This window comes from Aedes aegypti, chromosome 3, assembly GCF_002204515.2.
Source record: "Aedes aegypti strain LVP_AGWG chromosome 3, AaegL5.0 Primary Assembly, whole genome shotgun sequence".
NCBI classification, from domain to species: domain Eukaryota; kingdom Metazoa; phylum Arthropoda; class Insecta; order Diptera; family Culicidae; genus Aedes; species Aedes aegypti.
The window spans coordinates 205,955,343-206,088,416 of NC_035109.1; the positions used below are offsets into that span (position 1 = coordinate 205,955,343).

Sequence of the window (133,074 nt, forward strand, 5' to 3'; positions counted from 1 at the left end):
CTGTATCACGTCAGCTACACCTAAGGTGGCAGCCCTACCATCGTGATGTAGGTATCGCTACCCTAGTAAGGTAGCATATCAAATTTCTTACCTACCACGAAAAATGGAAAAAAGGAGAAATAACGAACGATATTTTTGGCAACCGACCTGGCAACGAATTAAGGACTATGATTGGAAACTCGGTACCTGGAATGTTAGGACGTTAAATGAACCCGGACGAGTAAGCCTTTTGGCTCGTGAATTGCAGAAGGTTGGAGTGAGCGTGGCTGCTATTCAGGAAGTAAGATGGCCTAGAACTGGATAACGTGAATTCAGGGCGGTGGATCCCGTCGCCAACACAGCTTTCAAATACAACATCTACCATAGTGGCTGCGATAAGGCAGAGCATGGTGTCGGATTCATAGTGATCGGGAAGCAGATGAAACGTGTTATGAGGTGAAAACCGATTAATGAACGAATCTGCGTATTATTGAAGAGGATACGGGGCAAATTCTTCAACTACAGTCTGATCAACATCTATGCGCCGACAAACGATAAACCCGACGACACGAAGGATGCGTTTTATGAGACCTACGGAGAGTGCCCAAAACATGACGTAAAACTTGTTATCGGGGATGCCAACGCTCAGGTCGGAAGAGAGGATTTTTTCCGCCCAATAATTGGTACGGAGAGCCTTCACTCCGCCACCAATGACAACGGCCTAAGGCTAATAATTTTTGCTGCAGCTAGAGGGATGGCCATCAGCAGCACTTACTTTACACGCAAAGACATCCGAAAGCACACCTGGATGCACCCAAATGGCGAGCTCTGCAACCAAATAGACAACGTTTTGGTGGACGGCCGGCATTTCTCGGATGTCATCGATGTGTGGACCTTCAGAGGTCCCAACATCGACTCTGATCACTATCTTGTTGTTAGTAAAGTTCGTGCACGGTTCGTACCGTGGCGAATACAAGAACACAGCAACCGTTGCGTTTCAATATCCAGCGCTCATCAACAGAAGGTGTAGCAGACGGGTACCGCCAGAAGCTTGATGAGCGGATAAGCGGATACAACGTAGGCAACAACCTCAACAATCTGTGGGAGTCTATCCACGGTGCGATGAGCACAGCATCGTGAGAGGTGATAGGTACTGCTGAGACGACCCAGAAACGGTTGGCTTGATGAGGAGTGCCCGAATGTGACGGATGAGAAGAATGTTGCCAGAAGCCGGATGTTAGTGTCTGGTACCCGGCAGAATAGAGAGCGGTACAAGGAAGCTAGAGCAGCCGATAAACGAATTCACCGCAGAAAGAAAAAGCAGTATGAAAAAGACATCATTACTGAGGCGCAAAAAAGCATCAAACAAAACGATATGCGGAGATTTTACGAAACTGTCAATGGCGTACGGAGAAAAACTGCGCCGTCTCCCGTCATGTGCAATGACCGCGAAGGTAACTTGCAGACAAAATCTTGGTGGCTGCCAGGTGGAAAGAACACTTCAAGCAATTGTTGAATGGAGAGAACACGAGCGCATCTGAGAACAGATTAATCATCAGCAACGATAGACAAGCTGTGGAGCCCCCGACGTTAGATGAGGTTAGAAGAGCGATTAAGGAGTTGAAGAACTGTAAGGCTGCTGGAAAAGACGAGCTCCCGGCCGAACTTTTCAAGCACGTTAGTGAGCAGCTGTACGAAATACTGCACCGTACTCTGTTAAGGATATGGGAGGAAGAAGAATTGCCTGCTAGCTGGCTGAAGGGCCTCATCTGCCCTCTGTATAAGAAGGGCCACAGATTGGAGTGCGCCAATTACTGAGGAATAACGCTCCTCAATTCGGCGTACACAATAATGTCGCGTGTTCTGTTCAACAGATTGAGACCACTGGAGGAGTCCTTCGTCGGCGAATACCAAGCTGGTTTTCGTGAGGGCCGATCAACGACGGATCAAATGTTTACTTTGCGACAAATCCTTGATAAGTTCCGCGAATACAACTTGCAGACTCACTATCTGTTCATTGATTTCAAGGCGGCGTACGATTCAGTAAAGAGAAATGAGTTATGGCAGATAATGGTAGAACATGGTTTTCCGGCGAAACTGATTAGACTGATTCGTGCAACGTTGGATGGATCGAAATCAAGTGTGCGGGTTGCGGATGAAACTTCGACCTCCTTCGTAACGTTAGATGGATTGAAGCAAGGAGATGCGCTTTCGAACCTTTTGTTCAACATTGCTGTCGAAGGAGCTATAAGGAGAGCGGGCGTGCAAAGAAGCGGTACCATCGTCACCCGGTCGCATATGCTCCTGGGTTTTGCGGACGATATCGATATAATCGGAATTGATCGTCGAGCCGTAGAAGAGGCATTCGTGCGTTTTCAAAGGCAGACAGCGAGGATCCCGTCTTCCCGTCAACACCAGCAAAACTAAGTACATGATCGCTGGTAGAGAGCGTGGTTCCAATCGTTACGTTGGTAGTGAAGTGGTGCTGGGTGGTGAAAAATTTGAAGTAATGGAAGAATTTGTATATCTTGGTACTTTAGTGACGTGCGATAATGATGTTACCCGCGAGGTGAAAAGGCGTCTTGCAGCTGTGAATCGGGCTTTATACGGGCTCCGTAACCAGCTTAAGCCCCGTAGCCTGCAGACGAAAACTGAATTCGCGCTAATTAAGACACTTATCCTTCTGGTTGCTCTATACGGCCATGAATCCTGGACAGGGATGGGAAATGTACCGTAGCAAACATTTACCACCTCGACATTCACATTTTTCTACACGACCATCAGAATCCAAAGCAAACCATGACCATTCAACACAAAAAATGTCACGGCTCTTCAAAACTGTAATCTTCTTCTTTCTAACGTTTTTTCAAACCCGAATGCGAAATGACTCACAGTGGTGACACGATTTTTCCGGTTTTCGGGGTTTTGCATTTTTGCTCGATAAAGGCAGCATGAAATTGAACTTGTTTATATGTATCGCAACGAAATGGTTGTGCTCTTGCTGTTAGCGCAAATTGATTTCAATCAGTTGAAAACACATGCGAAATATTAGCAATTGAATTATTTAACATTTTTTTTCAATCATTCACCTCGAGATGGCTGCCCGAAAACAATCATAGTGGAGAGACAAAAACATTCAAGCAGTGTGTGAACCGTTGGCAGCGCAACGGCTGATGGTATTGATGCTGCTGCTGCTTTGTGTTTTGGTTGACTGGCAGAATCGATGAACTGTGGTAAATAGTGGTCACAGTTCCCAAGCCTGATCCTGAACGTTAAAAGAGGTCGACCGGAAAGCGTTTGGAGTTTTGAGCGTAAATTGCTGCGAACAATACTCGGCGGTAAACAAGAAAATGGCATCTGGCGGCGTCGCATGAATCATGAGTTGTACCAAGTATATAAAGAAGTGGATATTATCTAGGTAATAAAACACGGCAGGCTGCGTTGGGCTGGTCACGTGGTACGAATGCCGGAAGAACGACAAGCAAAAATAATATTCAGTAGAGAACCCGGACGAGGCCGTCGGCTTCGTGGTAGGCTGCGCACACGTTGGCTTTATGCAGTTGAAGAGGACTTAAGGTGCAAGAAAAAATGGCTCTAAAGTCAGAACTGAAAAAGCAGTTTTCTCCTTTTTTTTTGTTTCATTGATTTATTATATTATATTTATTTTAAAACAATAAATCGATAAAAATAAGAACAAACAGCCTTTTTATTTGGTAAATAAAAGAACAGTGTGTTTTTATTTTCTTCGATTTGTCTATTTAAAAAAAGAAAACTGCTTTTTCAGTTTTGAATTTTTTACCATTTTTACTTGGGCCTAAAGGGTACTTAACGTTCAGAGCGACTGGAAGCGATTGGCTCAGGACCGAGCCCAGCGGAGAAGAATTATCCATTCGGCGTAGATTCAACGTAGCGGATTGTAGCCCATTAAGTATCAAGTAAGAATTCAAATGCCATCCAGAGCAAATAATAATGATACTTATTAAATAAAGTGATTACTTTTATAATTTTCCAGAAATGTTGTTCTAAATATTTATTAAATGAATTTATCGTAATGAGTTCATGGAAGCAATTACATTTTCGAAAAGGCGTCCAAGTGTTGTAAAAAAAAAATTCATTTATTTATTCATTTATTATTTATTTGGTTCTACGTCAATTAACTTAATAATAACTCGACTGCGGCCGACGCTCTGGTGTATCTAGCTCGCTGCGCCTCACACCTTCTTGTTCCTATCGGATTGGAAGCGAACAACATCTTTACAGGGCTGTTGTCTGGCATTCTTTCAACATGCCCTGCCCAGCACATCCTTCCAACTTCGGCCACCTTTTGGATACTGGGTTCGCCGTAGAGCTTGGCGAGCTCGTGGCTCATCCTTCGCTTCCACGCACCGTTCTCCTGTACGCCGCCGAAGATCCACGTCCCATGCCCGTAGAGAACTACCGGTCTTATAAGCGTTTTGTACATCGTGCATTTGGTGCGCACCAAATTGACCGCAGTTTCTTCTGGAGCCCATAGCAGGACTTCCATTGATGATACGCCTTCATATTTCCCGACTAACATTGTTGTCAGCCGTCAGCAAGGAACCAAGGTAAACGAACTCTTCCACCATCTTAGAGGTATCCCCGTCTATCGTGACACTGCTTCCTAGACGGGTTCTGTCACGCACAGTTCCACCAACCAGCATATACTTTGTTTTCGATGCTTTCACCACCAGTCCGACTCTTGTTGCTTCGCGTTTCAGGTGATTGAACAAATCTGCCACCGTTTCATATTTTCTCTTAATTGGATCCATGTCGTCCGCGAAGCAAATAAATTGTCCGGATTTCGTGAAAATCGTTCCTCGACTATTAAGTCCAACTCCGCGCATGACACCTTCAAGCGCAATATCGAACAAAAGGCACGAAAGTCCATAGTCCTGAAATCGATGAACAGATGATGAGTGGGGACCTGATACTCATGGCATTTCTGGAGGATTTGCAGCACATAAAAGATCTGGTCCGTAGTCGAGCGGCCGTGGATGAAACCTGCTTGATAACTTCCCATGAACTCGTGTGCTATAGGTGATAGACGACGGAAGAGAATCAGGGATAGCAGTTTGTAGGCGGCGTTTAGGATAGTGATTGCACGATAATTTTCACATACCAGTTTGTCGCCTTTTTTGTAGATGGTGCATATAACGCCTTGCTTCCACTCTTCCGTTAGCTGTTCCATTTCTCAGATTCTGACTATCAGCCGACGCAGACAAGCGACCAAACTGTCCGGGCCCATCTTGATGAGTTGGGCTCCGACACCATCTTTGCGGCCTTGTTGGTCTTGAGCTGTTGAGTGGCATCCTTAACTTCCTCCATCGTGGGAGCTGGTTGGTTTCCACTGTCGGCTGTGCTGACGTAGCCATCGCCTTCACTGTTTTGACCTTCTGCGCCTGTATTATCTGCGCCATTCAGGTGTTCATCGTAGTGCTGCTTCCACTTTTCAATCACCTCGCGTCCGTCCGTCAAGATGCTCCCATCTTTATCCCAGCGCATTTCACCTCGCGACACGAAGCCTTTGCGGAATGTGTTGAGCTACGGATAGAACTTTCGCGTTTCTTGAGAATGGTACAGCAACTCCATCTTTTGACATTCCACCTCTTCCAGGCGGCGCTTTTTGTCCCGGAATAGGAGGGTTTGCTGTTTCCTCTTCATTCTGCATTCTTCTCCTCCAAAACCTCCTGGCACTCCTCATCGAATCAATCGTTTCTTGAGCTTCGTTCCACATATCCGACAATGCTTTTGGCAGCGTCGTTTATAGCTGATTTGACTGTCCTCCAGCAGTCCTGAAAAGGAGCCCTGTCGAGCTCACGTAAACATTGGCGACATTCGCTTGTTTCAGTCTCGCTAGATTGTACCGAGGCGGCCGTCGGTACCGTACACAGTTCATGACGGATAGTTTTTGACGTAGTTTCACCATCATCAGGTAGAGGTCGGAGTGAATAGTTGCGCTACGATAGATTCTGACGTCGGTTATGTCGGAGAAGTTCCGTCCATCGATTCAAATGTGGTCGATTTGAGTTTCTATCTGATGGGTTACGAATGGCTACGAATGGCCATATTCTTGGAGGCAGCGAAATCTATCAGTCGTAGGCCGTTCTCGTTCGTCAGCTGGTGGGCTCCAATCGTAGGTCTGATCTCCTCCTCCTGGCCAACCTGAGCGTTCAAATCTCCTATGATGATCTTGAAGTCGTGGCTTGGGCAGCGGTCGTACTCGCGTTCGAGCTGCGTTTAAAATGCGTTTTTGTCATTATAAGTGCTTCTGCAGTGTGGGCTATGCACGTTGAAAATGCTAAGCAGAGAGGTTACGAATAATAAGGGAGGAAGATGCAGCACAAAACACACCAGACTAAAAATCCATTTAAAAAAAGATTTCCATCACAACTCCCCGAGAACTATCTTCTTCGGGCGTTACGCTCAAGAGTTCTTTTGAAGCGTGAGTAAAGGTGAGCATCGCAACAAGAGAGAGAGAGAGTACCAGAAAAAATCCTCGCATTTTTGCACTCTCATTCGAATCGCTTGAGGGAATTCGATTTTTCTCCTCAAATCGCCAAATCGCCTCCTCTTTGCATCGCAGAGGAGTTTCTATCAAGCTAGTGCACCAGTTATCGTTCTTCTTCTTCTTCTTCTTCTTCTTCTTCTTCTTCTTCTTCTTCTTCTTCTTCTTCTTCTTCTTCTTTTTCTGCTTCCTCTTCTTCTTCTCCTTCTTCTTCTTCTTCTTCTTCTTCTTCTTCTTCTTCTTCTTCTTCTTCTTCTTCTTCTTCTTCTTCTTCTTCTGCTTCTTCTTCTTCTTCGTCTTCTTTTTCTTCTTCTTCTTCTTCTTCTTCTTCTTAATTTTCTTCTTCTTCTTCTTCTTGGCATTAACGTCCCCACTGGGACAGATCCGGTTACTCAGCGTAGTGTTCTAAGAGCACTTCCACAGTTATTAACTGAGAGCTTTCTTTGCCTAAATTGCCATTTTCGCATTCGTATATCGTGTGGCAGGTACGATGATGCCCAGGGAAGTCAAGGAAATTTCCATTACGAAAAGATCCTAGACCGACTGGGAATCGAACCCAGACACCTTCAACATGGTTTTGCTTTATAGCCGCGGACGCTAACCACTCGGCTAAGGAAGGCCCCACCAGTTATCATTATAGTGGATATTACACAAATTACAGCTTATAACGTTAAATTTGGTTGCTCACCTGCTAAATTTCATCATTTGTTCTTACTACACAACATACATTCATTTGTTGAGGAAGTTGAAAACATAAATTTCTTAACGGGTGTCGTAGAGCAAACTGCTACGAAGGTGACATATGTGTGAGGTGAGATTTTTAAATGTTCAATTTTCGAAGTGTATAAACTACCAACGGTGGTACTCGATTCTGTGTAGAACGAGAAACACTGTGCTTCCCGGTATTAGAATTCATTTTTATTAATTATCGTAGTTCGGCACCGACCGGAGCTAAGTGCTTGGCGGAGAAAAATGCTCACTGTTTTACGTATATCCTTGCATAATGGTGAGAACATCGTCATCTGGTGGCATTCGGTGATGATCGGCTGGTGCCACGTTAGCGCGTGATTATGTGCACGAACATGTAACAAGAGGCAACAGAAAGGATAAAACATGTGGCCACTAATTTGAATATTTGATTTATGGTGTTGTTTTTTTATTGCCTGCTTTTGTTTGGAAACGTAACCAAATGCGGTTCAAAGATCAAACTCTATGTATTGAATGGAATGCTAATGTTACAATTGAATCATCATTCAAGTTAATTTCTACTAAATAAGCTTAACCCGTATAGGTCTGAGTGAAAGCAAAAATACTAAAACCCTTACCACTCAGCGAATAGGGGGGCATGAGGCAAGAGCGACACCCGGGGCAATAGTGCCACCTCTAATTTCACGTAGTTCAATCCAATTTTTTGATGTTAAACTCAGGATAAGAATAAATTGAGTACTAATTGAGGGTTGTGTAAATATTACAGTTAAAAATGTTTAGTACAAAAAAATAGAAAAATGTCTTTAACTCACCAACGCGAAAAATACGAAATATTATAAGAATGTAAGACTGGAAAACAAGGTTTGACTCCCAATAAATACAAAACATATCGATTTTTCCGCACAGTATTGATGATTTTCAATTGTTTAATATAGCTGTGAGGAATTTTTTTCGAAAAAGTCCTTTTGACATTAAGTTTTACATATATAAAAACAGTATGTCTTATGGGGCAAGAGGGACACCACAATTTTCTCATATAAAATCAAATGAACTTTTATTTTTCTTGTTTAATATTGCATTAAATCATTGTTTCCTACTAAATAAAATCAAAATAAACCATTTTGGACATTCAAAATGGTTTCTGAAAATTTTTACTATTATTGTTACAGTCAAATAAGATGAGATCTAAATTAATTTCGTAAAATTACTTTTTTAACTATAAGTCATCTTTTATCCCACAGTTTTTATCTTTACTTACTCTAAAATTTATCGTTTAGGCGGGGAAATAATAATATACAAAATTTGTGGCATTTTCCTCTGGTGGTCTTCTTGCCCCATACGAGTGGCACTCTTGCCCCGTGCCTCGTTTAAGAACCTCATAAGAAGGAGCATTTTCAAAAATCTCAAATCATCATGTGTTTCTTAAATTTTTGAAATCTATCGATAACATCATTTAGAACAAGAGGTAAGCTTGCCCCTACACTGGAATAATCTTCAAAAATTGTGCTAATCAACCATGATTTGAACCTATATATCTTAAGGTGTCCTTCTTGCCCCCAGCCCCCCTACTTAACGAATTCAAATAATTTTTTAGTTTCTAAAATGGCCGGAAGAACTCAGGAATGTGGTCGGAGATATTCAGGTGGGTCACTGGGTCAAGTCGGGTAAAACAGGGCTATTTTTTGGGACATGCAAAATTATTCTTATTTATTTGCAATGACAATCATACCAATTCACATAAATTATTAAGATCTCATATGCAACATGAACAATGAAGATTTTTGGACCTATTAGAATTAACCGGATGCAGCCCCGAGTAACTCCCTGAAGAACAAGCTATAGATTTGTTGGATACTAAACCGATCAAACATAATAATTCACAAAAAGGTGGTAGGTCATTTGGCATAAAGTCTTTTGGCATAATGGTCATTTGACATAATGCTCGTTTGGCATAATAGTCGTTTGGCATAATGTGTCTGAATTCAAGGATTTCTTAAAATGGCATTCGTTTTTTCGTTTCTATTGAATTCCTCTGACGACATCAGTCTTATTTTGGAGACAATTGATTCAAAACTGGCACATTCCATGCACATTTACGCCAAGAAACATGAAAGACAATATGTTGAAGTGTATAAAAAACATAAATTTGATTGAAAATACAATAAAAAACATACCTGAAAAGTTATATAAATTTGATATAATTTATTGGTTTGAAATTGAGACATTTAACATTTTTTTTAAAAGTCCTGTATCATAGATTATAAAGTGTAATATGACTGTCTTCTCCGTTAACTAGAAGGGTATTAGATGACATTGTTATGTGCGGGTTTAATAGGGTCCTAAAGCCCTGTCCCAATTTTAGTGCTAAACGCTTAAGTTTAGGCCAAAAACACATGTTTACTCAATTTTTTAATGTTCTCTGTAGGTTTGAGCCCGAAAACCATTTTTTTATGTTTCTTTAGATTTTGTCACACCCCTTGGCTTAAACTCAAATTTTTGGGTATATTTTGTTTTCCGTGTCCCTTCCGAAATGTCAGATAGGAACAACCCCAGTGTTAAAACTGAAAGCCCTGTGGTGTTTTTGACGACTAAGCAAACGTCAAACATGATCAAAAGTGTCATGTTTCATTCTTGGACCAAATTTTTAAATTAAAGTTTAAACATGATATAGTCCTTATTTGAGCGGGAAAAATTGCTAAAGGCGTTACAGTAACATGCTCTTTTGTGTTATTAAATAAAAACAAGATTTCATTAAAAATTTTAGGACCCAATTGTGTCAAACGAATTATTTTTTTTTTCAAACGTATTTTTTCAAATAGTCACATTGTTATGGTGTCGCGTTATGAAAATTGCCTAATTTTTGACATTGTAAAATAAATACTCTTCATTGAATTCTTATATTTTGGATTCTCTTGTTACTCGTCAAGATACGTGTTTCCATAAAAAAAAGATTAAAAATCGGACCATTCTTCGAAAAGTTACACTAGAAGCAAAATTATGGTGTCGCGTAACGTTAATTTCAACCGTAAATTTTCAAAATGAAACTACAGATTTCAAAATGCTTGTTCTTAGCAATGCAACAACCGATTTTCGAAATTTTTGGCTTTTGGAAGAAGAGAATAGTTATACTAGCTTTCAGCGTTGGTGCCACCCCGCTCTAACCCGCCCCGTTTTTGTGAGGTTTGAGTATGTCTGTTTTTTCTTGTTTTTCACTAAAATCTGATTAAGGTGCCGTTTAGTGCAGGAATAGTCATGTTGGAAAATACTTGTCTCCGATCTTGATAATAATCCAAGACAGTTTGAAAACTCATCAGAACTACTCATTATAGAACGCAAAAGATTATTTGAATTGTTCATGAACCTAGGTGGTCACAATGACGGCCCTTGGAAAACCCGGAGCATCCGTAAAAATGGTCATTTCGTTCAAATTATCAATTACTAAACATATTGCGCTTCTTGAGATATATTTTAGTTTCTCTCTTTTCTGTGACTGTCAATCAGTTATGCACTAGGGTTAATCACTTATCATGGACAGCGCGCTTATTTTCTCTGCTAAGAGCAAATCTGCCCTTAACGGTAGCATTCAATCCACACAACACTGCGCGCAACTACTTGGCACACAATTAATAATACCACAGAAAAATTAAGGAAAGTTTTCGCAACTTTTGTATCGAGGTCAATTGATATTTAAACGGACCAAATTTTATACCCGTAATTTGCAGCATGCATAAATACTTCACAACGGTCAGCTAGTAGATCAGTTTTGACATTCGTCCTCATTTTAGTTGACCACACACAATGGATCTGGGCAGCGCGTAACCCTGGCGCGTAACTAGCCGGCGCGCAACTAACTCGACGAAATTAAAATTTTACAAAATATTCGCAATAACGGATGATTGGGATTGCTCATGGATTTAGGTGGCCACTATAAAGCTCTTAAAAGGATCTAGTCGATCTGGAGCAACCATATAAATGGTCATCTCGTGAAAAGTTTTTTTTTCAGATCTTATGCCTTGTCATGATATTTTTATATATGTTGACATTCATTCTTTATGTTGTTCAATATATTGAAATTGATTAATTTTGCAATAAACTTCAGTGGTCAAGGTGGTCTTTAGACATGAACATTTCGAATTATACGTGTGTTACAAATTATATATGTTCTATAATTATGATTTTTGACGTGTTTGAAAAACAAACCGCACAGTGGTTTAGGATGATTTTTACGACCAATTTAGCGAATCTTCCAAAGGAAGTTGTAATGGTCACTTATGTCTATGGGCAGTTCCGATAATCTATTACGTTATATAATAACGAACTCTGATGAGTTTGCAAGAAACTGTGGCTACCTTGGAAGATTTTATGAATTAATCACTTTTATGGATAATTTTCCAGTGAACCAGGTTTTTTATCATTGAAGTAGTTCCAAACATGTGTGAGGCTATCTTTTTACTAATCGGCATCTTTCTTATAAGATTTGGGCCGCTTCTTAAACCAGGCCAAAAACCAGAGCTATTTGATCAGCTTTGTGCAAAAAAGAAAAAAAAATATATTTACCTCTCACAAGAACGCGGAAGGTTTCAGAGGAATGGCGTCAACGCTTAAAGGTGGTACAACTATTTCCTTTCAATGAAAGCTAAAACAATCGCTTGACAAATTGAGGAATTGATTTTATGAGTTAAAATGTATTCAAAGTTTTGCCTAATAATCTGATCAAATAACTCCTCTATGCGACAGAATTCCATGATATTCAATCACTATTTTGAGACCATAAACGTCTTTTACAGTTTTGCTAAAACATGATCCTCAAAATACTATATGGATACGTTATAATATTATTGGCCCAGTATAAGGTTCAATTACACCACTGTGCGGCAAAATTCCGTATGCTTCAGACCACCATTCTTCTTCTTCTTTCTGGCATTACGTCCCCACTGGAACAAAGCCTGCTTCTCAGCTTAGTATTCTTAAGAGTACTTCCACAGTTATTAACTGAGAGCTTACTGTGCCAATGCCCATTTTTGCATGCGTATATCGTGTGGCAGGTACGAAGATACTTTATGCCCTGGGAAGTCGAGAAAATTTCCAACCCGAAAAGATTCTCGACCGGTGGGATTCGAACCCACGACCCTCAGCTTGGTCTTGCTGATTAGCTGCCCGTTTACCGCTACGGCTAACTGGACCACCATTAGTAAATCCTAATCACATACACACGCTGTGTATGAACCATCAGATTATAATAATCGGATTATTTTTTTCTCGCTAAAAATCAGTATTCGGTCAATATTTTCATAATCGGAAGGTTTTGAAATAAGGTACCGTGGGGTAAGTGGATACAGAAAAATCAATAGTCAACTTCATTATTATGTACAGCTTACGTAAATAATGAAATTCAAAGTTTTTTCTGTGGATAACAAATGAGGGACTTACATACTTGAAATCGTCATTTATTTAGTTTTTCCGATTTTTATTTATTGAGTATGAGGGACTTGAAAATTTGCGCCAAATAATCCACTTACTCCACCATGATGGGGTAAGTGAATCATCACTAAAAAAAATCTATTCTCAAAACGTATATGGTATAATTATGTATAGTAAGAATGATATTAATCTTATTCTTGTTATTAGTGCTAGTTATGTCATGTTTTGATACTTTAAAAATTAAAAAGTGTCTTCATTTTATTATTGAAAATATTAATACATTAGTTCACACAAGTTCATACTTATTCGAACAAAAAACACATTGTAGCTAGAATTATTTGGATAAAATTCTTCTATATATTTACAAAAGTTAAACTGAAGAATTGTAGAATTATTCCTAGTGCAGTTTTTGAAAAACACTGGTAGTTTAAAAATATTAGTTACATCTATTTTTGTGTAACAAACAGAAATCTTCTTATTCTATTTATGAATGTATTTCTATCATCTGTCTAGAACAATTTAGATGGTCAAATAAGGTAAGATAATATGTTATTAATTGGAAAAGTTGTATATTTTGCTCTTTTGCAACTCTGCTTTAATAAACCACGAAAAGTTTTGTTTGAGTTTTGCAATATTCGTTCTTTTATATTTTCTTGTACCAGAAATATTAAAATAAATTGTAGGTGTATTAATTCAAATTTTCTATAGTCAATTAGATAAATTTAAGCTAGTAATGAGCAAATGTAAAAACAAACAATATTTGCGAGTATTTAAACTTATTCAAATTATCGTAAGCAGTCTGCCAATAAATGATAATAATACTTTATCCATTTACCCCACCCCATTAAAAAGTGGGGGTAAGTGTACCATGTCCAAAATATCTGTATTTATTTATAAAAATCACACATTTTTCATTGTAATTCATTCAATTAGAACTGAAATGTTCACCATGCGTTGAAAAAACTAGTAGAATTTGATTTAAGGCAAAGATACAATGGATTTTTTATTGACGGAAAACAATTTTGAAATTAATTCATTTTTGCAGCCATCAATTTTGCTTGTGTTAGTGTATGTGTAGTACCAGTTTTACATTAGTATCAGTGTGGACGTAAGAACATAGCCTAAAACGATGCAATGGTGCGAAAACATTCAACATATTCAAGTATTTATGCTCAATATGGACAAATGATCCACTTACCCCACTGATACACTTCCCCCACTGTACCTTAGTTCATCGTTGAAATTTTGTCCATACTTTGTCCATAAGCAGATTTGGGTCACAAAACGGGATTTCTATAGATTTTAGTATGAAAAAATAGCTCAAAAATCAAAATTTCACCGATAAAATATTCTAAAATATTCTGATTATGAAAAGGATGACCAAATACTAATCTCTAACGGAAAAAAAAACGAAATACATTCAATTTTTATAATCGCCTTCTTCAGAATAGCGTGCTACACTCTTAACGCAGACCCTGAATGTCGTCTATAACGTAGTCGGAAACATCATCTTCATAAAAGATCAAAGGGACGGCTAAATATTTAACCCAAATAAAAATTGCAATTACCCCACCGTACAGCAGCTTTACAGATTTCTTGGCACATCAGGCAGCGTCCATTAATAACGTAACGCTAAAATTGGAAATTTTCGAACCCCCCCCCCCCCCCCCCTCCGTAACGCTTTTTGTAAGGATATTTTCAATTTTTTGTATGAATCGTAACGCTTGAGCCTACTCCCCCCTCCCCCTAGAGCGTTACGTAATTTGTGAATGCCGCCTCATTTGGAAGCTTTTATGGTCTCCTACAAACTTCTGAAACACTTTAATGAATATTTTTAAGAAATTTTACCCATTTATCAAATCCATCAACTCCACTGTGTTATTGAGTTTCGGCTAGTTCCCACAACCGTAAACGTTTGCTTGTCGACTTTGCCGAAAGGATACCTTTCAAAGTACATCGTTGAAAGGTTTACATAATGTTATTTTACAGTCAAATTCAATCACTTCATCATGTATCAAAATTAAAGATTATTGGCTCTGCAATCCGAAGGCACTGTACTGGAAACATTCTTAGAAAACACAGAAACATCTTAATACTATTGCAAAGAATTTAGGCAAATTTCTACGGTGACCCCAAGCGCCATCTACGCTTTTACTAAGCATGACATCCTCAAAAGGTTTCACAGAAACATTAAATTAATTTTAACAAGTGTCGGAACAAAGAACTCCACTGTGAAGCAGAATGTCGGATGTACTAATCAAATAACAATACTAGGTACACATTTTTCCGAAACCTGGAAACAACACTATCGATTTTGTCAATAAAAATAAAAAATGCTTTTTGCGTAACGCGACACCATTTACAGAACCCTGTTGGAAGATAAACGTAACGCGACGCTCATAAAATGAAACGACTGAAATTCTATAATTATTCAATATTTCCTTCCAGTTTGAAGTCACACTCTGGTTCTTATCAATACATTAAAGGATTGCCTAGAACAAACCCGGATTGTAAAAATTATAGCAGAGCTTATAGAGTGATTTTTGAATAAGTGCATTTCAGCGATGGTGTCGCGTTACGAAATGCAACTGCTCCTAGTTACCATATGTACAGTGTTAACTTTCAACATGAATGTCACAACATCAAGGACACTTAATATGCAAAATATAAAAGCTGTTTAATCACATGGTCACAAGGCATATTTCCGAGAACAGGCCTCATTTGATAATGAAAGTCGGTTCCTCGTGGTGTCGCGTTACACTGGAATGTGTCAACTACACTTTATTTAACAATCATATGCTCTTGAATAAACTAAAGCATATTAGGAAAGTTATTGCCAATAGTATTTAATAATTTATCTTAAAATTACCCTTATTTCAAATATTAATTCTTCTATTGAGTTTCGCTATTGGAATAAATTTTTGCACTGAAGATTTTGATATATCTAGCACAAATTTACCTTTCTTTTAAATATTGGATATTCTTTCTAAATATGATATAACCATAATAATAGGTCTTTAATTAATGTTCGAATCCTCTGAGCAGAATCTCTCTCATAATAATAGGTATAGAACTGTTGATTTAAAATTTATATAAATTTTACCTTCTTTTATACATAGGTGTTCTTTGGAGCTATATTTTTTGTTTCCAACTGATATGAGGGCGGCAATCGATAACATTGATCTGTTCAAGTTATCAGCGAAAAGTGAAATCGATTTCTGTAGTTACTTCGATGATTCTATACACGATTTTAATGTCTTTTCGTTTAAGAGTGCCACGATAATTTTTGGCGTCCGATCATCTATTGATTTAATCATAAATTTTGCCTTCTTTTAATAATAGGCTGTTCTAAGATAAAATTTAGTAAAGCTAAACGTAATTCAAATTATATATTTTGCTGTTTTATCAATTCTTGCAAGCCGTGCTTATAGAATAATCGTTACTTTACCTCTAATATTTCTACATATTATTAACGATCTTGGTGATTTCGGGATATGTAGGAAAAATTGCAATCACAAATTTCCCCTTCTTGCAATAATATACGGTGTTTTTCACGTGCACTTCTAAAATTAAAATTATTGTTAAATGGTTCAAAATTCATAAATGTTTTATTTTAAAAATATGTTGTTCATTTGAATTATGCTGTGAGATTTTTTTTTGCGTTTGAGCCTTATACATTTTATACGAAAAATAATCTGCTCTCGTATATAGGCTATTGTTGCATTAAGCTGCCATAATATATCTTTGGATTAGAGCTTTCAATATTTTGCAAATAAATTTTCCCTTCTTTTGCCAAGTTATTTTTCATCAAGTGTTACGTCCCAACTGAGACAGAGCTTGATCGCAGAGAAATGTTCTATGAGCGTTCCCTTAATTATTAACTGCGAACTTTCTTTGCCTATCAACTATTTTCAAACACGTTTTTGTCTCAAGCACTAAAATATCGCTATTTACTAAATTAAGTGTTGCTAGATTCATTATCGTTTTCAAAAATATCATACCACGTCTAGTTTTTTAGATATTGACTGTTGAAAATGCAAAATTTGGCTACTTCAGCCAACTTGCATGCAAGTTTGTCAGCTTGTATGTCAATTTATTCGCTTAATTTGCCACAGAATTCAAACTTCATGTGTATAACAATTATTATCAACAAAGTTCGAAATGCTTTCGATACTCATAAGTTATTTCCCAGAAAACCAGAAATCGCATCAAAGTTCACGTAATAACTCGTTTATTTATACAAATTACACCAAACCTCACAAAAAACAATTTTTATTACATGCTCTTCGCAAATTAGGTTGGACAGAATTTCCATTACCATCTTACAAAGCTAGATGTATGTTGATTAATATTCAAACACTAAGAGAGCGTCGTGAATATGCAATGATTTCATTTATAAACGATATTGTATCCCATAAAGTTGATTCACCAGAATTATTATCTAAATTAAACTTTTATGTACCATCCAGACGATTACGCCATCGAGAACTATTTGCAATCAACTATCACCGTACTAATTATGCAAAATTTGGGCCAATGAACCAAATGATGACTACTTATAATAAACATTACAATTCAATCGACTTAACTTGGTCCAAAGCGAAGCTAAAACAATACTTCCGCACATTATCTTAAGAAGAAAAATTAGGTAATTGAATGTAGAAGTGTAACTAGCGCATAAGAAACTCTCTGTAACGGTCTACAAACATGATTGACGACAATAAATAAATAAAAAAAAAACCGCAAAACACGGTGGATAAAATCGTCAGATTGATGAGTTTCCTCGCATAAAACACTTTTTTCTGAGTTCTTTTGCACATTTTGTTTAGTCCCGTACACTTGTACAAAGTATAAGTCAAATCAATCCGTAGCAGCTGTCAAATCAACATTTGTTATCATAAGTTAAATCGCATGAGGCCACAGATTAGTTCGGAAGAAAATTTATTCACTCGCATTGTATGCCATTTTTCATCACATTATATATGCACGTATATCGCCTCCACTTTTTTACGTATAAGGCCTTTTCGCGACATCTTATAAGTGATATTTTGCACATAAAAAGCCTCCAGGTGGTTTCGTTATACGTACATTTTGGTTGTCTGGGTTTTTGGCGATTTCGAAAAGTATTGTATTTTGCCATATAATAGAAAAGAAAAATTTTGTATTGAGACTGCAAGTATGTTCAAAAATCGAATTAATCAAAATTTAATTTTTCAATTTCAATCAAATTATATCTGAAATGAAAGTTAAAGTATTATTTTGCATGTTTGGTGTATAAGATCACAAACAAGTTTGTTAAATCATACTTTAAATTTCATGTAAACATCAATGAAAACAGTGTTTTATACAACTTTGGCGACCTGTAGCTAAATAATGTGACGTGCTGGAACATTTCTGAGAACGGCATTAGATACAGAAACCCCAAATCTACTAGAGACACATTATTTGATCCTTGAGACACGCAAAACTGTAAATTTTGTTATGCTGTGTATTTTATGTTCTGGGATGTAGAGAAGATTATTATTCCGAAAAGATCTTCCACCCGTCACGAGTTTTATTTAGTTATGCTCTTTAATGTCACAACAATTTTTGACAGCTATAGCTTGGAAAATCTCTGACCACGCTTGTTGAGAACGTAGCAAAAATTGTTGCTATAAGCTCGTTGGTGTTGATCCTGGTAAATGCTTCAAAAAATGCAGATATTCATTCTAAGCCACCCATTATGCCAAACGACTTCATGCCAAATGAATTTATGTCAAACGGCCTTATTCCAAACGACTTTACGTCAAACGGGGTACAATTCATAAAAATGCGTTTCCATAAGCTTATAATAAAATTAAGGCGTCCCGGGGACCCTAAAATTGCCATTTGTAGGATCATTCGAATGCAGGAAACATGGTTATACAATTCAATAGTTTCTCAAATGGATCACCATGATGCGTTTTCCTTACAATTGTTTGATATAGTGGCCACATTACAACCAATTCCAGAAATTATTTGAAACACCCGACCTGACCAAGTGACCCACCGGAATAACTCCGGCGATAGGAACATTCCCGAGATATTTTATTACTATTTTTAGAAACTAGATATGTGTGTGAGTATACCGATAAACAATAATTGAAATCCAAGTATTCGCTGAGCGGTGACAGTTTTAGTTTTTTTTTCACTAAGGTCTATACGGGTTAAAGTATTAGGAAACCTTTAGGACGTAGTATGAATTATTCTCAGATCAAAATTTTTCTTACACAATCCATTAGTTTCGTAACTTATTTCAGGTAAAATTATTTATGATACCTTTAGCAGTTTTAATAAATTTCTATGTGTAATTTAGAAAATGTATGTAAAAGTTTCTCCATAAATACATAAATCAAGTAAAAATATTTTCCGTGCATTTCTCCAGGGATCACTAGAATTTCTCTAGGTATTCAGATCAAGAATTCTCAGAAGTTTAATAAATTCTCAGGATTATTTTCCAGCATCTTAGGATGCAATACTATTTTTACAGAAACATACATTCCAGTGCAAAATTTGAGGTCACCCCCTGAAAACTTGCAAAAACGTTTTAACCATATCTCTAGGATTAACTGTCTAACCAAAAAAAACTTATTCGAAAGACAATGAAGTATTCTTACTTCGCAAATATTTTGACAAAAACATTTGTTTTAATTTGTGAGTCCTGTTTGATCCTTCGACCTTGATGCTTGCTCCTGCGGGGGCGGGCGATGAGGGCAGTATCAAACAAGTCGCGCGTCGGACTAGTAAAGTGAAAAAGTGCCGTGATCAGTTAGTTAATGGAGTCGGTTAGTTAATGGAACGGGACCGATGAGTAGATGCCGGAAATCAAAGTCTGATTCCATTTTGGAATCCAAGATGGCGACTTGCGGTATGTGGAAACCACTTTTAACCCATGGAAATCAAAATGATTTCAGTTTTTGTTTAAACCTTGGCTGATAATACGCACATAAGGAATTTTTTTGTGACTTTTGAAACTTTTTTTGTATTTTTGAAAATTATTTGAAAAAATGTTTTTTTTTTTATAACCTGGGGTTCATTTAACGTATAATACAAAAATCACATCTTTTATATTTGTTTTTACAATCAACCTATTACAGAAGAAGAGCCTGGTGGTATTAAAATAATTTCAAATCTCCAGTGCGCATCGTACCTTCGTGCTGTGCGTACACAAATTCTCTCTGCTCTTGGAAGTTTTCTTAAAAACTGCCTAAAGCAATAAAACAGTACTTTCAAGTGCTACGTAAACAGTACTTACTTTTCAGTGCTAAAATTAAAAACAGTACTTTTCAGTGCAACTAAAACAGTACTTTTCAGTACTATTTTTTCTACTATTGATCCCTTTACGATCCTTGTTTGGACCCGTGCTAAAATGCGAAAATGTGTTTTAATCAGTTACGCGCTTTATCCATGTTAGTCCAATGTTTGAGATCTGGGCTCACAGTGGCAGTTCGTGACAGCGGAATCTAGGCTCACTATGACGTACAGAAATTTTGTATTGGTTTCTCCCTAGGACAGGACGTGACAGCTCACTGTTTGCCCGGTTGTTTTTCAGTCGATAACCTTGACGATACAAAAGCCAGTGCTACCAGTATCTGTTTTAAGCAAATCTTGTGAAAAAATTTAAAAATCAAAGCTCACATTTTGGTTGTTTCTTGCACGCTTCACTCATTTAGTGCAATAGAGGGTGCTATACTTTTTTAATATTAGGGTATTATTCAAAACCGGAGATGTTTTTCAAGAATATTTAAACCATTTTTATTATATTGCACTCAATTGAGTATTTTTTACTTATTTTAGCATTGTAGAAGCACGTGGGGTAAACTTAACAATGAATATAAATAGATTTGAAACAAAAAGATTTCATGAAAAACATTCAAAGTTTTGATGAAACCCCCTAATGTGCGAACTAGCAACACGGCCGGGCTAGCAACAAAGTGCCCTGTTGCAATCCAACTCAACGATGTGAAAGTAGGCCTTTGCCAAAACGACCAATGAGAAGTGGTCTTTTTTGACAGGCAATTGGTTTCATTTTTGTACTTCGACCTGTCACGTCTTGTCTTAGGTTTCTCCCTCCCATGTCTTAACCGACTCTAGTCATCTTTGTAGCCAACTGATTACTCATGCTGATTTTGATTCTAATCATGTCCCTGTTACATTTCAAATATCCCATGAAACTGTAGTAACCGAAACCTAACTGATCGGCCAAACTTGAGCCGAACCAACAAATAAACAAACTATTCCAAACACCGTCCGTTCGCTACAAAAGTTGTCACCAAACTGATCGAGTTGTTTTCAGAACTGGCTTCTTTCCCGCACAGTACTCGTTTCGCCCGTTTCCTAATCTACTTTTCGTTCATTTTTGCTCGTTGTTTGACATCTCTTGTACACACTTAGCATAATACAAGTAGAATCGAGAACAATTAACTTTATTTTTTTATATTTCAATCTATAACAACTCTATTCGCCACAGAAGCGATTCTCAATCCTATCACCTCCACTTTAAATTATTTTCGAGCCGACTGGAATATATATGAAACATTTATTGACTATAATCTTAATGTTAATATTCCCTTACAAACAAAACTTGACATTGACAATGCTCTTGAAACTTTAACAAAATTTGAATCCGTGATTATAGACGATGATCTTAAACTCTTGATCCGTCTTAAAAACGTGAGGAGAAGGCAATTTCAATGCACTCGCGATCCTGCTATGAAAATTATATGGCAGGATTTGCAGAAAGAAATCAAGAAGCGTTTTTCACAATTAAGAAACAAAAATTTTGAAAATAAGATATCTCAATTGGACCCTGGCTCTAAGCCCTTTTGGAAATTATTCAAAATTTTGAAAAAAAAAAAAAAAGCTCAGAAGCCAATACCGGCATTGAAAGATGAAAACAAATTATTACTAACTAATTGCGAAAAAGCTCAAAAACTTGCTATGCAGTTTAAAAGCGCGCACAATTTTAATTTAGGACTTACTAGTCCAATTGAAAATGAAGTTACTCAGGACTTCAAAAATATTCTCAATCAAGAGAACGTTTTCGAAAACGCTTGTGAGACTGATTTGGAAGAAGTAAGAACTATTATTAAAAAATTCAAAAATATGAAAGCTCCTGGCGATGATGGAATCTTCTACATCCTCATCAAGAAACTTCCAGAAAGTAGCTTATCATTCTTAGTTCATATATTTAACAAATGTTTTCAATTAACATATTTTCCTGACAAATGGAAAAATGCTAAGGCTGTTCCAATTTTAAAACCAGACAAAAATCCTGCAGAAGCTTCTAGCTATCGTCCAATCAGTTTGCTTTCCTCCATTAGTAAACTTTTTGAAAAGGTCATTTTGAACAGAATGATAGTCCACATAAATGAAAATTCAATTTTTGCCAATGAACAGTTCGAATTCCGCCATGGACATTCGACCACTCATCAACTTTTACGTGTAACAAATTTGATCCGTTCCAACAAATCTGAAGGCTGTTCTACTGGTCTTGCTCTTCTAGATATAGAAAAAGTATTCGACAGTGTTTGGCATGAAGGTTTTATCGTAAAATTAAAAAACTTTAATTTTCCAACATACATTGTTAGATTAATTTAAAGTTATCTGTCAAATCGTACACTTCAGGTTAATTATCAGAACTCCAGGTCTGAAAGACTTTCTGTAAGAGTTGGTGTTCCCCAAGGCAGTATTTTGGGACCAATATCATATATATAAAATCCCAGCGTTGTCTGTCTGTCAGTAATGCTTTGAAATGTTTCATCGAAAAGTTTCGTTGAACACTACAACTGCAACGGTCAATTTTAATATAAGAACATTACAATTGCAAATTTTGCAGCACTACAAATGCTCTGTGACAGAATATTCTGGAGTTCTCTGGAACTTTGTTCATTCCAATTCATGGAATATTCTCGAACCCTTCATCATTGTCGTCTGTATAGGAATTTGGTTGGTGACTTAAACGTGAACAAATCAACTTCAAGCAAATTGTAATTCGGTCGAACTTGAATCGGATTGGAGTTGAAAATGTGAAACGGGTTTCTTCAGTTCCAACTCAGGTTCAAAACCGAGTTTGACATATTTAAAAACTAGATAAACATGAATGAGATGAATATGCGCCATATATTCGATTTTATTAATTTACAGCGAAATCTCCATTATGTTCAATGACTCGATATCGACTCATAGATGCATATATAAAACAAAATTGTATGCTTACTATGATGATCCCTTAAATCAGCTCTCCAAAACATTCCTGTTCTATGGCTTGATATTTCCCTGAGTCGATGGTCTTTTCACCAAAACTGCGATTTTGGAAAATGACAATGAATCATAGTGCACTGCAGTAGCTATTCTGGAGAATATGCTAGAATGTTTGATAAGATTCTATTCTCTAATTCATAGAATCTTCTGGAACTTTTGAAATATTTCACAACATAAAAAACCAGCATATAAGGCTATAGTTATTTCAGATAAGAACACTACAACAGCATTGAGGCCACGTGCTCGATGGAGTATAGCCCGAGCATAAAGTTAGGCAATTTTGCGGTCATCAGTATCATATCATTTGAAAGATTATACGTAGCTTTTCGATTTAAAATTTTTTTGGAACATGGCTAGCCACGTCGCTAGTTATACAATTGTTACCGGTACCGTCGAGTTGTGCACCCTAGCTCAACCGCTGTCACCATTGGCCTGATAACATGTCACTGGTGATAAGACGTCATTGGGATGGAATGAAAAACAAAACTAAACGATCGATAGACAGCGTGGAGTGTTTCTTCTTAAGCTAATTTCTATTGATAAATAGTTAAACTATAATCAAAAATAACAGTTAGTGCTCAAAATCAGTTTCTCAACCTAGTTACGAACTACTGGAGGTAAAATTGTGGAACTTAATGCTAAAACTAAGATCTAATCGTAAGATTATCTCTACAGCAACTTAGGAGCTAATAACTATAACCTACAAAGAATTTGGACAGTGAAATAGGAAGGTCCAGAATTCTAAGGGCCACTGAAATGTAAGATCCTCGAATGGTAATCAGTCATTGAACTAATAAGAATAATTTTCAGTTTTGAAGCAATAAATTGAGCTACAGAAATCGGTGTGAAGCCTTTCGTTTCCTGTCCTAACAATCTTCAAAAATTTCATGATGAGTTATCATTCTACCACCAACAAGAAGGATGGATGTGCTGGTTGCAATCGTCCGGACGAAGCGGACAATTTGGTCCAATGCGATGCTTGCGATGTGTGGTGGCACTTCAGTTGTGCTGGAGTCACCGGATCGATTGCCGATTGTTCGTGGATATGTACCCGCTGCAAACAATCATCTCGTGCTTCATCGAGAGTCAGCGTTACGAGTCGATCATCATCGCATTTGGCAGAAAGTATGGCGCGTCTACGAGAACGTCAGGAATTAGAGAAGCAGCGCGCAGAAGTAGAACTGGAAAAGAAGTTGTTAGGCGAGCAACGAAGGTTGTTGGAAGCTTCGATTATCGCCGAAGAGGAACGTCGGAGCCAAGCAAGTCGCGGTGATAGGCAGAGAAGAGTTCGAGACTGGGTAGAGAACAGCGCGGATCGGGAAACCAGCGCAGCAGGAGGAAACTATCTGCCAGCAGCTATTACGATTCAGCAGCAAAATCCGATTCTCCGTCAAGAGGACTCCGAGGCTGCAGCGGTAAAAGATGTGGAAAAGGAGCTACCTTCAGAGTTTCCGTCAAACTTAGACAGCCAACATCATAGTTCCCCTCTCCGAGATAGGACTCTTCCTGCCTTTGAGACGTGTGATATTAGCGAGCTTCAACCGTATCCGGAAGTCAATCAGCATAACGCCAAGGACCTCATTCGCGAATTACGAGTGAGATTGGAGCGATGCTTACAGCAATCCGAGCCAACGTCGCCCCAGATGGCAGATTTGCAGCAGCAATTAAGGCTGTGCAGGGAGGAAATCGAAGGAATGCACTCAACCGTGTACCGTCTAACGACGGTTCCGACACCCGCGACCCAGATGGAGGTAGTACAACCCAGAGCAGTGACGTTAGGCGCTGTACCAAAGCAGCGTACGAACGATATTTCTTCAGGTAAGTGGCATGCCTCCGAAAGCCAAACCGATAAAACACACAAAACCCATGTTTTACAACCGACATCATTTCCAACCATGCAAAATCCTCTTACCGAGCAGCAGCGTATAGCTCACGCGCGCTCAAATCCGATATTTAACAATGTTTTGTTAGAAAAGCCGACTGTTACCCAATGCACACCTTTCCCCTCTACAAAAACCCAATCTCCGCACCTGCTACGTCAGCAAACGCAGTATGCTTTGGTTTACCAACCATTTGTACAACAACAGTCATTGCGTCCGCCCCTTGAACAGCCTCCAGTGCAGCAATTTTCGGTGCAGCAGCCTTCAGTGCAGCAGCCTCCGGTGCAGCAATTTTCGGTGCAGCAGCCTTCAGTGCAGCAGCCTCCAGTGCAGCAGCCTTCGGTGCAGCAATTTTCGGTGCAGCAGCCTTCGATGCAGCAGCCTTCGGTGCAGCAGCCTTCGGTGCAGCAGCCTTCGGTGCAGCAGCCTTCAGTGCAGCAGCCTTCAGTGCAGCAGCCTCCAGTGCAGCAGCCTCCAGTGCAGCAGCCTTCGGTGCAGCAATCTTTGGTGCAGCAGTCATCAGTTCAACAATTCTCGGTGCAGCAGCCTCCAGTACAGCAGCCTTCGGTGCAGCAATCTTCAGTGCAGCAGCCTTCAGTGCAGCAGCCTTCAGTGCAGCGGCCTTCAGTGCAGCAGCCTCCAATGCAGCAGCATTCAGTGCAGCAACCTTTAATGCAGAACTCTTCAGTGCAGCAACTTGCAGCACAACAGCTCCCGATACAGCAACCTCAAGCGCAACAACCACCGGAAGAGCAATATACAGCACAACAGCCTCCTATACACCAGTTTTCAGTGCAACCGTCATCAGTTCAGGAGTCTTCAATGCGACAGCCGTTGGTGCAGCAGTATTCAACCCAGCAGTATGTAGTGCAGCCACCTTCGCTTCAGCAGCCGTTGACACAGCCACTATCAGCACATCAATATACTATGCAGCAGCCTGTGGTGCGGCAATATCTAGCACAGCAACCTTTGTTGCAACAATCTCAAGTTGGAGCTTCTCCTTCTCCAGTAGTTGTTCCAGACGTGAATGATCAAAAGAGAGAGATGGACGCACCGCCCACACAACAGCAGCTAACTTCTCGTTAATCGTTGGCCCGAGATCTTCCTACATTTTCTGGGGATCCAGCCGAATGGCCGATATTCATCTCCAACTTCGAATATACGACGAGGACTTGCGGCTACACACATGGAGAGAACATGCTTCGTCTACAAAGATGTTTGCGAGGGCGTGCGCTAGAAAGTGTACGAAGTCGTTTAGTGTTTCCGGCAGCGGTACCCCAAGTAATTGAGACGTTGCGTATGAGATACGGGCGTCCGGAGTTGTTAATCAACGTTTTGTTGCAGAAGGTTAAAGCGATGCCCAGCATACGAGGAGACAAGTTGGAATCGCTCATAGAATATGGGATGGCGGTCCAAGAGTTATGCGATCACATTGAAGCGGCAAATGAGAGGGCGCATTTGTCAAATCCTACACTGTTGCAGGAGCTTATTGGGAAATTACCAGCGGATCAGAAACTGATGTGGGCTGGCTTTAAGCGAGGACGTGCCTTGGTAGATCTCAAAACCTTTAGCGAATATATGTCCGGTGTTATGCAGGACGCATCAAGTGTGGTGGTGTACGAACCGGATTCACGAAAAATAGGAGGAAGAGAGAAAACGAAGGGGTACGTTAACTCGCACATTACCAAGATTGACGGAACTTCATCTTCGACGCCAACTCAGAACAAGCCTAGTGAGTGTCTACATTGCGACAAAGAAGGCCATAAACTTCGGGAGTGCCAAGCGTTTAGAACGCTTTCCGTTGACGATCGATGGCGGCGTATCCGAACACTGAACGTGTGCCAAATCTGCTTGTTCAGTCATGGAAGAAGAGCCTGCCGGATTAATAATCGGTGCAATGTAAGTGGATGTCAGTTCAAACATCATCCGCTACTGCACGGAAAATCAACGACTCCAGCAACACAAATTGGAAACACTCACACTCATCAGCTTCTCGATTCGGGTGTCTTATTCCGCATCATACCAGTGACGCTACATGGAAAGTCCGGGAAAATCAACACCTTTGCTTTTCTGGACGAGGGCTCTTCAGCAACGCTTGTTGACGGTGCTCTGGTAGCGCAGCTTGGTCTAGTAGGAGAACCAAATCCTATATGCTTAAGATGGACTGGGAACACATCGCGGGTAGAGAAGGATTCTCAGCTGGTGACCATCACAATATCAGGAATGGATCAGAAACACTTATATAAGTTAGTAGATGCTCATACGGTTCGGAACTTAAATCTACCGACTCAATCTTTCGAACTGTCAGAAGCAGCAAAGAAGTTCGCATACTTGAAGCAGCTGCCGATCCAAAGCTATCGCAACGCCAGACCGGAGATTTTGATCGGAGTTGATAATATCAGACTTGCTGTGCCTTTGAAGATAAACGAAGGAGATGGATCTAGACCAATTGCCGTTAAGACACGATTGGGCTGGTGCGTTTACGGTCGGTAAGGTCCGCAGGGTAATGAAGGATTCAGCTTCCATATTTGTGGTTGTACGAAAGACGACGAATTACACGAGACCGTAAAACAGTTCTTCGCCGTTGAAGAAAACGGAGTAAAGTATAGCGAAAATCCTCTCAGTGCTGAAGACAAACGAGCTCGAGAGTTGCTGGAATCAACAACTAAGCGAGTTGGTACCCACTTCGAGACAGGTTTACTGTGGAAGGACGACGAGATAGAGTTACCGGACAGCTACGGCATGGCCTTGCGAAGACATCATTGCCTCCAACGTAAAATGGAACGTCAACCTGCTCTGAAGGAAAATATTAATCGTCAAATAAAAGAATACGTCGAGAAAGGGTACGCTTATCGCGCAACTTCTGCCGACCTGGACGCTGCGGACCCCAGACGGATATGGTTTTACCTTTAGGAGCTGTGCGAATCCAAACAAGCCCGGAAAGGTACGCCTTGTATGGGATGCAGCAGCGAAGGTTTCTGGAGTTTCGTTAAATAGCGTCTTGCTTAAAGGGCCGGACCAACTTACATTGTTGCCAGCTGTACTGTTTCGCTTTCGGCTGTATTCTGTTGCCGTCAGTGCGGATATAGAGCAAATGTTTCATCAGGTCGGGATTCGACCAGACGACAGAAACTCCTTACGCTTTTTGTGGAGTGAAAACTCTGATGGACCAGTGATATACCTAATGGATGTCGCTACGTTTGGTGCCACGTGCTCGCCGGCATCGGCGCAGTACGTGAAAAAACCTGAATGCCATGGAACACCTACAGCAATATCCGAGGGCCGTCGAAGGGATACTCAAGAGCCACTACGTAGATGACTATCTGGACAAGTTTTGGCAACGCTTCCTACTAGAATACCTACCAGTCATCCGAAGACAACCAAAATGGTTTGAAGAAACCAGACCTTTGCAAGTCGGCGACCTTGTCCTGGTTGCTGACGACGGTAAGCGCAGCGAGTGGATGCGAGGAAAGGTAACTCAGATATTCGAAGGGGCCGATGGTCGAGTTCGCCAAGCGGCCGTACAAACGCGACAAGGAAACTTCAAACGACCAACGACTAGGCTGGCTGTCCTCGACGTACATGGACAAGGTGCTGCCCCAGAAGACGCAGGGGAGCACCGGGGGGAGACTGTTACCGGTACCGTCAAGTTGTGCACCCTAGCTCAACCGCTGTCACCATCGGCCTGATAACATGTCACTGGTGATAAGACGTCATTGGGATGGAATGAAAAACAAAACTAAACGATCGATAGACAGCGTGGAGTGTTTCTTCTTAAGCTAATTTCTATAGATAAATAGTTCAACTATAATTAAAAATAACAGTTAGTGCTCAAATCAGTTTCTCAACCTAGTTACGAACTACTGGAGGTAAAATTGTGGAACTTAATGCTAAAACTAAGATCTAATCGTAAGATTATCTCTACAGCAACTTAGGAGCTAATAACTAAAACCTACAAAAAATTTGGACAGTGAAATAGGAAGGTCCAGAATTCTAAGGGCCACTGAAATGTAAGTTCCTCGAATGGTAATCAATCATTGAACTAATAAGAATAATTTTCAGTTTTGAAGCAATAAATTGAGCTACAGAAATCGGTGTGAAGCCTTTCGTTTCCTGTCCTAACAACAATATTTTCACATCTGACTTACCTGAGTTACCTCAGGGATGTCAAAAATCCTTGTTTGCGGATGACACAGGTCTTTCCGCCAAAGTACGAAGCCTGCGTGTCATCTGTAGTCGATTGCAAAAAAGTTTGGATATTTTTTCTTCATACTTGCAAAAATGGAAGATTTCTCCTAATGCTTCCAAAACTCAACTAATAATATTCCCACATAAACCAAAAGCTATTTATTTGAAACCTTCAAGTAGACATGTTGTCACGATGAGAGGGGTTCTAATAAATTGGTCAGATGAAGCTAAGTATCTAGGGCTCATGCTAGATAAGAATTTAACTTTCAAAAATCACATTAAGGGCATTCAAGCCAAATGTTACAAATATGTAAAATGTCTCTATCCCCTTATTAAGAGAAAATCAAAACCTTGTCTTAAGAACAAGCTTTTGATATTCAAACAAATTTTCAGGCCAACCATGTTGTGTGCTGTACCAATATGGACTAGCTTTTGTAATGCCAGGAAGAAAGCTCTGCAGAGAATTCAAAATAAAATTTTGAAAATGATTCTGAAGCTTCCTCCCTGGTATAGTACCAATTAGTTACATAGAATATCCAATGTTGAAACATTGGAACAAATGTCAAATAAAACAATTAATAATTTCAGGCAAAAATCGTTGCAATCTTCTATTGCCACGATTAATGCGTTATATGTTTAGGTTAAGTTAGGTTAAGTATATTCAAAGCGTTTTTTTTTTCTCTTATAAGCAGGTGAAATCACCTGTAAAAAATCTAAACTGCTACGGCAAATGAAATGTAATATGTTGTTAACAAAATGTTAATAAAATCTTAAATTTGTTTTACCAAATTATGATGATAGTGTTGTCTAATAACACAGAACACCTAGATATAAGAAATGAATGTAATGTTTGAAATGATACTAATAAAGAAATAAAAAAAATATAATTCAATTTATCTGTTAGTTACACGGAAAAATAAATATGTTTAAGACAATTTTTTTTTTTATTTTCAAAAGTACCATAAGAACTTTTTTTTTATTATTGCCAATAGTCGGTAATCATAAGAGGCATCAAGAAAAAATGAGAAATGTTAGGGATGCTCAAAAATAAAAATTATAGAAATCAAAGACCAAAATTCACAAATTCGCGAATAAAAATAAACCATTGCCGAAACGTGTTTGGAACGGTTAAAGCCAATACGGAAGTTGCCATCGTGGATTTCAAAGTGGCATCCTTCATCTATCTGTTCCAAAATACCGATATTGCATGGGTTTCTAGTGAAGTCGCCATTTTGGATTCCAATATGGTGTCAGACATCGATTTCCGCCATTTACTTATCGGCCCATTCCAAAAATACTCATATTGCATGGTGATTTTCACAAAACGAACGACGCCATCTTGGATTCCAAATTGGCGTTAGATATCGATTTACGGCATCGACTCATCGGTCCCGTTCCAAAAATAGGACTCCATATTGCATGGGTTTCATTTGATTTTCTCAATCTGGAAGTCGCCATATTAGATTCCGAAATGGCGTCAGACTATGGTTTCTGTCATCTCTATTGATACCCTAGAAAAAGAGGGTTGACATAGATCAAATAAAATCATTACACATTTCTTTGAGGATATCTTCATGAATTTATAAATAAAATCCACCAGACATATCGTATTTGCTGCAAAACATTCCATATTGAACCATTAGAATCATTCGTCATGAATTTCCATTAAAAATTCCTATAGATTTTTTAGTAAATTGTCGTTATGGATAGATTTCATTAGTTTTGAGGAAAAATGGCGATTTTTAAGTAATTTTCCCAAACAATTTAAACTACACAAAATCACATTTTTTGCATGAGCAATTTATGATTTAATTTCCAGGCATTTTATCGTGATTTTATGTCATTTGCATAAAAAATCTTACAATAACGGTTTTGAGTGAATATACAATAAACTTTTGAAGCATTTAATCAAACTTACTTTTAATACCTGCAAAAAAGTTGAAGTCATTATGTTTCTTCCAGGGAAAAAAACAATAAAATCCCGGCGCCGATATTCATCTCCGACTTCGAATATACGACGAGGACTTGCGGCTACACACATGGAGAGAACATGCTTCGTCTACAAAGATGTTTGCGAGGGCGTGCGCTAGAAAGTGTACGAAGTCGTTTAGTGTTTCCGGCAGCGGTACCCCAAGTAATTGAGACGTTGCGTATGAGATACGGGCGTCCGGAGTTGTTAATCAACGTTTTGTTGCAGAAGGTTAAAGCGATGCCCAGCATACGAGGAGACAAGTTGGAATCGCTCATAGAATATGGGATGGCGGTCCAAGAGTTATGCGATCACATTGAAGCGGCAAATGAGAGGGCGCATTTGTCAAATCCTACACTGTTGCAGGAGCTTATTGGGAAATTACTAGCGGATCAGAAACTGATGTGGGCTGGCTTTAAGTACCATAAGAACTTTTTTTTATTATTGCCAATAGTCGGTAATCATAAGAGGCATCAAGAAAAAATGAGAAATGTTAGGGATGCTCAAAAATAAAAATTATAGAAATCAAAAACCAAAATTCACAAATTCACGAATAAAAATAAACCATTGCCGAAACGTGTTTGGAACGGTTAAAGCCAATACGGAAGTTGCCATCGTGGATTTCAAAGTGGCATCCTTCATCTATCTGTTCCAAAATACCGATATTGCATGGGTTTCTAGTGAAGTCGCCATTTTGGATTCCAATATGGTGTCAGACATCGATTTCCGCCATTTACTTATCGGCCCATTCCAAAAATACTCATATTGCATGGTGATTTTCACAAAACGAACGACGCCATCTTGGATTCCAAATTGGCGTTAGATATCGATTTACGGCATCGACTCATCGGTCCCGTTCCAAAAATAGGACTCCATATTGCATGGGTTTCATTTGATTTTCTCAATCTGGAAGTCGCCATATTAGATTCCGAAATGGCGTCAGACTATGGTTTCTGTCATCTCTATTGATACCCTAGAAAAAGAGGGTTGACATAGATCAAATAAAATCATTACACATTTCTTTGAGGATATCTTCATGAATTTATAAATAAAATCCACCAGACATATCGTATTTGCTGCAAAACATTCCATATTGAACCATTAGAATCATTCGTCATGAATTTCCATTAAAAATTCCTATAGATTTTTTAGTAAATTGTCGTTATGGATAGATTTCATTAGTTTTGAGGAAAAATGGCGATTTTTAAGTAATTTTCCCAAACAATTTAAACTACACAAAATCACATTTTTTGCATGAGCAATTTATGATTTAATTTCCAGGCATTTTATCGTGATTTTATGTCATTTGCATAAAAAATCTTACAATAACGGTTTTGAGTGAATATACAATAAACTTTTGAAGCATTTAATCAAACTTACTTTTAATACCTGCAAAAAAGTTGAAGTCATTATGTTTCTTCCAGGGAAAAAAACAATAAAATCCCGGCGCATTTTACGACGTAAATTCTCCAGAATATTTTTTTAAAATTGTTTTGTGACAGAAGTTCAAGAAGCATTTTATGACTACTTTTAGGGGAATCAAAATCAGACGAATTTTGAGACTTTTAGTCTGACCTGGTAGACTTTTTCGTTAAAATCAAAAAAAAGTTCTCTAGAAGTTGAAAACTTTTATTCATATTTAAACAGGAAGGAAAACAAATGTTTTGAACAAGAATTTAAAATTGAAAGAAAATCTATGGTGAGCCATATGTTGAGAATAGAAATGATTACCCGATGTGAATGTGTTTTATGAAAAGAATAATCAATCGAAAATGTTAAGATCATTTTTTGCTTCCACAAACCATTACAATGTTGGAATATGCCATTACTTCTAATATAATATACACTCTCTAAACCATGAAAGTGAACTTGAAAATAAATATTCGTACAACTGACAACAAGCAACGGTACAATCTCTTCATAAGTCGATATTGAATGGATCAGGTGAAATAAAATGTTGTGTACCGTGAACGTATCATATTTGACGCGGGTCCAAACTTGACGCATTTTCTAATTAACTTTATCATAAAATAATTCTACTTTAGACTAGCACTCGAAAATTTATTGCTTAAACTCCATTTACATGTTATTAAAGGATTCCAATTGAAAAAAGTTTATTTTTAATTAATAATAGGCAAAAAATAAAATTTATTCGAAAATGCATCCGACAAGTGCGTCAATTTTTTTCATTCCTTAGTGAATGTGCTAAATATTGTTAATCAATTTTCGTTAAAATATAGTGGTCTTTTACAGCAATATCATCAGCAACAGCAAATAATGTTCTTTTATTTAAGAATTGACGTCGACATTTTTCTATTTTTAAGGTTTAAGACATAGTTTTGTATGGAAATCGTTTGCGTCCAGTTAGGCACACAATGTTCCTTATTGTTTACTGTGTTGTTCAGCATATTTTGCTGGATCGAAAGTAGGAAAATAAATATCTATGGCGCTTGCATTCAAAAAATCCGTCCGCAGAACAATCCAATGCTTTATGTAATCACATGTAAAGGGTCATACATAGATCACGTCACGTTTTTAGGGAGAGTAGGGGTTCAGGGAAACGCAAAAAATCATACAAAAAAATCGCACTTTCCATACAAAAAATGTGGCTAAGATGAAGAGGGGTTGAAAATGGTACAACTTAGCGTGATTTATGGACATCCCCTAATGTTTCAAGGAAGCTTCAATAAATATGTAAGGAGGGAGGGTGTTGGTTCAATGGTTGGTTTAGTAAAATTTATAGAATAGGAGGTGTCCATGAGATACGTGTCTAAAAAAACATACCATTTTCTACAACCCATACAACATACCGCCCTACGTCACACTTTTTTATGGAACCTTCAAAAAAATTGTATGATTCGTCACATTTTGCAGAATACCTCCTTTCCCCTAATAACATGACGTACTTAATAGATGACCTCATATAAGGTTCTCGATCATTTTAGGTCCATAAGGTTTGCATAGAACATGGAACAAGTAGGCGTAGTTCACGTGTTATAAGTAATGAAGATTCTCAAAAATCCATTTTTGGAATCGATTGTTTTCGTTCTAGTTTTCGACCAATTTTTCTTTTTTTTTTTCAACTTCTTTCCCCGTTCCAGCGCAATAATGTTGTTTTCAATCCATTCCCTTGTTTAATATCACGACAAAAACACCTTAAACTAAACAATAATGTTTGACTATGGATTGAACTCAATCGCCGGTTTTATTTTCTACACTTTAACTGAACGCACAGCAAAAGTACTGTCGGATGACGTCATTTAAAACTTTTTTCAAAAGTTCTAACTTTTTTGTTAACTCTAAAGCGCTTTTTCAATCAATTGAACTATTGAATACTTAAACTCTCGTATATTTGAAACTTTATCAATTTTTTAAGTGCGTCAAATAAGGAACATAGTGCGTCAAATTAGGCACGTTGAAGAATTGATGCGTCAATTAAGGAACCTAATGTGTTCCACAAAAAATCATTAAAACATGAAGAAAAAAACGTTTATTATATTTTACTGATTTTTCCCTAATTTTATAATAGTTGAGCTAGCATTGCTTCAAATTTCAACAAAATCGGGCAGATTTTGACGATTTGACAAATGTTTGAATTCAGAATATTCTTAACCGCGTCAAATATGGTACGTCCACGGTATAGTCAAATAAAGTGACCTGCTTGCATCTTATAAGAACGGCAGTAAAAAAAATACGATTTCCCATCCAAATGAGACCTGAGGGTTATCCCATAACACAAAGAGCAACTGCCTATTCATTTTTAGCTTTAGTTTTCGCCTGGAATTGGAAATATTCCATCCCTGAAATATGTCAATGACCATTCAGGAAATCAACAGTGTCCCATTTTCCATTCGCAATGAGGGGCAACGTATGCAACACGTCATATAAATGTATTGCCTTTGGTTACCATGCCAACAGGGACGAAAACAAACAGCCAGGAAAGTTTGAAAATTTGCAGTGAAAGTGCAACGATAGTTTCGTGAAATTCAATTCCAAAATTTCAAGTGCTGTGATGATAAATAATTGTAAGTTTTCCAAATTAACATTAGAGGGATACCCGTCTATTAGAATATAAGGAGATATCGAAAAAGAGGATCAAGAAAAACGCAATGCATACTTGATCAATGAACACGGAAAACAGTGAATCATTGTGGACGTTTCCTAAAATGCTTTTATTGTGGTGTTTAAATATAAATAATATCACAAATTGGTTTTTCTCTAACAATCAAAAGCTATTCAGTCACTGGAGATCACAACAGGTAAAACGAGAAATAAATAAAAATCAATATGGCATTGAGGGTTAAAGCTGACGTCGACATCACTGTACGGGTGGCGTTGCTGTGAGTACAATTTCTGTGTGCTATCCTTGCGTATATGGAATCTAGTAGGCCTGCATTCCGGTCGCGGTACATCTCTGCTGGACCTCGAAGTGATTCCGTACCATCCCTGTAAAAAAGATAGAAGATTACCGACAATTTCTGAAAAGAAAACGCAATCCAACTTACCTATAAATAACATTAGTTTTGCGATCAAACTCTCCGTACAGTGTGAAGGGGACCGACGTAACTCGGTGCTTTTTGCCCAAAAGTCGGTCAATTTCCCGCAACGAATTGTAAATCTCCTTTTCGCGTAACACCGATGCAGCGCCGCTAATCATGATGTGACCGCGCGATACCCAGTTCAGATAGCAGACTGCTTTTGCTTTCACGGGCTTGTTGAACGGACAGAACAAGCTAAACTCCGTGGGTGAGTGCTTGTGAGCCCAGTGGAATTCGTTTCCTGAAAAGGGATGGAAAGAGAAAAATTTGCCTTAGTGTTTAAACATTAACTTATATAATACCTAATTTGGAGATGAACCAGCCGTGGGCTGAAAATCTCCCTAATAAAGATAAAAAAAAAAAAATACCTAATTATATGGCCTATAAGGGGATAGAGGCATAGGTAAAAGATCGCTGTTGACAACAAAGTTTGAAGTTTGTTTCCTCATAAGAATGATCATAATGTTCTAGTACATTCCTACATGTAATAATCTAAGAGTTATAATCATTCAGCAGAAAGTATAAACTTGAACAAAGTTCACGATTTGGTAGTTGCTATTAGGCTTTAAAGTTAACCTGCATCCGCCCAGCAATAGGAACAGGATAAGGAGAATGCTAGGAACAGGATGCTTCCGGAACATCTCCGTTGTTCGGTGAGCAATATGCATGACCAAACAAGTTACTGAAACTAGATCAAATTTACTGTCGTTGTATCAAATTTCATCCATTTTTCATAAAGTCATAAGCGTTTGAACTAAGGCAAAACTTTGCCTATCCCAATAATTTTGCCTGTCCCTGTATACTATTTCGCATGCTCGGTGGATTAGATCACTAAAAAGTTTGATAAATCATACTTTGAGTTTCATGTAAATATCAATACAATCAATGTTTTATACAACTTTGACGACCTGTAGCTGACGTTCTGAAAAAAATCTGAGAACGAAATCAGATTCAGCAACCCTAAGTTTACAAGAGACACATACTTTGATCCTTGAGGCACTAGAGAGATGCAAATTTTGAAATTTTGGCTCCCCTATGCTTTAACGATTTTCATTATGGTAAATAGCAACCTCCCAAAGTTTGAAGTGATTCGGAATAAATTTGACTGTGCACACGACATTTGAAATTTATATGGAGATTACTATGGAAAACGCCAACCTTTTGTGTAGAGCCCTCTATCTCGTCGTCATAACATTTTATGGAAAAGTAAACAAACTCTACTCATGTGAAAGCCTTTCAGCTACAACTTTGCGAAGACCACATTTCGATTGGACATAGAGATAAATTGCTATTCATAATCATAAAATGGGTTTGTATTTTGCATGCTCAACAAACTGCTCGGCAGGCAACAGTGTCAAAGCCGTAGCGTGGCCCCATGGCGCCCTTGGCGAACCGTGATTTGAGCGCTCTTCGTTAATTTTTTTTTTCGCATGTTTGCGTTAAGTTCCAGAAGATTTTGATGGATTTTTTTTTTCAAAATTCTTGTGCGTTTCCTGAAAACATTGTCCATTGAAGTTAAAGAAAAAATATCATCATAAAGCTCAAGTAATACTTAAACATTAGCTTACTTTGGTAAGGCTTGTACAAGCAGTCATACAAAATTTTTCAAATCTCTTTTAAAGGTGGATTGTCTGAATAATCAGAGGTTCTTGAAGACTTTTGAAGAATTGTAAATAAAATTAATGTTTACACCCGATTCTTTTTCCATACATTTTTTTCCGCCAAAATCTTATTTTTGCATGAAACGTCGAAAAATGGTGTTACTTTTTTGCCCGGTTTTGAAAATATTGAATATGCTGCAGGCAAGAGTTTTGAAACGTACTTTAATAACCATTACAAAATATTCATCATGATTCAACTAATACTTTTGGATTTCAGTCTGCATGAACAAGACTCACTTGAAGGTGCCCATTAGTTGTAGACACTCACTCCATCTCTCCATAATATCCTACTATCCCCGTATAACTTATGGTCTTTTGATAACTTACCTTTGAATTTCTTGAAAGTTTCGTAGCCCATAAAAGCTACATCTCCATTGCCCTCCAGAAGACATCGCAAAGCCCCTTCCTCGCCATTGAATACATTGGTACACCTTGAATCGGCCTTCCAATTGCAAGAACTTGACGAAAAGTAGCTCGAAACATCGGTGCACTCATCAATAAAGTTGGTATGATTCATCAATGACTCCAGCACCGACAAATAAGCCGCTCCTTGGTAGCTTGGGAAGCAAGCTTTCTTTCCTCGTAAATCTGCAATAGACAATTAAATCAACCTTAACCTGGTGCAACATTTCTAGGTACTAAGCTATGTCATACCGAATCCTGTTTTAATCTTTGATCCTGCTCGAATTACCGCAACCACAACGTACTTGTCTTCCAGCGTAGAGGAGTATTCATACAAAATCGGTTTCAGATTATAATCACGTTGGGCTCTCAGTCGCGTGTCTTGATCCACTATAACCACATCCGACACTTTGTGCTGCACATTCTTGAGGCACGTATCCAACGTATCCGATCGCATACATTGTATATTAGGCTCCACGCCGTAAACCGAAGCCACCTCTTGCATCCAAGAACATTTAGCCAATTCTATCAACGACGTGGTGCAAAACAGGATCGATCTAGGATGGTTGTATTACAATGTTAAATGTCGGATAGGCGTTGTCTAGAAATGACCTTATCTTACCTAGGTGGATTACATGATGGGAAACTATACGCATCTTGAAAACCGATCGCCTGATCCAAATAATCATCCACCGGAATGGTGTTATCCAAGGTCGTCACGTTAACGTGATACGTTTCCAATATCATGAGTAGTGCATTCTGCCAGCTGTTGGTATCATCGTGGTTCAGACCCGCCACTGTGTCCTGTACTTTCATGGCAATATTTCTGAAATGGTAATGGAATTGTGCTAATAAGACATTCGGGTAATTTTAAACGAATCCTGATGTACCTTTGAGCAGCAACTGCTGGCCATGGTTTTGCTAGCCAAACGCACGGTTTTCTTGTGTCCAAGGGCTGTAGATGACCATCTGGGCAAAGGAAACTGAACCCGGCTGGATCAGCCTCTGGAGGAAGTCCGCTGAACTACAACCAAGTAGAATGAATGAAAAACACAGCTGACCATGGAATTTGTAGTGGTCACTTACACCGAAGTGGCTCCTAACGTCATCTAGACGAACCCAAGCGACTTCACCAGCTCCACTGGTCAGACAATAGAGAGGCCCTCGGCGACCCCAATGCTTATCACCAATGCCACACTGGTAAGGGTTGTAACACAGCTGGCACAGCGATGGATATTTGTTCTCTGAAATATATAATTAAGATTATTACCTTGTATCAGAACTTCAGATAAATCATTGCTATTACTTAGAGCGCGATCTTCAACAGGATCTGAAACCCAAGGGCCAGCCTTGCAGCTTGGTCCGAAGAAATTGGCAACAGCCTTGATCCTGGATTCAGTTGGAGATATATCTTCCTCACATTCTCGGGGAACGAGTTTGGTCTCAAAATACTGAAAAACACGAAGAACAGTTAATTTTTGAACTTCACATTCGTACATTCTAAACCATGAACTTACATCAGCTAGAACTTCCGTCCAATGATTTTGTATTCCGTGACCAGGATGGCAGAACTTGCTGCCTTTCAGCTCCCGTGCAGTATTGATGTGAGCTTCATTATCCACGACTGCCACCACTTCATACTCGAAAAACTCTGGAATTCAAACAAACTCATTGGTGTCAAGTACAGAAATGTTGAGGACTTCACATATTTTCCTACCGTTATGGAAGCGAAGTTCACTCGTGACTAGAATTTCAGCACCAGCCCATCTTGCGGCCAGTAGATCTTCGGGCGAGAAAACGGCAAAGTGCGCCTTTCCCTTCTGAATCTTACGCAGACAGTCCAACCGGTCTAGGCCGTACTCGCACTCGAGGTTGGACTTGGCCTCCAGAGTTGGACAGTTTTGAGCTCCCTTTTTGTATAGACCGCTTCCCTCGACGACGCACACCCGCACTGGAATGGAGATAAAAAAAAAATGGATATTTACAGTGATCAATGCATCAGTGTATTGGAAATGAAATGTAAAATATTCAGCCACAAAATGCAATTATTACAATTATTCAACAAAATCAACCAACAAATAATCACCCTATCCTAATGATTGCCCTAATGATATGTATGCGGATAACTTTGATATTGTGGATCCAAAACATATTACAGTTAACTCTCCCTAACTCCCTAAATCCCTAACTATTGAAGGGACCATCGGGTTAGGGAAGTATCGAGTTATACAGGTGTGTTCAGAATAATAGTAGTGAAAGCCGATTTTCATACAAAATGCTCAACTTTGGCATGCTGAAACTTTGTTTCCATATGAGCAATCGGCATGAAATTTTTATAGTAAACTACAAATATACTCAATTTCATTATCACAAGATTTGAAAATTTTCACTCTACCGGCTAAAAAGTTAAGCACCAGGTGAAATCGCTCAAAATAATAGTAGTTTTTGTTTTGTAAATTTTTGTTCAGCAACAATTTTGTAAAAAAATTGGCTTGTTTATACATTCAAGTGGAAATGGTTGAAACGATGAATAAAGAAAAAATCAAAAACTCAAAACACAGCAGATATTTAAATTATAAAAACTACTATTATTTTGAGCGATTTCAACTTGTGCTTAATTTTTATGCTGGTAGTGTGAAAATTTTCAAATCTTGTGCTAATAAAATTGAGTATATTTTTAGTTCACTGCCAAAATTTCATGCCGATTGCTCATATGGAAACAAAGTTACAGCATGCCAAAGTTGAGCATTTTGTATGAAAATCCTGCAGGAATTGCTAAGATATTTTTGGAGCCCTATCGGAACCGGTCTGAGATGTATCATGGCGAACAAAAGTTCTTTCTGAAGGAATCTCTAACGAAAGCCCTAGAGAAGAATTTGATGTAAGGATTACGGTAGAGGTTATCCCTGAAGGAATCTTCGAAATAATTCCTGGAGAATACTTTGGCAGAGTCTCTGGAGATATTTAGAGAGGAGTTCTTGTAGGAATCTCTGGAGGTTTCAGAAAGAACGTCGGGCACCCTATTTGAACAGGTCTCAAAATTGCGATTGGTGCCAAAATTTATAATTACATATGTCGTTTAACTTGTTTAAAACATGAATTCTGATTTGTCGATTCCGATTCCTTCTATTTTTTCTAGTTTGGTAATAACGGAAATAGTATGATAACTTTATGTTTGAGAGGCCCGTATATCCTTAGCAGTAAACGCGCAATTTTTCAGCAAGATCAAACTGACAGGCATGGGTTCGAATACCACCGGTAGAAGATCTCCGGGTTGGAAATTTTCTCGACTTCCCAGCATAGAGTATCTTCGTGCATGCCACACGATACACAAAGGCAAAAAAGTCAAATGGCAAAGCTCTCCGTTAATTACTGTCGAAGTGCTCATAAGAACACTGAGCTGAGAAGCATGCCTTGTTCCACTAGGGACATAACGCCAGGTGTTTGGCATGGTGTTCATTTACATCTGGATGATAAATCGTGTATTTTGAGCCCTCGCATGATGGAATTATATGATGGTCTGAAAATGTCCACAACACACCCTAGCGGAATCGGTTCCGGAATACTCCCACCAAATCCGGTCAAATTTTAATAATGGTCCTCTTGGTGCTCTTGTAAATCAGAATGAAAAACCATGAAATTTGAACCGTCGTTATATACATGTGTATGCACTGCTGAATATGACAAACGCCAGTTCCTTCTGAAACAGGTTCCAGGTTCCCTTGTGTCCAGAATGACCATACTCGCACAAATCTGTTCAAAAATGGATTTTTGAGAGCGTTTCAAAGTCATGGGTCATTTTTGGCGCTTAATGCATAATGTGTAATTTTTCCTTTATGCATTAGGAAGGTTAAATTCCTTTAGGAATAACACTCTAAGATTACTCTAGGAATGCTCTCATGGATATTGTCAATGTTTAATTCAAATCAACGCAAAATTGTTTCAAAAGCATCTTTTAAAGTTTTACAAATTTTTGTTTCTTGGGATATCATTAAGATATTTCTAGCCATACATAATTCTAGAAAATATCAAGAAATCGTCTTTAGATTTATTGAAAGATTTGCTTTTCAATAAAAAACATAAGAGTCTTTGAGAAAAACTGATCAAATGTTTTTTTTTTTATTTCTTTCTAAATTTTTTTATGCAATTAACACCAACTATTGCTCCAAGAATCAAGAATTACTCCTAGTTTACCAAAATTTCTCGTATATAAAAGCTAAGGTAGACGTTGATTGAAAAGTTCCAATATAAGAGAACGCACGGAAATCTCGTGGAATGTCTGTGTAAAGCTATCTCAAAACATAAAAAATGGGGTATGGCTGTATCCACATAAAAAAGTTTCTATAAATAAATAAAGTATATATAATAAATAAAGTATTTTATTGAAGGATTCCGTTGGATTTCTCCCCAAGAGTTATCCAACGTCATATCCGATTAACGAGCGGTGTAAATTCTACAGTGCAGAAATGTACGTCTCATGAAGTAAGAACTAACATTGTAAATGTTACAGTTATAATGTTGTTCAGTCATTTCAACAAACATAACTGAACAGAATAAAATTCAAGTAGCAAGTATAAAACTTTCGATGTTTACATGTTACTTATTTTATTGTACATTGGGACGCCTTAACATTTAAAGATAATAGAAATAATTGTTCGAACGATAAACTTTTCACTTGTTCCACTTGTGGGGCAAGTGAAAAGCAAAGAGAAGTTTTTCAAAAACTTTTTCTGTACTTTTTTCTTCAATTTTACATAAAAATAAATTTCAGCATAGTGCTTATGTTTGTTGGGAGTCAATCTAAAAAATATACACGATCTCATTTGTTTTAATTTAAAGTCTCTAGGATTTGAAGAATCTCAACTATGCGAAATCCATTACTCACTTGCCCCATGGTACCTTATAATTTGCAGGATTCTTCCAATTTCAACCATCACATAGAAACAACGCGTCAAACAATAAAGCTTTACATTAAAAATAGTCTTTTAGTTTGAGTGTTGACTCACCGTCCATATCCTTGAAAATATCATACCAACAGGTACCATCTGGCAGCATTATTAAGCAAAAATATCTCACTTGTGCTACTGAAAATCTATTCGAGATTCATTAAACGTCATTCCATGAGTAAATAGTGACTGTTTGGGCCGGAGTTGACGTCAAAACATTTATTGAGGCTTGTTTTTAAAAACAATTCGAAACGTCGATGAAAATAGATATTTTTGGATGTTGACTCGCTGTAAAAGCGATTACAAATTTCAATAAATTCAAACTGTTCAGTTTTTGCTACGAAAATTTCTTGGACGTCTGATGTCACAAAGACAGGACATGATTTGAACTTGGGAATCCTGATTTGACTTCCCATGACTTCATTTTGTGGAGCTATTTGAAAAGCAAAGAGTATGCCAGTAAATTTTGGACCATAAGCTCAAAGCAAAGACTCGTGCCGAAATATTTGCAAAAACTCCCGAAAATCTCTAAAAGTAATAAGAATTGCAGCAAAAACAGCTCCGTTTGCTGTGGCCAATGAAGGCAGCCACTTGATTTATGATGATTTCATGAAATATTCCAAATAAATTTAAAAGGGTCAGATTAAATAAAAGTAGCTCATATTGATTATTTGTTTACAAAGTGATTTAATTTTTACATACCGACGTAAAAGATGGCGCACCCTATATTTTTCCCAAGAAATCTTTAAAAAATCCGTCTAGAAATGTCTTCAGGATTTTTTCTAAAAATACTCAAGTAATTCTTTCAGGAAGTCTTTTTAAATAAACTTGGTTATAATACCTGGAAGAAATCAACACATACTACTTGAGGTATTTCTAGATACATTCTTGGAACTCTTGAAAGTTTCCAAATTGATTGATTGAACTTTTCATGAAAACCATAAAACCAACTTCAATATAACATATTCTTGGGAAAATCTCTAATGAAATCCCAGATAAATGCCTGGAGAAATTTTCACAGGAATTGTTATAACATATTTGTATGTGATACCTGGAGCAATTTCCAACAAGAACACGAATAAGTCCAATCAGTATTCCTATAAAAATTACTAGGATAATATCTAATTGCCTTGAGTAAATTGCTAGAAACAACTTTGATGTTTTTTTTTCAAGAATCCCTGCCTAAATAATGCTTGAAGATTATTGTGTCCCTAAATGACACTTTGTTAGAAAACTTGGGGGCTCAACCTCCAAATGGTAGCTAAGCATATTACAACCAAACTTTTGTATGGGGGGAACTCTGAGAAATAACGTTTAGAAATTTTTGAATAATGATCGATTATCGTGAGTAATGTCAAACAAATATTTCCAGTGCAGCAAAAATTATAAAAACCCATAGTTCTTATATGTTTACACATTTATCGGGGTCCAAACTATCTGGTAAAAATCATTACCTGTATGTTTCGCACGAAAATTTTGCACACTGATTTTTTAAATGAATTAAAAACCTTGATTTTTTCAGTACATTTTATTTTTAAATCGTCAAAAGTGGATATCAAACATAACGCCTGTTCTTCACTTACGAAAAAATGGGAAGTTTTATGAGGAAAAAAAATGCCGACGACACCATACCAAAACCAAAACAAAAAATCTACCATAGCCAATTGATTTTGATTTTTTTTTTTCGGCTACCAATCCCCTGCCCCCCTCTCGCTACAACCATGTTTGAAGCCCTGAACTCTTCTTTTTGGCGTTACGTCTCAACTGCGCAAACCCGGTTCTTGTACCATACATTTTCATGCCAAATGTAATAAAAAGGCAATTGACAACGTGTTAAAAATCAGACATACCAAGTAATACAATATACTTTTATTTGGCATATGAATATCAACCACTCACCCTCAACTGTTACCCTGACATTGAATTCAATGTCGACCATAAACTTACATTTTTTATCCGCGGTGTTCTTGCCTTTGACGATGTCCTGCGAATGTACGTCCGCCGTCAGATAAATAATCACCAACCAATAACAGAGATAATATCTCCGGCGAAGATTCATGGTCGTCGGGTTCTGTTGTTCACTTCCACGAAAAAAATATAATCACTTAAACTATTTGCTTTTTCAGTCACAGCACTTTCAACACAAACGGTCTTCCTTTATTTTGGGTTTTTGCACTTTCAAGTCATGATATTCTCATCGATTGTCTATCATCATTTACCATTATACGCTGTTTGACTAATTAATTAACACAACCGTCAAAACCATTAACAGGCTTGATATATGGTAAACCATTTCCACGCGGAATGCCACCCACTCTGGGGCTGCTCAAAAGGTCAATGTTGCGTTGGAGTGCGAAATTGTTTCTATTAGGCGAGATTTTTTTTGACATATTTTGTTTGATATACCAAATAAGGCTAACGTCATTATCAGCGCGCATTGTACTCTTCTGTTGTGCGTACACATTTTTTATTATTATTGTAGGTACCACATTAAACAACAAAAAACAGTTCCCAAGGAAATTCACATGCCAATGTTATCGGTAATTTCAATTCCTCCCCTGCAAATTTTCTGCCTACGGATAACAATCCTTTTTGCTTCAATTCAAATAGAAATACCCATGCTTATGTAATTTCTATTCCGTCTATTCCGAAAATCAACAGGACTCAACCAGTACTCCATTGATCTTTCTCAGTTTATGAAATAGATTTTTCATGAAATAATATTTAACATATCACAAAAATAGTTTTAAGATCAAAAAATAAAATGATACATTGGGGCGAAATTGATCACCATATAACAAAGCAGATGTAAGAACTAAAAATTTTCCTGTCTACTAAATTTGGGTCTCCTGAATATGAAAATGATGTCAAAATTCTTATAATTCGAGTATTTGATCAGTTTATTGCAAAATTGAACTTTGACAATTTGCCTAATACGCCTAAATGTAGGCGATTTCCCTTGAAATTAGCACATTATTCGAGTTTAAACGATTTAATGAGCAAAAAACTATAATTGCTATGCTGTATGACCGTGGTCACCAAAGTGCGGCCCACGGGTCGCACTTGATGACTGTATCTCTCAAATCTGATAAGTCTCGCAATTTTTTTTCTTCGGGAAGCTGTTCTACTCCCAAAGTTATCAAGAACCTCAAACAAAACTATTACGAAAACTATCCACTATCAGGAATAACAATGGTTGAAAAAACAGGGATAACGATCACTGCTGTATGATATCAAAAATAAGTTCAGTAAGTATGAACTCTTAAGCTTACACATCATTTTAAACACCCAAAGTTAACATGTAGGCATTGCACCAGTGGATTGTTTGGGACAGACATTTCCAACTGTATTGCTTACACCTTCAAAAACTGTGAATATTTCTATGCAAAACTGACCCTAATACAAATGAAATAGTTCAAAATCATCATTAGACATCTATAAACTAGAAAACATGGAATGTCTGTGGTGCCAACGAAACCTTCAACATCCTTGGGAGGAAATGTTTTTTTGTACCGACCTGACCAAATTCACCCCAGTGATCAATTTGCCCCCGGATTACGGTAACATGTCTCAATCTCGTTTTGATTTTTTAACTGAACAAAACAAATTATTGATGTAACGTTTAATACTACCAATGTGGCTGAAGCAGCCCAGGTTGGTGTAAAATTTACTAATAAAACAGCAATTGGATTACGTTTCTCTAGTGGATCAAATAATGTTTTAAATATTTTGAATCAGGATGCACATTCTTTGAATGGTAAAGAGGACGAGCTGTTTAGTCTTCTAACAGCATATATGAAGCAGTTGTTACTGATACTTTTTTGAAGTTGCTACCATCATTCATATTCGTTTAAAACATCAACTTTTTTCTTCATCTGAAACCAAAGTTTTTGAAACTTTAGGTGTTTCTGTTGAAACACAGTTTTATAAATATACTTTCAGAGCTGCCTATTTGCCTTTCCTATGCACTGGGCAGCAAATTCATTTGGTTCAAACTGACTAGCGGAAATTGACTAGCAATATTTTTTATTTTTTTTTTTTTGTTATTGGTGATTTTAATGCCATAGAATAATTCGCACGGCAGAATTTTATTTGATGAGTACTCTTAATGATATTTCTCAATTCAATATCCTGATATCCTCGAAATCCTTTTACGATTGATTTCGTCTTAATCGACTCTAATTACCTTTGTAGCCAAACGGTTACTCACACTCATTCTGATTCCGATCATGTACCTGTTACATTTCAAATATCCCGTGAGGCGATTCTCAATTTGATCAGCACCACATCGACTGGAATACATATGAAACATACATCGATAGTGATCTTGAGGGTTGCAAACAAAACTTGATGTTGACAATGCTCTCGAAACTTTAACAAATTCCATTGTTGAAGCAAGAGTCATTGCAGTATCCAAATGTGAAGTAAAATTCGAATTCGTGATTATACATGATTTTCTTATACTCTTGATACATCTTAAAAACGTGAGGATAAGGCAATTTCTAAATTCATGCAATGTTGCAATGTTGCAATCTTCTATTGCCACGATAAATGCGTTATATATGTAGGTCAAGTTATGTTAAGATAATTGAAAGTTTTTTTTTCTATTATAAGCAGGTGAAATCAACTCACCTGTAACAATTCTAAACTGCTACGGCAAATGAAATGTAATATGTTGTTAACCAAATGATATGAAAAGCTTAATTTAGTTTTACCAAATTATGACGTTTTCTAGTACAGAACACCTATAGATATAAGAAATGAATGTAGTGTTTGAATGATACTAATAATAAATTTAATAAAATAACTCGTCCATTTGGATAAATTTTCGTAAAAAATTAACACTTAGTAACGTTTAAAAGCTGTTTAAAGACTTCCGGTATATTTATGAGTCATGGTCAAAATCCCAACTGTATCACACCTCGCAAGAAAAAAACAAAAAAAGTCTCAAAATGTTTACAACCTTGAACTTCATTGCCATTCGCTGCATCGAAACTGGTTTTCGGCTTATAGGCAACTGTGACATAATCGGGAGACTGCGCACCGGAATAAAAAGTCGGCCAATATGGGTATCAGCTCCGTTTGGCGTCACTTTCGCTGATGCTGCTGTCCAGTGCTTCAATTTGCATTTTCTCACAAGACGCGATAATGATTGAACTGGTTCGGAGCATACCTACACGTGAATCAAACGCTGTGCACTGTGGGGAAGCATAGTGGCATAGTGGCTCAAAGTTACCCTTATAACCAATGTCACCCGGCACGACGGTACTATATAATGGATCAAATGCAGCTTAAGAACCAATTCGCGTGAACCGCAACAGTAGAAGCATTAGCCTTAGAATGCTAATATTGCGACTCTTCGTGTGACCAACATCTGATTTGCCACGCTCTGACAGCTTGAGTACTGGGTCTATAAGTCAAATATTTTTTTTTTATTTAAATAATACATTCTCTACAACATGGCATTAAACAAACCATAAAAAACATCAATTTAAAACTAAAACGAATTATTTTATTAGTAGCAATTCGTTTTTGTGACAACAGCGCCACAAGCGTTCTATTACTTATATTTCTATTACCGCAACCCCCTTGTATTGATGTTCTCCAATCAGGTTTCAACTTTCAGGGGTTGTTCTTCTATTTGAAAGAAGATGTTCCGCAAAATATTAGATTTTTATATTAGAGGGAAGTGGGAAAAAATGACCCCCCCTTGATTTAATGTCGCAAAACATGCAAAATCACTAAAACTGCTATAACTACAGAAGGTTGTCAAAATAACTGGGACAGGCAAAAATTGAGCCAACTTCGGAATACTGTAACTTCGTCAAACATTGACCGATTTTAGATCTTTAAGAAGGACTGGACGACATAATCTAGTTTTTAGGAGATGATCTATGACCACAGGATATCACCGGTAAATCCAGATTTCCGTATGCATGTTTTAAGCAGTAAAATTTTGTCGTGTTTTTAGCAAAGACATCAGCTGAAAATTCAAAATTTTACTGCACATGGGGATAGAAGATAAAATTCTGAAGCGATTGGTGTGCCAAGTTTTAAGATCGGTCCAGAAACAACTATGATATAGTCATTTTTCCGGAATCGGCGCCGGTAGTGATAGTGAATTGAAATCAGGGGGTCTATTTTGTAAATCGAGTGGATTCATGTGACTCGTCTGTAGTCATTGTCGATCAAAGTAAGCATGCATATTTCAAATGTCACAGGTCGACTCCCATAGTATTCCAGTCACATAGAGTGACAACTGTCGATAAGCTCAAGTGACAGAGCCGAGTCGAGCAAAATTTTTGGTCGACAGTGACTCCAGTCGAGTAGTTTTTGGTCGTCTCGACTTATAAAATAGGGCCCCAGATAATTTTTCGACTCAATTGTCGTACAATTTTTTTTTCACAGCTCATCATGAACAATCCTACTATCCCTTGAAAATGAGTCTTAGACAGGTTTGGCCACTCATGGCGCTGCCAAGTACCCCGGGGAAACCTTGCATAGGGGACATTTCGGGTTTGACACCAAAAGATATCATGCGACGGCTCATTCTTCATGTTTTGCCGTAAATAGGACAACTGCAGACTCAAAGTGGATATTTGACTACAGGGGCCACTTTTGGGCCACTATTTCTCTCTAATTTCTCGGTCGTTGCAACAGCACACTTTGTCGAAGACACTGAACCTCAAGGATGCATATACATAGTACTGGATACATACAGTGATACCTCCATGAGTCGATGTTCCATGACTCGATATCGACTCATGGAACCATACTAGAAACAAAATTTCATGGTTACTGTGATGGTCCCTTAAACAGCTTTCCAAACAATGTGGTATAAAGGAGGTGAGGAGGAAGTCGTTGTGTGCTTGTATTAGTACAGTGTAAAGCCAAAACAAACATTGAGGGGAAATGGATGACGTCATACGGTTTCAATGGAAGGCTGTGAGTGACTTAAGAAGCCTCCATAGCGTGGTAAAAGTTGAAATCACACCGAAAAAAAACTACAGCTAACACCTAGACGTAAAACTCGTTCAAATAAATTCCAGAATTAATATTTCTTGGAAATAAATTCGCGTAATAAACTACTTTTCCCTCCTTCTCGAATCATATTGGCTTTCCACACTGCACTCATGGACACAGCATTCCTCGCGATATATTTGTTATACTCATAGACATCCATTTGTGCATTTGCTATCAGTGTTTTACGGCTGAGTATTTTACGGCGCCTTCCAAAGTGCTATCTTCTGGATTGTAGATTTCATCCTAAAATAAAACAAAAGTTAGAACTGAATTACACGAATCACCTCCCATCCTCACACTTTCCATCCTCCCGAGCTGTTTTTTTCATGTTTTTGTTTGAGTAACAACACTCGAACAACCTTGGTAACGAAAGGGTTGCTAGCAACGAAGCCCCAAAAACATTCGTTAACAAACGGTATGACGTCACACATAGTCACATTGCAATGGGTTGCTGTGTTGAAAACTCAAGCGATTCACTAATACATACAAACAGTTGTGTATTATACAGAATCATCTCCTCACCTCTATTAAAGCACATTGCTTTCCAAAGGGGTGCTGTTCCATGACTCGATATTTCCATGAGTCGATGGTCCCTTCAATATCGACTCATGGAGGTTTCGAAACAGCGAAAACAGAGATGTGCCCCAGTATGCGTCTTTTCTTCAGGCTGTCTTAGCCAAATAAGTTGTTGAACATCAATGTCAGCAACTATTTCGAGCAGCCTAGAGAGCCGTGTAGATATTGGTAGCGGTTGACTCAACTGGCTAAGAATAATACTACGGATCGCCTGATCCGGTGGTAGAAATCAACCAGTCAGGTAACCCCAATTCCAAGGTATCATGCGACCCGTGCTGATAGATGAATGGTTGAGGGGGTTTAAAAGATGCTCAATCGCGTACGGAGCCTGGGGTGTATCAGGGCGAACTCCCCAGTATGTAGCCCTTACTGCATTCCGGCGACGCAATGATGCAGCGGACCGTTTTTCCCCAGCGACTTGTGGGAACAAATATGAGTACAAATCAAAACAACAACAACCTTGAAGGTGTCGACTGCCTCTCTGGTGGTAGTAGAGCAATACTGAGCTAACCGAAGGGCAGTTACTCGCTTGTTCGCAGGAGGATATGCTTACCGACGCAACCGAAGTAAGCAACAAAAAGTCAACAAACCATCCATATCCGGATACCCAACTGGAAATGGACGACGATAAGAACAATGGAATAAATGTTATTATCAACATCCTAGGATCTCAACCATCAGGATCTGAATCCAAACGGATCCTTCATGTTATCCGAAAAACGCGAATGTCGAACAGATGACCAAAATAAACCTCACGAGAGGACAAAGGAAGAAGTTTAAAGCACTATGGCAACCATTGAGGACATCCCCAAGAAGAAACGAACCTAGAAACGTCTGGATCCCAGAGATCAAGCTGAGCAATCCAGCCACGGAGGCCCAATGGCTCAGCAGTCTAGTGACGTTCACCAAAATAACCAAAAATAATAAAACCAAACGTCTGGTCATAGCTACAGTGACATGACCAATCGTAGGAAGGTCGGATCTTTTTTTCTATCTTTATTAACGAGATTTTTAGCCCTCGGCTAGTTCATCTCGGGACCAACGGCTTTACTTCCCTTCCGAAGGAAGTCGTCACTAAAATTTTTAGTGACTATATCGGGGATGGGATTCGATCCCAGGTCCTCGGCGTGAGAGGCGTGTGTTCTAACCACTACACCAGGTCCGTCCCCAGGAAGGTCGGAGTTGTTTCGAAACACTTTCCCACATCCCATCTTTCCACGACTCAGCTTGATGCTCTTCAGGAGGCTCTGCTGCTAAAAGTAGAGAAACAGCGTAATGAGCCGACGAAACCAAAATTCTGCAACCTGCTCTACAAGTCTGGAAGCGGAAATCATGGGTCCTCATGTGTGAAAGCATTGAGATGACTCCCGTAGACTTCATAAAACTATATCGAAAGACCACTCCAATGGTCTGGGAACTCTCCGAAAGACTGACGGTTCGCTCACTGTGGATCGCACAGAAACATTGAGTGAAATGCTGAGGACTCACTTCCCCGATTCAATCCCTGCAGCGAGCGTGATTGAATGCTTGAACGTTTGATGCTAAACTCAATTGGAACATACATCTTCAAAACATGGTGCAGTTTGCAGCGCCCCTTCATTCACCCTAGATGCAATGCTTAATCTGCCCCGGCTAGATCAATTCATAAAGCTGGATGCTGAAAAAAGCGCTCTGAGGCTAAAACGATCAATAAACCTTCTGCCAGGTGATTCAACCGGTCACCTAAGCATACTAAACGACTTTTCTATAAATTCAATTGTAGAAAAATGCAGTGACTGGATGGAAATGGTTGTGAATTATGACATACCACATACGGTGTTCATTCCTTCTCGCCAAGAGTGGCAAGAAGGTGGACCGAGTATTTCTCCAGGCTCAATCAAATTCTACACTGATGGATCGAAAATAAACAATCGTTCTGGATCTGGAGTGCATGGACCAAGAACTAAAATCTCTGTCTCTCTCGGACAGTGGCTTACAGTTTTTCAGGCTGAAGTGTATGCTATCATTGAATGTGCGCAGCTCAGCGTAAAAAGGAATTAAGGCAATTCGCCTAATGTTGAACGGCTAAAACCCTCGCCTATTGTCGAACAGTCCGTGTATTCCTTACGGCGTGTTCAACAATTAGCGAGCATTTTTTCGTTCAACATTTGGCGAATTACCCTACAGAAATGCCACACTCTGTATTTTCTCCGACAGCCAAGCAGCTCTTCATGCTCTGAAAGCTTACTCTTTTAATTCAAAATTAGTGTGGGAATGTGTTCACATTCAAATACAGACGACAACAAGCAGAATTGTGTAAATTTCACTGTTTTCTTTATTATATTTGCCAGTCATATAAGCTATTTTCGTAGTATACATAGACAAAATATGATTCAAAATGGCTGCTCAACATCTTTTATATTGTAAAGAATGCTATATTTGATCGTAGATTAGCGGCAATTGTCTAAACATGTGTTATTGATTCAATTATGTATTTAAAAAAAAAATGAGCGAAATTACACCATTTGGGATAAAATAAGGAACTTCGCACAGACTGCACAAGACGACACTGTCACCGATCGATTCCTCGTGATTTTTACGTGGAAATAGGTTTAAACTACCGGCCTCTCAAAGTTGCGGGTTTTTGCCCACTGTGCGCTGCTCAACGGACGCATTATAATTGGCCATTTGATATTGCTCTTGCATCTCGTGAAGGTCAAGTTGCGGAAACAGGTTCTTCGATTGGCGGCAAATCTGTCGAAAGAACCCTGTGTCGCTGGGCTGAAAGTTGAAGGTGCGCCAAAACGAGAGATTGGTACCTATTATATTAGGTGAGCCACTGCGAGGTTGGTTTCGTTTGAGCGGCAGTTTGATGAACTTGAATGACTGACCAAGAAAGAAACCTGTTGCGGCGGCTAAAGGCAAACAACAAAAGGGATTCCCCAGGTGGAGCGTATCAATATTAAAGTTTAATCAATGGGAAAACCAAATGTGGATAAAATCATGACACGGATAATGAGGAAGACTGCAAGTGGTAGTCGACAGACAGGTATTTGTCAGAATATAAGCATTAAGTACAGATAATACCTCCTAAATATTAAACCTGCAATCTAGCATTGAACCTGTTCATGAGATTCTAACCTCTGTTGCATACTTCATATGCTCATAAGCTTTAAAAAAATGGTTTGCTTCCAATTTATTTTTAAATCATGCGTAATAGGACAAGGTAATAAGGTTTGTGAAGATATATTGAGACGTATCAAACAAGGATTTTCAGATTGAGAATATGTATATCATTCAGCATATCTATTCAGCAAGACCAAGCTGGGGGTCGAGGGTTCGAATCCCACCGGTCGATAATCTTTTCGGGTTGGAAGTTTTCTCGACGTCCAGGGCATCCAGTATCTTCGTAACTGCCACGTCATTGTGATCATTCAAGTATGTGCATGATCAGCAAAATATGACATACGAACATAAAAATTTAATAATTTTATAATTATGACACATGACTACTAAGTAAAACTTGTCACCTTAGTATTAAGTAACTTTATAGCTTTGACCACCAAGTTAAATAAAGTTTAACTAAAGGTGAACATGTTTCTTTAATCGTTTTGCGCTTGCAAAAAGCCTAAAATACGATGATCTGGCTCGTTGCATTACTATATACTATTGAAAACGTGGCGCAGAATCATTGTGAGATGTTAAGGATCGTCTCAAGTAAATTCAAGTTATACCAGTTCAATTGTTTTCAATTGTATGAACATAAACGGGAAGTAAAATCAAACGGATAAGTATTGCATGCTCATAAATTATCAAGGAAGCATCTATAATAGATCATTATCAGACAGATAACATAAAATGAACCTTCGAAAACTTAATCAACAACCTTTCAAGTCCTTGTGCCGTACCGTATAGACTCAAAATCCGAGCTGCCGAGACGAGACTGCCAGTATGTTCTACAAGGCGACGACGAGCGGCCGGTCTTTTCGGTTTGCGAGCTGTCTGTGGCTTTACTTTGTGAAGCAGACGTTCTGCAAAAACATCCTCGCGCTCGATTGGCAACACGAGTACGAACAGTTCACTTGTTCAAGAACGTACATGCTGCTGGTGGCTGGTGGAAAATTCAAGACAAGGTAAATGGAAACCGATTCACAACCTAGCACCTACCAACTGTCTACTAGTTTACTGTATACTGTACGCTGGCAAAACCAAATGGAGCATAAAAGCGAAATATACAAACGTTTCGTTTCATTTTTTCAGTCAAAACAAAATTCTGGTTCCTTTCACTTTCATGGTCAGCTACAAACGAGCTCAAACTGGGCCGACGAAAACGTGTTTGCAGATTTTTGAGTAGGTTTCTTTGCCTTTTTAATTCTATAACTTGCCTTTTGGAGGTTAAAGAAGAATTTACTGAAAGGAATGTCAAAAGTAGAGATAATGCGCCAAATGCAACGGAACAGGAAAGGAAGAATGCAATAATCTTAACCAGGGTTGGGAAAAAATCTGAAATTCATTCTACAGTAGCCAAACAAAGCCAATCGCAGTCAGCGAAGCCAGTGAAACTCACGCCTATCGCTGCTGTAGGCAAAGAGCCTTGAAAATCGCAAAACACCCGTTGCTAAGGGCAACCCAAAATTACTGTAGAAAAATGTTCTATTTCCCGCTGCATTTCCCGCATTTTAAGCCTTCAATGACACTAACGATTTAGAGAAAATCATGTACCCAATATAGGCTACTTGATGAGATTCACGATTTTAAACTACTGTAGTGAGAGAGCCACGTGATTTTCGCGAAATTCAAGCCTACTACTATTACCATTCCCAGCACTGATCTTAACCCTTTGTCTGCGTTTTGCGGTCATTATGAACCTAGAGCACTTTGAAGGGCTGTAGCTTTTTTATAAAGTATGCCTGTCATAAAATAATCTATATTTTGTGTTCAGCCAGCGAACTTTTGCCCCATACTATATTCGAACTTTTGTTCGTTTAAGAGAATCAATTCTATAACTAATACTAAAAATGGGTAAATATTTCGATATAAGTTTGTTCAGTAAAATTCTAGCCAATATGTCTAAGATTCACTATGTGGTATTTATTTCGTTTCAACGGCTATAGTTTTTCGGGAAATATTGATAATTCCACTAAGGTCGAACTTATACCACACCTTACTATACGCTGAAGCAACCATTATGAGAATCGTAGCAGGCGTTGCCCGAGAACGGTCGTGTTTCGTTTTTCTCCACGTTATTTTTCGTGGGTACTCTCGTTTTCCGCGATTGGGCTGGTGCTACGCCATCCAGATTTCAATTCGGAAGTGAATATTGTCGATGTTAAAAAAAAGTCGATGTTAAAACACTGAATAATCATTTCACGTGCGTTCAATGTGATGCTCTTTTCTTCCAATTGGCTTTATTAATATTTGTACATCCTCGTTATTTTGGATGGATGATTCCGAGAATTGAAAAACGAAACGATGTTTTTGTTAAATGTTTGATTATTTTAGGTAGTTACGTTATATAAAATGCGTGAAAGTAATAATTAGACAACATGTATGCAATGTAGTCTAGCAATGACCAATGAAGTCACAAGGAGAATGAAATGGGTAGCCAATCGATTGCTAATTGGATTCGACGACGCCGCCATGGATGGAATCTGATAAGATTGTTCTGACTACACATTTATCAGTAGCTAATCATTTAACACGCACCAGTTTCAAAATAAACATCTTTGAAATAGGAAGTGTGTATGTATTATCATTATCCATTTAATAACGGTTATACATACACGCGGAGCTTGTTGTTAGTAAAAGTGACGTGACTTTCCAGCCATTCTGAAATCGGTCAACAAATCTGCACTAGAATTATCACCTTCTAACTCCCGTACAGAAGCTTTTCTCAAAAATGTAGTACAAAAACACTTTTTTTCTGAAAACTTTTTCCATAATACCTTTGCCGAACAGTGGGAGTTGTATGGATCACACACATATTCTGAAACACACGTTATGAAATGATTATAAATTACGTGTGAAATACTTTGGGTTTTCTTAAGATTTGTCTTATGAAGCATTTTAATAATTTAAATTAGACTTGCTCCCTTTTCGAACACAGGTACTAAATTCAGAACTTAAGGATGAGGAAAAATGTAACATAATTATGTTTTGATATCATTCAAGGCTTAATGTCAGTGTTTCTGTTTCAAAATCTAAGATTGCTATTTTTTTCTAGTAAATAGAGTAAGGTGTGGCAAAAGTTCGACCTTAGTAGTATAATCAAAATTTCCAGAAATACAATAGCAGTTGAAAAGAAATAAATACCACACAATGAACCTTCAAAATATTAGTTTTAATTTTGCTGAACAAACTTTTGTCAAAATAGTTACCAATTTTTAGTTATAACAGTTTTTAAACTGATGTCTTAAACGAACTTTTGCCCCACCGGTGGGCAGTGTTGATAGACTCACACTCAAATCTCAATCAATACGCTCTCCCGTGAGAGCAAACTCATTAAAGATCTGATTCTCAAATCTCACGCTTGAGATTTCAATCAACTCAAACCGTAAAAAAATGATTCAGTCGCAAAACCCGGCAAAACTCGTGAAACCCGAATGTTGTTGTTTACGTTAGAAAGGATTACTATAATTTTACCAGACCAACAAGGAATCATTGCCGTGTGTGAGTAAACTGTGGATATACGAGACAATGGGCCGTATGAATAAAATGTAGTAAAGTTGAGTTTACTACATTCTCGGTAGTAAACGCTATATGTGGAACACGAGTGGAACATGTTTGTGTCATTTTCCTTTCTACACCTTTCGAACATACTACAAACAACGCATTGCTATGAATAAAGGTAGCATTTACTACAAAGCTACTGGTAGTTAGCTTCAGAGGTTGCTACACATGCTTTGAGATTGTGGAATTGAATGGAATAATTTACTTTTGAGTAAAAATCATGGGAAAACGATATGAGTTTTGATATTTCGGAAGGTATTTTGAGTTTTGCTTAGGAATTCTGAGGTTACGAAAACATTCGCCCCGCCAATGCTGAGATTCCGGTAAGATTACCGGCAGTAGCAATTTATAATATCCGTGTGAATTCTGGCATTACGATGTTATTTTCTAGGAATTTTAGGATGTCGGTAGGAATTCAGATATTTATAATGTAATTTGAAATTTTACTTGTAAACTCTGACATCTCAGATTTCCTTTTGAATTCCGGAATTCCTGTAGGAACTTTGGGATTCCGATAGGGATGTCGGATTTTTTGTGATAATTCTGGAAGTTCAAATACCATTCTAGGAATATTGCGGAAATATTAGGAATCTGTTAAAAACTCTAGAATTGGGGTGGGAATGGGATTCCGAATATTAATCTCTTGGAATTCTGTGGGTATCTTTGAGACGGTATTTTTGTAAGAATCTATGAGATTGCGGTGGGATTCCTGCGAATTATTGTGTGAATATTTGTAATTCTTAAAACCAATCTTCGTAATTATTGTAAAAACCTTTAAGATTCCGTTGATCTCTAGTTCCGTTGGAATTTCAAAGCAAAACTTTAATATAAACGATTTGAATGTCGGTAAATATTTTATAGATTTCAATGGGATTTTTTGTGAAATCGACAAGAATTTTGATAATTTCAAAGGGAACCATGGTGTTTTAGGGGAGATCCTCATTGAATTCTAACGACTGCCAATGGAATCACTACAATTCCCATAAAATCTCGACATTCTAAGTTCTAGACATTCCAAGGATACTATCAGAAACCCCACCAAAATAGCGAGAATATCGTAGAAACACTTAGAACTTCCGGAATTCAACATGCTGTTAAGAAAACACACGGGGAGCATCAAAATTCTACCGCAATTTCACCAGAATCTCAGTACTGGTGCTAGAAAATATGTGGTTCCAAATTTGATAGCTGTAATCTCAAGATCTCTTCATAGATGTTAAGCTAGTATTTAAAAAATCATCAATCACTGGCGTTGGCGAAGGCCGAAAACCACCCAGAAAATTCTTTGATGTACCATCATCATAAAATCATAGACATAAAGAGAATACCAGACTAATCGCAAAATTACACTAAAAATTTTGTCAAATAACAGCACCTTCATGATTTGTGCAAATTGTCGCGTAATCGATTAGATTCCATGCATTTTCTTCATATGCATGATTGTATTAATTTTAGGCGTCACTCTGAATAGATTGTTCTTTACGTGCAGAATCACTCTGCACTCTGAATGGAAATTTCTTAACGTGCAGCTTCAGTCACTGCTCATGTTCGAAAGTAGTAAGTACTACATGTTCGAAAAGTTTTTTATTCATACCAAAAGTGTAGTAAACTTTGTGGATTTTGTTTTTGAGTAGATGCTACATGTAGTAAAGTTCAAAGTTTTTTATTCATACCACCCAATGAGTCAAAAAGGTTAACCAACTCATCCATGATTTTTTGAGTGCTCACGCATGAAAAATCTCAACCGTGAGTTGTGAGAAATTGAGTTTTTCACAACACTGCCGGTGGGGCAAGAGTTCGAATCTAGTATGGGGCAAAAGTTCGCTGACTTAAACACAAAATATCGATACTTTTACTTTATACCAGCCATAAACTTATGTTTACAGAAAAATACACACTAAACTTTCATCGAAAAATTTCCCAAAACAGAATTAATTGTAATGTGCCCAAAAAAAGCAGTTTTTTGCAAAACAAAGTGAAATTTCGAAATTTTGGTGACCTTTTTCGCACGATCAGGCAATTTTCGCTAATTTTAAAGATAATATGAGGTTTTAAAGCAAATTGAAAATTTTTGCATGAGTTTATATATGGGTCGAACTTTTGCCCCGCGGATTCGAACTTTCGCCCCACTATGGGCCAAAATTAGTTTTCAAGCATTTATGCAAAAACTAATACACGTCAAAGCATTCTTTTCCTTATGATAGAAATGCAAAAACATAAAAAAAAATCAAGATATATTATACCTTTAATTGGTTCCTTTCAATGAAAGCTCGACAAAAATTACAAATTTTCACGTCGAAAAACAACAAATAGCCATAACTTTTCCAAATCTCAATCGAACTTTATGATATTTGGAGTAAAAGTTTCTTACTTGAATAGCATTCGAACCACCATGACATTTTTAGGTTTTGTTTTAAAATGAGCTAGACATCTTGAAACGCTTGCCCCACTTTACTCTAGTATTTTTTTAAATTTAAGATGACTTGGCCCCTTTTTCTATATTTACTGAAGCCAGGAGAAGTTATCATTTCAAATCACATTTATAACAAAATACTAGTTGCCAGATGAAATTTTATTGCACCACAAATATATCATTAGTATGTTAGTTAAGGGATCAAGTCACCCCAGTCTATAATTTTTTTGAAACAAATCATGCCAAATAAATGCTAAATAAAAAGAAAATAAATTGTGCCTTTAATTTTATATTCTTTTTTTGAACCTTTAGGATCTGAAAATTTGAGACAAGATAAACAAAACTTACTAAGATTTTTCTAAGCCTTGAATTTTGTTTGAGTTAGGGTAGAAGTACCTGTTTTGACCGAAGCGCTCATTGTACGCATAGTAGTTCATACACCGTTTTACACAAAAAATAGCATCAAACATTTTGTGTACAGTAGAACACATTCACGTTATAGAGCTACATTCATACACTACCCATCATAAGTATGGAATCGCATCACCTAGTATTGCAACACTCCAGTTGAATATTGCAGCACTTCCCAAAAAGTTTGTCATCACCTAAAGCTATGATATTCATGATGTTATATCTCGAAATCCTTACATGGTACAAAGTTTCGGTGTTCAGATCCTGGCAACCTAGAAAGTTCGTGTCTTCGAGTTCAGAAGCTTTAAAGTCATTTGAGGCAGCACTATTCGTTAACAATTTTTCCGCTACGTGGCGCTAATGTGCATGTAAATTTGATTATATTCCAGTACACTCTAGCTCATGATCCATACCACCTAGAAAGTTCGTGTCTTCAGCAAAGTTGTTCAGTAGTTTTAAAGCAATTTGAGGCAGTACTGTTTAGTTATCAATTTTGCCTCTACATTGCGCTAGTGTGCATGTAATTTGGTAATGTTCTAGCAGACTCTAACTCATTTGGTCGTGTTCTGGAAGACTCTAGCTCATGATCCATGCCACCTAGAAAATTCATGTCTTCAGCAATTTTTTTCGGAAGCTTGGAAACAATTTAAGGCAGCTTTGAATGGTAAGCAATTTTGATGCTAGCGCTACAGTGTGCATTTGATTGGGTTATATTCTAGCAAACACTAAAGGCAGCACAGTTTGGTTAGTAATTTTGCCACTACATGGCGCTAGTGTGCAAGTAAATTTGCTCTTATTACAGCAGACTCTAGTTCATGTAAATTTGCTCATATTACATCAGACTCTAGCTAATGATCCCGACCACTTAAAAAGTTCAAATCTTAAGCAAAGTTGTTCAAAAGCTTGAAATCAATTTAGAGTAGCACTGTTTAGTTAACAATTTTGCTACTTCATGACACTAGAATGTATGTTATTTGGTCATGTTTTAGAAGGCTCTAGCTTATGATCCTAGCCACCTAGAAAGTACGTGTCTACAGAAACATTTTTCAGAAGCTTTAAAGCATTTTGAGACAGAACTGGTTAGTTAGTATTTAATATTTGGATACTTGGAAAACAATGTTACAATATTATTTAATGTTATATTGTATTATATTCCACCAAGTTTTGAATTTTGTCTAAGTGAACAAGCTAAAGAGACATACCTTCTCCTAAATTTCGTATTTCAGAAATGCTTCAATTCGAATATATTATAATTTTTCTCAAAATGTAATTTTTATAAAATCTAATTAACTTTTCTGAAGATCGCGACTTTGCTAAACTTTCGGGGTGGTGCAATACTTATCTTATTTATTTGGGGTGTTGCAATACTTATGGTGGGTAGTGTATATTCATCCAAATTGATTCAATAATAAAATAATAAAAGAAAACCATTATTTTCCAGAGAGTTTTATTTCCTATACACCTAATTTGGCCACTGTCATAACAAATCAGTGTGATTGGCTAATTTAGGAACCAAAGTTGAGGATGTAGCCGAAACTGGGTTTGGTGGCCTATATTGACCAACGCGAATTTCAAATTGAAAATAATGCTTATATTCAGTTCTGATACTTTTCATACATAATATCTGAGAGAGGGGAGACAGCTCACTGACAGCTGATATGTTTTCTAGCTTTCTTTATTTATTTTTTTCAATTCTTAGGTAGTGCACAACGGTCAGATGAACTTATTTTGGTCAGAATCATATTAACTTCATATTGTTCACTATGAGAAAGGATATGAATAGAAAAAAATCAATACCAGTTCACCAACACACAACTATATTTAGGTATTCTACCTTTGAAAATGTGAAATCATCGAAAAACACCCAGAAATATTAATTACGTTTATTTGAATTTTGACGCTTTTTTACGTTCTGCCCTCCGAATGTGTTAGTTTTCTAGTGACAGTTGATGACAAGTTTCCCTGACTTTTGGGAGCTCGCAATCTAAGCCAGATGTCTCCTCTCTCTCAGAATAATATAGGGCTTTCCATTTATTTTTCAAAACATGTTTCTCTTCAGCTTTTCAAAACCGGTGCTTTTGCCTTAATACAAACTAACTGCTCCTACAATATTATTTTTATACTATCTGAAAAAAATCCAGCACTGATTTTGTCTTCCGTATGAACAAAATATTACTTAAATTATCTATATAAATAAAAATGGAGTGGTGTTTGTATGTCACGAAATGGCTTACGAACGGGTCAACGGATTTGAACTATTCATTCCCCGTGTTGTTCGTCAAGAGCTCCGACGTGTTTGTGTGTACAAAATTCCCACGATATTTACCGGGAAAGTTGGAAAAACGAAAGTGAACGGAACTGTCATTTTGTATGGGACGATCCATAACGTTTTACAACAGCCTACTTAATGGCAAGACGAAGTTTGCCGGATCCACTAGTTTGGAATAAAACTGTTTTAAATTCTGTTTCCATTAACTCTTTTGGTCCAGACAGAAGAAATTTAGAAGAATTAGATTAGATTAGAAGAAATCAACCACTACATTGCACTGTGTTTTAATTCCTCGTTTTCATGCGCTTTTTGAATAGCGCCCTAACCGTTGATTTTAGCGATATAGTTTGTTCGGAGAAGTTTCTTGTATATTAAGGCGCAACTTTTGACGAAAAAAATTTTGTGATCAATCCACCTAGCAGTGAGATAGAAAAACTATTTTTTCAAAACATTTAGATAGACATATGGTGTCTTCGGCAAAGTTGTAGAATTGGCAATTTGAAACAACTTTGTCGAAGACACAATTTTTCTATCTCTTATACTTTTTGAGATATATGCCGTTGTATGTGAATGACCCCTAAAAATCATATTTTTTATCATAACTTTTTTCCAAGATTTTTAACATTTTTTGTGTTTTCTACAAAGTTGTTTGTCATAGAAAAAATTTAAGTAAAAAGTTATAATCGAAAATGATTTTAAATTATTTTTTTCATACAAATTTGTGTACTTTAAGTTAAAAAAATCGTAACTCTTTTACAAGATTTTTAACATTTTTCATGTCTTCTACAAAGTTGTTAAACATCTTAAAACACGTGTTTTTGCTGAACATTGCACCTCTCTATCTCTTAAAGTAAAAGAATTATCAGTCGAATTCGTTTTAATAAGGCTTATTTGTTTGATAGTGAAAACCCATGCAAAGACGCTTATAGACAAAAGTTTTTATCAACTGCCAAAAGGGGAGATAAGGTACTTTCATGATTTGTAAGAGTTGTCTGCGCCATTTTGCGCCGAAGCCAGTTATAGAGGCCTAAACTACCCCTTGAAAAAAGAGTAATTCATGAATAACTTTGTTACTTCAAAAGATAGGGTGATGATATGTTCAGCAAAAACACGGGTTTTTCTATGACAAACAACTTTGTAGAAAACACAAAAAATGTTAAAAATCTTGGAAAAAAGTTATGATAAAAAATATGATTTTTAGGGGTCATTCACATACAACGGTATATATCACAAAAAGTATAAGAGATAGAAAAATTGTGTCTTCGACAAAGTTGTTTCAAATTGCCAATTCTACAACTTTGCCGAAGACACCATATGTCTATCTAAATGTTTTGAAAAAATAGTTTTTCTATCTCACTGCTAGGTGGATTGATCACAAAATTTTTTTCGTCAAAAGTTGCGCCTTAATATACCAAGAAACTTCTCCGAACAAACTATATCGCTAAAATCAACGGTTAGGGCGCTATTCAAAAAGCGCATGAAAACGAGGAATTAAAACACAGTGCATTGTTGATGAAACCTGTAGAAATAAGCAATAACTGATTTTGTTTTTGAAAAGTCATTCAAAACGTGTATATCACTTCATAAAATTCAGACGACAACATAATAAACATAAAAGTGAACTATTCGAATAAAAAACAATTAAAAATAATTTCGATGAAACAACTTTTACTGACGAAGCACTTTCAGTATCCATGGCCAAACAGCCACAACTTTTATATCAATGAGATGTTGTAGTATGTCGTTTTAACAGCCTTCTATGAAATGTCATTAATTTTTAAAGTAACGAACATATTCAATCACTAGAACCTACGCAATCGTTAACATATCACGTCAAATAAATTTATATCTGATACCGTGAACCTCGCACTGGAACAAATTTCGATCTCCATACACACACATGACTGCGCATTTCGCCCTTATTTGCAATTCAAAGCGTGGAAATGATTTGATTAAACTTTAACCGATCTGTACACAAAGTTGCACTGGTTGCACTTGAATATCTGTGTTCCGTGATCCGTTAATTCTAGACCATTGATCACCGGGTCGACCGTACGCCTCGACTCGACTTCACGTTCTACAGTGCGACAAACCGTGCAACATTTGCTCCAGTTTTGCTTCTTTCTTCATGCTTCGTCCTTGAAATTCCTAATTTCACTCTTTCTCGAAATTCGTAGACGTAAAGCACGCGTATAGTTCGTCACGCGCAGATCAATCACCGCATACGTTTGAATGAAATCCTGCGACGTAAATTTCGCAAGTATTTACAGCGCCGTCGCCGCCTTCGATCCGTTGACTAGTCCAGGTCGACAAATTGCACTTGCCAACCGTTGCTACGGTTTCAGCACTTCCACACTAATCCAAGCAACCCCCGGAGCTATACGCGGAAAACCGATCCAACCAATAAACCAATGTTGCGCAGACGGTTCAAATGCGCAAACAAAAAACGCGTGCTAACCGAGCCGTGGACAAAACGATACTGACTACTGAGCCGAATGGTGAAGATTGTGTTGAATCACCTGTGCACCGCTGCTGACCATTTTCAGGGTTTTTTCGTGGATCGACGTAAAATTTCGACTGCCACAAAAATCACCACAATAACGTCATCGTTGCGGCGATCCTCGCGACCCCACAGAGGAGTAACTAGAACACATTCATGGCCATAATTTCAAAATTGGTGGATTGAGATTTTCGATCTCGTTATACAGTTAACTCTCCCTTACTCAATATTTCGTATCTTGATATCGAATTAGAGAATCATAGTAAAAGTTGGTTTTCATGGCTACCTCGATGATCCCTTGAATCACAGTTGCACTGGTTATGTGTTGTATAACTCGATACCTTCCTAACTCAATGATCCCTTCAATATCGAGTGATAAAGACTGTATTTTTAAGCATGGATACCAGGGTAGAGATGAATGGCAAATCAGAAACACAAGAGCTAATTTAGATATTTTAAAAATGTCCACTAAAAGCTTTAAATATCTTAATGGGCAATTATTTCTAAATATGTCATTCATTTGTTATTTGGAATAACAATGAAATATCAAAGTTTGTTATATCAACTAATTTTGTTATTGCTGTGATCCCGTCAATGATTTTTTTCTACCCTCAATAACTTATTAATAGATCATTTTGGAATTTTTATTTTACCAAACTTTTTAGGCTATTAACGTTTGTAAGTCCAATATTAGGTCATAAGCAGACCATTAAGGACAGAACATAATTTTGGTTATGATTGTCCCAAATTACTCCTGTATACGACGACGACAACGGCGGTACAGCTTTCCAACTTTTCGGTGTGCTTTATTACGTGTTTGCCTTACCGCTAACATTACTGAAAGTCACATTTCTAGAGGGGCGAGGCGGTTGCTTCGATGATCGTTGGTTGATCATGTTGGACAAGGGCCCAATCTAGTTCAACGAGGTGCGCGGAAATCCAGACCGACGCAGCCGCAGCCTGCTTAGTTCATCTCATTCTCATGCACATTCTCAGCCACATGCTAAAACACATCAGCGCAAATGTCACTTCTGGGAGAAAACGATTATCCGATCGGGGAAGTACCCAGCTTGCAGCAGCTTGATGCTGCTATGTACGTGTTGTTTCTGAAGAGAATAGATACACATGATCGTTTGAAATTAATGAGTGGATTGGATATTAGGTATCTGCTGATTTAACAGGCAAAACAATCGAAGGAAGTCTACTTATTTTAGCAGACGGTCTTGGTAAAGGAGTTTATGGAATTGAAGAAGAAACTTATACCTAGTGTTCATTACATAGGATAGGATATTTTAGGACCTTTTGTTCTTTTAGTCATGGGGGATTTTTGACAGCAAATTCTTCGGAAATTTGGCTGTGAGATACTCCTTATATGCTAAAAGCATAGATGCAAATTTTGAGCCCAATAGCTATTAGAAAACCACTCATGATAAAAATAACAATGCTGACGAAAATACAACAAGTGACCCTACCGTAATTTCTGATGAAATTGATCATTTTTACCGGGTCTGTTTTTTTAAATGTTGTCAATTCCAAGCAACTAAATTCAGGAAAACAAATAAAACGGTGAGTGTAGATTTGGTTCATATACAGGAATTTTCTAACAAAGGCGATTTTAGTGCTAAAAATCAAATCTAAAATAAAAAAGGAAGATCTCGTTTCGGGGTGAAATTTGTTTGTTTTAAGTTAGTGTCACACCAATAATTTGATAAAACTTCGTTAACGATGTTACGCCAATTTACTCGGTCCCTGGCTGTATCCCTCCAACTTCGATGTTGGCTCACACTCCACAGTGGTTTAAAACCTAAAAAACACGATCATCAGCTTTTTCAGTATCAAAGAGTGAAAATATTGCCATACTATATTCGGCAAAGTTACTGCATATGTTAAGCAGCAACTTTTGACATTCACAAATTTTTGATTAATTTACCCATAAGTGATATAAAATTTTTATTTTCTCTGTTTGTCGTTAAAAGCAATTGGTGTCTTCGACAAAGTTGTTGGAATTGTTAAATGAAGAAAAGTTGTCGAAGACACTTTAAATCTGTCTATCAAAATAAAGGTTTTATAGCGATTTTCATATAAAACCACTTCAAAAGTACAACTACTCACTTAACTTTTTTCGCTGCGATTTTCATGGCTTACAATGTTCTAGGACTATGTATATATTTTCAAAATACAAAACTTTGCTGAACATACCAAGACAATATCTTCATTTTTTTCTATGAGTTCTAAGCATTTTATTGTGGAAAATTCACGTTTTTACACTAAAATATCTAAAATATATCTGAATACAGGGTTCGCCGCACAGTGGCCCAGATTTAAAAAAATATGGCAGAAATTACGAATTCTCTATTTTTACTATTTCTAGCCATAAACAAATGAATAACATAGGCTCTATTTTGGACAAAGTAATTATTATTTGGTTCTCATATAACAAAATTCTAACAAAATTGTTGTTTTTCATACATAGGCTCTCAATTCAAAGCAAAACTACGGCTTTAGGCAAACTTAGGCAGGATGAATATACTGCAATCGATTCCGTGATTCCGTTGGTTACACGATCGTGCCTAAGGTTGCTCGTACTTTGGCCAGCACCGCGAGGAGGTAGAGATATTAGTTGCTGGGCAGGATGCTAAGGACTACACAGAGGGGTCTTTTTTATTCCTGCGGTACGCGAGGTACGAATAGTACGCCATGCCCAGCATTTATCGGGCCGAAAAGTCCTAAGTTAACCTCCCTAATTTTTTTTTTTGGATCACAAGGAGCTAGATTAAGTAGAATTCATCAGCTCTAAGGAGGGGGAGTCTAAATGATCTTGAACTTTAAATGGAGGAAATTGACTATATGTATGGGAAAATTGTTCAAATTTCATTTTCATTTCATGCTGTAGGAGATTAATTTTACTCATTTTTGGTTTGAAGATTCTATATTCAACATAGATGAGACTGCATCCTACCAAAAGTCTTGCTGATGAGAAACAAATCAACATTTGAAATTCGGGTTTCACCTTAGATGGAGCGGGCAGCTCCTCCGAAAAAGGCTGTTTTTATTGGGAGCGCTCCGATATAGTTCTTAGGTATAACTTTCTTGTTTCTTAACAAAGATAAATAAATTCATCGACTACAGCTCCACTTATGGTCGAAAATGTAATTGTAATCATTTTCCCTAATAAGCTTCCACAGGTGATAAAAATCAAAAGCTTTAGGATAATGATTGCTCTTTCGCTTAAATTTAAAATGAATTCATTGTTGGAAAACTTTCTTCTTGACTGTTGATTCTAAAGCTAAGTATGCTGTTCCGCTCAAGAAAAGTAAAAATTTCTGCGAAAGAAATGGTCAAGAAGTGTTGTACAGCTACAGCTACAGCTCCATTTGAAATGACATTTCTTTTGAACTGCGTACCGCGATCAAAGAAAAATGCATTTCTTGACCATTTCTTGCAAAAAAATTTCCACGCATCGAGATAGGCGATTACTTTTCTGTTGAAGTGCATACTTCGCTTAAATACTAAATATAAGCAGTTCCAACTAGTAATCCATGATATTGACCAGGAATTAATTGTTTGCCGATGACAGAGCAGAACGTGCAGTTGGCTCCATAGTGATTGGGAAGCAGATGAAGCGACGGATCGCAGATGAGGTGTCAACCTCGTTCTTGACGTTAGACGGGTTAAAGCAGAGAGACGCACTTTCGAATTCACTGTTCAACATTGCACTCGAGGGTGCTATTAGGAGATCTGGTGTGCAGAGAAATGTCACTATTATCACAAGGTCGCACATGCTCCTTGGTTTTGCGGACGATATAAACCTAATTGGAATCGATCGCAGGTCAGTGGAAGAGGCCTTCGTGCCTCTGAAGAGGGAGACAGCGAGGATAGCAGGGAACCAGGTGGAGATCGGCAGCTTCGGGGAATACCATGAATACGCTGGCTGTACGCAGTGGAAGAGGACCTGGCGACCCTAAACGTTCGGGGTAACTGGAGAAGTTTCACCCAAGACCGACGAAGATGGAACTCTACAATACGCCCGGCAATGGCGTGAAGCTACGCTGTAGCCATCAAGAGGAGATGATGTACCGTTCTGATTCAAATTCCGGACAGCTTTAAATTCCGGACACTTTACTTTGTATGGGAAAGGTTTCAATTGAAATGTTTCAAAATTTGCCGTTCAAAAGTTCCCAATTTGGAGGCTCGTTTTAATATGATTTCACGAGTTGTCCGGAATTTGAATCAAACCGTCCGGAATAGAAAGCAAAAGTGAGGTGGTGTCCGGAATAAGAATCATGAAGAGTGCACACATTTCTATTTATTGAAATTAATTGAAGTTGTGGAATTCAAATCTTCACCTACCATTCGAAAGGTGAGTGTCCTGATAGCATGAGAACGCTAAGGAATCGTAAAGATTGATTTAATTTATATACTTTTAGGTGGCACACACTTCAAAGAGGCCTTAAGTGTCCGTAATATGAATCAAAACGGTAGACGAAACTCCGAGATCCTAAACAGAAAATCTAAATCAGGTGATATCATGAATGGTGGATTAAATTTCCGTTGAAACATGTCCGCATTCACTAAAACTGTGATGTTCAAATTTTTATCTACATTAGTTTCTTCTTGAGTGAAAAAGACCACAAATCGTGCCAATTTGACATACTGCTCTAGCCTTACTTGCTGAATTTTATTGGGCCCTATTCCGGATTTCACTCACGGTGACGAATAGGTGAAGTGATCACTTTCCTATTACGGATACCACCTAAGTGAGAAAATGTGGAGAAGTGCATCGCAAGTGACAACTCGCATGAACACGAGCTATTACGAATAGCACGCTAACGGTGAAGATCGACAAAAGCCGTCACTTGAGGTGGAAACTTTTCACTGTCATTTCTGAAGGTGGAAAGTTGTCGCGTGAGATGGAGTGCGTTAAAAACAACATTATTTTCGGCTTTTATGTAATAAATCGTATATTTTCGTCATCCTAGGAAGCAGAAAACAAACAAGCGACAACTCGCTTGGCTTGTTTCGTTCATAGAGAAAAATCCAGAGCTAGCAAAAGGCGTCAAATTTACAGATTCTCGAGAATCAGTTTCTACGTTGTGGGCGACAGCGCAAAGTTCCCTTAACAGTTTGGGACCTCCAACACGGTCCGTTGTCAAGTGGCAAAAAGTAAGTAGAAGTTCCTGTATCCACTTACATATTTAAATTAAATATATTCCCATTTTATATTAGGTTTGGACCGACAAAAAACTGCAATTAAAAAAGAAATTGCAGCATAATAGAAACGAGGTTAGAGCTACTGGAGGGGGGCAAAACACGCAGCACTCCTTTACGGATTTGGAAGAGGCTATCATTCGCCTTTTATCTCTGGATAGATTGGTTAATCACAGTGGTAAAAATTCATTAATTAATCGTAGTGTATGATAACTTGTATTTTCATTTCTGAATGAAGGAGCCGTATTCGGAACACCGCCTCCTGCTTCCGGCACTGAAAATGGAAGTACTGGCCGATCACTTCCTCGCGATGAGGATCTGCAAGCGGATGAAGGCGAATCTGCGAATCTTGAGCAGCCGCATCCTGACGAACCACACTCTGATCAGCAGCAACAAGCCAATCAAATATTGACCGGAACAGCACGAGAACATGAACCTGAAATAAATCGTCGGCCTACTATCAACCGTGGACATATAAAGAAGCGCAACTATCGCAAACCTCTTCTCGAAAAACAGACTCATGACCTCAACAAGATGATGGAATATGTTTCAGATTGCGCTAGATATTCACGTAAATCTTTCGCAGTACATCAGAAACGATTGGCTGTGGATGAAAAACGCTTTCAATTGGAAGAAGAAAAGTTTCGATTTGAGTGGCAAATGCGTTTGGAGGAACAAGAACTGCGATGCAAACAACTACAGTTAAAATTGCAAATGCTGGATTATAAAAAGCAGAAACTGGATTTCAAGATGGGACGGGCAACTACCGAACAAACTGAAAAGCGTTACGACACATGTTGTTCCAACGAAGAGATATGAGGGCCATGATTTGAATAGCTGCTCGATCCTGTGGAACTTCGATAGCGTCGAAATTCAACCGCTGCTGAAGTCAGAGTAGAAATCGTACATGTATAAACCTTTAAGTTTTTCAGAATATTAACCGAAACGTGGTTTCTTGTAGTGTAATACAAGACGTCTTTGTTTTGAAGATATTTTAAACTTTCTGTATTTTTTAAAGTAAAATTAATTTTAAAACCGAGAAATAAAATTTTCGTTTACATTTATTGAGACTTCTTTTGGGTTACATTTGCTTGTCTGTGGATCTAGTTTCCAAGTGCAGATTTATTTTATGACTTTAACCATTTACAGAATATTATGCATGATTTCTTCCCTGATTCTAATTGCATTTTCATAATTCGCGTCAATATCTACAAAATCCTCATCCGCTTCGTCATTCAGCTCCGGTTCATCCAAATCCATTTTATATCTGATTCTGAGGTTATGTAGCGCAACACACACGTTGATGATTTGAGTTGCTTTTTCCGGCTGGTAATGCAACTGTCGTTCTTTCAACATACATCTGAAAGTATTCTTAAACACTCCGATTGATCATTCCACAGTAATCCTGGTCTTAAAATGTATTCCGTTGAATCTTGTCTGTCGTTCATCGGTTTGTTCTCCAGTACGAAAAGGTGTAATCAGAAATGGTGTTAGGGGGTAGCCAGCGTCACCTGCAATGAAAATTTGCATTTCAACATAAATGCAATATGACTTAAGTTACATTTTTACCAAGTAACCAAGAGTTTCTCTCTCCGTTTGTATATTCCTGTTGCAATAATTGATTTAGTACACTTCCATTCCAAACAAATGAATCGTGAGAGGAACCCGGATGATTGGCGTCCACATATCGGATCAACAGATTGTGATCACATACCTGCAATAATAATGTATGAGTTAATTCAACGAACTGCTGTTTAAATTTTAAAACTTACCAACATAACATTTAGACTGTAGAACCCTTTTCGGTTGTAAAATAGGTGTTTGTCATGAGTTGGAGCTATTATGCTCACATGGGTTCCGTCTACGCAACCGATGACTCCTGGAAATCCCGTTTGTTCGTAAAAGCCCTGTTTTATGATATGCTTTTCACGTTCGTCGGTTGGGAAAACGATTTCGACGGGGCATATTTCCTTCTCAAGTATGTCCAAAACCAACTGCAATACTTTTGACATCGTAGGTTGCGCCAATCGATCATTCCCAACACCCTTCTGATAACTTCATTCGGAAAAGAACCTCAAAGAAGCCGCTAGCATAATCAATGGAGAAACTGCAGTTGAATGACTAGATGGTTTCAGTTTCGTATCAATGATTTCCAGCAGGTGTGAAAAAATGTCTTTTGACACTCTAAACAATTTGACAAAACTAAGAAATATGCCATTAAACATAGATGTCGATCAATATATATTCGAGAAATAAACTTACGATTTTTCTGTTTGATCTAGTGGATTAGAGTAATCCCTTATACGCCTACGTTCTACGGCAAGATTGGCATACTCCTCGTCGTCTTCACTGTCAGTATCAAACCAAAGTTCCACGCTCATGATTGAAATAAAAACTGAACTATCCCACCTTTTTAGCAACAATTAAGCAAATAAGTAATGAATACTCTTCTACTTTCATATGTTAGAAAGAACAACGAACGCAGCATGTGACAGTTTGTGGCTTCCGATGTTGCACTATAAACATTGCGATTATGAATACCACTACACTGCAGTTGTCACTCCACTGAGTTCATTTTCAATCACTTCACCGTCCGTGACAACGGGAATAGACCAAATCAAGTGAAGTGATTGGAAGGTGAAGTGTAAGTGAACGTGAAAGTGATATCCGTAATAGGGCCCATTGTCTTCCATAATACATATTCACTTGATTGGTAGGCAGGTTTTATTTGTCCAAATTCCCTATGGAACATTAAATATTCCAGATGAAAAGTATTTTACTTTGGCTCGATTTCCTATGAGCGTAAGCACAGACTTTCAATCATGGGATTGAATCCTTGCATAAATCACGCACGCTGAGATTGGAAAAAAAAAATCAGGATTCAAAACGATCCCGCACATTAAGATGATTTCAAAGCATGCTTTTTAAATCTGGGAGCAAAAGGATGCTCTTAGAAGACAGATTTCATTCAAATATTTTTTCACTCTCATGCTCGTTAAAAGTGTTGAACTATAAGGTTATAGATAGAGCATAATATTTTATTTTATTATCACATTTTCAATTTTTTTGACTCCAGCTAATTTGACGGCAAAAAAGTTAAGGAAAATTTAAATTTTTGTTCAATTTCAATCAAGGACTATAATAATATAATACATTAGGTATATTTTAAAATGATAAAAAACATTAAAAACTCAAAATCATTTTTGATGGTTTTGGCCACCTCTTTATATGGAGCCAGACAATCGTGCACTGATCCAAAAAAAGGTGGAAAAATGAACACAATTTAATCCATAATATGAAAATATTAATATAATAGTGTTTTCAGAAACTGATATTGTTTTTGTGCAATTCTGAGTAAATATTTATTACACACAAAATTTACTATCCGAAGTTCTAATTTGAAACGATACGCTTCGGGCTTTTATATCAAAGTTTTATGTTTTTCACGTTGTTTTATTAAATTCAATAGGTTGGATTCAAAACTAATTAACCCCACATGGTATTTAGTCGATTTCCTCCAGACAAGCTTGAAACTAATTTTGTAGTTTCGCTCAAATTTTCACAGTTGCTACTGGTGGTCCAACTGAACAAATCTGGGGGTATTAAATAAGATTTTCACGGTTTGATTTTTTATATAAAAATGGGACACCTAATAGGAAAATAGGAAACTGATGTATTCTACTTTTGTCAGTTTTGGTTTACTTGGGCAGGAATGTTATTGAAAGCTATTCGTCGTATTGAGGTGGTATTTAGAGATTGCTCACTTGGTCGGAGAGGGGGCGTCTTTTAAATGTTTCAATTGTTGTATAAGCAAAATGCCACAATGGAGGAAGAGTAAAGTAATATAAAATACCACGTGGTTTATGGTCGGCCCATTATTGCCAGAGTAATTCGCTGTCACTATCAAGGCTTAAAATTTGCTGATTTCAACTGGCCGACTGCGATAAAACTCAGATCATTCTGTATACCGTTTTTTTCTCAAATTCCAAACAGACTCATATTCCGAACACTCGGTTTTTGTATGGCGATTAGGTTGAAATGTTTCGCTGAAATATGTTATCAAATTACCAGGAAATGGCAGTGAATTATAATTCAATTTAATCATCTTCCAATATTTTTTATACTTCGGGAGTAGTGATGATTCTCTAGTTCGAGACCAGTAAAACTAGCTGAGATAAATTTATTTGCGAAATTATTCATTTGAATACAATTTATTCGTGCTGTTCGGAATTTGAATCAAGGTGTTCGTAATATGAGACAGATTGAACACAGTGTTCGGCAATTGAATCAAAATGTTGTTCCTTACTTTTACGTATAAACAATACTAAAACTATTAACTATTAACTATTAACATTATAATTGGCATACCCAACAGCTAACAGTTAGATTTTACGAAGAAATAAAAATTTACACAAATATCAGCCAATTTATGCCAATCAGATGTATTTGAAGTCACTGTTGGCCTTAAGTGTTCGGAATATGGTACCATCAACATCATGCTGGATATTCCAACACCAGTGCACTGGTGGTGATAGAATATGGATATTACTGAAAGGTTAAGTTGGGTCTTAAATTAAGTTAATAAAACAGCCACTTGTCGGTTCGATATTTTTGACAGTACTTTGGAATGATGGTAACCTGAGACGAGACTCGCGGAGACGGTCTTCTTTTTCTGCGATTGCTGAGTTTTATTTTTATTCCACTCAGTGTTTACATCAACCATGCGTAAGCCGTTCAAACTTGCACATGAACATCTCAGCAAAAAACTATTGCGTTTGCATCACATCGAAGCATAAACGACCTTTTGAGTGAAATTTCATGCCAGCAAACTTAGCAGACATTATCAATAATTAGTCTTGTGTTAAGATTTATTAGCATCTTTGCTCCACTAACTGAGGTTTTTAATAGTAGTATATTTCGAATACAATACTTGACACTTTTTCAGCCATAAAATCGATGGGCTGCATTTGACGTTTCGTGACAGCGGGATCTGGGCTGCATATGACGATGATATTTTTCCTCTTCGCGAATCTCTCTCAGATGGTAACTATTTGCTGGTCACAGAAAAACAATAAAAACTTTGATAATTACCACGTGATTACTCATTCTGCTGTGATTATGATCTAAAGGGCGGTGTCACTTCACTGCTTTTGTTTGTGAAATCAAAATGACATTGATAGCTTGAGAGTGATATTGATAGTTTTATTGGTATAAACCTGAGAGAGACTCGCGAAGAGGAAAAATATCAACGTCATATGCAGCCCAGATTCCCCTCTCACGAAACCTCAAATGCAGCCCACCGTTTTTATGGCTGAAAAAGTGAAAAGTATTGTGTTCAAAGTAAACTGTTATTAAAAACCTCATTCGGCGGAGCAGTTTTTTCCAAAGTTGCAGATAAATCTAAGCAGAGGATTAATTACTTATAATCTCTGCTACGTTTACTGGCATGAAATTTCACTCAAACGGCTATTTATGATTCGATGTGATGCAAACTCAATCATTTTTTGCTGAGAGATTCATGTGAGGATTTGAACAGCATGTGCATAATTGGTATAAACACGAAGTGGAATAAGAAAAAAACTCAGCTATCACAGAAAAAGAAGACCGTCTTCGCGAGTCTCGTCTCAGGTATAAACCTGGGGGTACGAAATAAAAATCAACGAGCAGCCAGGCTGCTGTGTGATACAAAACTTTTCGTAAAAATGATCCGAGTATGCCCAGGAATGTTCGGTCAAGATTTCGTTACGCTAAAAAATGTTATGCAATTTATATAATACAAAGACTGCCAACTGTTAAAGAAAAGTTGTGCTTGGGTCAAATTATAAAGGTCTTTTACAACTTTTCTCAAATATGTTTCCTTTTAGCACAAAGCCAGAAGCTTTCTGATTAAGTCTGTTTATTGGGAAAATCGTCAGCATTGAATTGTTGATACTTTGTGTGAAGTATTTTAAGAGTGCACTTTGAATGTGGTGTCCTGAGAGAAAAGCAAACAAACAACTGTTAGCACTCGCGGAAAAGATTGTGTTCAAATTGAACAATTTAAATATTCTAGTCCGCACCCCCTAGGTATAACCCATCAGTTGAAATGACTGATATTGTGAAACTCTGATTATTGCAAGGTATTAGACAATTCAGACTCCCCTATAAAAGAGAATCATGGAAGAGCTTCAGTACTTCTTTACCCTAGCTTACATTCTTCGCCCTTCAGCGACTCGCAAAATTTTAAGAAAGGGCAAGAAAATGATTTTGCGTGGTTTCATTTTGGGAAAATCTCGTTAATCTGCGCAGAATTGCACCAATTGCAGAATTGCAGTCTCCGGTTGGTTGAGTGCAACAAAAAGGTCAAACACGTTTCGCAGCTGTGTCGTTAATGAAGCTCCAAAAACACAACAAAGTTGTGCAAAATTTTGAGCAGACTGCACATATTTTCATCAAGGCTGACTATATAGATGATTGACATGACATAACGTTACTTTCAACAATGCTGTCAAGTTCTTCTTTGCGTCAGTCCATTTCGTGGCCACGATCCTATAGGTACCCTAAATATCCCACTTTAAATCGTTTCAGAAAAATTCCTTTCCTTTTCCATTCGCTGACCTTGACTCATTTTGTAATGGGCAAAGTAATGAAAAGATTATTTTTACATTGAAAACATGGGTTATATAACAACATTAATGGGTCGTTTTCGTGAACGAAACGGCAATAAAAGGAAATTCGGCTCATTGATGCATCGAATAAAACCGTACGAGTATATTTACAGTCGAAAGGTTCGGCGCGTAAGCCTTTCTTAAGCGTTACTCAATTTGAATCCAAAAGCATGGATGGCAGTGAAAAATGATCTTCCGTTTTCGTTCGATTCCACTACTAGTGGCACGGTGTGTTTAAAAACGTTATTAACGAAAAATTTACATCAATTTTGCACTCAAAAGATATAAAAGTCGAGCATCTTCTCCGTGAATTTTATTTAAAATATTTCAACGAGGGAACCGAAAGTTATCGTGATGATGTTGAGTTGTTTTGAAGAGATTCTAGCATACTTCGTAATATTTCCTATCAGTGGATCATTACAGTAAAGTTGGGCAAAAGTTTGAGTTTTTTCTAAGGTTTCTAACGCAATTTAAAACATACGTTTTAAATTATCAAATGCCGTTCAGATAAGATACTTTCATTTCAAATATTATGAAAATCTATTTGTTGATCTTAGACATGGAAATTTTGAGTCGAACTTTATGACTTGGCAAGAATTCGAATCAGCGGAGCAAAAATTCGATTCATATATTATGTATTATTGTTCCTTTAGTTCCTTCAATAGGTGCCGATTTGCTGAACATATTTTTCTAAGTTAACGGTTTTAGACACACCGTGGTGGTGTACTGAATAGACCTACTGCATTTAACAATGCGAAAAATGTTCCTCATATGTGATGGGGCTTGAAAACGAAAGAGATGATCCATCGACACACGTAACAAACAGTACGAAATGTTCGATATAGACAAAAAAAACTGCATAGTCATACTCAGTTGTCGAAAGACGATTTTCAATGCATTCCACTCAAAACATAGGGAATAGAGGGCAGAACGACCCACCTATGTACAAAAATGTTTTAATACCGTCGTTGGAGGTGAGAATGGGTTAAGAAATTGGTCAATAAAGCAATTGGTTGTTGGACAACTTTTGTAAATTATCTTGAAATGACCTACCTTCTTGGGCAACAAGGCACTTGTACATGTTGAAAAAAAACATTGAACATTAAAAACCATTGAAATTTAGTTGTTTTTCATTAAACTGTGCAACCTAATCTTAGTCCTTAAAAGACTGGTATTCTTGATGGCTACTTCTTACCAAAAACAATTTATACGACATTGAGAGATTAAACATAACTTCCACTCACAAATAAGATTACGCCTGTGTTAATTTCAAGAATTTTGCAGCGTTTGAAACAAAATATCTGCAACCAAAACCTTATTTTTGGCAGGTTTGTTAGCAATTGAGACCAACATATCCATAGCGATAAACGCGCAACTATTGGGCAAGACCAAGCTGAGGGTCGTGGGTTCGAATACCGTCTGTCGAGCACGGAGAAAAAAAGAATGGTAAGCCCAAACAAATTTTAGTTATTTTAAAACAAAAGTTTAGGTTGAATATTGCACAAATAAAATATTAGTTTTTTTGGCTTTTTCGATTAGAAACAAATTATTATTTTGGTTATTTTTTTATCTACATAACATTTAAATTCTACAAAAGATTATTTGAAACAAACAATTTTTTTTTGACATTTGAAAAAACAACTAATGTTTTAGTTTGTTTGAAACAAGTATACTTCATTTGAATACCCAATATTCAGGTTGTTACAAACAAATTCATGGCTTAAAATAACCAAACCGTCGATTGTTTTTATATTCACAGTTATGCAATTATTTCCAATTTTTTTTAATGGTTTTAAATAAAATATTACATCATACAAGCAAAGAAGTTTATTCATATTTCAATTGAAGTAATAAAAAAAGTCACTTCCGATGATGCTATTAGTTTTCATTCAAGTTGGCTCCCTGAATGATGCAGCATAGCACTTGTAAGAAACTAATAATGGATCTGCGAAAATGAAAAAATAGTATAGTTATGCGGTCTGATTCTATGGGCTGTATAATACACTTTATAAATACCTATTGTCATCTTCAGTAAATTTCACATATGCAACTTCGAGGTAGATTTGACATATGAAGAAACATCTCAGAAACACAAATGGGAAACACAGGAGCCCTATGTAGTCTTATTACCAGGGTTTGAAGTCCCAAAATGATAGAGTAAATTGGGGCAAAAGTTCGAGTGGGGTAAGAGTTTCTTTTTAAGATTTCTTGCTCAATTCAAAACAAAACTTACAACTAAGAGACTTTCACTCCAAATATCAAAAAATCTATTGATATTTAGGAAAATTATGGCTATTTGTTGCTTTTCGACTTGAATATTGTAAATTTTGGTCAAACTTTCGATGCAAGGAATCAAATGAAGATATAATATTTTTTTTTTTAATTTTATGTAAGGGCGTTTCTAGGCCTATCATTAGGATGCTTTGACGTGTATTAGGTTTTGCATAAATGCTTGGAAACAATTTTTGGCCCATAGCGGGGCAAAAGTTCGAAACATGTATAAATTCACGGAGAAATTTTCAAATTGTCTGATATCCACATATTATTTTCAAATTTAGCAAAATTTGCCTGATCGTGTGAAAAATGTCACCAAAATTTGGCGATTTGGTTGAAATGTTTCGCTGAAATGTGTCACCAAATAACAAGAAAATGGCAGTCAATTGCAATTCAATTTAACCATCTCCAATATAATTTATACCGCCGGAGTAGTTATGATTCTCTAGTTTGAATCAAGGTGTTCGGAATATGAGACAGAATTAACACAGTGTTCGGCATTTGAATCAAAATGTTGTTCCATTCTTCTGCGTAAAAAAAATACTAAAACTAATTAAACCAACATTATTAACGGTACATCCAACAGCTAACAGTTAGGGTTTCCGAAGAAATTAAAATTTACACAAATATCAGCTTATGATTGCCAATCAGATGCATTTGAAGTCACTGTTGGCCTTAAGTGTTCGGAATATGAGACAAAACGGTATATTACAATTAAACCTGTTTTGGGCATTTTTTTTTAATATGAATGTAGTGTGTATTTTTCGGCAAACATAAAATTTACGGCAGTTATAAAGTATGCCTTTCATGAAAGTATCGATATTTTGTGTTTTAGCCATTCTTACCCCATCGGTGGGGCAAAACTTCGTTTAAAACAATTAATTTTGAATCTGTTATAACTAAAAATGGGTAAATATTTTGACACAAGTTTGCTCAGCCAATATGTTGAAGGTTCACTGCATGGTATTTGTTTTGTTTCATCTGCTTTTATTTTCCTGAAAACTTTGATTATATTACTAAGGTCGAACTTTTGCCCCACCTTACTCTACTATGCATCCGGTAGAAATCAAAAGCAAAATTTATTTAAAATTATTATTTTCTCGGGCAACGAGCGTCGCAGCTAAAATGTGAATAGTACGCTGTGTTCATAAAAATCGTTAGAATGCAGCGCCACACTAAAAAACTGATTTCAAAATGCGGCGAGTTGAGGCGCGTCGCGAGTCACACTGGCGCGATCCGGTATGGTGGCGGCTCGACAATACTGCTCACTAGCGAATCGACTATTCCTGAAAATAAAAGAAAGTAGTAAATACTACCCCTGAGCGGACATTATGATCACCTTACCCAATGTATTGGAGAACATTCACGTTCACAAAAAATACTAGAAGTACTTAGAAATGACCGAACTCAAAACGATTCAATCGAGAACCATACTGAAACCTTGTTTTAAACTATTATCTCGTTTGTTTTCGTTCCTAACAAAATCCTGATTTATTTTAAACTTGATTTTGGTTCTTTCAACTTAATACTTTAGTTTGAAAATCACAGCTCGAATGAAAAATTAACAACAGGTTTTTTGGTAAAAATAAACCAACTTTAAGTCGAAATCAACAACAAAAATAGTTTGTGATAAAAAAGCAGATAAATTGACATAAACATTTAGGTTCAAACAACCTAAAATACAAGTTAGTTTTAAACAAAACCATTAGTTTGGTACAACAAATTTATGCTTAAAAACAACAAACTTCTTAGTTTGATTTTCAACAAACGATGTGGTTGTTTTAAACTAGTCTGTTCTTTTTTTTTTCTCCGTAAGGATTTCCTAATTTTTTCGAACTCTCAGGGCCTAGAGTACCTCCTTGATTTCCACACGATATAGAGCTTATAGAGCTTGCTGCAGAGAGTTAGCCCTGCCGAGGCTGGTCCCTTGTAACATTGTTTGAGTCGGCTAGGAGAAGCAGTTTGCCTAGGCCACTTCTGCTATGCACTGGCTCCTCTCCAAAGAAATACCGTAAGGTGGTTCCTGGGAGATGAGGGTCTTAGGCCAAGGTAATGTATGTACACTCTGTACACCACTTGTTCAATTCAACGAGAATTGTTCATGTACAGTGTCTTTGGGGCGGCATCCCCACACTCCCTGAGTTACCTTTTCAGCCGTCTTTTTGCAGATTTTCCACTTTTGGTCACTGATTTAACAGCTATGTAAAGGCTCATAAGAACATTAATCTAAAAAGCAGGCTCTGTTGGGACACAACATAAGAAACAAATAAAAGAAGAAGAAAACTAACATATATTCGTTACTTACGCTAAATGAACCTTGAATAATCCTACTATATTCCAAAAATATCTCTAAACATTCTCATTAAGATTTCCTTTTTTTGTTGACGAGAAAAGACTTGAATGTTTTGCATTGATACCATCCTGAGAGAAACTCGCGAAGAGAAAAAATATCAGCGTCATATGCAACCCAGAATCCGCTGTCACGAAACGTCAAATGCAGCCCGTCATTTTCGTGGCTAAAAAAGTGAAAAGTATTATTTTCAAAATAAATTGTTAATAAAAACCTCAGTCAGTGGAGCAGTTTTTCCAACGATGCTGATAAATCTAAATACAAGACAAGTTATTCCAAATGTCTGCTACGTTATCTGGCATGAAATTTCCCTCAAGACTATTTATGCCTCGGTGTGAGGCAAACGCAATAATTTTTTGCTGGGATGTTCATGTGAGGGTTTGAACGTCTTGCGCATGATTGATGTAAACACAGAGTGAAATAAGAAAAATACTCAGCAATAACAGAATAAGAAGACCGTCTCCGCGAGTCTCGTCTCAGATACTATCCTTACTAGCAGCTTTATTGTTTGTGAGCTGATTAATGACAACCTTAACCTTCCTCAAAGTGGGGGCTGGTTAGTTTCCATCATCCGCAGTTTCCTCCTTTGTCTCCACCTACATTGCATGCGCTCTCAGCGCCATTCAGGTGTTCGTCCAAGTGCTGCTTCCGCCTTACGATCACCTAACGTTCGTCCTTCAACATGCCCCCATCCTTATCCCTGCACATCTCGACTCGCGGCACGAAGCCATTGCGGGTTGCGCTGATCTTCTTATAGAACTTCCGTATTTCTTGAGGCAGGCACAACTGTTCCATCTCCTCGTATTCCGTCTACTCCATTCGGCGTTTTTTCTCCCGAGGCGGGTCTGCTGTGGCCGTTTCTGTCTATAACGTTCTACGATCTGCCACATCCCATGACCACCCGTGCTGCATTCTTCTTCTGCAGATTCTGCCTACATTCCTCGTCGTACCAATCGTTCCGTCGCGTCCGTTCCATATCACCCAACACTATCTCAAGCTCGTGTGTGGTGCCGCAGATGGTATAGTTAACTCTAATGTCGAATTCGTTTTTGAACCCAGGTTGAAACTGGCGCAACCCGTTCTGAATCACAGTTTCAACCCCAACCCGATTCAGGTTCGACCGGACTACAATTTGTTTGACGTTTGTTTGTTCATGTGTTGATCACCGACCCAGTTCCTAAAAACGAAAACTACATAAGTATGCGCACAATTAGGGTAAATTGCCAATTATTGCACGGTTAAGGAAGCAACGTAAGTAATTTGGCTGTCAAGTGTGCCAGAATGCCTTAAACTTAAACTAAAGTTCGCTCAAAACAAGAAAATGTATTCGACAATCAGATTCCCGATCATTTTAACTCGAGAATAACTTTTGAAAATGGCCTTTACATTTTTGCATGTAACTTATTTGAAAAATTCTAACTCCGAAACTGTTGATTTTAGAGAAAAATGTTCTATGAAGAAGTTGTAAGGAACCATGTGGTCTACTAGAAAAAAATATACACAGAAAAAATATTTTATGTTTTTTCATGAAAAATTATAAAAAAAATGTTTCAAGGTGGAGAAATTTTTAATAAAAAAGTTTCTCTAGAAATAGCCATTTTAGAATTATATCGAGTTTAATGCAAAAAATATTACTTAAATGTTAAAATAAGCCATTTTCATTAGTTGTTCGCGATTCTCCATCAATAATAATACGTTTTCGATAGTAAATACCATATTTCTTTCCACTTACTTATTTTTCTTGATGGAGAATCGCGAATAACTAATAAAAATGGCCTATTTTATTATTTAAATAATATTTTTTTGCATTCAACTCGATATGATTCGAAAATGGCCACTTCTAGAGAAATTATCCATTTGATCATTATGGTTTAGAATAATTTCATGATTTGTATCATCAGAACGTATTTATTTAAGTTCTTAGAAGAACTTTTTTATTAAAAGTTTCTCCATCATGAAACTTTTTCCCAATCATCTGTTTACTATCAAGATTCTATGGTAAAAATTTAAAAAATATTAAAAATGGAGTTTTTGTGTAATTTTTTTTTTTTAATTTTTCATGAAAAAAACATAAAATATGTTTTCAGTGTATATTTTATTCTTATAGTCCAAACGGTTCCTTACAACTTCTTCATAGAACATTTTTCTCTAAAATCAACAATTTCGGAGTTAGAATTTTTCAAATAAGTTGCATGCAAAAATGTATAGGCCGTTTTCAAAAATTATTCTTGAGTCAAAAAGATCAATTTTTCTATGGAAAACACTTTATCTACCTTTATCTTTATCTATTTATTTTTTTTTCGACTCATTCTGGATGGAACTCGTCATCTACCTACCTACCTACCTACCTACCCTTGCCAAAACCCAATTGTTGCACACTTCGAAAACATCCGCATCCTATTATTGCACACTTTGAGCCCAATTATTACACACATCTTTAAAATTGCTTTATGCGTGGAGTTGACTCGCTAGTATAATTAAATACGGCGTGATACAACATTCCAAACAATAAATTTAACGAATTAAGAAGAGTTTGCATGATTATTCCATGAAATAATGATTTTATCAAAGAAAAAGCCAGTAAGAGCGCAAAACTGCATTTTGTTCTGTCAGTTTTATTTATATTCTGTAACAATGGGCATTGCATACCTCGCGGCGTTTACTTCATAGCCAATAAATTAGGCTACAGCTGGTGGCGGCGCGCCAATTATTGAACGCCTTAACATTTACAATGAAAAATCATGTTTTTCTAATAAGTTCTCCTCGCATTATGATACCATAACATAAATCTCCATTTCCGTTGAAAAAATGAAATCCATTTATATTTGACTTCAGTAGAAGCTATTTCATTGCGGGAAATATTTGAGTCATGACGGTACAATTTGGATGCTAATTGACTAGCACTGCACACGATAGTTTAATTTCGCTTTAAGTGCACGATTTTGACCTTTTTAATGAGAAACAAGCTGAAATGAATTATTCATTAGTGATTAGCATAAATATTAGGGTTTCAATTCATTGCTATCAGTGTAATATTCCCCGTATATTGGCAAGTGTGCAATAATTGGGTGGTGTGCAATAATTGGCAATCTACCCTAATCCCTTTGTGTTGGAAAGCAACGCTAAGGACTGTTCATTTTATAAAGTGGACACCTTGTGCATGCTGTATCTTTTTAATTTATCAATGAAATTTCAATCGGTTTTCTGCACATCGTTTGACTAGTATTGTACAATGTTGTGATAATAAAAATTCTCCAAAATTAATTAAATTTCACACGAATATGGAACAACGATTAAAACGGTCGGTTTTTGGAGGTTATCAAAATCAATGATTGTTAGAAATTGGCTGGAAAATTCGACAATTTATATTTTTTATTTTCAAAAAGGGCTTGTTCTTCGAAAGTATCATCAACTAGAAGCCTGATGGAAAAAATCAAGTTATTTTTGGAACAACAATTTTACAGATATAATAACATCATTTTCCCCCTATATTTTTAGAGAAAACCATTTTAAAATTGAAGGGGATCGGTATGAGTAGATTTTTTTTGGTTAAAAGTACGTCCTGACGGAAGTCCTAATATAGTATTAATATGAAAAATGACTTACGCCTTCATAGAGTTACTTATTAAGTCCCAGGTGACATTTAAAGCACAATAGATACACAATTGCTTTATTCTTAGAAGACCTTTCAAAGTACATTGACAATCATCAACTTGGCAACACTGCTGTAATAAAATCGACTTCATTTTGCACCTATTATTTTTGTAATATGTTATTCTGAGATTACCAATTGAAATTTTTGGAGAAAACCATTTACAATTTGCTGCAGATCGATAAATATGCGTACACGATTTTAAAAGTATGAGACTTTTTAGTAAAACTACCATAAACAGTAAAATTTGTGCTTAGGACTGTGGTTTAAACGCACGATTTGGCTCTCGTTTTAACAAATATAGTTTATTTAGTAAACCAGACCAGTTTTGAACTCGCTTTTTACTTTCCTCTTTTGCTGGGAGTGAAAGGATGGTGTATCAGCAAATTTGGCCATAAATGGGTGCATCACTAAAGTTACCTAATGTCAGAGAATGGTGGAATATAGTTGATTTTTTCAAAGCTATACCTTTTGTAGAATAGTAAAGGATACAAACATACAATATGTTCATAAAAATTAGGATTTTTGTTTTGCGAAAAATAATGTTAAACTTTGACGAACAGCTTTTCTTAGGAGTTTTTGGAAAAATTATTTGGCTCTTCAACCAAAAGCATTTTCTAAGATCTTATATTTTAATAGTATTGTAGAATAATAGTTGAACCACGGCATAAAAAATTAACAAGGCAGGCTCTTCACTGATGTAAACATCAAGTTTGGTTGAAAACATGTGACGTCACTCCTATCGTACCATATACCATCCGGACCACTAGATCATTTTTTTCGAAAATTTGTTCGAGGTGGATAGGAATGACGTCGCCAAGTAGTTGTCAGTTTTCGGAATATATCACCTTCTTAAATATAGTACACCGTGAGTTGAACGATGCACAGAGAACCGATTACGATTTTATCAATAAATAAAAAAGATATAGCAAAAACAAAGTGTCCACTTTATAAAATGAACAGTCCTTAAGATGCAGAATCCGCGCTCTTTAAGGTTACACAGTTTGGAATCAACTTGTAAGATTGCACTAAAACTTCAAAGGCACAAATCTAGCGAAAAAAGCATCCAACAACCGTGCACTTTTTATTTTGGCTTTGTACACTGTCAGAAAGCTTAAAATAAGAAGATCAGAAACGTTTTCTAACTATTTCTCCAGTTTTGTGCCTTTGAAAACGTGAGTAGGGGCACAAGTCGGCCATTATGCCGGCCATCTTTGGATTCCGAGATGTTTCACCTTAAGGTTGCTCATTCCCCGGTCAGTACCGCGAAGAGGTTGGGATATAAGCTGCTGGGCAGGAGGCTAAAGACCACACAAATGGGTCCATTCCATCCCTTCAGGTACGCGAGGTACCAATGCACATTGGTCCACGGAACAAAATTAAGTGGAATAAATTAATAACTTGAAAAATATAATAGATAGCGTTTTGGTGTCTTCTGAACATTTGTTTGTCTGGTCAAGGCGCGTTATATGTAAAAGTATCCTAAGCGCCTAATTTCATAGCTTCGGAAATTTGCTCAAACTTTTTTATTTCAAAATATAGCAGAATAAAATGTTCTAAAATATTGTAGACTATTGAAAATATGAAAACTTCGAAAAACATCAGTTTTCTTTATATCCAATAGTTTGGGAGATACAGGTCACTTTTGAATTTTATGATCAAAAATCGTTTTCTCTTCAATGGACCAATGCACTGCCCATAACTGCATATTTGTCACATTCGACATTTTTGACAATTTTGAGTTAATATCGAGGAGAGTCATCAAATGATAAATACTTTCGATCAACTTACTAAAATCTGTGAAATTGTCTAGAAAATTTGAAGAAAAAAAATACCAAGTTGTTTTGTCACATTGGTAATTTTCACATTGAGATTATACATGAGCCTCATAATATAGTAGCAATGAAATTTCTATTTGAATTATATGCTGACTTCACCCAGTATGCGATATGAGTAGTACAAAATTTCAGCCTCAAATAAGCACTTTTGAGTTCCTGGTATTTTTTAGAAATTTTAGTTTTCTCCCATACTGCCATGAAATGCACACTTGGTGTTCCATTTACTCAATGCCTACTTTTGTCGAATGTTACAAATGTGCAGTTATGGGCAGGGCACGAGTTAACTATTGAGCATTCAGATTAACTTTAGACCGAAGTTCATAAGAGAAATGAAATATCACCTACAAAAGTTCGCCGAAATTCTAACGAAGTGCTACGCCGATAGAGGCATTTCTTATGCGTCGGTGAAGCACTAAATTAGAATGCCGACGCCGAGCTTCGCCGAAGTTTTGACTGCCGAACTTCTAATTGTCACTCGAATTGTCAATAATTTGACATTTGAGCGGTGCAGATTTCACTCGTTGTCATGGTCACGTAAATAACACGGTACCACTCAAACGTCAGATTATGAACTCGGTCCATACTAACGAAACTATCAATTTTCCAAGCCTACTATGTTCTAAAGGGTTTTAGATATGAGCAAAATACATATTTTCTCTGAAGACGTCACACCTCTAAAATTTTCCTATGAAAGGATATAAGCGTTTTTGTAGTTTTTTCATCCACTTTTTCAAGCGTAACATTTAAAAATGGCGCAAATGAAATCAATTTTTTTCCCGGTACTTATATGATTAGAAAAAGTATATTTCAACGAGCTAATATTTCCCATATTATGTTGTTCGGATAATATATGGACACTGTACGTTTTTATTGCGTCAAGTGAGATAAGAGTGGAAGAAAGTTTGAAGAGAAGCATTACTGAATAAGTTTAATGACAGTAGAGAGGTTTTAGATAAGAAGAAATACGAATCACTACCCGTGAAGTACAGTTTAAGTTACGCTACATAATCACGGTTGACAAACCACGGGGGCGTTTGGATCCAGAAGCAGACCAAGACGTGCCAGGAATCCAACCCATCCCCTCAGAATAGGTCCTCCAGTATTGGCGATCACACAAGGAACCAACCAGATGACTGCTTGGGACTAACAGGCATCTTTTGAAAATTGGAAAATAAATTGACGTTGCATTTAAAACTGGCCCAGAGTAGACCGGATATACCCCTGCATCTACGGCAGTTCATGCGGGAAGGTGTAGCGGTGGTAATTTTATGGCAGCTAGGCTTGCTTTTTGGTTCTATAGCAAATGCTATGAACGAATAAATTAAGTGTGACAGATTAAGCAAAGATAGAAGCAAGTGAAAGATACAACAACAAAGTATGAAGCAAGGGACGCGCCTGGGATTGAACCCATGACCATGATGCAGAAACGGTAGCCATCAGACCACTAACCCCGTCTATTTATCTGAAGGCCTTAGAATTTATCATGCGATTGTTCGTTCAAAATTATACATGCTCACCAAGTTTATTGAGTTATATATTATCATTGCTATTATTTATTGGAGAGGCATTAACTACAGAGTTGGGAGGACGGGCCTGTGGTTCTAACCAAACACATGCACTCTTAGTTTTTTTAACATTTCGTAATCGTCGATAAATACATTAACTTATAACAATCTTTATCATTTCAGGATGTATTTAGCAAAGTTATCATAAAATCATGAAGAAAGCTTCGACCCAACTAACCAAAAAACCCAATTTGATCAAAAGACTTCCATCAACCACACTGAAAACAGATGACAACCAAGATACGAAAAAGAAACAAACAGATTTGATGACAAAGCCAATTCCACAAACTGTAGCAAAAAAAACAACCCCTCAGTCATCTCAACCAGTTAGCACGAGAAGAACTGAATTAAAACCAAAAACTGATACCGTCAAACAACGTGTGATAACAAACACCAAAGCGAGCCTCACACAGCTCAAAAAACAATCCTTAGCCCCATCAACAACCAGAAATGTATCCCAACCAAAAAAGCCGATAGCTGGAAATTTCAACGTAACCGTTAATTCTCCACCGAGTACTCGAAAGCCAACAGCTGAGATATCGAAGGTGTCAACGTCGCGAGATCGAACGAGAACTAGAACGTTGAAACCGGAAGAAGTTACGGCGTTGAAGCAGATACCTCACATTTCCAATGAAGTCGGCAAAGAGAAGCCAAAAACGCCGATCTCATTTGATATTCATTTCGAGAGCAGCAAACCCAGTTCATCATCAAGTGCCAATACGAAAACCGTCAACAACGTGGCTGCTACTGGAAACGAAGACGATGATCAGTACGAGTCGGAGTTTGAGTCATATGAATCCGATTTCGAATCTGGATCATCGAAGAAATCGATCTCTTCTTCTGCATCTACGCGAAGTTCTTGTTCATCAGAGTCCTCGTCGTCTACTAGTTCGGACTCATCATCAAGTTCTGATGAAGAGCATGGGAAATCACAAACGAACATTGAACAGAAGCTGGATTCTGGAAACTACGACATGAAAATGAAGCGGCTACTGACGGTCAATGAGAATGGCAACTCGTTCATGACCGAACCAAAACTAGAAGACAATCAACCAGATTCTGGTATGAATAGCGGGATGTTTGAAAACCACTCTGCGTCTAGTAGTACGAAAATTCTGCAGAAACGTTACGCTGACATATTGGAAAAAATATCATTCAACACGATGATATTCGAGCTATACGAAGATCAACCGGCGCCGTATGAATACTTCGTGAAGAACTATGGTAGGCCAAAGGATGTCCAAAACTACACACAAACAGAAACGGACACCCACTCCAGTGAAGTACAAACAGACAATATTCATCTTAAGTCAGCGTGGATTCAGCATCCTCCTCAGTTTTCACTGGTCTGTTTGAATAATATGAATGCTGACCCCGAAGCATTTATGAAGGAAAAATTAGGAGTTTCTCAAGAAAATTTCAACTTTGAGAATTCCATAGTTCAACAGAACGATAAATTTTCGGATTTTCTGGATAACCTTGAGTCAAACAAGCTGCCTAATATTTGCAAAACTCAGCTAACTAACACATTGAACTACAAGTTAGATGGTCTTCGATCATTCCTGAACCGGTCCCTGCATGCTGTTGAAGCAGTTCTGGTTCGGAATACTGAAAACTGTGATAAATCTGTGACTAAAATATTAGATCTTAACCTTCAAACCACGCCATTTAACAGTACGGTAACGTCTGCGTACTACGACAGCAAATCCCGCCACGTTCTTCTCACGTTGCATGAATGTGACGTGGAAAAATCCTTTCATAGGTATGTGATCAGCGTGTGGGATACTCGAAACTGCATCCGCCCTAAAGTGATCCTCTCATGCTGGAGCATTGTGACCTGTACCGAGCTAATCGGTCCCATTATTTTAGGAGGAACAACCGACGGGTAATGAGCTAAGCAATTATCTTATGTATCATCTTAGTTATTTATTCACATGTGTTTTCAGAACGTTATGCCTTTGGGATATGGAGAATAATAATGAGGAACTGGCGGCGCCGCTTCAACTGATTGCCTGTAATCAATCGAGCGATGATGCTGGAAATTGTCACTACGGAAGCATTGTAGCGGTTCGTTCATCAAATCAAACTACCGGTTGCACTAGTATGGCGACATATCAGGTTAGTTACTAGCCAATGTAACTTGAATATTAAACATTTTGACAATAGGACTATTTACTTGAATTGCGCAAATAAAATTTTACATGGTAATGAAAAAGAAATATTTCAAGTGGAATCATTCGTTTTCTGATTCTAAACGTTTGCAAATGACGAGTTTATCGTCTAGTTGGTTGCTAAATTCTGGGCATGGCGTAAGCTTGGTACTACACCACGTAGCTGAAGGTATGAAATAGACCCTACAATTTGGCCAGCCACACCATATGGTAGTGTCGGAGCTCCAACGATGAGCTTATAGCAGCCCCGGGGCCTGAAAGAATCCCTAACGTGCCACTTAAAGCAGCGGTCCTTGCGTATTCAGATATGGTTAGGAAGGTTATGCAGAAATGCCTGGAAGGTCAATTTCCATAAATATGGAAAATTCAGCAACTAGTATTGTTGCCGAAGCCAGGAAACCCGCACGGAGATCCAGGGTCATATAGGCCTATACGTTTACTGGATACACTCGGTTATCCTTAACAGGGTGATGAAATGCACAGAAAGCGAGCACGGACTGTCAGAAAAGGCAGTTTTGATTCCGGAAACGAAGGTCGACGGTGGACGCAATTCGGACGGCACTGGAGAGGGCCGAGAAAGCATTGAAACAAAAGCATAGAGGGGATCGTTACTGTGCTGTGGTCACGATAGATGTGGAGAACGCGTTCAACAGCGCCAGTGCTGCACAGACTACTTGTGCCACATTTTGAAGAGCTACTTCCAAAACCGAGTACCGAGGTATGAAACCGACGCCAGCCCAAAGGATTTAAGAATAACGGCTGAAGTCCCACAAGGTTTCATACTGGGTCCAACGCTATGGAACGCGATGTACTACCCAAGGGGGTCGAGATCGTAGGCTTCGCCGACGACGTCGTCCTAACGGTAATAGGTGAGACGCAGTAGGAAGTATAAATGCTGGCAACGGAGGCAATTGGCCTGGTCGAAGATTTTATGGAGGGAGTCAAGCTGTCACATCTTAAAACGGACGTGCTACTAGTTAGCAATCACAAAGCAGTCATGCATGTCGAGATCACAGCGAACGCTGAAACACCTTGGTGTAATGCTAGACGATCGGCTGAACTTTAAAAGTCATGTCGATTATACATGCGAGGAGGTGGCGAAGGCGAGCAATGCGTTCACAAGAATTATGCTCAACATAGGTGGTCCTAGAAACAGTAAGAGGCGTCTTCTGGTTGACGTATGAACATCGTTACTAAAATACAGTGCACCAACCTGAGGCGCGGTGCTACAGACCAAGCGGAATCGGGAGAAGTTATACAGCGCCTTCCGACTCATAACCCTGCGATCGGTGTGCGCGTGCAGGACTATATCGTTGGAGGTGGCATGCGTGGTCGCTGGGATTATCTCGATCTGTATCATCCTGACCGAAAACATCAGCTGCTATCAGCAAAGAGAAACCCCCTGGCGAGGAAGTTGGCAAGAATTCGTTTGCTGCCTAAGTGGCAGCAAGAATACGATGCCTCTGTGAAAGGAAGGTGGACCAACAGCTTGACCCACAGGCTCATTTCGAATCTATTGGCCTGAGTGAACAGGGAGCATGGAGAAGTGAACTTCCACCTGGCACAGTTCCTGTCAGGTCACGACTGCTTAAAGCAGTATCTGTATCGATTCGGCCGTGCGTTTTCGCCATTTTGTCGTGAGTATATGGGATTGCAGAAACGCCAGAGCATGTTGTCTTCGACTGTCCGTGGTTCAACATAGAACGCGTAGAAAGCGTGGTACACGGAATAATAAGCGATTCCGATCTTTGAAATATGATGCCCAACATGGTAACGCAAATGTCTGGCTTACAGCGCAACTTTTGAGTAGAGCAGCGAAACGAGACGCAGAGAACAGCGCTTGACGTCGGGTCGTCGGAGCGCCGATAAACCGGAAGCCAACCTCCCAGCGAAATTGTCGGACCGACCTCGGCACTCGGTAAGTCAGTCTGTTGAAGAGAGAACATAGAGGAGACTATCGTACGCGATCAGAGTAGGCTAGATCCTCCATCAGGGAATTGACCGAGTAGAACGAGCGTAACGTAGTATCGGTAATAAGTCGTCGAGGCGCCTGCAAACCGGAAGTCATCCTCCAACCGGAATTGCAGAACTGACTTTGACACTCAACCACCTTCATGTCGGAGTAGGCTTAGCCGGGGACTAGCTGAATAGATCGCGAAACAAAATTGGTAAATAATCGTCGAGGCGCCCGTGAGCTGGAAGTTTCCCTCCAACAAAATCGGCCAGCTTCTGAGTAGGCTGAGTCCACCGTCTGGAAATGATCGTCGGGCGCCTGTGAACCGGATGCGTCCTTCCGCTGGAAAAGTAGGACCGACCTCGGCCTGCCTGGATAGCATCAGTTCAGGAGATCTTCCGTCGCCGAAGAAATTTTCGTCGGAGTAGGATAAATCCACCGCCGGGAACTCTTCTGACTAGTATATAACGTATCCCCGGTTTGAGTCGTCAGAGTGCCAGTTGTGCTTATTCTGCGCGGCGTGTGAGTCGAGACGAGTCACTCTCACTGCGAGTGACGTGAGACGACTAATGCTAATCAAATGGGAGCGAGTCGACAATTGTCACCTCATTCGACTCGTGTCACCTCACACGCCGCGCAGAATAAGCACGAGTGAACCAACCGAAATCGCTGGACCGACTTCGGCACTCCACCGGCCAGTATTGAAGCATGAAGAAACGCGTAGCTGGAGTAGGCTTGCTCCACCATCGGGGACTAGGCCGAGTAGTATCGATCGCCACAAACCACCAGTTTTTTGTCGTCAGGGCGCCAGTGAGCCGGAAGTTATTCTGTAACCGGAAGCGAGAACGAGTCGTCGTAGAGTAGCGAAGTGCACATGAGCGTCCAGTAGAAGTTGAACAGAGCTCTGATGGCCTCACGTCAGAGTAGAATGCATCGTCGCACAGAAAGCTGTGCACAGCCCCGGCGAGATTCAACTGCCAATTGGGCAAAACTATTGGAATAGAGGTAGTGTCGCACCTCAGGTCGAAGAATCGACGGTTGAGAAGCATGCGTGGTCGTAGGTAAAAGTGTGGAAGATTTGTCGAGAGGTATGATATTTGGATAAGAGATGTTGAATTGTAAATATATACCTGGTTTGAATAAAGAGAATTTCAGCTGCTGATTGAGGTATCAACTGTATTGTATTTCTTTATGATTTGCATTGGGATGTGGACGGGCTAGCCTCGCTAGGATGTGCGTGGTCTTAGCGGACTAGATCTTCAACAGTGTCGGAGTTCAAGGTAAGCTGCATTGAGCCTCCCCTCGATCATTGGCTACCAATCTACCGATCGTTACCACTCACAGCGATCGTTGGGTTTCTCGCTTGGGCGGGAATATGAGAGAAGAAGATTTTGTATTATACAATAGACTGGCCTTTTGCCAAACCCCAAATTGCCCAATTTATCAGTTCATTAGAAAATTGCAATCCGGACAGTCGCGTCGAATACGTTATCTTTAATTTAACTTAAAATAATTATGTTACTAGTTTAAGAAGTTTAGTTAAATAAATCACGATTATAGTACGGTGTGTGTTTAAAGTAAAACCGGTTTCTACTGTGCAACGCCGAAAGACCGCGAAAACGGTGATAAACTGCCCACTTTCCAAACGTGTTGGCTGCCAACGACTCCACCCCCGCGAGGTACCCCAGGATTGCGCTGCGTTGAGGTTCACACCCACGGAACCAGTCTTGCTATCGAACAAGTGGTCCTTCGAGCCGGATGGTTGAAGGAAATCCATCCGGTAGGCAATCTACGGTATTCATTTCACCAACGCAGTCGCACAACCCCACCTCTATTGGAAGCCGAGAAACGCCATCTTATTTCACGGCGTCGGTTGCAATTGGCGCCATCATAAGAGCATTGAATAATTAAATACAAGGCACATTACTTGCCTTTAATAGGTGAGTGAGATTCCAACAAAATTATTCTCCATCTCCCAGTACTGCTCGTGGTCTTTCTTTCGGATCAGGTGGAAATTTCGATCATCGTAATTCGACGCCGGCGAGACTATCACCATTGCTCGGTGACTCACTGCAATTTCAACCGGACTTCGTTTGTGGAAACGAAGCATTTCCTAATTCCTGGTTCACGCTTGCTGGTAATCACTGGTGATTTACCACACATCGGGTTAAAAGTGAATGGACATAACCTACCGGTGCTGAGGGAGCATCCTAACCCCATCGATTCAGCTACGTTGTTTCAACCGCTACTACAGTAGCACCCTACTAGTTCGTCGAGGAGCATCTTTAACCAATAATCTCAAGGCTCAATTTATGAGCTAATAAGGTAATTAGCTCTCCAAACACATTACTCTCCCCAAGCTTCGCTACTTGGTCTTCTTTTTTCGAGGGAACATCATGTCAAAACGTAAAATACCGCTGCGTAAAATAGGCGCGACTCCGCGAACTCCGACAAACAGGTTATGGGCCCAGGAACGTGTTCTTACAGCATGTATCGTTCTGGAAGAGGATTGGCCGCATAAGCCGCGTGGCACAGCACGGAATCCTCAGGCTGGATGGATTGGCCGCAACGGAGGACGGAATCTATCGGGAACGGAACTGGATCTATCGGAACTGGATGGCAGCTGGCAGGTTAAAGGAGTTCGTGTGACAGGATCGAAGTCAGGAGGAGGACGGACCATGTACGAAGTTCGAAACGAGGAGGAGACGATCGGGGTCGAGGTTGCGACCCTAAGGAGGAGTGTTGGAATAGAGGTAGTGTCGCACCTCAGGTAGAAGAATCGTGAGTTGAGAAGCATGCGTCGTCGTAGGTAAAAGTGTGGAAGATTTGGATAAGAATTGTAAATATATACCTGGTTTGAATAAAGAGAGTTGCAGCTGCTGATTGTGGTATCAGTCAGTAGCTGCCCAGGCGAAGAAAACATTTACTGTATTGTATTTCTTTATGATTTGCAATCGAATGTGGACGGGCTAGCCTTTTAACAAAAACAAATAGTCGCAGAGACACCGTATAAATGTGTTAGTGAGCAGCGTTTATGCCGAAATCAAGATCCGAAGCGAACTAGCACAACAGCTAGGAGCTGAGACTGGCAGAGTGCATGAGCGCAGGTTTCGTGATGTAGTCCCGGGGAAGGTCCATCAAGCATATGTTGGTAGTTTTTTAGTAGTTAAGCACGCCTCTCGTGAGTCCCACGCCATGTCAACACAAAACAGGCCAGGCTTCAAATCTTGTATCCTACTAACAAATACAAAATACTTACCATCTGCCGGAGCTGCAGTAACACACACTACCTGGGAACAGCTTTTATAATGATGAACGATATGCAGATATGATGAAATGGTGTACGTCAACAAGAGGATGTGCAAGTAGACGATCAAGGGCCGGTTCTTCAACTTTAGCATAAAAAACGAGCACATCTCGCAACTCCGGAGGCACTGATGATGATAAAGACGCTTTTTGCGAGCAGCACGAGCTCTAGTACGACAGCTGCGCAAGTCATGACGTCAAAAACATCATAGAAGATCAAGGCCTTCAAATTGACCAGAAGAAGTTTAGGCCGACTATTGAGCAGTAAAGCATACACCGGCTGATGAACGAGAGTGACAAACAGCATCCAAAACTATCGGACTACCGCCTCGGTATTACATAGAGCAACTAAAAAAGCCGGATGTCACCACGCGCTGCAACTCTACCGGAAGAATTCAATCTTGATGGAGCCCTTCTTTAGGACACAGCTTAAACCAACGTCGTGTACGTGGGACGGAGTCAACGGAATGATTAATTCTACGAGGAGTGTAGGCAGGTTCTGGAGGAGAAGAATGCAACGCGGATAGTCATGTTGGAAGGGTTCCGGCATCATCACCGGAAACGGCAACAGCAGACCCGTCTTTTCGGAACAAAAACGCCGCCTGGAGGAAGCGAATTGCAGAAACGCAGATGTTCTACCAGAAGCTCAACGCATCCCGCAATGGTTTTATGCCGCAAGCCGACATGTGCAAACATAAAACGCGAACTCTTCATACCGTCTTTGACGACAAATTCTGGACACTGGAGGCATTATTATCGTGTCGTCGTCCGTGTTGAGGTTTAACCAACGATCAATTTTGACATACGTATTTTTAAGCCACATTAAACTCTAACGACTGTACTGAACGCAATTGAAACGTAACGTAATTACAATGCTAATCTTTTGTTATATCCCTATTAGGTTATCACACTTTTCGAAGCAGGGATACTGATCACGTGGTCAATATCACGAGCATTGCACGCAATAAACTCCGATAATAATTGTGATCTCAACACCATATTTCACCATTGCAAGTTCCACCTTATTCAGCAAAGCGTAATGAACTTGCGCTCAATGATCCATCGAACTATAATGCCTTCAAACGAACCTGATTCTAGAGGAGCTAGTTTCTTGAAAGGAAGCCTAGAGGATTTACTCAACTCAAAAAATAATACAAATGACGAATGCAGAGGATTCGATGTATGGTCAAACAGCGATATGCAGATTTCTAACAATAAAGCGTTTGTTTTACTGGACCGAAAAATTATGGTGGTCAATTACTTGGAGCAAAAGTGTACACTTGTAATGAAGAATCAAGGTAATTTTTTATATATTTTTTCAATAGAATCAATGAATCTTTTGATCTAAATTCCTTAACATATCATTTTTGTTTTAGAACGAACATTGAGCCTAACAGAACACCCTGTTGTGAAAGGATTTATGTTCACTATATCGTCAGATAACATGATCAATGTTTTGAAAATACATAAAAGTGTCGGATCTTTATCATCCCTGGGCTCATCCTCTGACCGCAGTGCAAATCAGCAATGTACACCGTCAAGCATGAAGCAAAGTCCTATTCTAAACAACAAGTCCTGTGCCATTCAGAATATCGTTAAAAATGAGCGCAAGTTATACCACGAAGCTAGTAGTCACGCAGATAGCCTACCCCGATCACTAAGCAGCCATTTGAGCGAGAATCAACACATTACCTATCATTCGGATCAAAGGAGCTCACACCAAATTCCCTTATATCACAATCAACGATTTTTCCTGAAACAGCTCGATCAAAGGAAGCCTTGGTTACACTTCCTGAGCCGAGGACGAGTCCTTTGTATTAGCATCGAAGGCAATGCGAGATTCATTGACCTAAAAACCGGTCAAGAAAGCTATTTGAGCGATTACATCGGTACAGTCGATGCCGGCAAACGCAGACTGCTCGGAACGACAGACAAACAAATGGCAAGTTCAAAGTGGCGACATTGACAAACATACTGAAAGTAATAAATTATTTCCTTTTTCGCTTTTTTATTTTGCAGATAATGACAAAGGATAGACAAGGTGTGTATCTGCACGACATATCAAGCAGTTTCAAAAGCACGTAGGAGTGTTTCAATAAAACAATTTTAAGTTTGGCATAATGAATGCATATGAAGTAATTAATCTTATCACATTCCTACCTTCGAATTGAGAAATATGTACCGTAAAACGGGGTATCTTTGATAATGCGGGTCACTTTGATAGTACGAAACCCACAAAATACTAAACATAATAACTAAATTCTATTAGTCAGTTAACCTTCCAGTCGCCGGGTGTGCCACCGCCAGAACCAGCACGCTGCTGTTGTGAACGAAAAGCGAGGTTTTTTCAGCAGTTTTGTGCATAATTCAACTGCGCGACGACTGAAGTGTTAAGGGGGCAGGATCCGTCATTGATTTCGGAATTTTCAAAACCAGTTTTTCCGTTCAAAATCAAGAAAATTTACAGGAAAATGTGTTCACTGTGTTCTATTCTCCAACCGAAACACAGTGAACACATTTTCATCGAATAATTTTTAGTTATGAACAGAAAAACTGCTTTTGAAGTTTCAATGATGACGATGATTACGATGACGGAGCGTTGAACGTTAAGCAAAACGAATTCGAAAGTTAAGAGTAGTAGTTAACACTTCCTTACTCGATATTATGTATGTCAGAATTATAAGGTATATAAGCAGCTATTTTGTGAACCATTCTAGCTTAACAAAAACAGCCTATATAAAGCGGCATGAAGCGGGAAGTTTATTATCCGAAAAGGCAAAGGAACGATCCTATTGCATGTGGACAAGAATATCGGTAGAGTTAGAAGTAGTGAATAAACGGTTAAAAGTATTACACAAAGTTTATATGTGCGATCCGAAGGTCTTCCCAAACTAAGTTGAAAAGGAGTTCCAACATGTATCTCGATATCGAGTTAGAGAACCATACTAAAAGTTGGTTTTCATGGCTAACTCGATGGTCCCTTGGACATTGGCGAAGGAATAGGGGAGGCCAGGGGGGCCTGACCCCCTCCAGAATCATCCGGTAGCCGTTCGAATCTTTCTATTTCGAATGTATCTACCCACGGTAAATCCTTTGCCGATATCGTAGCAGGAAATTCGAGCTCCTCCCCTGTTCGATCCATGGGTACCCATTCTACTTGTTTCAAATCAAATGGAAAAAACCCTACCGCCACAGGTAACTCCGCTTCTTCGTCTAACGGAAATTCCAATGAGAAATCACATGACATGTCTGCCTCTGATTTTAATTTTCTAACTGAACAATTGAATCTAATGATTGATGCAATGTTCAAAGCCACCACTATGACTGAAGCAGTCCAAGTAGGTGTAAAATTTACAAATCAAATTGTTATTGGATTACGTTTTTCTAATGGATCCAAATAATAATTTAAATATTTTAAATTGGAATGCTCGTTCTCTGAATGGTAAAGAGGACGAGCTGTTTAATTTTCTTACGGTTAATAACGTGCATATAGCAGTTATTACCGAAACGTATTTAAAACCTGGATCGAAACTCAAAAGAGATCCTAACTTTTTTGTTTATCGTAATGATCGACTTGATGGGGCATGTGGGGGAGTTGCAATCATCATTCATAGGTGTATAAAACATCAACTGTATTCATCATTTGAAACTAAAGTTTTTGAAACTTTAGGTGTTTCTGTTGAAACACAGTTTGGTAAATATACTTTCATAGCTGCCTATTTGCCTTTTCAATGCTCTGGGCAGCAAGTTAATTTGCTCCAAACTGACTTGCGTAAATTGACTCGCAATAAGTCAAAATTTTTTGTCATTGGTGACTTTAATGCCAAACATCGGTCATGGAATAATTCTCAAAGTAATTCCAACGGCAGAATTTTATTTGATGAGTGCTCTTCAGGATATTTCTCAATTCAATACCCTGATAGCCCCACATGTTTTTCCTCTTCTAGAAATCCATCTACGATTGATTTGGTCTTAACCGACTCTAGTAATCTTTGTAGCCAACTGATTACTCATGCTGATTTTGATTCTGATCATGTCCCTGTTACATTTCAAATATCCCAAGAAGCGATTCTCAATCCTATCAGCTCCACTTTCAATTATTTACGAGCCGACTGGAATATATATAAAACGTATGTTGACTCCAATCTTGATGTTAACATTTCTTTAGAAACTAAACTTGATATTGACAATGCTCTTGAAACTTTAACAAATTCCATTGTTGAAGCCCGGAGCATTGCAATTCCAAAATGTGAAGTAAAATTTGAATCCGTGATTATAGACGATGATCTTAAACTCTTGATCCGTCTTAAAAACGTGAGGAGAAGGCAATTTCAACGCACTCGCGATCCTGCTATGAAAATTATATGGCAGGATTTGCAGAAAGAAATCAAGAAACGTTTTGCTCAATTAAGAAACAAAAATTTTGAAAATAAAATTTCTCAATTGGACCCTGGCTCTAAGCCCTTTTGGAAATTATCTAAAATCTTGAAAAAACCTCAGAAGCCAATACCGGCATTGAAAGAGGAAAACAAATTATTACTAACTAATTGCGAAAAAGCTCAAAAACTAGCTATGCAGTTTGAAAGTGCGCATAATTTTAATTTAGGACTTACTAGTCCAATTGAAAATGAAGTTACTCAAGAGTTCGAAAATATTCTCAATCAAGAGAACGTTTTCGAAAATGCCTGGGAGACTGATTTGGAAGAAGTGAGAACTATTATTAAAAAATTCAAAAACATGAAAGCTCCTGGCGATGATGGAATTTTCTACATCCTCATCAAGAAACTTCCAGAAAGTAGCTTATCATTTTTAGTTGATATATTTAACAAATGTTTTCAATTAGCATATTTTCCTGATAAATGGAAAAATGCTAAGGTTGTTCCAATTTTAAAATCAGACAAAAATCCTGCAGAAGCTTCTAGCTATCGTCCAATCAGTTTGCTTTCCTCCATCAGTAAACTTTTTGAAAAGGTTATTTTGAACAGAATGATGGCCCACATCAACGAAAATTCAATTTTTGCCAATGAACAGTTCGGATTCCGCCATGGACATTCGACCACTCATCAACTTTTACGTGTAACAAATTTGATCCGTTCCAACAAATCTGAAGGCTATTCTACTGGTCTTGCTCTTCTAGACATAGAAAAAGCATTCGACAGTGTTTGGCATGAAGGTTTGATTGTAAAATTAAAAAACTTTAATTTTCCAACATACATTGTTAGAATAATTCAAAGTTATCTGTCAAATCGTACACTTCAGGTTAATTATCAGAACTCCAGATCTGAAAGACTTCCTGTAAGAGCTGGTGTTCCTCATGGCAGCATTTTGGGACCAATATTATACAATATTTTCACATCTGACTTACCTGAGCTACCTCAGGGATGTCAAAAATCTTTGTTTGCGGATGACACAGGCCCCTCCGCCAAAGGACGAAGCCTGCGTGTCATCTGTAGTCGATTGCAAAAAAGTTTGGATATTTTTTCTTCATACTTGCAAAAATGGAAGATTTCTCCTAATGCTTCCAAAACTCAACTAATAATATTCCCACATAAACCAAAAGCTCTTTATTTGAAACCTTCAAGTAGACATGTTGTCACGATGAGAGGGGTTCCAATAAATTGGTCAGATGAAGTTAAGTATCTAGGGCTCATGCTAGATAAGAATTTAACTTTCAAAAATCACATTGAGGGCATTCAAGCCAAATGTAATAAATATGTAAAATGTCTCTATCCCCTTATTAATAGAAAATCAAAACTTTGTCTTAAGAACAAGCTGTTGATATTCAAACAAATTTTCAGGCCAGCCATGTTGTATGCTGTACCAATATGGACTAGCTGTTGTAATACCAGGAAGAAAGCTCTGCAGAGAATTCAAAATAAAATTTTGAAAATGATTCTGAGGCTTCCTCCCTGGTATAGTACCAATGAGTTACATAGAATATCCAATGTTGAAACATTGGAACAAATGTCAAATACAATCATTAATAATTTCAGGCAAAAATCGTTACAATCTTCTATTGCCACGATTAATGCGTTATATGTTTAGGTTAAGTTAGGTTAAGTATATTAAAAACGTTTTTTTTTCTCTTATAAGCAGGTGAAATCAACTCACCTGTAAAAAAACTGAACTGCTACGGCAAATGAAATGTAATATGTTGTTAACAAAATGTTAATTGAATCTTAAATTTGTTTTACCAAATTAGGATGATAGTGTTGTCAAATAACACAGAACACCTAGATATAAGAAATGAATGTAATGTTTAAAATGATACTAATAAAGAAATTATAAAAAAAAAGTATGACGCATCATGTTAGAGCTATTTTCGACCGAGTCAAAATATTTAAAAATAAAATTATATTTAAAAATAAAAAAAAAAAAAATTTAGCATTTTTGAAACGCTTACAAACAATCTTTTCTACGATCACTATTTGATGAATTTATAATGAGTTTGTCACTAATTTTTGATAGCCTAGCTATAATAGAATATGAATTCAGTCTCAGACCTCTTAGTGAAAAGTAGTTTTACAAATTGGGATCATTTGTGTAATCAAATTCATAGATTTCCATATAACGTTAAACGCCTATAAGTATGCAACGCTCTATATTCTTCTTCTCCTTGGCATTAACGTCCTCACTGGGACAGAGCCTGCTTCTCAGCTTAGTGTTCTTATTAGCACTTCCGCAGTTTTTTTTTAACTGAGAGCTTTCTTTGCCAAAGTTGCCATTTTCGCATTCGTATATCGTATGGCAGGTACGATTACACTCTATGCCCAGGGCAGTCAAGGAAATTTCCATTACGAAAAGATCCTGGACCGGCCGTGAATCGAACCCAGACACCTTCAGCATGGCTTTGCTTTGTAGCCGTGGACTCTAACCACTCGGCTAAGGAAGGCCCCCTCTATATACTAAGGAAGGCAACGCTCTATATACTGTACAGAATTCATTTGTTTTCGTTCGAAATAAACTTATTTTTAGTACAAAAACGATTGATTTAAAGTAAATTAAATGTCGTAACATGATTTTCAATCGATATCTATTCAGCTATATAATTTTAGGTTTATGGACAAAAGGTCGAATATGATTTACTTGGTGGGAAATTTTTCCTTCTTTGAAAATAGATTTTCGATCTTTTGTCCCTCCATTTTTGTTCTTCGACCTTTTGTCCTTTCGACCCTTTGTCTTAAACCTTCTGTCCTTTCAACCTTTTGTCTTTCGACCTTTTGTCATAGATTCATAATTTTTTACGCATTATTATTATTAAACTCTTGTTAAAATGTTTTATCTATACATTCTGTACTGCAAACAATAAAATTTAGTTAGTTCACAATCTATACTACACACCAAAACATTCTTAGATTTACACGTAACGTAATTTTTATGAGCTTGAAACGGCTTAAAATGGCTTAAAACGGCTAAAAACGGCTTGAAATGGCTTCAATCGGCTTAAAATGGCTTCAATCGGCTTAATATGGTTTGAAACGGCTCAAAATGGATTGAAATGGCTTAAAACGGCTTAAAATAGCTTAAAACGGCTTAAAACGGCTAATGTGGCATAAAATGCCTTAAAACGGCTAAAACAGCTTGAAACGGCTTAAAATGGCTTAAAAAGCTTGAAACGGCCTAATAAAACGGCTTAAAACGGATAAAAATGGCTGGAAACGGCTTAAAACGGCTTAAATAGCTTAAACGGCTAAAAATGACTTCAAACGGCTTAAAATGGTTTAAAACGGCTCAAAATGGATTAAAATGGCTTAAAGTGGCTTAAAACGGCTTGAAACGGCTTAAAATAGCTTAAAACGGCTTAAAATGGCTTACAACGGCTTTAAACGGATAAAAATGGCATAAAGTGGCTTAAAACGGAGAAAAATGGCTTAAAACGGCTTGAAACGGCTAAAAAAGCTTGAAACGGCTTAAAATGGCTTAAAACGGCTTATAACGGTTTAAAACAGCTAAAAATGGCTTAAACGGATTAAAATGGCTTAAAACGGTTAAAAATAGCTTAAAACGGCTTCAAACAGCTAAAAACGGCTTCAAATGGCTAAAAATGGCTTAAAACGGATAAAAATGGCTTCAAACGGCTAAAAACTGCTTGAAACGGCTTAAAATGGCTTAAAACGGCTAAAAACGGCTTAATCTAAAAAAAGCTAACAGTTAAAAAAAGTTGAAACGACTAAAAATGGCTTAAACGGCTTAAAGAGCCTGAAACGGCGTAAAACGGCTTAAAACGGCTAAAAAAGCTTGAAACGGCTTAAAACGGCTACAAGAGCTTGAAACGGCCTAAAACGGCTAAAAATGGCTGAAAACGGCTTAAATAGCTTATACGGCTTAATATGGCTTCAAACGGCTTAAAATGGTTTAAAGCGGCTAAAAATGGCATAAAGTGGCTTGAAACGGAGAAAAATGGCTAAAAACGGCTTGAAACGGCTTAAAGAGCTTGAAACGGCTTAAAACGGCTAAAAAAGCTTGAAACTGCTTAATAAAACGGCTTAAAACGGCTAAAAATGGCTGAAAACGGCTTAAATAGCTAATACGGCTTAAAATGGCTTAAAACGGCTTGAAATGGTTTAAAACGGCTAAAAATGGCATAAAAGGGCTTAAAACGGAGAAAAATGGCTTCAAACGGCTTGAAACGGCTAAAAAAACTTGGAACGGCTTAAAATGGCTTAAAACGGCTTAAAATGGCTTAAAATGGCTTAAAACGACTAAAAGAGCTTGAAACGGCTTAAAACGGCTAAAAATGGCTTAAAACGGATTAAAATGGCTTAAAACGGTTAAACATAGCTTAAAACGGCTTCAAACAGCTAAAAACGCTTTAAAATGGCTTAAAATGGCTTAAAATGGCTTAAAACGGATAAAAATGGCTTAAAACGGCTAAAAAAGCTTGAAACGGCTTAAAACGGCTTAAAGAGCCTCAAACGGCTTAAAATGGCTTACAACGGCTTAAAATAGCTTGAAACGGCCTAAAATGGCTTCAAACGGCTTCAAATGTCCTTAAAACGGTTAAAAACGGATTAAAATGGCTTGGAACGGCTTAAAACGGCTTAAAACGGATAAAAATGGCTTAAAATGGCTTTTAATGGTTTAAAACGGTACAAAATGGATTAAAATGGCTTAAAGTGGCCTAAAATGGCTTAAAACGGTTTAAAATAGCTTAAAACGGCTTCAAACAGCTAAAAACGGCTTACAATGGCTTAAAACGGCTTAAAACGGATAAAAATGGCTGAAAACGGCTTAAAACGGCTTAAATAGCTTAAACGGCTAAAAATGGCTTCAAACGACTAAAAATGGTTTAAAACGGCTCAAAATGGATTAAAATGGCTTAAATTGGCTTAAAACGGCTTGAAACGGCTTAAAATGGCTTGAAACGGTTTAAAATGGCTTCAAACGGCTTCAAATGGTTTAAAACGGCCTTGTAAGCGCGCCCGCCGATCATCGAGCCCATTGTGCTTCGTCTGCCAACGTGCTACCCAGAAGGACTACCATCCGTATGACAACACCCTTTGACGTCGATGTCAAACGTAAATGATTGCAAAAAACGTGCAGACTATCTACTAAGTGCTTTTCTAAAATATCCTAAATCAACTGTTTAACTTAAACTATTATTATGTAACGCGTGAATTTCATAAGATCTACTTGAATTTACCCACTTAGGGCCAATTTCTTCACCTTCGCTTAAGCCGTAAACCACGTTTACCCATACGATTAAACCAGGTTTAAGGCCTAAGCGGTGGTGAAGAAACCGCTTATTAGACTATAAAGTCAATCTTAAACTAAACGTATCTCAGCTCTCAGCCATCAACGGCTGCAGTACACTAGTCGAAGTAATCAAGTCGAAGTAACGCTAAATCTGCTCACCGAGCAATTGGAATGCAAATGACGAGTTCGTTGAAAAGTAGTAAAATTACTAAAAGAATTTGTAACTCTTTAATACAGTAAAGTGTTGACGAACTTGGTAATTTTGGCGACCACCGCAGCTATTCTTTCAACAGGCCTAAAACGGCTTAAAAACGGCTAAAACTTAAAAAAAGCTAACAGCTTAGAGAGCTTGAAACGGCTAAAAATGGCTTAAAACGGCTTTAAATGGCTTAAAACGGCTAAGAGAGCTTGAAATGGCTTTAAAACGGCTTAAAATGGCTTCAAACGGCTTAAAATGGCTTAAAACGGCTTTAAATGGTTTAAAACGGCACAAAATGGATTAAAATGGCTTAAAGTGGCTTAAAACGACTTGAAACGGCTTAAAATAGCTTAGAACGGCATGAAACGGCAAAAAATGGCAAAATGGCTTAAAACGGATAAAAATGGCTTAAAACGGCTAAAAAGCTTGAAACGGCTTAAAATGGCTTAAAACGGCTAAAAGAGCTTGAAACGGCTTTAATAGCTTATACGGCTTAAAATGGCTTCAAACTGCTTATAATGGTTTAAAACGGCACAAAATGGATTAAAATGGCTTAAAGTGGCTTAAAACGACTTGAAACGGCTTAAAATGGCTTATAACGACTTAAAATGGTTTAAAACGGCTCAATATGGATTAAAATGGCTTAAAGTGGATTAAAACGGCTTGAAACGGCTTAGAATGGCTTAAAATGGCATAAAACGGCCTAAAACGGCTTAAATGGTTTCAAACGGCTCAAAATGGCTTAAAGTGGCTTAAAATAGCCTATTACGGCTTCAAATGGCTTAAAACGGCTTAAAAAGCTTAAAATGGTATAAAACGGCTTAAAATGGTGTAAATGACTTGAAACGGTTTAAAATGGGTGAAAACGGCTTAAAACGGCTTAAATGGCTTAAAATGGCTAAAAATGGCTAAAAATGGCTAAAAATGGCTCAAAACGACTTAAAATGGCTTAAAACGGCTTGAAATGGCTTCAAACTGCTTAAAATAATTTAAAACGACTCAAATTGGATGAAAACGGCTTAAAACAGCTAAAAACGGCTTCAAATGGCCTAAAACGGCTTTAAACGGCTTGAAATGGCTTAAAACTGCTTAAAATTAATTAAAATTGCTTAAAATGACCTAAAACGGCTTAAAACAGCTTAAAATGGCATAAAATGGCTTAAAACGGCTTAAAATGAATTAAACCAATGGCTTGAAATGGCTTCAAATGGCATTAACGGCACAAAATGGCTTTAAACGGCTTAATATGGCTTAACATGGCTTAAAATGGCATAAAATAGCTTAAAACGGCTCAAAACACCTAAAAAGGCTAGAAACGGCTTTCAACGGCTTTCAACGTCTTAAAACGGCCTAACACGGCTCAACGGCTTGAAATGGCCTAAAACGACTTACAATGGCTTAAAACGGCTATAAATGGCTTAAAACGGCTTAAAATTGCTTAAAATGGCTTAAATCGGCCTAAAACGGCTCAAACGCCTAAATAAGCTTGAAACGGCTCAAACGTCTTCGATGGCACTAAACGGCTTAAAATGGCTTAAAACGGCTTAAAATGGCTTAAAATTGCTTAAAACAGCCTAAAACGGCTCAAACGCCTAAATAAGCTTGAAACGGCTTAAAATGGCTTAAACGTCTCCGATGGCATTAAACGGCTTAAAACGGCTTAAAATGGCCTAAAACGGCTCAAATAGCCTAAAAAAGCTTGAAACGACTTCAAATGGCTTAAACCACTTAAAATGGCATAAAACGGCTTAAAATGGCTTCAAACGGCTTAAAATGGCTTAGAACGGCTCAAAATTGATTAAAATGGCTTAAAGTTGCTTAAAATGGCCTAAAACGACTTAAAACGGCTTAATATGGCTTAAATGGCTTAAAATGGCTCTTAACGGCTTAAAACGGCTTAACATGGCTTAAATCGGCCTAAAACGGCTCAAACGCCTAAATAAGCTTGAAACGGCTTAAAATGGCTTAGAGGTCTTCGATGGCATAAAACGGCTTAAAATGGCCTAAAACGGCTTAAAATGGCTTAAAACGGCTTAAAACGCCTAAATAAGCATGAAATAAATTTAAACGGCTTAAAATGGCTTAAAACGGCTCAAAATACCTAAACAAGCTTGAAACGGCTTAAAATGGCTTAAAACGGCTCGAAACGGCTTTAAACGCCTAAAATGACGTGACACGGCTTAAAATGGCCTAAAACGGCTTAACATGGCTTTAAATGGCATAAAACGGCGTAAAATGGCTTGCAATGGCTTCCAACGGCTTAAAATGGCTTAGAACGCCTCAAAATGGATTAAAATGGCTTAAAGTGGCTTAAAATGAGTTTTGAGAGTTTTGAGTGACTGTGGTATGGAGTAGTAGTAATATTCTTGCTCGCGATGCTAATTGCTTGAAATCGTGAAAAACGCTCTAAATATCCTACTAGTGAAGTTAGATACTCACGTCATATTATATACCACAAAGGGAAAGCGGTGCACCTAGCCAAAATTCTTATATCTCTGTGATATTGGCTGGAAAATAATCGTCAGAATCACTGTAGTTATCGTCGACGCCATTACGCTGCTACTTGTTTCGATATCCAACCGAGGAGAACTGCTGAGTTCCAAATGATGTCGAGGAGAGATACAACTGTGTCCAAGCGCGTGGGCAACGTGAAGATTGGTGAGGTGTACAACGACGATACCGACGAAATGACTATCTCCCAATTAGCTACACTGAACGAAATCTCCCGCCATTAATTGAATGATTTTCAATTCACTTGACTGCAAATCATCATAATCCTCATTTTGAATGATTATGAAAGAATATGATGCATCCACCGTCTATAGAACTATAATCATCCAATGTTTCGATGATTTTTGGTGCGCATCTGTATGACATTAAGCTTATAATTGAACTACATGGAAACAAATGAATAACATGTAACTTATGACGGGTTTTCTTTTCTTCGATGCCCCGAATCAAAAATCATTCAATTACAGTCCAAAATGTCATTTGGAGTGTTAATGATTCCAGATTTCCAATCATCCTTGTCAATCTTCTGAAAAACATGGCGGAAGCAACAAGGATCAAAGCAAATCAAAGTTTCTTCGTGGATTTTGAAGGTAATTTTGTATTCTATGGTGGAATTATCAAAGAACAACTATAATTGTAGTGTCTGTCCATTACTTTTACAGGAATCAAGAACTATTCATCGCATGTACTCAAGGAGCAGCCGCATCATGCTGGTTTTAATAAGGTGTGTTGCAGGAAACCAACAGGAGACTCAGTTATTTGTGAATTGTTATTATATGTATTTGTATGGTCTTATAGTTCAAGATAAATAGTGATATGTGCAAAACCACCGACAATGAGCAATTATTTATTTTTAATTTGAATTGGTAAATATGAACTAACGGTGATAAGGGTTGTTTACATTGGTGAACGACAATCATTCAATTTTGATTTTATTTTAGAAAAACAAAAATCGTTTCAAGGCTGGATGATTTTCATTCGGTGTGATTTGTAAACAAATGATTTTGACGACAATGAAAATCATTCTATTTGTGTCGGAAAATAGGTTTGGGGCTCGGATGAGGCAAAAATCATTCAATGCATGGCGGGAGATTTCGTTCAGTGTAGCTCAATATCGGAGCAGCTAACCAACACCAAGAGAGAAATATCGCAACAACTGTATGATGAGGTTCGTGGTCTTAAAAAAACCATCAAAACTGATTTGGAAGAAATGCGCTCTGCACTGGAGAAATCGGTATCCGAGCTAAGCCGCTGTGTTGATCTAAACAAGGAGAGCATACAACACAATGCCCATTAGTGTGGGACAAAATTTAGATTCTTGCTCCAGTCCACTTTTTTGATTGCATCTAGGTCCCAGAACAACTGTGCAAAATTTCAGCTCGATCGGTGAAACTATATTTTAGCGCCAGCCCTTCAAAGTTTGTATGGGATTTACTATGGGAAAACTTACTTTTGCAAAGAAAAATCGCCAGAGGTCGCCCATTGACCTCTATAAAAATTCTGAACACAGGCCTCGATAGGTATTTTTACTATGAAGAATATTGCCGAAGACCGCGAAACAATCCGACACTTGTGAAAAAAGTTATTCAATGAAAACCTATTGACAGGGCAACGATGATTAACACGTAAAAGAATAACAATAATAACAAAATTGTGCAAAATTTCCGAAAAGTCTTTGCTTCATAACTTTTTTTACAAGCGTCGGATTGCTTTGCGGTCTTCGACAATGTTGTTTATCGTAAAAATATCTATCAAGGGACGTGTTCAGAATTTTTATAGAGGACAATGGGCAACCTCTGGTGATTTTTCTTTGCAAAAGTAAGTTTTCCCATAGTAAATCCCATACAAACTTTGAAGGGCTGGCGCTAAAATATAGTTTCACCGATCGAGCTGAAATTTTGCACAGTTATTATCCGACCTAAATGCAATCCAAAAAGTGGACTGGAGCGAGAATCTAAATTTTTCATATAACCGTGTCCCAGGCTAATGCCCATGCTATATCACGTTCTCATCTACGAAATGATCTCGTTATCAGCGGAGTACCATTCGTGCAGGGAGAGAACCTTCGCGAGTACTTTGAGAAGTGGTGCCAAGCATTGGGATTTAACAACAATGATCATCCTAGTGTGGATATCCGTCGGCTGTACAAATCAGTTATGGTTCCCGGAAAAAGCTATATGATACTGGTCCAATTTGCGATCACAAACCATCGCAAAGATTTTTACTTCAAGTATTTACAATCAAGATCGTTTACATTGGATCAACTAGGCTTCTCTTCGAGGGACAGGATTTTTGTCAACGAAAACCTGACCGTCACTGCTAGATCTATCAAAAGCAAGGCTCTCTTGGCCAAGAAGAATGGGAAGCTGTATTCGGTCATCACGCGAGATGGGATTATCTACGTCAAGAAGACCTCAGAGAGTGAGAGCCGCCGGGTGGAAACCGAAGATGAACTACTGAAGATCACACAAACATGCTAGACCTTTCCTAATAAGCCATCTCTTTCCTTGTTGATACCATCCTTGAATTATCCCATATACCCCTAAAAGTCAAGATTTAATAAAAAAACTGCCTTTCCTGCGAAGTGGCCTCTGTCCTTCCAATCCTTCCTGACTATACTCCACTGCACTGTGACGTCACGCATCAATTTTGACAGGTACTGGTCCTGTTGTTTACAGTTTGGACTTAGTACTTTTTTTGAATCATTCTTAATTTCGTGAAAGTTTGCTGCGAGGAGAGGTCAAATCCACTGCAGATACCCACGGATCGTATTATTCTATATTCCTACCGTGGAAAATCGTCACCATCAGCATGCTGGTGATAGAAATTCGAAGATGAAAAAATGATGGAAAAAACGACTAAGTCCGAAACGTAAACAACAGGACCAGCAACTGTCAAATAAGTGAGGTTAGGCTCGTCATATGCAGCGCTTTATAGTCCATGTATCCACTCCTAAAAGTTGTTGCTGTTGTTGCTGTTGGGTTGGATCGGAAAGGATGACATCATTGCTGTTGCTGCTGCTGCTTTGTGTGCAATTCGTAATATGAAATTTAATGAATGGAAGAACCATACCGTACGTTTGTGCCAAATTATACTCTTGTTGAAAATTGTTTGCATTGTAAGTTCACTAGATTAGTTGCATTTCAAGTCTATTGGCATCGCGAAAACGAAAATGGAAATTAATATGTTTAATTTAGTAGACTGTAGTTATATGATTCTTGACCAGTTGATTGCTTTGCATTGCTCATTGAACACAATTATCAGAGATAATGGCTAGTATAATCCTAAACAACGCCTCAACAAATATATGTTTGCCGGGAGCTGTTGTCAAGGCAGCTCTCATTCCCGAAAAGCTTTCTATTTGTTGCTTAAACATGCAGAGTATGTGTGCTAGACAAATGACAAAATTTGAAGAGTTTAGTCAGATTTTGAATATCTCAGAGGTTGACGTTGCATGTGTTTGCGAAACCTGGCTGAATGAAACGAAATCAAGTGACATGATCAAAGTTGAAGGTTATCACACTTTGAGAAGTGATAGTGTGGGGAAAATCGGTGGAGGACTCCTAATTTACGTGAAGAAATCTTTAAAATACAAGCTTTTAGAATGTTCCTTTGTAGAGACCCGCAGGAAAACTATAGAATTCATGTTTGTTGAACTTTCCACCGCAAGTGATAAAATATTATTAGGTCTGTTCTACAACCACCCCGACTTGGACTGTTCCGATCTTATTAGTGACAAAATGATCGAATATTGCACTCACTATAATAATTTGATTCTGATAGGAGATTTCAATACAAATATTATGAAAGCAAGTCTCAAATCAAATCGCTTCAAAGATACCCTTATGTCTCTTTCACTATTTAACGTTGGACTGGAACCTACCTTTTTTCACCCCACTGGTGCTTCCCAACTAGATCTTATGTTAACAGACAACGTAGAAAACGTTCTTAGGTTCAATCAAATCAGTGTTCCCAATATATCCCATCACGATCTTATCTTCGCTTCGTTTGACTTCGATACTACGAAGACCAATAATGATGTTTTTTATAGAGAGTATAAGGCACTTGATCCGGAAATTGTTCTCAACAAATTTAACGAATCTGACTGGGAGCGGTTTTATTCAATCACTAATCCTGATGTATTAATTGATATGTTTAACAATACTTTGAATTCAATCCATGAAGAATGTGTTCCTCTACGTAAAGTTAGAAAATCTAAGAATAAGGTTAACCCTTGGTTCAACAGTCAAATCCAAATAGCTTTCATAGATCGAGATCGAGCTTATAAAAAATGGAAGCATTCTGCTGATTCAGATGATTTTGCACGCTATAAAATACTTAGAAATTTATCAAATCGACTAGTGACTCAAGCAAAGCGAAGTTATTATAATGCGCAATTTAGTGGAGAGATGACAACAAAAGACTTCTGGCACAGAATTCGTCATACAGGATTAGGTAAGCCAAATTCCAACATAGAAAGCGATTTTAATGCAGATGAAATTAATGCTTCATTTCAAAGGCATTTTACATCGCAGATACGCACTATTACGCATGATCCCAGGTGACAGACGTTTTGCCTTCCATACCTTACCTTACCAGTCAGGCTAAGGCCTGGGTGGCCTCTGCTGTACGTAGGAGACGTCTCCATTCGACTCGGTCCATGGCTGCCCGTTGCCAGCCACGCATTCTGCGAAGGGTCCGCAGATCGTCCTCAACTTGATCGACCCATCTTGCTCGCTGCGCACCACGTCGTCTTGTGCCGGTCGGATTGTTTTCGAGAACCATTTTCACCGGGTTGGTATCCGACATTCTGGTGACATGCCCGGCCCACCGCAGCCTCCCAATTTTTGCGAGGTGGACAATGGTTGGTTCTCCCAGCAGCTGGTGCAATTCATGGTTCATCCGCCTTCTCCACGTTCCGTCTTCCATCTGCACTCCGCCGTAGATGGTCCGCAACACCTTCCGTTCGAAAACACCAAGGGTGCGTTGATCCTCTGCACGTAGGGTCCATGTTTCGTGCCCATAGAGGAGTACCGGTCTAATCAGCGTCTTGTAGATGGTCAACTTCGTGCGATGGCGAACTTTGCTCGATCGGAGCGTTCTGCGGAGTCCAAAGTAGGCACGATTTCCAGCAACGATGCGTCTCTGGATTTCTCTGCTGGTGTCGTTGTCGGCGGTCACCAGTGAGCCCAAGTACACGAATTCTTCGACAACCTCGATTTCATCACCGTCAATATGAACTCGAGGTGGGGGGCGTGCCGTGTCTTCTCTTGAGCCCCTCGCTATCATGTACTTCGTCTTTGACACATTGATGTTCAGTCCGATTCGCCTAGCTTCAGCCCTTAGTCGGATGTACGTATCCGCCATCGTCTCAAAGTTCCGTGCTACGATATCAATGTCGTCGGCGAAACCAAGTAACTGAACGGACTTTCTGAAAATCGTGCCACTCGTGTCTATCCCCGCTCTTCTTATCACACCCTCTAAAGCAATGTTGAACAGTAAACACGAAAGGCCATCACCTTGCCGTAACCCTCTGCGAGATTCGAAGGGACTCGAGAGTGTCCCTGATACTCGGACTACGCACATCACTCGCTCCATCGTCGCCTTGATCAATCTTATCAGTTTGTCCGGGAAACCGTATTCGTGCATAATCTGCCATAGCTGTTCTCGATCGATTGTATCATAGGCCGATTTAAAATCGATGAATAAATGATGTGTGGGTACATTGTATTCGCGGCATTTCTGCAACACCTGGCGGATGGCGAATATCTGGTCCGTTGTCGCTCGTTCGCCCATAAATCCTGCCTGATATTGTCCAACGAATTCTCTAGCAATTGGTGATAGACGGCGGCATAGAATTTGGGAGAGTACCTTGTAGGCGGCGCTCAAAATTGTGATCGCACGATAATTGGCGCAATCCAACTTGTCGCCCTTTTTGTAGATGGGACACACGACACCTTCCATCCACTCCTCCGGCAATACTTCCTCCTCCCAAATCTTGGAAATAACCCAGTGCAGCGCTCTTGCCAGTGCATCACCACCGTATTTTAGCAACTCGCTAGGAAGTTGGTCCACTCCAGCGGCTTTGTTGTTTTTCAACCGTCTAATCTCCGTTTCTACCTCTTGGAGATCTGGAGGCGGAAGTCTTTCGTCGTCCGCGCGTGCTCCCAAAGTTATTTCCGTCCCACCTCCGCTACTGGCCACATCACCATTAAGGTGCTCGTCGTAGTGCTGCCGCCACCTTTCGACCACCTCACGTTCGTTCGTGAGAAGATTTCCGTCAAAGTCTCTGCACATGTCGGCTTGTGGCACAAAGCCTTTGCGCGAACGGTTAAGCTTCTCGTAGAACTTCCGTGTGTCTTTAGCGCGGAACAGCTCTTCCATCGCTTCGCGATCTCGTTCTTCTTGATGGCGCTTTTTTCTTCGGAAGATCGAGTTTTGTCTGTTCCGCGCCTGTTTATACCGTGCCTCGTTCGCTCTCGTGCGGTGTTGCAGCATTCTCGCCCATGCTGCATTCTTCTCATTCTTCAACTGCTCGCATTCGCCGTCGTACCAGTCATTTCTCTGATTCGGAGCCGCTGGACCTAGTGCTGCTGTTGCGGTGCTACCTATGGCGGATCTTATGTGCCTCCAGCCATCTTCAAGAGTGGCGGCGCCGAGCTGCTCTTCCGTTGGTAGGGCCACTTCCAACTGCTGCGCGTATTCTTGGGCTACTTCTGAGTCCCGTAGCCGCTCGATGTTAAGCCGCGGCGTTCGGCTTCGACGCGAGTTTGTCACCGTCGAAAGTTTTGAGCGCATGCATATAGCAACTAGGTAGTGATCCGAATCTATATTCGCACTGCGGTATGTGCGAACATTGGTAATGTCAGAGAAGAATTTTCCGTCGATTAGAACGTGGTCGATTTGGTTCTCGGTTAGGTTATCGGGTGATCTCCAGGTGGTCTTATGGATATCTTTACGGGGGAAGAAGGTGCTTCGGACTACCATACCACGAGAGGCTGCAAAGTTGACGCATCGTTAGCCGTTGTCGTTAGATACGGCGTGCAGACTGTTCCGCCCGATCACCGGTCTGTACATCTTCTCTCGTCCTACCTGTGCGTTCATGTCGCCAACAACGATTTTCACGTCACGCGGCGAGCATCCGTCATAAATCTGCTCCAGCTGCGCGTAAAACGTCTCCTTCTCGTCGTCGGGTCTCCCTTCGTGTGGGCAGTGTACGTTGATGATGCTGTAGTTGAAGAAACGGCCTTTTATCCTCATCTTGCACATCCTTGCGTTGATCGGCTGCCACCCGATAACGCGTTGTCGCATCTTGCCCAACACTATGAAGCCAGTTCCTAGCTCATTTGTGGTGCCACAGCTTTGGTAGAAGGTAGCCGCTCGATGCCCGCTTTTCCACACCTTCTGTCCAGTCCAACAAAGTTCCTGCAGCGCTACGATATCGAAGTTACGGGGATGTAGTTCGTCATAGATTATCCTGTCGCAACCTGCGAAACCAAGTGACTTGCAGTTCCATGTTCCAAGTTTCCAATCGTAATCCTTATTTCGTCGCGTGGGTCTTTGCCGATTGTTCCGGGTCGTATTATCTCCTATGTTATTCGCAATAAGGTTTTTTACGGGTGGCTTATTGGGCCTACGCCAACACTCCTGTCTCGCCGGAGCGCCATCGTGCCAGCTCTGTTTAACGTCCCAACTAACACTAGGACGATCGCGCTGATGGGGCTACCACCTTGGATTTAGCTGTGCGCGATTCAGCATTTCTTGCTCAGCCGCTGGATACCAGAACAGACGCTGTTTGAGCCGCACCTCCTGGTGAACAGACGCTCGAGACGTACCTCCTCAATCTAGCTGATGTCAGAAGGACAACAGTGCCCAGGCTGCACTACCAGCTAAGTACGCAACCCTTAGCTGGCGGTCTTTGTCATCGTTTGACCCGTGGAAGCGTGAGGTAGGAACTTGTGAGGACCAGAGCTGTGTTGAACGCTCCTTCCTTGTTGTCGACTCACCGTTTTGCAGCCCCGTTTTGCCTTCCAGCCGGTGCGAATTTTCGAGATTATTAATTCAGTACATGAAGTAAAATCAAATGCGATTGGGCTTGATAATGTTCCAATAAAACTGATAAAGAGTCTACTACCATTGTTGGTGGCACCCCTTTCACATATTTTCAATAATATCATTGAATCCTGCGTTTACCCTCAAGTGTGGAAACTAACAAAAATAATCCCATTCAGGAAAAAATCTAACGTTTGTTCATTGAACAACTTACGACCCATAAGTATAATAAGCACGATATCAAAAGCATTTGAACGAATTCTGAAAAACCAGATATGCTACTTTATTCACGAAAATAACATGCTATCATCTTTGCAATCTGGTTACCGTAGTGGTCATAGTACCAAAACTGCGATGTTGAAAGTTTGTGACGATATAGGCGTCGTATTAGATAGAGATAGTAAAGTTTTTCTTGTACTTTTAGACTTTTCGAAAGCATTTGATACGATCTCGCACTCTATTATGTGTCACAAATTAGAAAATCTTTTCAACTTAAGCAGAAATGCAGTAATTTTAATACATTCTTATCTCAATAATCGCCAACAAGCTGTTTTCTGTAACAATACTCTTTCCAGTTTCCTTCCCGTTTCCTCTGGTGTTCCCCAAGGGTCTGTTCTTGGCCCTATTCTTTTTAGTCTTTATATTAATGATTTGCCAAACGTTGTAAAATATTGCTCTCTTCACCTTTTTGCAGATGACGTTCAATTATATTTAGACTGCACCAAGAAAAGTATTGAAGAAATCACAAGACTGGTAAATTTTGACCTCGAAGCAATTCGATTTTGGTCACTAGAAAATACCCTCAAACTAAACGCGACAAAAACTTATGGTATAATGATCAATCGAGAAACCAATGTAGAAAAACCTTTACTGAGAATCGACAATGAAAGCATCGAATTCGTAGATTCGGCAAACGTTCTAGGGTTCACCATCTTAAGGGTTCTAGGGTTCACTTCTTAAGTCTATGGGTTCACGATACAGAATAATCTCAAGTGGGATAAATATGTTTTGAAGCAATGTGGTACAATTTACGCTTACCTTCGAGTATTGTATGCAAACGGAAATTTGTTAAATCGCTCTACCAAAATAAAACTATTCAAAAGCTTTATCTTGCCTCATTTCATATCGAGCGATTTCTTAATCGGCTCTACCTCTGTTCATGTTCAGAGTAGAATGAGAATAGCTTTGAATTCTTGTATTCGCTTTGTTTTTAATCTCCGTAGATTAGATCCTGTTTCGCACCTGCAACCAATGCTTCTGGGATACTCGTTTCAAAATTTTATAAAAGCTCGCTGCTGCATATTATTGCATAAAATAAGCACAACCAAAATGCCTGGATATCTCTATGATAAACTCCGACCATTTCATAGTCCAAGAGCAAAACAATTTATCATTCCTACGCACTTTTCCTCCGCTTATGGCAAAACATTTTTTGTTAGAGGTGTTGTTCTGTGGAATTCATTACCGAACTACATGAAAAATCAGCAATCTGTGTCTGTGTTCAAAAAGCAATGTCAGGAGTATTTTAATTAGTCAAGAATCAAAATTGTGTATTTTATTGTATTTTTGTTTATGTTCTTTGATGAGATGTTTAAAAATCCATGCCAGTATGCTGTGTAGCATTTAAAAAGACATTAGTCTTAAGCTATCGGAGAAATAAAAATCAAATCAAATCAAATCAAATGGCCTAAAACGACTTAAAACGGCTTAAAATGGCTTAAATGGCTTAAAATGGCTTAAAATGACATAAAACGGCTTAAAACGGCAAAAAAGCTTGAAATGGCTTAAAATGGCTTATAAAGGCTAAAACAGCTTGAAACGGCTTAAAATGGTTTAATATGGCTTAGAACGGCTTAAAACGGCTTATAACGGCTAAAACAGCTTGAAACGACTTCAAATGGCCTAAGCCACATACAATGGCTTAAAACGGCTTAAAATGGATTAAAATGGCTTTAAACGGCTTGAAATGGCTTAAAACGACTCAAAATACCTAAACAAGCTTGAAACGGCTTAAAATGGCTTAAAACGGCTATAAACGCCTAAAATGACTTGACACGGCTTAAAATGGCCTAAAACGGCTAAAAATGGATTGAAACTGCTTAAAACGGCTCGAAACACCTCAACAAATTTTGAAACGGCTTAAAACAACTTAAAATGGCTTAAAACGCCTTAAAATGGTTTAGAATGACTTAAAACGGCTTAAAATGGCTTAAAATGGCATAAAACGGCTTAAAACGGCTTAAAACGGCTTAAAATGGCTTAGAACGGCTCAAAATGGATTAAAATGGCTTAAAGTGGCTTAAAATGGCCTAAAACGACATAAAACGGCTTAAAATGGCTTAAATGGCTTAAATGGCTTAAAATGGCTTAAAATGGCATAAAATGGCTTAAAACAGCAAAAAAAAAAGCTTGAAATGGCTTAAAATGGCTTATAGAGGCTATAACAGCTCGAAACGGCTTAAAACGGCTTATAACGGCTGAAACAGCTTGAAACGACTTCAAATGGCCTAAACAACTTACAATGGCTTAAAACGGCTTAAATGGATTAAAATGGCTTTACACGGCTTAAAATGGCTTAAAACGGCTCAAAATACCTAAACAAGCTTGAAACGGCTTAAAACGGCTATAAACGCCTAAAATGACTTGACACGGCTTAAAATGGATTGAAACTGCTTAAAACGGCTCGAAACACCTCAACAAATTTTGAAACGGCTTTAAACGGCTTAAAACGCCTTAAAATGGTTTAAAATGACTTAAAACGGCTTAAAATGGCATAAAACGGCTTAAAATGGCTTAAAATGGCTTAAAATGGCTTCAAACGGCTTAAAATGGCTTAGAACGGCACAAAATGGATTAAAATGGCTTAAAGTGGCTTAAAACGACTTGAAACGGCTTAAAACGACTTGAAACGGCTTAAAATGGCTTATAACGGCTCAATATGGATTAAAATGGCTTAAAGTGGATTAAAACGGCTTAAAACGGCTTAAAACGGCTTAAAATGGCTTAAAACGGCTTAAAATAGCTTAGAACGGCTTACAACGGCTTTAAACGGATAAAAATGGCATAAAGTGGCTTAAAACAGAGAAAAATGGCTTAAAATGGCTTGAAACGGCTAAAAGAGCTTGATACGGCTAAAAATGGCTTAAAACGGTTAAAAATGCCTTAAAACCGTTAAAAACGGCTTGAAAAGCTTGAAACGGCTTTAAATGGCTTAATACGGCTTCAAACGGCTTAAAATGGTTTAAAACGGCTCAAAATGGATTAAAATGGCTTCAAACGGCTTAAAATGGCTTTAAACGGCTTTAAATGGTTTAAAACGGCACAAAATGGATTAAAATGGCTTAAAGTGGCTTAAAACGACTTGAAACGGCTTAAAATAGCTTAGAACGGCATGAAACGGCAAAAAATGGCATAAAATGGCTTAAAACGGATAAAAATGGCTTAAAACGGCTAAAAAAGCTTGAAACGGCTCAAAATGGCTTCAAACGGCTAAAAGAGCTTGAAACGGCTTAAATAGCTTATACGGCTTAAAATGGCTTCAAACTGCTTAAAATGGTTTAAAACGGCACAAAATGGATTAAAATGGCTTAAAGTGGCTTAAAACGACTTGAAGCGGCTTAAAATGGCTTATAACGACTTAAAATGGTTTAAAACGGCTCAATATGGATTAAAATGGCTAAAAGTGGATTAAAACGGCTTGAAACGGCTTAAAACGGCTTAAAACGGCTTATAACGGCTTAAAATGGCTTAAAACGGCTTAAAATAGCTTAGAACGGCTTACAACGGCTTTAAACGGATAAAAATGGCATAAAGTGGCTTAAAACAGAGAAAAATGGCTTAAAATGGCTTGAAACGGCTAAAAGAGCTTGATACGGCTAAAAATGGCTTAAAACGGTTAAAAATGCCTTAAAACCGTTAAAAACGGCTTGAAAAGCTTGAAACGGCTTTAAATGGCTTAAAACGGCTTCAAACGGCTTAAAATGGTTTAAAACGGCTCAAAATGGATTAAAATGGCTTAAAACGGCTTGAAACGGCTTATAACGGCTTAAAATGACTTCAAACTGCTTAAAATGGTTTAAAACGGCTCAAAATGGATTAAAATAGCTTAGAGTGGTTTAAAACGGCTTAAAACAACTTAAAATTGCTTAAAACGGCTTAAAACGTGTAATATATTGCTTAAAACGGCTTAAAATGGCTTAAAACGGCTTAAAATGGCTTCAAACGGCTTAAAATAGTTTAAAACGGCTCAAAATGGATTAAAATGGATTAAAGTGGCTTCAAACGGCTTGAAACGGCTTAGAATGGCTTAAAATGGCATAAAACGGCCTAAAACGGCTTAAATGGTTTCAAACGGCTCAAAATGGCTTAAAGTGGCTTAAAATAGCCTATTACGGCTTCAAATGGCTTAAAACGGCTTAAAAAGCTTAAAATGGTATAAAACGGTAAAAAAAAAATGGTGTAAATGACTTGAAACGGTTTAAAATGGGTGAAAACGGCTTAAATGGCTTAAAATGGCTTAAAATGGCTAAAAATGGCTAATAATGGCTAAAAATGGCTTAAAACGACTTAAAATGGCTTAAAACGGCTTGAAATGGCTTCAAACGGCTTAAAATGAATTAAACCAATGGCTTCAAATGGCTCCAAATGGCATTAACGCCACAAAATGGCTTTAAACGGCTTAAAATGGCTTAACATGGCTTAAAACGGCATAAAATAGCTTAAAACGGCTCAAAACACCTAAATAGGCTAGAAACGGCTTTCAACGTCTTAAAACGGCCTAACACGGCTCAACGGCTTGAAACGGCTTGAAATGGCCTAAAACGACTTACAATGGCTTAAAACGGCTATAAATGGCTTAAAACGGCTTAAAATTGCTCAAAATGGCTTAAATCGGCCTAAAACGGCTCAAACGCCTTAATAAGCTTGAAACGGCTTAAACGTCTTCGATGGCACTAAACGGCTTAAAACGGCTTAAAATGGCTTAAAACGGCTTAAAATGGCTTAAAATGGCTTAAAACGGCCTAAAACGGCTCAAACGCCTAAATAAGCTTGAAACGGCTTAAAATGGCTTAAACGTCTTCGATGGCATTAAACGGCTTAAAATGGCTTAAATCGGCCTAAAACGGCTCAAATAGCCTAAAAAAGCTTGAAACGACTTCAAATGGCTTAAACTACTTAAAATGACATAAAACGGCTTAAAATGGCTTAAAATGGCTTCCAACGGCTTAAAATGGCTTAGAACGACTCAAAATTGATTAAAATGGCTTAAAGTGGCTTAAAATGGCCTAAAACGACTTAAAACGGCTTAATATGGCTTAAATGGCTTAAAATGGCTCTTAACGGCTTAAAACATTACATTACGAACATTACATTGCATTACGAACCTCCGTTGTGTTCGGACGCGCTGTCTCGGCGCTCTTGTATACATTTTTACCTTTTAACTTTTTTTTAATAAACATTTTTACACAGACAAACAGACGTCACACTCTCATCGCTGTCCATCGACCAACTTTTTAACGATCGATTCGAATATCTGGTAGGTGGTCAATCGACCACCCGCCGCGCTCGCGTTGTTTTTGTTCGTGTTTGACGTTTACACACTACCGCCACCTGTTGGTCCATCGGCCAACTACAGTGTTTTTAGCATTGGGCGTACATGTTTTCGCGACTATGATTTTGTGCGCGATTTGTTCTAAGTGTTACGTCTGTTTCTCTGTGATTTTTATTTGACCCGCGCGCGCACCTCGCGTAAGCTTTTCATTTACATTTTTTTTTTATCGACGCGTGTGCAAAATGAAGTGTGGTGTTGTGAACTGTACACAAAACGACAATCGTTTTCTTTGGCGCTGCCAAGGCAACTGTAAGCGGACCTATCACGCTGCCTGCATTGGCGTACAACGACACCACGAAGAAATTTTACGTACCTTCATGCTTCCTTTGTGCCAAGACTGTCAGGATAAATTCATTCCTGAATTTAATCTTAATGAACTGTCCACATCTTTCAAACATATCTCGGAAAGTATTGGACATTCATTGACAGCAAACCACAAATTAGCAACTAATTTTAATAGCCTTAGTGCTATGCACGACGAAACGCTGGCACATTTTGAACAAATGCTGAGCGAAATTAAACGGAGCATTTCCATCGTCAACAGTAGCAGCAAGACAAGTGCCGCAGAAATAAAACATCAACTATCGGCACTTCTTGACACACCTCCAACAGACCCATGCGCTGCTGTAGAAAAAGCGGTCAAATCAGCAGCAACCGCAGCAGTAGAAGAAATAATAATATCAACATCAGCTGCAGCGCACTCCATTGACCAACTGCCCCAATTAATTAATGACTTGGTCGACAAAAATGCCATTCTAGCTTCCGATGTAAAATCGCACATCGAAGAAATGGCAAAAACATTTTCGGCGACACATACACATACATGTGAACCAATAATGGCAAACAACTTAGCCAATGAATTGGGGGACATCATCAAACCCTCCCCCAGCTGGCGCATGCTAGGCAATAAAAAAGTATGGAAGCATGACTGGACTGAATATGACGCTAAACAGCGTTCACGTCGTACACAAGAAAAGAAGGAAAAGAAGGCCAGACGAAGGAGGAAACAACGCCAGGAAATTTACGCCAGGAATCAAAACCACCGAAACATCAACAACAACAACAGCAACAACTACAACTACAACTACAACAACAACAACAATGGCAATAACAAAAACAACAACAACAGAAGCATCAGTAACATCAACAACAATAGCAATAGCAGAAATAACAGTACCATCAGCAACATCAACGACAACAACCACAATATCGACAAAAGTACTACTAACAACACAGAAATCACTTCAACGCACATGAATTCTGTGCGTGAAAATTCGTCATTACCATTGGACAAAGAACTTTTGGCAGCGGCACGTGTACAATTTTCTCAGCCGCCAAAGAAGGACAATGGACCGAAATTCATAAATTTCCAAAAAGGGGAAACCATCAACCCTTATCGCCCTGAAAAACCTGCCAGGCTTGAAAACCCTCCACTTTTTGACCCCATGCGTCCACCTATCGTCAGACTCACGGAAGAATCTGCAGCCGGGGACCAACGCTTCCTGAAAGCACGTCTACGGGACCCGAAAATCATGGACATAGTGCGGACCTATCTTTCATTCTTGCATGACCAGACCCCTTCAACATGTATTCGTGGACTTACCAGAACTAGCGCATCTTTGACATTAGCAGCAGAAGGACTATCAGCGGACACTAATCTTTTGCGCGAAATTTTCTTGGACGTTCACGAAGAACTCGGAATTTCGCGAAGCGACGCCTTAGAAGACTTGAAGTCGTACCGGGCATTCTTATCCAGCGAGCGCATACAGCGACTGCAGCTTACCAGGGAGAGTGCTAATAAATTTTACTCAGCCGGCTTACAAAATTTTCGAAAATAAAGACGCATTCCTTGGAAGCAGACATCACTGACGTCTCCACAACATCCACCCTACACACGCTACCTGACGCACATAGTAATGTAAGTATTAAGGCCCAAACACAATGATAGCGGAACGGCAACGGAATGCGGAACCGGTTCGCCAGTAAGAACCACACCATCTAGACTGAGCTGTCAATGAATGAAAGTGAACCTACACTGAATCGACAAGCATGTTATAATTCTTGCTGGCGAACCGGTTCCGCTTTCCGTTGCCGTTCCGCTATCATTGCGTTTGGGCCTTTACAAATAATCCAAAAATTTCATTGTCTTCTCAACAGAATGCGACTGAAATTCTGGTATATTGCCAAAATTTCAATCGCATGAAAAGCTCAGCCAAAATGAAGGAAATTCATCAAAAACTTTTATCGTCTTCTTTCAATATAATTCTTGGAACCGAAACTAGCTGGGACAAAAGCGTAAGAAGCGAAGAAATTTTTGGAAACAATTTTAATGTATTTCGGCACGACCGAAATTTGCAACACTGTAATAAGAAGTCCGGTGGTGGAGTTCTCATAGCCATTAATGCAGACTTTACTTCTGAAGAAATTGAAACTTTCAAACACAAAGAATTCGAAAATGTTTGGGCTAAAGCTCTAATTAATGGAGAAACGCATATTTTTTCATCCGTGTATTTTCCACCTGAACACGCTAACAAACATTCTTTTGAATTATTATTCAAAATTGTCGAAACTATTATTTCAAATATGGAACCTGAAGTAAAACTGCATATTTATGGCGACTTCAACCAACGCAATGCCGACTTCATTACAGACAATGAAAATGAATCACTTTTACTCCCAGTCGTAGGCGAAGACAGTACTTTACAATTTTTATTCGACAAAACATCATATTTTGGCCTAAATCAAATTAATCACGTAAAAAACCAGCAAAATTCTTACTTGGACCTCTTATTTACAACTTGCACTGAAGATTTCTGTGTGTATACATCATTATCACCTCTATGGAAAAATGAAGTATTTCACACAGCAATTGAATATTCAATCTTCATACATAAAACTTCTCTCCCCAGCGACTGGGAGTACGAGGAAGTGCCGGAATACAATAAAGCAAATTACAACGAAGCCAAACGTAGACTATGTACAATTAATTGGCAACATATCATAAGTATTGAAGGAAATGTCGACACCGAAGTAGACAAGTTCCATTCAATTATTCAACAAATAATTAATGAAACTGTGCCAACAAGAAGAAAAAGACGAATACAAAATAACAAATTACCGGTGTGGTTTAGCCCACATCTGAAAAACCTAAAGAACAAGAAACAGAAAGCGCATAAATTATACAAAAAAGAAAATACTGCCACCAACTTACAAAATTATCATGACACATGTAACCAACTCAACTCAGCCATTAACTCCGCACATGAAGAATATAATCGTAAGGTCGAATCCGAAGTCAAATCATGTCCTAAAAACTTTTTTAATTATGTAAACACACAATTAAAAAGTAGCAATTTCCCTTCGCGAATGCATTTTGACGGAAACGTAGGTGAAAACTCTTCCGATATCTGCAACCTCTTTGCAGATTTCTTTCAAGAAGTGTATACCACCTACTCTGAAGAAGACCGCGACCGCAATTTCTTTTCTTTTTTCCCAGAAATTTCTAATAGTATATCTATTGAAAAACTATCACAACAAGAAATCTTATCGGCACTAAAAAACCTGGACGCAACTAAGGGAGCAGGACCGGATGGCATTGCACCCGTGTTCTTCAAAAATCTCTCAGAAGAACTTACCCTTCCCTTAGAACGCCTTTTCAACATGTCTCTAAATAACGGAAAATCCTCATATTTGGTGCCTGTTTTCAAATCAGGTACAAAATCTGACATAAGGAACTATCGCGGAATTGCCATTATCTCATGTATTCCCAAACTCTTCGAATCTCTCGTAAACGACAAAATTTTCCAGCCAGTAAAAAACCAAATTACTTGTAGGCAGCATGGCTTTTTTAAAGGCCGCTCAACATCTTCCAATCTGCTAGAATTTGTATCTTTTATTCTCAACGCAATGGACAATGGCAAGCACGTAGAAGCCCTCTACACTGACTTCAGTAAGGCATTTGACCGAATCGACATACCATTATTAATCTTCAAATTGCAGAAAATAGGAATGGAGCCAGGACTCTTGAGTTGGATCCAGTCATATCTATCACATAGGAAACAAATTGTGCGCTTTCAAAATAAATTATCAGCACCCATTTCTGTAACCTCTGGAGTACCTCAAGGTTCTCATTTAGGCCCACTTCTTTTTATTTTGTATGTAAACGACATTTCCTTTTTACTTAGAAAAATAAAATTTCTTATATATGCAGACGACATGAAGCTCTTCATGGAAGTAAGTAATTCTAGCGAAGCAGAAGAATTCCAGAATGACATTAACTTATTCTTCACTTGGTGCCATAAAAGTTTACTTCAGCTCAATATCAAAAAATGTAATTCAATAGCATTTAGTCGAAAATATGTAACACCACCAATTGAAGTATTTTTAGGAAATCAAGTAGTGCAGAAGTGTAAAATTGTAAGGGATTTGGGCGTAATCCTAGACTCTAAACTCACTTTTGTAGAACATTATAATTCCATAATAAACAAAGCAAACAGCTTGCTTGGCTTCATTAAGAGGTTCAGCAACAATTTTCAAGACCCATATACTATTAAACTATTGTATACTACATATGTAAGACCAATTCTGGAATACTGTCACCTAGTATGGAACCCGTATCATGTCGTACACGAAGAACGCATAGAATCAGTACAGAAGCAATTCCTTTTATACGCCCTTCGGAAATTGAATTGGACTGTGCTGCCACTTCCGTCGTATGAAGCACGCTGCATGCTCATCAACTTGGAAACACTTAAGCAACGCCGGGAATTCGCAATGATTCTCTTTATAAACAACATTATTTCGAACCGTGTAGACTCCGCTGCACTTCTTTCTCAACTAAACTTCTACACACCCTCTCGGCATTTAAGAACAAGAAAATTATTTTCAGAAAAATCATGCAGAACGCATTATGCTCAAAACGGACCAATAAACCGTATGATGCGTCAGTATAATGTACATGGCATTACTATGTCCAAAGAGCAGCTTAAAACACAACTAAAGAACAATAGAAGTAATCCATAGCATGTAAGAAAGTATTGTAATTATTGTATGTAGTCTACCTATGCTTGACGAAATAAATAAATAAATAAATAAAAACGGCTTAACATGGCTTAAATCGGCCTAAAACGGCTCAAACGCCTAAATAAGCTTGAAACGGCTTAAAATGGCTTAAAGGTCTTCGATGGCATAAAACGGCTTAAAATAGCCTAAAACGGCTTAAAATGGCTTGAAACGGCTTAAAATGGCTAAAAACGGCCTAGAACGGCTCAAATAGCCTAAAAAGCTTGAAACGACTTCAAATGGCCTAAACCACTAACAATGGCTTAAAACAGCTCAAAATGGCTGTAAATGGCTTAAAACGGCTTAAACGGCTTAAAACGGCTCAAAACGACTAAATAAGCATGATATGAATTTAAACGGCTTTAAACGGCTTAAAATGGCTTAAAACGGCTCAAAATACCTAAACAAGCTTGAAACGGCTTAAAATGGCTTAAAACGGCTCCAAACAGCTCTAAACGGCTCTAAACGCCTAAAATGACTTGACACGGCTTAAAATGGCCTAAAACGGCTATAAATGGATTGAAACTGCTTAAAACGGCTCGAAACACCTATTCAAATTTTGAAACGGCTTTAAACGGCTTAAAACGCCTTAAAATGACTTAAAACGGCTTAAAATGGCTTAAATGTCTTTAAATGGCATAAAATGGCGTAAAATGGCTTAAATTAATTATTAATAAAGAGGACATAAATATATTCCAAAATGAAATAAAAGTCTTCTACACCTGGTGTAATAAATCCCTGCTGCAATTGAATGTAAAAAAAATGTAACTTAATAGCTTTTAGTAGAAAACGAGACACACCAAACGTTACAATAACCCTAGGAAATCAGCCAGTGGTAAAATGTGACAGATTCAGAGACTTAGGTGTCATCTTAGATTCAAAACTAACATTCATTGATTATTATAATACAATCATCAACAGAGCAAATAACATGCTTGGATTCATAAAACGGTTTAGTTATAGTTTCCATGACCCGTACACAATTAAAACGTTATATACTGCATATGTAAGGTCAATAATTGAATATTGTAGTGTAGTTTGGCCTCCTTTTTCAATAACACATGAAGAACGGATAGAATCAGTACAAAAACAATTCCTACTGTTTGCCCTACGTAAAATGGCTTCCAACGGCTTAAAATGGCTTAGAACGGCTCAAAATGGATTAAAATGGCTTAAAGTGGCTTAAAATGGCCTAAAACGACTTAAAACGGCTTAATATGGCTTAAATGGCTTAAAATGGCTTTAAACGGCTTAAAATGGCTTAAAATGGTTTAAAATGACCTAAAACGGTTTAAAATGGGTTAAAACGGCTTTAAATGGATTAAAATGGATTGAAATGACTTAAAACGGTTTAAAATGGGTTAAAACGGATTAAAATGGCTTGAAACGGCTTAAAATGGCTTGGCTTAGAATGTCTTATAACGGCCTAATATGGCTTATAACGGTTTAAAATGACTTAAATGGCTTAAAATGGCTTAAAATAGCATAAAATGGCTTGGCTTAGAATGTCTTAAAATGGCTTAAAACGGCTTGAAATGGCTTAAAACGACTTAAATCGGCTAAAACTGGCTTAAAACGGCTTGAAATGGCTTCAAACGGCTTAAAATGGTTTGGAACGGCTCAAAATGGATTAAAATGGCTTAACTCAAGAGCGGTCGCGCATTCAGACATCGCCAGCGCCACCTCGCTCGAGCAGTGTATGAAAAGCGAGCTTTTTTCAAGGTGCGTGTACTCAGTAAATGGCTTAAAACGGCTATAAATGGCTTTAAACGGCTTAAAACGGCCTAAAACGGCTCAAACGCCTAAATAAGCTTGAAACGGCTTAAAATGGCTTAAAGGTCTTCAATGGCATAAAACGGCTTAAAATGGCCTAAAACGGCTTAAAATGGCTTAAAACGGCTTAAAATGGCTAAAACGGCCTAGAACGGCTCAAATAGCCTAAAAAGCTTGAAACGACTTCAAATGGCCTAAACTACTTACAATGGCTTAAAACAGCTTAAAACGGCTGTAAATGGCTTAAAACGGATCAAAACGCCTAAATAAGCATGAAATGAATTTAAACGGCTTAAAATGGCTTAAAACGGCTCAAAACATCTAAACAAGCTTGAAACGGCTTAAAATGGCTTGAAACGGTTTAAAACGGCTCTAAACGCCTCAAAATGCTTAGAACGGCTTAAAACGGCTAAAAATGACTTAAAACGGCTCAAAACGCCGAAAATGACTTGACACGCTTAGAACGGCTTGAAATGGCTTCAAACGGCTTAAAATGGTTTAAAACGGCTCAAATTGGCTGAAAACGGCTTAAACTAGCTCAAAATGGCTTCAAATGGTCTAAAACGGTTTTAAACGGCTTAAGATGGCTTAAAACGGCTTAAAATGGATTAAAATTGCTTAAAATTACCTAAAACAACTTAAAACAGCTTAAAATGGCTTAAAGTGGCTTAAAACGGCTTAAAATGAATTAAACCAATGGCTTGAAACGGCTTCAAACGGCAGTAACGGCACAATATGGCTTAAAACGGCTTAAAATGGCTTAACATGGCTTAAAACGGCATAATGGCGGTTGTTTATGGACCGATTTGAATGAAATGAAAAAATTGACTAAGTTATTTTTTTGATTATTTTATATAAATGACATAACTAAACATATTAGGGGCCTTCTTTAGCCTAGTGGTTAGAGCCCGCGGCTACAAAGCAAAGCCATGCTGAAGGTGTCTGATTTCGATTCCCGGTCGGCCCAGTATCTTTTCGTAATGGAAATTTCTTTGACTACCTTGGGCATAAAGTATCATCGTACCTGCCACACGATATATACGAATGCGAAAATGGCAACTTAACAAAGAAAAGCTCTCACTGGGACAGAGCCTGCTTCTCAGCTTAGTGTTCTTATGAGCACTTCCACAGTTATTAACTGAGAGCTTACTATGCCAATGGCCATTTTTGCATGTGTATATCGTGTGGTAGGTACGATTATACTCTATGCCCTGGGAGGTCGAGAAAATTTCCAACCCGAAAAGATTCTCGACCGGTGGGGTTCGAACCCACGACCCTCAGCTTGGTCTTGCTGAATAGCTGCGCGTTTACCGCTACGGTTATCTGGGCCTGTTTAACTTGTTCTTCCTTTTATTACAAATCACCCCGCATGCTAAAGCACAACCGACAACCTTGCGTTTTTGTGTAGGACTTTTTTTATTTCTTTATTAGTATCATTCCAAACATTACATTCACTATTTCTTATATCTAGGTGTTCTGTGTTATTAGGCAACACTATCATCCTAATTTGGTAAAACAAATCTCAGATTTTATTAACATTTTGTTAACAACATATTACATTTCATTTGCCATAGCAGTTCAGATTTTTTACAGGTGAGTTGATTTCATCTGCTTATAAGAGAAAAAAAACGTTTTCAATATACTTAACCTAAACATATAACGCATTAACCATCCTGTGTAGGACTGATGCGGGGAGCAAATGCCGTCGCCCGTCAATGCGGACTCGTATATTGAGTGTCATTCTAGACTAGTCCATTCTCTAGGCTGGCACATGCCACACATCTCCCTTCCTCTCAAAAAAAAAAACTTCCTTCCCTAGAGAAAACTTGAGACCTCTCACGAAAGTATTTAGGGATGACAAATTAATTTTATTCAGTAGTTTTACTAAAACGTCTTTTAGGTTTTCTTTCATGCAACTACTGTATATTTGCCACAATATCTCTGAAAAACGAACACAGCTTGGCTAATTTTTATTCTTTTGCCGAGATCCGCACAGTTGAGTGGTAAGCAACTGATTTTTAGCTTATATGTCAGCAAAAAATTAAGTTGGTTTATAGCAGCACCTGTGGGTGCCGCTGACATCAAACGTCACTTTTGTTGAGATGTCAGCAAACGAACTATACCGAGATTTGCACAGCTGAGATTGGCATTCTGATTTAATCTCTAATTTCTGTCATAGAGTATTACGGATCAATATCTCATAATATGTAACATCTATCTAAATCATTTAACGCATGGTCGTAGCTTTCCTGAGCAACATGCAAATTATCTTCCCTTCTAGACTCAAATACTTAAATGCATGGTGGTCCGGATCAACATGCCATTCCTTTTTTTGTATCTTGCGTGGTCGTCCCGAACAACACGCGAACCATTATTTTCTCTAGACTCAATTCATTTAATGCATGGTCATCCCGAACCACATTGCCATCTCTTTTTGTTTCTTGCGTGGTCGTCCCGAACAACACGCGAGCTAGTCTTTTCTCTAGACTCAATTCATTTAATGCATGGTCGTCCCGAACAACATGCTATCTCTTTTTGTTTCTTGCGTGGTCGTCCCGAACAACACGCGAACTGGTCTTTCCTCTAGACTCAATTCATTTAATGCATGGTCGTCCCGAACAACATGCCATCTCTTTTTGTTTCTTGCGTGGTCGTCCCGAACAACACGCGAACTGGTCTTTTCGCTAGACTCAATTCATTTAATGCATGGTCGTCCCGAACAACATGCTACCTCTTTTTGTTTCTTGCTTAGCTGTAGCGATCTCGTGAATTAGTCTTATTTTTTATATATTTTTGCAAACTGCTTACATTCAAAAGCACAAAAAAAGGGCAATTTATTTAATAATAATTGAATGATCTCAATAAATATAATTGAATTTCTGCCATAGTCACCAAGCAGAACAAAACATATTCCAATATCAAACTTAAAAACTCTTCAAAACGTGTAAATAAAACTTAATTGAACCTCAAGCCAGTACAGATTGCCAGCCATTTGAACTTCTTTAGACATCACGAGGACACAAACGGCTGTAAAAATGTATCAAACCACAGAGAACAGACATGGAGGCTCAAACAAAATTTCATCAAAACCATGTGTAAAAATTCGAATGAACCATCAGCGCCACCAACGCAGACAGCCCGACATACAAACTCGTTTCGACAACACGATGTCGCTAGTGAACGTCAAAATGCATTAGCACACAAAGCAACGCTAGCGACAAGTGGCAATTTTCGATATCGACAACAGCGCCAAAGTGTAAAAAGCGGCAAATTTGTAGCCTACTCAATCTGACGACAGCGCCGCGTAACAGGAGCATAACGACATACTTTGAAATGACCAGTACAATGCTTTACACACGCGGACGAGTAAAGATGAACGTCTGTTCTCTGTGATCAAACCACAAGCCACCAATATTAAATGAAATCGGAATTTCAATCATAATCACAACGGAAAAATAAAGATATATTTTTAATGACGGTCGGCAATAAAACCTTACAGACATATTTTAATAACGGTCAGTACAGAGCTTTACACATGTTGACGAAAAAAGACGAACGTCTGTTCTCTGCGAAACAAGGAATATCAATTCAGACCAGCTTATTCGGATTACAAATTCAATTGGCAAACAGTTGCAGCATAAAAGTACAGAAAAATGTGACGCAAATTTTAATGAGGTTTTTTTAGATGAAAAGAAAAACAAATATCAGTACTCTCACATACACATAGAGAGCTCGTGTGCTTCTTTTTTGTGTATGCACTTTGCTTGTGTATCACAGTTCCCTCACTCAAACATCATAGTCGATCAGCTTTTTTTTGTGGTAATTCAAAGTCCTTCCGTATAAAAATTTCAATTTAATTAATCATTTTGAACTAATTGATAAACCAGACAGACATCTCACAGTCATAATTAGTGCCTGCCCGTAATTGCATTTTCATAGAATAATAATTATAAACCATCGAAAAACACTTGGTCCAATCTCTCTGAACACCGACCCATTTGTGAAAAGGTCATCGAATGAACTGTAGGAGAAACATTTAAAAATAAAACTTGTTTGACTTCTGACAAAAACACTACAATCATTCTCCGGTAGGTACTCTCAACACTAGAAAATCCTGGACGGTACTTAACCATTTTTTTGTTTTACTTTTAGGACCTTTGTCAAATGACACCTTAAGCCCAACAACATACCGTGATCAAAGCTGAAAACCAACCTCGAAACGAACCTAATTATCTTCCATAAAACATGGGCCCAAGAATCCGTTGTGTTAAGGCAATATTGCAACATTCAATTTACTCACAAAAGAACGATGAACACTACACAAAATATTTATGCATTAAAAAATAAAATTAAAAATTTCATCGATGTGGTTCTTGTACAGTGACCTTCCTCTCTCAGCGCGAAAACCAACATGCACAGAAACGCAGATCCCCTCGAACATGAGTTGAGCCCAAAAAACCAAAAATCTGTATTTGGCATAACAATCCAAAATTGTTCCAATTTCCAAAGTCCTCATTAGGCAGTTCACTCTCGACTTCGTTATTAAAATTTACTCAAATCTAGGTTGATTCTACGCAAATTTGAGTTTTTTTTTTCTTAAGTATTAGAAACATTTCATTTACCTAAACCTGGTCACTGGACCAATTCACCCTCATTGGATAGACACACACGCAGCTCTCTTTATTTTTAAAACACTCGTTGGGAAGAAAGGGAAAGGGGTCATGCACAAATTACATGGAGCCACAAATCAACCCAACTTTGACTGAATTCGGCTGTTCCGAGGGATATTCCAAATTTGGCTATAGCT

General features: G+C 38.2%; 2 protein-coding genes and 1 long non-coding RNA gene across 9 annotated transcripts; 1 reads left to right on the plus strand and 2 right to left on the minus strand.

Moving 5' to 3' along the window:
• The first annotated feature begins 34,845 nt into the window (after positions 1-34,845).
• Positions 34,846-97,489, plus strand: LOC5577031. 2 transcript variants are annotated; one of them, XM_021849794.1, is made up of 6 exons: positions 34,846-34,977; positions 88,057-89,818; positions 89,880-90,051; positions 96,266-96,662; positions 96,741-97,306; positions 97,384-97,489. In XM_021849794.1, the coding sequence occupies exons 2-6, from the start codon at positions 88,086-88,088 to the stop codon at positions 97,447-97,449; spliced, it is 2,934 nt and encodes a 977-aa protein (XP_021705486.1). In that variant the 5' UTR covers positions 34,846-34,977; positions 88,057-88,085; the 3' UTR covers positions 97,450-97,489. The 2 variants fall into 2 exon arrangements, with proteins under 2 accessions (XP_021705486.1, XP_021705487.1); XM_021849795.1 differs by lacking the exon at positions 34,846-34,977 and adding an exon at positions 68,833-68,919.
• On the minus strand, positions 35,093-64,380 carry LOC5577029 (transferrin). Of its 6 annotated transcripts, none has more exons than XM_021849800.1 (12): positions 64,126-64,380; positions 44,447-44,727; positions 39,271-39,504; positions 39,071-39,204; positions 38,860-39,004; positions 38,640-38,797; positions 38,444-38,577; positions 38,176-38,379; positions 37,806-38,110; positions 37,479-37,739; positions 35,458-35,731; positions 35,093-35,398 (listed from the first exon to the last, which is right to left on the minus strand). In XM_021849800.1, exons 2-12 carry the CDS (start codon positions 44,556-44,558, stop codon positions 35,203-35,205), a joined length of 2,157 nt encoding a protein of 718 aa, XP_021705492.1. In that variant the 5' UTR covers positions 44,559-44,727; positions 64,126-64,380; the 3' UTR covers positions 35,093-35,202. The 6 variants fall into 6 exon arrangements, with proteins under 6 accessions (XP_021705492.1, XP_021705488.1, XP_021705491.1 ...); XM_021849796.1 differs by having other exon boundaries at positions 44,447-44,735; XM_021849799.1 differs by having other exon boundaries at positions 44,447-44,735; positions 64,119-64,380.
• Positions 70,762-72,217, minus strand: LOC110677899. The gene is made up of 4 exons (XR_002501271.1): positions 71,870-72,217; positions 71,380-71,809; positions 71,177-71,321; positions 70,762-71,118 (listed from the first exon to the last, which is right to left on the minus strand). It is a non-coding gene; the product is annotated as an uncharacterized LOC110677899 (long non-coding RNA).
• Positions 97,490-133,074: the final 35,585 nt, after the last annotated feature.

Bases quoted from the DNA above. Each gene is read 5' to 3' on its own strand.
- LOC5577029 (XM_021849800.1), bottom strand. From the start codon at position 44,558: ATGAATCTTCGCCGGAGATATTATCTCTGTTATTGGTTGGTGATTATT. The intron at 39,505-44,446 runs GTAAGTTTATGG...TCTCCATTCCAG, and splicing joins GAACACCGCGGATAAAAAAT to TGCGGGTGTGCGTCGTCGAG. The intron at 38,380-38,443 runs GTACATCAGGAT...TTACCATTTCAG, and splicing joins CCAGCAGTTGCTGCTCAAAG to AAATATTGCCATGAAAGTAC.
- LOC5577031 (XM_021849794.1), top strand. From the start codon at position 88,086: ATGAAGAAAGCTTCGACCCAACTAACCAAAAAACCCAATTTGATCAAA. The intron at 90,052-96,265 runs GTTAGTTACTAG...TATCCCTATTAG, and splicing joins CTAGTATGGCGACATATCAG to GTTATCACACTTTTCGAAGC. The intron at 97,307-97,383 runs GCAAGTTCAAAG...TTTATTTTGCAG, and splicing joins GAACGACAGACAAACAAATG to ATAATGACAAAGGATAGACA.